Source organism: Manis pentadactyla, chromosome 4, assembly GCF_030020395.1.
Source record: "Manis pentadactyla isolate mManPen7 chromosome 4, mManPen7.hap1, whole genome shotgun sequence".
Classification (NCBI taxonomy): Eukaryota; Metazoa; Chordata; class Mammalia; order Pholidota; family Manidae; genus Manis; species Manis pentadactyla.
The window spans coordinates 111,199,593-111,341,149 of NC_080022.1; the positions used below are offsets into that span (position 1 = coordinate 111,199,593).

Genomic DNA, 141,557 nt, shown 5'->3' on the forward strand with positions numbered 1-141,557 from the left:
CGCCAGCCCCCAGGAGAAGGAACTTGGGGAACCAAGCTGCGGGGCGGCCTCCAGCATTCCGCTTCCCGCCCCCACGAGGCCAGGAGGCCTGACTTGAAGAGACCAGAAAGGGACTAAGCCCCCATGCACACACTAAAACGCCCGTAGAAACTTACACCCTTCGCCATTTTAAGTAGATTTTAATGATTTAAAACTTAAAATTAAATATTCCCCCCTCAACCCTAACCCCAGTTGAGTGTTAATTCATTAACTCTTCCCCACCCACCTACCCGAACCCCCAGAAACCCGATCCTCCGAAGACAGGGCTTGCGGGGAAGGGGAGGGGGCTGAGTCATCTCACCTCCTCCGGGGCTCTGTTCCTTAACTCCAGGTTAATCCTCTTCTTCATCTCCATGTCCTCCTCCTGCTCTTCTACTACTCTCCTCCCTTACCCTTTCCTGCCTTTCCCACTACCAACCCTCCCCCACAAAAATTAAAGATTTGGAAATGAATGAAAACGCAAATATAAACGCCCACCACCACTAGATAGATGGGGTTGGGGGGGAGAGAATAGCAAATGGAGTCCAAGGAGTTGGGACTCTAACTCGGCTGCCCCCACCACTTTGTCCACACACTCGCGCGCGCACTCACGCGCGCGCGCGCGAGTACACACACACACACACACACAGGCGCGCGCGCGCACAGCACACACACACACACACACACAGGCGCGCGCGCGCACAGCACACACACACACACACAGGCGCGCGCGCGCACAGCACACACACACACACACACACTCACTCACTCACTCACTCACTCACTCACTCACTCGCAGTTCCTTCCCCTTCAATGGCCGCTCAGAGACTGAGCCTCCATGACACGACACCGCCAACCCCCTGGCCTACACTCCACCCACCTCCCGAATGTATTGGTTAAATCTTCAGCATTGCTCTAGTCCATTGGACTGCCTAAATGTCTGCCAGTCTTCAGGGCGGACCCGAACCAGAAACGCTGTGTCTATTGGCTGTGATCAAGCGCGCAGTTGACTCCGGTAGGTCCGGGAGGTGTTAGTCCAGGGGAAATGATTTTGAATCCCAATAGCCTCACCTCGCTTTCTTTGTGTGGTTGGCGCGCTTTCCCTAGGCGCTCGGACGGTTTTTAAGCCTGTTGGGTTTCTTTGTTTTTAATACTAAAAGTATGGAGAAAGCATCCTTCCACGTGCCCAAGTTGCGAGACTGGTAATTCAGCACACAGCACCGCTTTTGACCGTTTTTAAAGCACGACTCCTGCTTTACAGCCAAGGTGCACGGCATGGTACACATCACATGAAAAGCATGCCTTCGTGGCACTACGCAGCCGGGCACAGGCTTCTAGTGCAGAACCAGAACCGGAATAAAGATTGTATTTTCACTTACACCATGAAGGACTGGACGGTTTTGAAAGCAGTTTGAGAGAAGTGTGTAAGTTAGCCACCTGTAAATAAAACTGCCTGGAGGACTTCTTACTGAGGTAATTGTTGCTGTAATAAACACTAAGACCTTAGACGAAAACAGTGCTGGCCTAATGAAAATCATACATCAATTTACATAGAAATGGTACTGCAGTGCCTCTCCTTTCTAATTTACCTTTGATTGGTTTCCATGGAAATCTGTAGGTAAAACGTGCTTTTAAAGATCTCTTAGTGTGGGATTTATAGAACAGAAGGATAAGGATGATTTTTTTTTTTTTGTCTTGAGAGTCTAACTTTTTTCTTAATTGCTTTAATTCTGTCCTTCTCTTAGGCCCTTCTCAGGATAAATACCCAACGAAATTAAAGATGACTTGGGGGAAGAAGTGGGTGAAATTGGTCCATTGCCCCTCCAAGCCAATTGTTTGCTTTTTCCCAGTCTCTTAGGTTAGACACCTTTGGTTTAGGAACAGACTCCTCACCACTTCACCCCTCTTCCTCCACCCATACAAATACACACAGCTCCTCAAATAGGCTTACTTTTAAATGTAAATATTTGGTATTTGACATGTTAAATACTCTAAAGGAAAACAAATAGTGATTGTCTTCTCCTTGATAAACGTTTCCGTTAAATTCCTGAAAAGGAAATTTTGTGAAGACGAAAACAGAAGGGAAGAAGGAGAACTTTTAGTATAAAACATCTCTGAAGGGCAGTTTGGAGTTAAATTTGTTTGTTTCCATGCAGGCTAAAGGAGGCCAGGATGATATGAAAATTGAACCAAAGTGGACTGAGGAACAGTTTAAGGAAAAGTTAAAAAGCAAGAGCAGGGGGGGAAAGGGCTAAAAAGAAACCTGAAACCACATTTTAGTATCACCTTGGGGAAAAAGTTCGGTGCTGTTATTCCACCAATCATTGCAGGTCTGGAACTCTGGAAAGGAATCCCAAAGAGAGTTCAAGTGAGGAGATTCAGATTAGGAGTCATCCACATATAAGTGATAGTTGGGAACGCGCAGAAAAAAAAAAGATGTTCACAAAGTGTATATATATGTGTGTGTGTGTGTGTGTGTGTGTGTGTGTGTGTGTGTGTGTGTGTGTGTATGTATATATATATATAATATACACACCCACATCCATCCATATATATCTAATAAGGCTGTCAGGCAAAGGAAAGCAAAACATGGTTGAAGGGAAGATACTCAGCAGTGGAGATGCGTTTAGTTTTTGAACACTAAAAACATGTTGAATTAATATCCTGATGTGTTCTTGCTGGTGGGTTAAAGGAGTGTCATGAACCACCTCTCATTCCACTCCTTTGTCCTTTGCTTTCATCCACCTCCTGATTATTTTTCACTCTTCGTTGTAGCATTTATACCCTGCTTCATTACTTCAGCTTAAAACATGTCCTAGTTCATGAGTTTAGTTTAGTAGACAGAGACAGAGGGACTGTTTACTAAAGTTCTTAAAGAAAATGAGGAACAGGCAGAAAGGGAGGTGAATTCAGATCAAATGTACAGTAGCCAAAGAGTTTCAAGGAATAAATGATTATTGGGGTTAACTTGTAGGGCTTTTGTATCAGAACACATTCAACAGAATGGGAGACGATGTGGGCAATATAGAATGCGAAGAAAGGCCATGAATTCGTTTTACCATTGGATAGTATCTTCAGAGAGAACACCATAGTAGGCATAGACTGGGATCTACCAAAGTGGGCTTTTTCCACTAACCCATCATCCCCACCCTCATATTATCTCTCATCTGCATTACCTCAATACCTTGAAACTTACCTCTTTCCAGTCTTAATCAGGAACCCAGGATAAATAAGATGCTGGGGGAGGAAAGGTTCCCCACAGGGCTGGTGCACAGAAAGAAAGGTGCCTGGGAAGGAGTTGGATAAAACACTACCAGCTAGGAGATGGGTGTACAGAGCTAATGAAGGATGAAAGTATGCAGTACAGTCAGGAGAAGAGCTAAACTCATCTTCCACTGCTGAATATTTTCTGATGTCCCTCCAGATCCATTCTTCACCCTTCTCCATCCTGCTCTGTGACTCAAAACCCACATGGGTTTTGGTCCATGGGAGGAGCACTGACAGGAGATTGGAAGTCTGGAGGAGAATGAAATTGGAGTATTTATTCCCCACCTTCCTCTGTATCAAGTCATTTTAAGAGGGTCAAGTCCTCAGTAGCATCTTACTACACTGATGGACAGTATTGCAACGGGGTTGGGGGAACTTGATAATATGGGTGAATGTTGAAACCACATGTTGCTTGTATAACAATGATACCTTAATTTTAAAAAAATGTTTTTTAAAAAGAGGGCCAGATCTTAAGAGCCACAGATCCTGTCAGGGCTGTGGTGAACACTGATGCATCACCCACATTTTCCTTCAGGAATGGAGATTTATTCCCACTGGTGCCAAGAGTACCTTCAGCTGTCAGCCCTTATAGGGGATTATTTTAGCTGAAGAAAATTGCCTTGCCAAAAGTTATACCTCCCATCAGGGGCAGCCCACATCCAATTAGTGATCAACATTGAAGTATAAAGGCCCAGCCAGCCCTTGTGCCCAGACTTAGACAAACTCTGAAGAGTCATTCATCCGAGCTCCAGGGCGTCACCATGGGTTCAGCTAAGGCCTTTGTTTGGACTGCATTGCCATTCAATTTCTCCCACTGCTTAATCCTGTTTCTGCCTTCTGCCTTCCACAGATAGTGATCCCAATATCTTTCCCCAATAAATGTTCTAAATGCTATTTCCATCTGAGTCTGCTTCCTGGGTGTGGATAAAGTGAAGGTTTCTGTGGCCAGGATTCTCACCTGGCCCTGGTCAACTAGTTCACTACATATGGGCAGGCAATATGTTGCTATTGACTTTATATAAAGAGCTCTGCTCAGTGCTCTGGGCGACATGATGGCATGGCTGCAAGGCTGCAGAAGAGCAGAGACTGGAGTGGACGGAGACTGAGATGGCTGCAGGGGCAGAGGCCCAGAGGCAGAGACCAGCTTGCTGCATACAGACTTGCTCTGAGTTGATGGGGTTCTAGTGACTGACCTGCCATAAAGTTGGGTATAAACCCTTTCACCCAAAGAACATTCCATTGTCATTTTTCAGTCTCATTGAATCCATAGTGAACTTGTCCAGGGCTGAAACCCATTGTCAAGACACTGAACCCAACATGTGATGGTGACCCTATCCAAATATCCTCTGAGGAAGCCAGACTAAACTACAGGAGAAACCACATGGTGAAGAGAGCACACGAACCTACTTGAAGAGAGTGAGACATACTCACCTGTAGAGAAAATGAAAGTTCCTATGGCTAGGATTCTCACCTGACCCTGGTCCACTTGCTCACTGCACACGTGTGGGCAGTATGTCATTACTGACTCTATTTGAAGAGTTACCACCCAGTACTCCGGGCTGCATGGCTGCAGGAAAGCAGAGGCTGGAGTGGTGGCAGCGCCTAGGACACATACTGAGACAGCTGCTGCAGCATAGAGGTCCAGAGGCAGAGGCATGCTTGCTGCATGCAGACTCACTCTGAGGCAGAATGGGGTTCTAGCGCTTGACGTGCCACCGTGGAAATAAAGTTGAGTATAAACCCTTTCACCCCAAGGACGTTCCATTGTCACTATTTGGTCTCCCCAATCAAGAGTGAGCTTGCCTGGGGCTGAAACCCACTGGCAAGACACCACACAGCCCCCAACTTTTCCAGCTCCACCTGTCTGACTGCAACAGCATAAGAAATCCTGAGCCAGAACTACCCAACTGAGTCCTTCCCAAATTCCTGTCTCACAGAAACTGTGAGAGACAATAGAATGATCATTGTTGTTTTAAGTCTCTGTATTTGGAGTTATGCAGCAGCAGTACCTAGAACACATTTTTCTGATCAAGTCTTAGTAGTGCATTTTGCTCTGTGCAGGTGATACTCTGTTCTTTTTCATTTTTCTTATGCTATTCTTCCACCTCCTCTGAATTCTTAGGACTTATTAAATGTTCTACTTATTCAACATTTACCCTATGCTGCCTTGCAAAATCCCATGTATGTTATTTAACTCTAGTTCACCCAACCAGATTGAAATTTCCTACAGAAACCACATCAGTAATTTGGCTTTCTCTGGCATCACTCACAAGACAGCACATTGCTGAGCATACAGTGGTACTCAATACATATTTGGTAACTGATTATTTCTCAAATAACTCTCAGGTAGTACCCCAAATTCATACTTCCATTAGGAAATAGAGTTTGGTTGATGCCTTCATGGGGAACAGGTGATGGAGGAGGAGTGAAGGTTAACTGAAAACTGCACTTCCTCTTGGTGAGTTAATTTGCAGTCTCAAGATAAAACTAAGACAGTGCAACTAATGGCAGTGTCTTTTCTCCAGAATTCAAACTGATTTGGAAAAACCAGAAATCATTTCTACCCATACCTCTGAGATATCCTGTCCCAAGAAACTATCCAGCAGGGTCATTACTGCTCCCTTAGTACAAGGATACATGATCAATACACAAAAACCAACAATTCTACACACCCACTGTGCTCACATCCTGTGGCAAACTTCAAAGTCAATACCCTGCAAGGTGAGTTGTTACAGTTCTACAGGGCCTTAGAGCTAAGGGATATATACTTATATTTATATATGTACTGTATATCTATCAAAAGTAAGTTAATTTTCAATAACCCTTTTAAAAAATGGGCAGAGGACATGAACAGACACTTCTCCAAAGAAGAAATTCAGATGGCCAACAGACACATGAAAAGTGCTCCACATTGCTAATCATCAGAGAAATGCAAATTAAAACCACAATGAGATATCACCTCACACCAGTTAGAATGGCCACCATAGAAAAGACTAGGATCAACAAATGCTGTGAGGATGAGGAGAAAGGGGAATCCTCCTACACTGCTGGTGGGAATGTAAGCTAGTTCAACCATTGTGGAAAGCAATATGGAGGTTCCTCAAAAAACTAAAAATAGAAATACCATTTGAACCGGGAATTCCACTCCTAGGAATTTAGTCAAAGAAAATAACTTCTCAGTCAAAAAGATATATGCACTCCTATGTTTATTGCAATGCTATTTACAATAGCCAAGATATGGAAGCAACCTAAGTGTCCATCAGTAGATGAATGGATAAAGAAGAGGTGGTACATATACACAGTGGAATACTATTCAGCCATAAGAAAGAAACAAATCCTACCATTTGCAGCAACATGGATGGAGCTAGACGGTATTATGCTTAGTGAAATAAGCCAGGTGGAGAAAGATAAGGACCAAACGATTTCACTCATTTGTGGAATATAAGAACAAAACAAAAACTGAAGGAAAAAAACAGCAGCAGAATCACAGAACCCAAGAATGGACTAACAGTTACCAAAGAGAAAAGGACAGGGGAGGATGGGTGGGAAGGGAGGGATAAGGGGAATAAGGGGCATTACAATTAGCACACATAATATGGTGGGGGTGGGGCATGGGGAAGGCCATATAGCACAGAGAAGACAAGTAGTGACTCTATAGCATCTTACTATGCTGATAGACAGTGACAGTAATGGGGTATGTGGTAGGGACTTGATAATAGGGGGAATATAGTAACCACAGTGTTGCTCATGTAATTGTATATTACTGATAACAACAACAAAAATACTGAAGGAACAAAATAGCAGCAGACTCACAAACTCCAAGAAGGGACTAGCAGTTACCAAAAGGGAGGGGTGGTGGAGGGTGGGTGGGAAGGGAGGGAGAAGGGGATTGTGGGGTATCATGACTGGTACACATGGTGTGTGTGGGGTCACAGGGAAGGCAGTGTAGCTCAAAGAAGACAAAAAGGACTCTGTGGCATCTTACTACACTGATGGACAGTGACTGCAATGGGGTATGGGTCAGGACTTAATAAGGGTGAATGTAATAACCACATTGTTTTTCTTGTGCAACCTTCATAAGAGTATATATCAATGATACCTTAATAAAATAAAGTGAGTTACCTTTCCAAAGGAAAAAAACCTGAAATTTACTGAAGGTAAATGGTGGGCTGAATTGTCTCCAAAGATGACCACCAACAATCTCTCTCACCCCTTTGCACACGTGGCATTTCTCCCATCAAGAGATAGAGTCTATTTCCCCTCCTCTTGAATCTGGACTAGCTGTGTGATTTGCTTTCATCAATAAAATGCAGTGGTAATAGCACTCTGCCAGTTCTGGGTCTACCACTTAAGAGACATGGCATTTTCTGTTTTTGCTCTCTTGATAGCCAGTTCTCAAATAACAAAATCCAACTACCCTGCTAGAGTAGAGGCCATGTGGAGGGAGAAGCCCTAGACAATGAGAGACCATGAAAGGTGAGACTTGCCCCAGACATCCCCCACCCGTCCCAGTTACCCTAACGGAGGCCCCATCCACCTTGAATCCTTCAATCCTTGTCAAGCTGCCCCAGCCAACACCATGTGAAGCAGGAATAAGCCACTCTACCATGCTATGCCCCAATTACAGAATCTTGAGCAAATAAAGCATGGTCGTTGTTTTGAACTCCTCAATTTTGAGGTGATTTGTTAGCAATAGATAACTGAACAATTGCAATAGATAATGAAAACAGAGTATACCAAAGGTCCTATGATTAGTAATATGTGAAGATGATTCTCAAACCAAGCTCCTCTAATTGAAGTTCAAATCTTTTTCCAAAGGTGATGATTACTATCCTATTTAATTCATAGACACACAAAATGTTCTGCTCCCTAAAATATCATCCTCACTCCCTATTGATGCCCAAAATACCACAAATAAATGTGATATCATAACTTTTTATAAATTTTTTATTAAGCTATCATTCATATACACTCTTATGAAGGTTTGAGAAGAAAAAAATATGGTTACTACATTTACCCTTATTATTGAGTCACCCCCCCATATCCCATTGGAGTTACTGTCCATCTGTATAGTAAGATGCCACAGAGTCCCTATTTGTCTTCTGTACTATACTGTCTTCCCCATTACCCCACACACACCATGAGCACTAATCATACCCCACAATCCCCTTTTCCCTCCCTCCCCACCCTCCCCATTGGTAACCACTAGTCCCTTCTTGGAGTCTGTGAGTCTGCTGCTATTTTGTTCCTTCAGTTTTGCTTCATGGTTGTATTCCACAAATGAGGGAAATCATTTGGTATTTGTCTTTCTCTGCTTGACTTATTTCACTGAGTATAATACCTTCTAGCTCCATCTATTGTGTTGCAAATGGTAGGATTTGTTTCTTTCTTATGGATGAATACTCCCATTCTTTTTTTTGGATGAATACTACCATTACACCTCTTCTTTATCCATTCATCTACTGATGGACACTTAGGTTGCTTCCATATTTTGGCTATTGTAAATAGTGCTGCAACAAACATAGGGGTGTATATTTTTTTATTAATGTATTATTAATATACACTCTTATGAAGATGTCACATGAAAAAACAATGTGGTTACTATATTTACCCATATTATCATGTCCCCTCCCATACCACATTGCAGTCACTGCCTATCAGAATAGTAAGACGGCACAGAGTCACTATTTGCCTTCTCTGTGCTACACTGTTTTCCCCATAATCCCCCCCACACCATGTATGCCAATCATAATACCCCTGAATCCCCTTCTCCTTCCCTCCCCACCAGCCCTCCCCCACCCCTCCCCTTTGGTAACCGCTAGTCCCTTCTTGGAGTATGTGAGTCTGTTGCTGTTTTGTTCCTTCAGTTTTGCTTCATTGCTATACCCCACAAATGAGGGAAATCATTTGGTATTTGTCTTTCTCCACTTGGCTTATTTCACTGAGCATAATATCCTACAGCTTCATCCATGTTGTTGAAAATGGTAGGATTTGTTTCTTTCTTATGACTGAATAGTATTCCATTGTGTATATGTACCACCTCTTCTTTATCCATTCATCTATTGATGGACACTTAGGTTGCTTCCATATCTTGGCTATTGTAAATAGTGTTGCAATAAACATAGGAGTGCATATGTCTTTTTGAATCTGAGAAGTTGTTTTATTTGGGTAAATTCCTAGGAGTGGAATTCCCGGTTCAAATGGTATTTCTGTTTTTAGTTTTTTGAGGAACCTCTGTATTGCTTTCCACATGGTTGAACTAGTTTACATTTCCACCAGCAGCGTAAGAGGGTTCCCGTTTCTCTGCATCCTCACCAACATTTATTGTTCCTAGTCTTTTCTATGGTGGTCATCCTAACTGGTGTGAGGTGATATCTCATTGTGGTTTTAATTTTCATTTCCCTGATGATTAGTGATGTGGAGCATCTTTTCATGTGCCTGTCAGCCATCTGAATTTCTTCTTTGGAGAAGTGTCTGTTCAGATCCTCTGCCCATTTTTTAATAGGGTTATTTACCTTTTGGGTGTTGAAGTGTGTGAGTACTTTATATATTTTGGATGTTAACCCCTTGTCGGATCTGTCATTTATGAATATATTCTCCCATACTGTAGGATGCCTTTTTGTTCTACTGATGGTGTCCTTTGCTGTACAGAAGCTTTTTAGTTTGATATAGCCCCACTTGTTCATTTTTGCTTTTGTTTCCCTTGCCCATGGTGATATGTTCATGAAGAAGTTGTTCTTCTTTATATTCAAGAGAGTTTTGCCTATATTCTCTTCTAAGAGTTTTATGGTTTCATGACTTACATTCAGATCGTTGATCCATTTTGAGTTTACTTTTGTGTATGGAGTTAGACAGTAATCCAGTTTCATTCTCTTGCATGTAGTTGTCCAGTTTTGCCAACACCAGCTGTTAAAGAGGCTGTCATTTCCCCATTGTATATCCATGGCTCCTTTATTGTATATTAATTGACCATATATGCTTGGGTTTATATCTGGGCTCTCTAGTCTGTTCCATTGGTCTATGGGTCTGTTCTTGTGCCTGTACCAAATTGTCTTTATTACTGTGGCTTTGTAGTAGAGCTTGAAGTCAGGGAGTGTAATACCACCCCCCTGGCTTTATTCTTCCTTCTCAGGATTGCTTTGGCTATTTGGGGTCTTTTGTGGTTCCATATGAATTTTAGAACTATTTGCTCTAGTTCATTGAAGAATGCTATTGGTATTTTGATAGGGATTGCATTGAATCTGTAAATTACTTTAGGCAGGATGGCCATTTTGACAATATTAATTCTTCCTGTCCATGAGCATGGGATGTGTTTCCATTTTTTGGTGTCTTCTTTAATTTCTCTTGAGTGTCTTGTAGTTTTCAGGGTATAGGTCTTTCACTTCCTTGTTTAGGTTTATTCCTAGGTATTTTATTAGTTTTGATACAACTGTGAATGGAATTGTTTTCCTGATTTCTCTTTCTTATGACTCATTTGTATCTTAGTTTTGTTGAGATACAAAATTCCAGGATAACTAGTAAGTAAACTCGATTATCCTATTAAATCTTAGTTGAGGATATTTATCAGATTTTTTTGAGAAAAGTTGATGGCACCATGAGAACTATAAAATGATTGAACTACCCTACATTTTCCAGGTGTTTTTACAATCCATTCTTTCCTTAATTTGGAATGTTTCTCTGTAGGAATTGTTACTAAGTGGTGAAAAGGGAAGCATACATATATTGTTATGGTAAACTTTTGATTTTTACTCTGTGAGTACCAAATTCTGTGGTATATCTGAAAAAAATTTAAATTCTAGGTCAGGAGTTTCCAACTTGAGCCACCTCTTAATATACTAATAGAGTGAAAACTAGTTTTAATATTAGCCAAATTCAAATAAAATTAGAGAGTAAGTCTCCCAGAAACAAATCCAGATTGCAGTATGAAATAGAACTGATTTAAAGATTTTGCACTCTAGGAATTATTGCATCATTGCCTTCCTCCAATAGCACAGATAATAAGTTTCTTAAAAGAAATTTGTTTCCTTGACAACAAGGTTACTTTCAAAAAAAATAATTTGAAACTTCTGGCTAAATGTGGAGAATTTAATATACATACTTCCATTTCCTCCCAAATCTTACTAAAATGGTTTTGAAAAAATAAGACCCAAACCCAAATTTGTAACTGAGTAGTGATGGATATTAACTAGACATATTGTGGTAATCATTTCCCAACATATACAAATGTCAAATCATCATGTTGTATATCTAAAACTAATATCATGTAATATGACAATCTCAATTAAAAAAATGTTTTTAAAGACCTGATTCCAAAGGACAAAGAGACTAAGCAAGAGAGAATAGCTGGTAAGAGAGCTCAACAAAATATTGGAATCTATTAAGCAGATGAACCATGTAGTTCAGATAGCCTTCTTCCTTACTCCTGATTTTTTCCTTCTTGTGAAAAGAATTCAGTTAGCAAAACCAGGCCTCTCTCAGCCCTTTGCTCATCCACCCTAAGTGGAATGTTCTACTCTACACCATTCTCCGTGGTCTTAGAACAGGGAGCCTGTTCATCAGAATGCCCATTGTAATTTGCTCCTCCACTCTGAGGTCTGCCCCAACCCAGGTTGCCTGATTCTGGGGTACAGTTTAGCAGGCCCATTGACTCACACTAAGCTGCATCCTCCAATCTGGCCTCTAGCAGTAGTAACGGTGATACATTTACCTTCAAATTTTTCTTTTGCATTTATTCTCAGCTTGTTCAGACCCTCACATAAAGAAGGAGTTCCACTATTTGGATTCCTTTCAGACATTCCAATAGAGTAGAGATAGTCATCTCACCAGAGATGAAAAAGTAAAGTAGAAACTTCCCTGCCTGCAGGAGACGAAGAACAACTGATTTACATTGTAGAACCCCACAAGGATTCTGAATTGGAAAGCACTAAGAGCACTTGATAATGAGGTGGAGGTAGGGGTAAAACAGAAGAATTGGTTGAAGGTCATATTAAAAGCAGCTAAAACCCTTCCCAACTATGACCCACAGAGGTCAAAATGAAGTATCCTAAACTTGGAGACACCAGGCAGAGCTTTGGCCTGGTTAGATGTAATGAAAACTGGCAGAAAAACTGAAAATTTGTATTCCAGTGACAACTCTCTCCAACAAACCAACCCCTTTTCTCGTCCAAGAAGTTGTAGGTTTCCTTTCTGGAGAAACTGATATGCCTAAGAGACAAGTCTGAAGATACTGACAAAATGATAGAAAATGGCCAGCTACCTACATGTCCCATGCCATCACCATGGAGTCTATTAGTCAACAAGTTTCCATATATAATTACACATATCTTTTAAGTACCTCCCTCTTAAATGTGAATGGATAAGTATAAGAATCACCAAATATTTCAGAAAGGCTTTTCATGTAAAAGAAACTAAAAATAAACAAACTTAAGAAATGAACTCATAGGAAGCAGACACAGAGCAGGAAGCAGAAGAAGACAATTTTTAAAAGAAAGCTTAAGTTGAGGATTAAAGATGGCAGAATAGGAAGGCAAGGAGGAAACCTCCTACCAAAAATACATAAAAGAGGAAAATACAGCAAATGCAATGAGACCTGAAAATGACCTGAAGACTGCAGAACAGACCACCTACACCTGGGGAAGAAGAGAGGGCCACACAGAAAAGGCTGAGGAGGCAAAGCCAAGATGGAGCAGAACCCATGTTCTCCCCCAACCCCAGCCTATAGGCGGAAGAAAGAAGAACAAAGTGTGGAAGGGATATGAGCCCAGGAACTGGACACCTGGCTCTGGAGATCAGCTCCGAGAGCACAAACCAACATTACATTGGGTTCTGGTGATTAGTGGGGCTGGACACCAGGGACAGGCAAAACACTCCAGGAGGATGAAACCCCAGGCAGTGTGAAAAGCAGGAACACTCCTGCAGTCCTGAGACCCAAAGCAGAGGCAACAGTTTGAAAGACTGACCAGCAGTGGGAGGGGTGCCAGAGCGGCAAGCATTGAATGGAACTCTCACCTCAGGAGAAAAGACAGTTGGAGGCCTGCCCAGACCTTCCTTGACCCAACAAATCAGAAACTATTGGAAGCTCGACAAACTCCATCTCCCTTGCTGGCAAGGCAGACCCAAGGCTCCTCCTTGTGTGCACTGCCAGGAGCCAACCCCAAGAGCTCCTTCCACCCTGCAGGTCTCCAAACCTTGTGCTGCAGGTCTAGTCAGAGAAGAGCTCTGTACATCTGTACATTGATCCACCTACCCATTAACCCTGCAGCCCCACCATTGCTACAGGCCACACAGAGGGTGGCCCTGCCCACAGCTAACTCAGCAGAGATTCCTCAGCTGACTGTGAAGGCAGCAGAGGAAGAAAAATGCCCATCCAGACTGAGACCCTACAGAAGACACACAGAAAGGTGCCCCCACCCAATGCATACCAACAGATGGTGCCACTGCAAAGTAGAACCAGGCACTAGAGAGTAAAGAATCTTGAGCTTCTGGGCACTAGAGCACATCTTCCACATAAAGCTATTACTCAATAGGCCAGAAAGCATTGCAGAGACATCTAATACAATGGAAGAAACACAGAAACTCTGACAAAATGGGAAGGCAGAGGAATATGATCCAAATAAAACTACAAGACAGAACCCCAGAAAGAGGGCTAAGTGAAACAGAGATCAACAATTTTCTTAATAAGATTTCAAAACAAAACTCATAAACATGCCAATGGATTTGCAGAAAAGTATTCAAGACCCCAGGGAGGACTTCAACAAAGAGAAAAGAGCCACTCAGAGCTGAAGAATACAGTATCTGAAATGAAACATACAATGGAGGGATTTAAGAGTAGCTTACTGCAGGTAGAGGAGAAAGTTAAGGAAATGGAAATAAGAGAACAGGAACACAATGAAGCTGAGGTACAAAGAGAAAAAAGGATCTTGAGAAAGGAATGAAAGAATGATAAGACATTTACATGACCAATCCAAATGAAACTATTCACATAATAGGGGTGCCAGAAGGAAAAGAGAGAGACAAAGGGATAGAAAGTATCTCCGTAAATAGCTGTTGAAAACTTCCCCAGTCTGGGGAAGGAAATAGGCACTCAGGTCATGGAAGCTTAGAGAGCCCCTAACAAAAGGAACCCCAGGAAGACAATACCAAGACATATAATAATTAAAGTGACAAAGATCAAGGATAAGGAGAGTGTTGAAAGCATCCAGAGAGAGTAAAAGAATTACTTATAAAGGAAATCCCATCAGGCTATCAGAAGACTTCTCAACAGAAACTCTACAGGCCAGAAAGGAATGGCATGATATATTTAATGTACTGAAACAAAAGGGCCTCCAACAAAGAATCCTCTACCCAGCAAGATTACCATTTAAATTTGAAACAGGTATTAAATAATTTCCAGATAAACAAAATTTGAAGAAATTCTCCACCACTAGCCAGTCCTACAGGATATGTTAATGGGATTGCTGTAGATAGAATGACCCTAAGGCTAAATAGCTTTCATCAGTGAATATAAATGGACAATAAAAGGTAGCAGACCAACTAATTACTAAGCAAGTATGAAATTAGAACAAAATAAGAAAAATCACCTATACACAATCAGTCAAAAGATATACAAAAAGTCCAGATTATGACTTCTAATATGAAAAATGTGGAGGAGGAAGAAGGGGAAAAAATACTTTTAGATTGTGTTTGAAATAGAGTAATCAGCAATTTAAGATAGACTGTTATATAGTAAGGAAGGTATCCTTGAACCTTTGGAACCACAAAACTAAAGCCTACAATAAATACACAAAAAATAAGTTAATTAAGTAAAAAAAAAAAGAAATTCCGTACAACACTAAAGAAAACCATCAATAACAAGAGAAGAATATAAGGGAGGAAGAAAGGAACAGAGAAGAGCTATAAAAAATCCAGAAAATAATTAATAAAATGGCAATAAGTACATACCTATCAAAGATTGCCTTAAATGTAAATGGACTGAATGCACCAATTAAAAGACATAGAGAGGCAGAATGGATAAGGAAATAAAACCCATCTATATGCTGCCTACAAGAGACTCATTTCAGACCAAACACATATGCTGCCTAAAAGTTAAGTGATGGAAAAAGATATTCCATGCAAGTAATAGGGAGAAAAAAAAGAAATATTAGCAGTATTTATACAAGACAAAATTGATTTCAAAACAAAGTAACAAGAGACAAAGAAGGGCATTACATAATGATAAAGGGATCAGTCCAACAAGAGGATATAACCATTATAAATATCTATATTGTTCTTTTTCTAGTTTTTTTAGTATCTCTTTAGTTTTTGTATCTCCATAATTTACCCATTATAAATATCTATATTTATATAGATATAAATATTCTATATTTATAATGAATTAAAGGGGAAAATAGACTGCAACATTCATTTTAGGAGATTTTATACACCACTCACATCAATAGACAGATCAACTAGATAGAAAATAAATAAGGAACCAGAGGCACTGATCAATACATTAGATCAAATGGACTTAAGAGATATCTACAGGACACTCCCCCCAAAAGCAACAGGAAGCACATTTTTCTCAAGTGTACATGGCATGTTCTCCAGTATATTAGGCCAAAAGAGTAGCTTCAATAAATTCAAAAAGATCGAAATTGTATCAAGCAGCTTCTCAGACCACAATGGTATGAAACTAGAATTAAATTACACAAAGAAAACAAAAAGACCTACAAATACATGGAGGCTAAACAACATACTTCTAACATAATCAATGGATCAATGAACAAATTAAAACAAATCAAGCACTGGATGGAGACAAATGAAAACAGAAACACAACAGCCCAAAATCTGTAGGAAGTGGAAAAGGTAGTTCTAAGAGGAAAGTACATAGCAATATCAGGCTTACCTCAAGAAACAAGAATAACCCAAAATAAATAGTCTAAAATCACACACACCAAAAAAAACTAGAAAAAAAAGAATAAATGAAGCTCAAAGTTAGTAGAAGTAGGGACATAATAAAGATCACAGAAGAAATAAACAAAATAGAGAAGAATAAAACAATAGAAAAAAATCAATGAAACCAGAAGCTTGTTGAGAAAATTAACAAAAATAGATAAACCCTTAGCCAGACTTATGAAAAAAAAAAAAAGAGAGAACACACACACAAGAATAGAATCAGAATCAGAGAAATAATCACAATAGCTACCACAGAAATACAAAGAATTATTAGATAATACTATGAAAAATTACATGCCAATAAATGGGACAACCTAAAAGAAATGGACAACTCCCTAGAAAAATACAACCTTCCAAGACTGACTCACGAAGAAACAGAAAATCTTAACAGACCAAATTTCAGCAGTGAAATTGAACTCATAATTTAAAAACTCCCCAAAAACAAATTTCCACATCCAGATGGCTTCACAGCCAAATTGTACCAAACATTTAAAGAAAAGTTAATACACATCCTTCTTAAAGTATTCCAAGAAGTAGAAGAGGAGGAAATACTTCCAAACTCATTCTATGAGGCAAGCATCACTCTAATACCAAAACCACAGACACCACAAAAAAAGAAAATTATAGACCAATATCCTTGATGAATATAGATGCAAAAATCCTCAACAAAATATTAGCAAACTGAATCCAAACATAAAACATTTTCCATCATGACCAAGTAAAATTTATTCCAAGAATGCAAGGATGGTACAATATGCAATTCAATAAATCAATCACTATCATACACCACATTAACAAAAAGAAGGATAAAAACCATAATCTAAAAAGATGATGAAAGAGCATTTGACAAAATTCAATATCCACTCATGATAAAAATCCTCAACAAAATGGGAAAGGGGGTACATACCTCAATATAATAAAGGCCATATATGACAAACCCACAGCCAACATCATACTCAATAACAAAAATCTGAAAGCTTTTCCTCTAAGATTGGGAACAAGGCAAGGGTGTCCACTCTCACTTTTTTCAACATAGTACTGAAGGTCCTAGCCATGGCAATAAGACAACACAAAGTAATAAAATGCATCCAAAATGGTAAGGAATAAGTTAAACTGTCGCTATTTGCAGATGACATTATATTGTACATAGAAAACCCAAAGACTCCACTAAAAAATTATTAGTACCAGTAACTGAATTGGGCAAAGTTGAAGGATATAAAATTAATAAACAGAAATCTGTTGCATTCCTATATACTAACAATGAATTAGGAAAAAGAGAAATTGGGAAAACAACTCCACTTACAATTGCATCAAAAAGAATAAAATACCTAGGAATAGACCTAACCAAGGAGGTGAGAGACCTATACCCTGAAAACTACAAGACACTCATGAGAGAAATTAAGGATGACACCAAAAAATGGAAACACATCCTGTGCTCATGGTTAAGAGGCATTAATATTGCCAAAATGGCCGTCTTACCTAAAGTAATTTACAGATTCAATGCAATCCCTATTGAAATACCAACATCATTCTTCAAAAAAATTAGAAAAAAATAGTTCTAAAATACATATGGAACCAAATATGCCCCCATATAGGCAAAGCAATCCTGAGAAAGAAGAACAAAGCTGAGGGGATTATGCTCCCTGACTTCAAGCTCTACTACAAACTCTACTACAAAGCTACAGTAATAAAAACAATTTGCTACTAGCACAAGAACAAACCCATAGATCAATGGAACAAAATAGAGAGCCCAGATATAAATCCTTTTTTATATGGCCAATTCGTATATGAGCCATGAATACACAGTGGGGAAAAGACAGCCTCTTCAACAATTGGTGTTTGCAAAACTGGACAGCTACATGTAAGAGAATGAAACTGGATTATGGTCTAACTCCACACACAAAAGTAAAAAAACTTGAAATGGATCAAAGACCTGAATGTAAGTCATGAAACCATAAAACTCTTAGAAGAAACATAGGCAAATCTCTTTTTTCTTTTTCTTTTTTTTAAGTTACCTTTCCTTTATTGATACAAGAACTGTTTTAGTTGCTTCCTCCTTCCACTTTTCAGGAGCATTTCCTTTTTCCTAAATTACCAAGTCCAGTCACTATATTTTCTTTTCTTTTTTTGTGTGTGATCCTTCCTTCTTTTTTTTTTTATTGAAGAACATTACATTTACTAGGCTCTCCCGTACCCCAAGTCCCCCCACAAACCCTGTTACAGTCACTGTCCATCAGCATAGTAAGATGTTATAGAATCACTACTTGTCTTCTCTGTGTTGCACAGCCCTCCCCACGCACCCCCCACATTATACATGCTAATCATAATACCCCCTTTCTTCTTCCCCACGCTTATCCCTCCATACCCTACCATTCTCCCCAGTCTCTTTCCCTTTGGTAACTGTTAGTCCATTCTTGGGTTCTGTGATTCTGCTGCTGTTTTGTTCCTTCAGTTTTTCCTTTGTTCTTATACTCCACAGATGAGTGAAATCATTTGTTATTTGTCTTTATCCGCCTGGCTTATTTCACTGAGCATAATACCCTCTAGCTCCATCCATGTTGTTGCAAATGGTAGGATTTGTTTTCTTCTTATGGCTGAATAATATTCCATTGTGTATATGTACCACATCTTCTTTATCCATTCATCTACTGATGGACACTTAGGTTGCTTCCATTTCTTGGCTATTGTAAATAGTGCTGCGATAAACATAGGGGTGCATCTGTCTTTTTCAAACTGGACTGCTGCATTCTTAAGGTAAATTCCTAGAAGTGGAATTCCTGGGTCAAATGGTATTTCTAGTTTTAGTTTTTTAAGGAACCTCCATACTGCTTTCCACAATGGTTGAACTAATTTACATTCCCACCAGCAGTGTAGGAGGGTTCCCCTTTCTCTACATCCCCTCCAACATTTGTTGTTGCTTGTCTTTTGGATGTTGGCGATCCTTCCTGGTGTGAGGTGATATCTCATTGTGGTTTTAATTTGCATTTCTCTGATGATTAGCGATGTGGAGCATCTTTTCATGTGCCTGTTGGCCATCTGAATTTCTTCTTTGGAGAAGTGTCTGTTCAGCTCCTCTGCCCATTTTTTTAATTTAATTATTTGCTTTTTGTTTGACGTGCTATATTTTGGATGTCAACCCTTATCGGATATGTCATTTTTGAATATATTCTCCCATACTGTAGGATGTCTTTTTGTTCTACAGATGGTGTCCTTTGCTGTACAGAAGGTTTTCAGCTTGATATAGTCCCACTTGTTCATTTTTTCTTTTGTTTTCCTTGCCCAGGGAGATATGTTCATGAAGAAGTCACTAATGTTTATGTCCAAGAGATTTTTGCCTATGTTTTTTTCTAAGAGATTTATGGTTTCATGACTTAAATTCAGGTCTTAGATCCATTTTGAATTTACTTTTCTGTATGGGGTTAGACAGTGATCCAGTTTCATTCTCTTACATGTAGTTGTCCAGTTTTGCCAGCACCATCTGTTGAAGAGACTGTTATTTCCCCATTGTATGTCCTTGGCTCCTTTATCAAATATTAATTGACCATATATGTTTGGGTTAATGTCTGAAGTTTCTAATCTGTTTCACTGGTCTGTGGCTCTGTTCTTGTGCCAGTACCAAATTGTCTTGATTACTATGGTATTGGGGACGGCCTTTGTCTTCTCACATGTTTGTAGGCAGAATGGGAAAGCACCTTCCCCCATGTCTGAATGCAGCATGGGAAAGCACAAGCTTGAGAACAACCGGTGCAGTCCTTGGAAGTTATTTGCCCACAAAAACATATCTTGTCCTCGAAGATGAGCCAAGGCTCCTCACTCTGAAAATAGGGAGACCTGGAAAATGTGTGAAAACACCACCCCTGCTTACCAGACAGCTTCTAAGAAAATCAACAAGGTGCTCCGGCCTGCCCCCCTGAGATGGGAAAGATGAGTATAGCACTTGGCTGAGGTCTGAGAAAGGCAGTATAAAAATGAAGCGGCTGCTCCACATCGGGGCTGCAGCCATTGTCTGTCTGTGTTGTCTATGTTTTTTGTGCTCTCATTTCACCCAAAGAAGATGAGCGGCACATTACATCTGGCGCCCAACGTGGGGCATCCCCTTAGAGTGAGTTGTACATATATTCAGCTCCACACCTCCCCTTCGGACTGTTCGACTTTGATGGCAGGCACCGTCACTATGGCTTTGTAGTAGAGCTTGAAGTTGGGGAGTGAGATCCCCCCCTACTTTATTTTTCTTTCTCAGGATTGCTTTCGCTATTCGGGGTCTTTGGTGTTTCCATATGAATTTTTGAACTATTTGTTCCAGTTCGTTGAAGAATGTTGTTGGTAATTTGATAGGGATTGCATCAAATCTGTATATTGCTTTGGGCAGGATGGCCATTTTGATGATATTAATTCTTCCTAGCCAAGAGCATGGGATGAGTTTCCATTTGTTAGTGTCCTCTTTAATTTCTCTTAAGAGTGTCTTATAGTTTTCAGGGTATAGGGCTTTCACTTCTTTGGTTAGGTTTATTCCTAGGTATTTCAATCTTTTTGATGCCATTGTGAATGGAGTTGTTTTCCTGATTTCTCTTTCTATTGGTTCATTGTTACTGTATAGGAAAGCCACAGATTTCTGTGTGTTAATTTTGTATCCTGCAACTTTGCTGTATTCCGATATCAGTTCTAGTAGTTTTGGAGTGGAGTCTTTAGGGTTTTTTATGTACAATATCATGTCATCTGCAAATAGTGACAGTTTAACTTCTTCTTTACCAATCTGGATTCCTTGTATTTCTTTGTTTTGTCTAATTGCCGTGGCTAGGACCTCCAGTACTATGTTAAATAACAGTGGGGAGAGTGGGCAACCCTGCTTGTTCCCGATCTCAGAGGAAAAGCTTTCACCTTCTCGCTGTTCAGTATGATGTTGGCTGTGGGTTTATCATATATAGCCTTTATTATGTTGAGGTGCTTGCCCTCTATATCCATTTTGCTGAGAGTTTTTATCATGAATGGATGTTGAATTTTGTCGAATGCTTTTTCAGCATCTATGGAGATGATCATGTGCTTTTTGTCTTTCTGTTTGTTTATGTGGTGGATGATGTTGATGGATTTTCGAATGTTGTACCATCCTTGCATCCCTGGGATGAATCCCACTTGGTCATGGTGTATGATCCTTTTGATATATTTTTGAATTCGGTTTGCTAATATTTTATTGAGTATTTTTGCATCTACATTCATCAGGGATATTGGTCTGTAATTTTCTTTTTTGGTGGGGTCTTTGCCTGGTTTTGGTATTAGAGTGATGTTGGCTTCATAGAATGAGTTCGGGAGTATTCCCTCCTCTTCTATTTTTTGGAAAACTTTAAGGAGAATGGGTATTATATCTTCTCTGTATGTCTGATAAAATTCCGAGGTAAATCCATCTGGCCCGGGTTTTTTAGTCTTGTGTAGTTCTTTTTATTACCACTTCAATTTCTTTGCTGGTAATTGGTTTGCTTAGATTTTGTGTTTCTTCCTTGGTCAGTCTTGGGAGGTTGTATTTTTCTAGGAAGTTGTCCATTTCCTCTAGGTTTTCCAGCTTCTTAGCACATAGGTTTTCATAGTAGTCTCTAATAATTCTTTGTATTTCTGTTGGGTCCTTCGTGATGTTTCCTTTTTCATTTCTGATTCTGTTGATATGAGTTGATTCTCTTTTTCTCTTAATAAGTCTGGCTAGAGGCTTATCTATTTTGTATATTTTCTCAAAGAACCAGCTCTTGGTTTCATTGATTTTTTTCTATTGTTTTATTCTTCTCAATTTTGTTTATTTCTTCTCTGATCTTTATTATGTCCCACCTTCTGCTGACTTTAGGCCTCATTTTTTCTTCTTTTTCCAATTTTGAAAACTGTGACATTAGACTATTCATTTGGGTTTGTTCTTCCTTCTTTAAATATGCCTGGATTGCTATATACTTTCCTCTTAAGAGTGCTTTCGCTGCGTCCCACAGAAGTTGGGGCTTTGTGTTGTTGTTGTCATTTATTTCCATATATTGCTGGATCTCTATTTTAATTTGGTCATTGATTCATTGACTATTTAGAAGTGTGTTGTTAAGCCTCTATGTGTTTGTGTGCCTTTTTGCTTTCTTTGTACAATTTATTTCTAGTTTTATACCTTTGTGGTCTGAGAAGTTGGTTGGTAGAATTTCAATCTTTTTGAATTTACTGAGGCTCTTCTTGTGGCCTAGTATGTGGTCTATTCCGGAGAATGTTCCATGTGCACTTGAGAAGAATGTGTATCCTGTTGCTTTGGGGTGTAGAGTTCTATAGATGTCTATTAGATCCATCTGTTCTAGTGTGTTGTTCAGTGCCTCTGTGTCCTTACTTATTTTCTATCTGGTGGATCTGTCCTTTGGAGTGAATAGTGTGTTGAAGTCTCCTAAAATGAATGCATTACATTCTATTTCCTCCTTTAGTTCTGTTAGTATTTGTTTCACGTATGCTGGTGCTCCTGTGTTGGGTGCATATATATTTATAATGGTTATATCCTGTTGTTGGACTGAGCCCTTTATCATTATCTAATGTCCTTCTTTATCTCTTGTTACTTTCTTTGTTTTGAAGTCTATTTTGTCTGATACTAGTACTGCAACACCTGCTTTTTTCTCCCTATTGTTTGCATGAAATATCTTTTTCCATCCCCTGACTTTTAGTCTGTGCATGTCTTTGGGTTTGAGGTGAGTCTCTTGTAAGCAGCATATAGATGGGTCTTGCTTTTTTATCCATTCAGTGACTCTGTGTCTTTTGATTGGTGCATTCAGTCCATTTACATTTTGGGTGATTATCGATACGTATATACTTATTGCCATTTCAGGCTTTAGATTCATGGTTACCAAAGGTTCCAGGTTACTTTCCTTACTATCTAAGAGTCTAACTTAACTCACTGAGTATGCTGTTACAAACACAATCTAAAGGTTCTTTTCTATTTCTCCTCCTTTTTCTTCCTCCTTCATTCTTTATATATTAGGTATCAGATTATATACTTTTTCTCTATCCCTTGATTGGCTTTGGGGATAGTCAATTTAATTTTGCATTTGCCTCACAATCAGCTGCTCCACCCTCCCTGCCATGGTTTTACTACCTCTGGTGACAGCTATCCAACCCTAGGAACACTTCCATCTATAGCAGTCCCTCCAAAATAGACTGCAGAGAATGTTTGTGGGAGGTAAACTCTCTCAGCTTTTGCTTATCTGGAAATTGTTTAATCCCTCCTTAAATTTAAATGATAATCTTGCCAGATAAAGTAATCTTGGTTCCAGACCCTTCTGCTTCATGGCATTAAATACATCATGTCACTCCCTTCTGGCCTGTAAGGTTTCTGCTGATAAGTCTGATGTTAGCCTGATGGGCTTTCCTTTGTATGTGATCTTATTTCTGCCTCTGGCTGCTTTTAACAGTCTGTCCTTATCCTTGATCTTTCCCAGTTTAATTACTATGTGTCTTGGTGTTGTCTTCCTTTGGTCCCTTGTGTTGGGAGGTCTGTGGAACTCCATGGCCTGAGAGACTATCTCCTTCCCAAGATTGGTGAAGTTTTCAGCAACTACCTCCTCAAAGACACTTTCTATCCCTTTCTCTCTCTCTTCTTCTTCTAGTATCCCTATAATGAGAATATTGTTCCACTTGGATTGGTCACACAGTTCTCTCAATATTCTTTCATTTTTAGAGATCCTTTTTTCTCTCTGTGCCTCAGCTTCTTTGTATTCCTCTTCTCTAGTTCTATTTCATTTATTGTCTCCTCCACCATATCCAACCTGCTTTTAAAACCCTCCATCATGCTCTTCAGTGTTTGGATCTCTGACCTGAATTCATTCTTGAGTTCTTGGATGTCTTTCCGTACCTCCATTAGAATGTTGATGATTTTTATTTTGAACTCCCTTTCAGGAAGAGCCATGAGGTCCATATCATTTAAATCTTTCTCAGGAGTTGTATTAATAATTTTACTCTGGACAAGGTTACTTTGACATTTCATGTTTGTATATGGTGCCCTCTAGTGTCCAGAAGCTCTATTCTGGAGCTGCTCAGCCCCTGAAGCAATGTCGGGGGTCACAGGGAAGCGGTATTGGTGCTGGGGGAAGGAAAGAGCTGTTCCTCGCCTCCCGGCTGCTGTGCCTGTCTCCACTGCCTGAGCCAGTGGGCCCATCACACAGGTATGTTTTTGTCCCAGAGCAGCCAGATATGGATCCCTGCTTTCCACAAGCAGCCAGAATCCCAGTCTCCCCAGGAACTCTGCCTGTATTAACTTTCCAACCCAGTAGTCATGTGAGTCTCATGAAAGCACCATAAAATGTAGGTTTGTGCTCTCAGAACAGATCTTCGGAGCTAGGTATTCAGCAGTCCCAAGCCTTCCACTCCCTCCCTGCTCCGTTTCTCTTCCTCCCGCCAGTGACTGGGGTGGGGGAAGGGCTCAGGTCCCGCGGAGCCACAGCTCTGGTACGTTACCCCGTTCGGTGAGGTCTGCTCTTTTCTCCAGGTGTGTGCAGTCTGAAGCCATCCTCTCTCCTGTTGCTCTCTCAGGATTATTTGCGCCAATTAAATTTTCTAATTGTATCCAGTTTTAGGAGAAAGCCTCTGTCTCTCCTCTCACACCGCCATCTTTAATCCCATCTCAAATCTCTTGAATATAAGCATAAGCAACTTCTTCCTGGACACATCTCCACAGGCAAGGGAAACAAAATAAAAAATGAATAAGTGGGACTACATCAAGCCAAAAAGCTTCTGTACAGCAAAGGACACCATCAGCAGAACAAAAATGCAATCTACCTTATGTGAGAATATGTTCATAAATAACCCATCTCATAAGGGGTTAAATCCAAAATACATAAAGAGCTCATATACCTCAATACCTAAAAAACAAATAACACAATTAAAAAATGGGCAGAGGACCTGAACAGACACTTCTCCAAAGAAGAAATACAAATGCTCAACAAGCTATGAAAAGATGCTCCACATCACTAATCATCAGGGAAATGCAAATTAAAACCACAACTAGATATCACCTCACACCAGTCAGGATGGCCACTAACCAAAAGACAAGAAACAACAAATGCTGGTGAGGATGCAGAAGAATAGGAACCATCCTATGTTGGTGGGACTGCAAACTGGTGCAACCAATGTGGAAAGCAGTATGGAGGTTCCTCAAAAAAGTAAAAATAGAAATCCCATTAGACCCAGGAATCCCAGAACTTGGAATTTACCCAAAGAAAACAAAATCCCTGATTTGTAAAGATAGATGCACCTCTATGTTTATCACCCCATTACTTAATAGCCAAGATATGGAAGCAACCTGAATGTCCACCAACAGAAGAATGGATATGGAAGACGTGGTAACTGTACACAATTGAATATTATCCAGCCATAAAAAGAAAAGAAATCCTGCCATTTGCAACAACACAGATGGATCTAGAGGGCATTATCCTCAGTGGAATTATCCTGGTAGAGAAAGACAGATACCATATGATTTCACACTGAGAAGTGACTAATGGTCAACAAGGGGCAGAGGGAAGGGTGGGAAGGGGGGAGGGGGAGGAATATAAAAGGGCACAATAATTCACAATCACACTATAAGTTGATCACAGAGACTGCTGAACCACTGTGATGTACATTTGAAACCAATCTAAGATTGAATATTAATGATATTTTAAATAAATAAATACATAAGCCTAAGTTAATATAAAATAGTGCTATAAAAAGAACACTCATAGATAAAACAGCTTATGAATATTAAAAATATGAATGTGGAACTTAATAAAAGTTTAACAAAAAGCAAAGAGATGGAAAAATAGGAGAAAATACTTAAGGATATTATAGTTCAGTCTGGAAGACTCAACATACAAGTAACAGGCGTTTCAGAGAAAGAGAATGTATAAAAGAAACGTATCAAAGAAATAATATGGAGGGGCGGAAGATGGCGGCGTGAGTAGAGCAGCGGAAATCTCCTCCCAAAACAACATATATCTATGAAAATATAACAAAGACAACCCTTCCTAGAATAAAGATCAGAGGACACAGGACAATATCCAGACCACATCCACACCTGAGAGAACCCAGCGCCTCGTGAAGGGGGTAAGATACAAGCCCCGGCCCCGCGGGAGCCGAGCGCCCCTCCCCCCAGCTCCCGGCGGAAGAAGAGCAGGCAGAGCGGGAGGGAGACGGAGCCAAGGGCTGCCGAACACCCAGCCCCAGCCATCCGGGCCAGAGTGCAGGGCCCCCGATACTGGGAAAACAGGGCAGCAAGAACAGTGAGCAGGCACTGGAGGCTGGGCGCCAGAGGACATAAGAAAAGCGCGCGACCATTTTTTTTTTTTTTTTTTTGCTTTTTTGCTGCTTTGTTTTGGCGAGCGCTTTTTGGAAGTCTTAAAGGGACAGGGACCCCAATACTAGGGAAACAGGGCAGAAAGACCGGTGAGCAGAGGCCTGAGGCTGGCACCGGAGAATAAAGAAAAACGAAAGACCACCTTTTTTTTTAATTAAAAAAAAATTTTTTTTTTTTTAATTAAAAAAAATTTTTTTTCTTGTTTTTTTTTTTGGTCGTTGTTTTGTTTTGGCGGGTGCTTTTTGGAAGTCTTAAAGGGGCAGGGCGGGTCACTTAATCCAGAGGTAGGGAATCCGGGATATCTGGGCACCCTAACCCCTGGGCTGCAGGGAGCAGGGAGGCCCCTTACAGAGATAAATAGCCTCCCAGCAGCTCCTGCTCCAACGCGACTCCACCATTTTGGAGTAGCTGCCCGAGCCAGGCCACGCCCACAGCAACAGCGGAGATTAACTCCATAGCAGCCGGGCAGGAAGCAGAAACCCTGTCTGTGCGCAGCTGCACAGCACAAGCCACTAGAGGTCGCTGTTCTCCCAGGAGAGGAGGGCCACAAACCAACAAGAAAGGAAGTCCTTCCAGCCGTCACTCTTCCTAGTTCTGCAGACTATTCCTATCACCATGAAAAGGCAAAGCTACAGGCAGACAAAGATCACAGAGACAACACCAGAGAAGGAGACAGACCTAACCAGTCTTCCTGACAAAGAATTCAAAATAAGAATCATAAACATGCTGACAGAGATGCAGAGAAATACGCAAGAGAAATGGGATGAAGTCCGGAAGGAGATCACAGATACCAGAAAGGAGATCGCAGAAATGAAACAAACTCTGGAAGGGTTTATAAGCAGAATGGATAGAATGCAAGAGGCCATTGATGGAATTGAAATCAGAGAACAGGAACGCATAGAAGCTGACATAGAGAGAGACAAAAGGATCTCCAGGAATGAAACAATATTAAGAGAACTGTGTGACCAATCCAAAAGGAACAATATCCGTATTATAGGAGTCCCAGAAGAAGAAGAGAGAGGAAAAGGGATGGAAACTATCTTAGAAGAAATAATTGCTGAAAACTTCCCCACACTGGGGGAGGAAGTAATCGAACAGACCACGGAAATACACAGAACCCCCAACAGAAAGGATCCAAGAAGGGCAACACCAAGACACATAATAATTAAAATGGCAAAGATCAAGGACAAGGAAAGAGTGTTAAAGGCAGCTAGAGAGAAAAAGGTCACCTATAAAGGGAAACCCATCAGGCTAACGTCAGATTTCTCAACAGAAACCCTACAGGCCAGAAGAGAATGGCATGATATATTTCATACAATGAAACAGAAGGGCCTTGAACCAAGGATACTGTATCCAGCACGACTATCATTCAAATATGACGGTGGGATTAAACAATTCCCAGACAAAGAAAAGCTGAGGGAATTTGCTTTCCACAAACCACCTCTACAGAACATCTTACAGGGACTGCTCTAGATGGGAGCACTCCTAGAAAGAGCACAGCACAAAACACCCAACATATGAAGAATCGAGGAGGAGGAACAAGAAGGGAGAGAAGAAAAGAATCTCCAGACAGTGTATATAACAGCTCAATAAGCGAGCTAAGTTAGGCAGTAAGATACTAAAGAGGCTAACCTTGAACCTTTGGTAACCACGAATTTAAAGCCTGCAATGGCAATAAGTACATATCTTTCAATAGTCACCCTAAATGTTAATGGGTTGAATGCACCAATCAAAAGACACAGAGTAACAGAATGGATAAAAAAGCAAGACCCATCTATATGCTGCTTACAAGAAACTCACCTCAAACCCAAAGACATGTACAGACTAAAAGTCAAGGGATGGAAAAACATATTTCAAGCAAACAACAGTGAGAAGAAAGCAGGGGTTGCAGTACTAATATCAGACAAAATAGACTTCAAAACAAAGAAAGTAACAAGAGATAAAGAAGGACACTACATAATGATAAAGGGCTCAGTCAAACAAGAGGATATAACCATTCTAAATATATATGCACCCAACACAGGAGGACCAGCATATGTGAAACAAATACTAACAGAACTAAAGGGGGATATAGACTGCAATGCATTCATTCTAGGAGACTTCAACACACCACTCACCCCAAAGGATAGATCCACCGGGCAGAAAATAAGTAAGGACACGGAAGCACTGAACAACACAGTAGAGCAGATGGACCTAATAGACATCTATAGAACTCTACATCCAAAAGCAGCGGGATATACATTCTTCTCAAGTGCACATGGAACATTCTCCAGAATAGACCACATACTAGGCCACAAAAAGAGCCTCAGAAAATTCCAAAAGATTGAAATCCTACCAACCAACTTTTCAGACCACAAAGGCATAAAACTAGAAATAAACTGTACAAAGAAAGCAAAGAGGCTCACAAACACATGGAGGCTTAACAACACACTCCTAAATAATCAATGGATCAATGACCAAATCAAAATGGAGATCCAGCAATATATGGAAACAAATGACAACAACAACACTAAGCCCCAACTTCTGTGGGACACAGCAAAAGCAGTCTTAAGAGGAAAGTATATAGCAATCCAAGCATATTTAAAAAAGGAAGAGCAATCCCAAATGAATGCTCTAATGTCACAATTATCGAAATTGGAAAAAGAAGAACAGATGAGGCCTAAGGTCAGCAGAAGGAGGGACATAATAAAGATCAGAGAAGAAATAAATAAAATTGAGAAGAATAAAACAATAGCAAAAATCAATGAAACCAAGAGCTGGTTCTTCGAGAAAATAAACAAAATAGATAAGCCTCTAGCCAGACTTATTAAGAAGAAAAGAGAGTCAACACAAATCAACAGTATCAGAAACGAGAAAGGAAAAATCACAACGGACCCCACGGAAATGCAAAGAATTATTGGAGAATACTATGAAAACCTATATGCTAACAAGCTGGGAAACCTAGGAGAAACAGACAACTTCCTAGAAAAATATAACCTTCCAAGATTGACCCAGGAGGAAACAGAAAATCTAAACAGACCAATTACCAGCAACGAAATTGAAGAGGTAATCAAAAAACTACCAAAGAACAAAACCCCTGGGCCAGATGGATTTACCTCGGAATTTTATCAGACATACAGGGAAGACATAATACCCATTCTCCTTAGAGTTTTCCAAAAAATAGAGGAGGAGGGGATACTCCCAAACTCATTCTATGAAGCTAACATCACCCTAATACCAAAACCAGGCAAAGACCCCACCAAAAAAGAAAACTACAGACCAATATCCCTGATGAACATAGATGCAAAAATACTCAACAAAATATTAGCAAACCGAATTCAAAAATACATCAAAAGGATCATACACCATGACCAAGTGGGATTCATTCCAGGGATGCAAGGATGGTACAACATTCGAAAGTCCATCAACATCATCCACCACATCAACAAAAAGAAAGACAAAAACCACATGATCATCTCCATAGATGCTGAAAAAGCATTTGACAAAGTTCAACATCCATTCATGTTAAAAACTCTCAGCAAAATGGGAATAGAGGGCAAGTACCTCAACATAATAAAGGCCATCTATGATAAACCCACAGCCAACATTATATTGAACAGCGAGAAGCTGAAAGCATTTCCTCTGAGATCGGGAACTAGACAGGGATGCCCACTCTCCACTGTTATTTAACATAGTACTGGAGGTCCTAGCTACGGCAATCAGACAAAATAAAGAAATACAAGGAATCCAGATTGGTAAAGAAGAAGTTAAACTGTCACTATTTGCAGATGACATGATACTGTACATAAAAAACCCTAAAGACTCCACCCCAAAACTACTAGAACTGATATCGGAATACAGCAAAGTTGCAGGATACAAAATCAACACACAGAAATCTGTGGCTTTCCTATATACTAACAATGAACCAACAGAAAGAGAAATCAGGAAAACAACTCCATTCACAATTGCATCAAAAAAAATAAAATACCTAGGAAGAAACCTAACCAAAGAAGTGAAAGACTTATACTCTGAAAACTACAAGTCACTCTTAAGAGAAATTAAAGGGGACACTAACAGATGGAAACTCATCCCATGCTCGTGGCTAGGAAGAATTAATATCGTTAAAATGGCCATCCTGCCCAAAGCAATATACAGATTTGATGCAATCCCTATGAAACTACCAGCAACATTCTTCAATGAACTGGAACAAATAATTCAAAAATTCATATGGAAACACCAAAGACCCCGAATAGCCAAAGCAATCCTGAGAAAGAAGAATAAAGTAGGGGGGGATCTCACTCCCCAACTTCAAGCTCTACTATAAAGCCATAGTAATCAAGACAATTTGGTACTGGCACAAGAGCAGAGCCACAGACCAATGGAACAGACTAGAGAATCCAGACATTAACCCAGACATATATGGTCAATTAATATTTGATAAAGGAGCCATGGACATACAATGGCAAAATGACAGTCTCTTCAACAGGTGGTGCTGGCAAAACTGGACAGCTACATGTAGGAGAATGAAACTGGACCATTGTCTAACCCCATATACAAAAGTAAACTCAAAATGGATCAAAGACCTGAATGTAAATTATAAAACCATTAAACTCTTGGAAGAAAACATAGGCACAAACCTCTTAGACATAAACATGAGTGACCTCTTCTTGAACATATCTCCCCGGGCAAGGAAAACAACAGCAAAAATGAGTAAGTGGGACTATATTAAGCTGAAAAGCTTCTGTACAGCAAAAGACACCATCAATAGAACAAGAAGGATCCCTACAGTATGGGAGAATATATTTGAAAATGACACATCCGATAAAGGCTTGACGTCCAGAATATATAAGGAGCTCTCACGCCTCAACAAACAGAAAACAAATAACCCAATTAAAAAATGGGCAGAGGAACTGAACAGACAGTTATCCAAAAAAGAAATACAGATGGCCAACAGACACATGAAAAGATGCTCCACATCGCTAATTATCAGAGAAATGCAAATTAAAACTACAATGAGGTATCACCTCACACCAGTAAGGATGGCTGCCATCCAAAAGACAAACAACAACAAATGTTGGCGAGGCTGTGGAGAAAGGGGAACCCTCCTACACTGCTGGTGGGAATGTAAGTTAGTTCAACCATTGTGGAAAGCAGTATGGAGGTACATCAAAATGCTCAAAACAGACTTACCATTTGACCCAGGAATTCCACTCCTAGGAATTTACCCTAAGAACGCAGCAATCAAGTTTGAGAAAGACAGATGCACCCCTATGTTTATTGCAGCTCTATTTACAATAGCCAAGAATTGGAAGCAACCTAAATGTCCATCAATAGATGAATGGATAAAGAAGATGTGGTACATATACACAATGGAATACTACTCAGCCATAAGAAAAGGGCAAATCCAATCATTTGCAGCAACATGGATGGAGCTGGAGGGTATTATGCTCAGTGAAACAAGCCAAGCGGAGAAAGAGAAATACCAAATGATTTCACTTATCTGTGGAATATAAGAACAAAGGAAAAACTGAAGGAACAAAACAGCAGCAGAATCACAGAACTCAAGAATGGACTAACAGGTACCAAAGGGAAAGGGACTGGGGAGGATGGGTGGGTAGGGAGGGATAAGGGGGGGAGAAGCAGGGGGGTATTAAGATTAACATGCATGGGGGAGTAGGAGAAAAGGGAGGGCTATACAACACAGAGAAGGCAAGTAGTGATTCTACAACATTTTGCTATGCTGATGGACAGTGACTGTAAAGGGGTTTATAGGGGAGAGCCTAGTAAACATAATATTCGTCATGTAAGTGTAGATTAGTGATAGAAAAAAAAAAAGGGCAGTTCCTGTGTGGTAACCTCCAACGAGTTCTACACAAGGGTATAAAGGGCATATAAAAGTGTAGGCAAAGGGTCTGTTTGTGTTTATACAGAGGATCAAAGCCTAATTGGGCTACCCCGAAAATGAACTAAGATACGATATGAAAGAGAACTTCCAACATCAGCACTCTCTGGAAGACTCATGCCAGAAGATGATCATCAAAAAACCGCAACAAAGATCCACGCACTGCTACAGCTGTAGATGCACTCATCCCACCAGTTCCTGGACTTGCCATGGGAATGAAGAAGGAGATATCTAAGCTGGCCTGTGCATACAGTAAAACAACAAAATTTGACTGGATCTATACTGTTGGAACTCAACCAAGAATTTGGAGAAGTGCAAATTGTAGCACTCCAAAGTCTTACAACTACAAACTATTTACTGTTAAAAGAACATATGGCATGTGAACAGTCCCCAGGAATGGGTTGTTTTAATTTGTCTGATTTCTCTCAGACTGTTCAAGTTCAGTTGGACAATATCCACCATATCATAGATAAGTTTTCACAAATGCCTAAGGTGCCTAACTGGTTTTCTTGGTTTCACTGCAGACGGCTGGTAATTACAGATATGCTTTGGTTATGTAACTATACTCCTATTATGTTAATGTGTGTGTGCAATTTAAGTAGTAGCTTAAAACCTGTACATGCTGAAGTTACTCTACAAGAAGATATATCAAAGAAATAATCAATCTTCCCATGTTTTCTTCCGCCTGCTACTTCTATAGCTTTTCTTCTTCCTTCCTAATTACAACCCTTAAATAGAATTCGTGCCTCATATCAAATTTACCGAGTATCATAATTCTTCCAAGTGGTAAAGATACCTCAAGACAAATGCTGGGCATAGAAGCCACAGGGCATAAATATGCAAAGAAGTAAAAAGCTAACTTTTTCAAACAATAAGGCTTCTCTCTCACTTACCAACTTCACATTTCCCTGTATGGCCCCAGAAGATGACTGGTTAGCCAGAGACGGGTAAGATTCCTCAAGGGAGGAACAACCTAAGACAGGCACAGTCGCAGGGGGGCCATCAGGTGAGAAATTGGGGATCAACAGAGGTGAGGCTTAGAACCTCACCCCCCCGTTCTGAGAGAAATCTTCTGCATACGTGGATGTTTTATTGCCCTGGTCTAGCTTGGATTAACACATAGTCTACAGGCACACACCTGATCATCTACATTTGCTCTCTTACAACACTAAACTATGTTTTCTACCTTTATCTTGTATCTACCTACCACTTCAGCATTTTATTAAAAATAATAATAATAAAGAGAGAAATGTGGTATCCACATATAAATCAAGTATAAAAACCAAATGAGTATTCATATTTGAACTGACTGTTTAGAGTTCATAATGCATGAGCAAAACCGAAAGTTTCTGTGATGACTGCCCTTGTACTGTTCACTATGTAACTTATTCATTATGTAAGAATTTGTTCTACATGTAAAAACTTGTTTGTTATGCCTCAGAAGATTGGAGACAGACAAAAATTAGGCTTGGGGTGGATTAATGATTGTGCATTGAGCATTGACTCCCCTATACAGAATTTTATTGTCATTACCAACCATTTGATCAATAAATATGAGAGATGCCCTCACAAAAAAAAAAAAAAAAAAAAAGGACAGACTTCCAATGGTAAAATAAATTAGTAACCGGGATGTAATGTATAGCATAAGGAATATAGTCAAGATATTGTAACAGCCTGGTAGGGTGATAGCTGGAACCTAGAATTATGTATATAAATGTTCTACCACTGTGTTGTACACTTGAAACTCATGTAATGTAATACTGTGTGTCAACTACCCTTCAATAAAAAATAATTATTTAAGAAGAAAAAAAAAAAAAAAAAAAAAAGAAATAATATGGAAAAATGTACCAGAACTGAAGGACATTAGCTTTTAGATAAATGAGCCCACTGAATGCTCTTCCAAGAAATAGAAAAGACCTACACCAAGGCACCTTATCATGAAATTATAGAACATGTAGGATAAAGGAAAGATAATAAAATACCCAGATAGAAGAGAAGCCAACCTAACTTAGAAGTGGAAGATGGAGGTCTCCAACAGGATATTCCTTTAAAATTGCTGTGACAGATTACCTGATACATTTTAACATAATGAGGGAGGAGTTACATTTCAACAATGAGTTTAGAGATTAATAAGCAACTAGAAAACTAAAGCAAAATGGAAAAAAAGCCATTATTAGTTCAAGAGAAATTTGTAAAAGAACGGAAATAGTATAATACACTCCTTGGCTCAGCTGTGAATAAATATCAATGATAATATAAATCTCGAAGGCTGACTTAACTAAAATTGTGGCATAATAACCATATTGGGAGGATAGGGTAGAAATATGTGTTGGGAAAGGAGTGTTCTGTAAAAGGGGTAAATTCTCATCTTTCATATCTGAAAGTTAATATATAATAATATCTAAAACTGAAAAATCAAGAAATACCACTGTAAAGATGTTTTTGGAAACTCGGAGTACACTAGCAGAGACAGTTAAAAAGTTGTAGAGAATCTCAGTGAAATAAGTCAGGCAGAGAAAGACAAATACCAAATGATTTCCCTAATTTGTGGAGTGTAACAACAAAGCAAAACTTAAGGAACAAAAGAGCACCAGACTCGCAGACTCCAAGAAGGGACTAGTGGTTACCAAAGGGGAGGGGTGGGGCAGGGTGGGGAGGGAGGGAGGAAGGGAGAAGGGGATTATAGGGTATCATGACTGGTGCACATGATGTGTGTGGGGTCACAGGGAAGACAGTGTAGCTCAGAAAAGACAAATAGGGACTCTGTGGCATCTTACTACAGTGATGGACAGTGAGAGCAATGGGGCATGGGGGGGGCTCGATAATAAGGGTGAATGTAATAACCATGTTGTTTTTCTTGTGAAACCTTCATAAGAGTGTATATCAATGTTACCTTAATTTTTTAAAAAAGACAAAAAATTTGCAGAGAAGTAAGGACTGGATGTGGGGAGAAGAGAGTGTTTCATTATGACTTGTATTATCTATTTGACTTTATGTATGTGTACTACTTTGATAAAAATTTAAATTGAGTTTAAAATAATATGAGATATATTCTCAAACTATTCAAATTCAGTTAGACAATATCCATCATATCATTGATAAGTTTTCACAAATGCCTAGGGTACCTAACTGGTTTTCTTGGTTTCACTGGATATGGCTGGTAATTGTAGGTCTGCTTTTGTTATGTAGCTGTATTCCTATTATGTTAATGTGTGTACGCAATTTAATTAGTAGTTTGTTAAAACCTATACATGCTTATGTTACTCTACAAGAAGATATGTCAAAGAAATAATCTTCCCATGTTTTCTTCCGTCTGCTACTTCTATAGCTTTTCTTCTTCCTTCCTAATTACAGCCCTTTAGTAGAATTCGTGCCTCATATAGAAAATTACCAAGTATCATAATTCTTCCAAGTGGTAAAGATACCTCAAGACAAATGCTGGGCATAGAAGCCACAGGGCATAAATCTGCAAAGTAAAAAGCTAACCTTTTCAAAGAATATTGCTTCTCTCTCAGTTACCAACTTTACATTTCCCTGTATGGCCCCGGAAGACGGCTGGTTAGCCAGAGATGGGTAAGATTCCTCAAAGGAGGAACAACCTAAGACAGGCACAGTCGCAGGGGGCCATTAGGTGAGAAATTGGGGATCAACAGAGGTGAGGCTTATAACCTCACCCCCACTGTTTTGAAAGAAATCTTCTGCATCTGTGGATGTTTCGTTGCCCATGTCTAGCTTGGATTAATACTTAGTCTATAGGCACAGACCTGATCATCTACATTTGCCCTCTTACAGCACTAAATTATGTTTTCTACCTTTATCTTGCATCTACCTACCACTTCAGCATTTTAGTAAAAAAAAAAACAAATAAGGGAGAAATGTGGAATTCACATATAAATCAAGTATAAAAATCAAATGAATAATCATATCTGACTTGATTGTTTATAGTTCATGATGCGTGATCAAAACCGAAAGTTTCTGTGATATGACTGCCCTTGCACTGTTCACCATGTAAGAACTTATTCACTATGTAAGAACTTGTTCACTATGTAAGAACTTGTTCACCATGTAAGAACTTGTTCATTATGCTTCAGAAGATTGGAGACTGTTGAGAATTAGGCTTGGGGTTAATTAATGATTGTGCATTGAGTCCCCTATACAGAATTTTATTGTTTTTAACAACCATTTGATCAATAAATATGAGAGATGCCCTCTCAAAAAAAAAAATGAGATAGCTAACAATTGACTTGTGGATCTTCTACAAACACAAGAAAACATATTGAGCATATCAGCTGTCTTTAAACCAATGTTTGCTTTTCTAATTCTGTGGTAAAAGATAAGAAAATACTTATATCTTCTCATATAGAAGTTTTTCATGCCAAATCCAAACTTACACAGTTACAAGATAGAGAACTTATTCAAAGCACAATGCCTGTTGACAAGAATTTGGTATGTTCTTCTGCCATATGTTTCAATAAGTCTGCTCCCCTGTTTGTTCTGTTTTTTGTTTTGTTTTTTTGCCAAGGCTATCTTTGTGTTTCTGTTTAACTTCAGCTCAATCAGATCAATGGCTTCCACGAAATACCAAAAGCAGTCTTAGTAATCAAAGAGTTGAATGCAAGCCTACTGAAATATATGAAATTGGATCAAAGCTGGGTGGCTGGTACATTGTTGTCCATTTAATTAAGGTTTTCTCCAGCTTGGTCATTTGAGCTGTTTTGACAAGCAGTATTTTGCATTAGCATAAATTATTTTAGTATTATGGTCTCTTATAGAATAATGGGCTTACTTTCAATACATGTCCTTAAATAGCTTGCTATGCTCACTAATGTAGACTTTACTCATCTTTGAGCCAAAATTTCCTCCAAATGAATATATCTCTCACTTTATACTGAAAACTCATAAGAAGATGGGATTTGTTATACAGAAATATAACCATGGTACAGGTGAATTTTAATTCTGTGTGATAGCTAAAAGTCCACAGGGGGTAAAAATATTGAATTTTTGCTTAGTCATGGAACACCAATTGCAGGGGGCTTTGTTTATCTCTCAAAAAAAATGACAACTTGTGTTTGAACAGTGTGTATATACCATTGGAGGAACATAACCTTTATGGAAGGCAATATGGCATAAATATAGCAAAAATCCTAGAAAAGTGCACATCCCAAATTAAAACCAAAAAAATATTACACACCTGTTAGAAAGAAAGGAAAAAGTAGTCACTCTAACTGCCAATATCAAGTGCTGGGACAAATGGAGCTTTCATACATTGCTGGTAGGAATGATAAACAGTACAGCTACTACAACAAATGGTTGGCAGTTTCTTATGAAGTTAAACACATACTTATTAACTTATAACCCAGCAATAGGTATTTACTTTTGTCTTGCCAACAGGTTTCAGCCTTGGACAAGTTCACTATGGATTCAATGAGACTGAAGAATGACAGTGGAATGTTCTTGGGGTGAAAGGATTTATTACCCAGCTTGTTCTCCCAGCGACAGGTTGAGCACTAGAATTACATCTGCATCCAACAGTCTGCAGGTCCGTAATCCTCCTTCATCTCTGCCTCTGCCCAGAGCACTAGGCAGAGCTCTTTATATAGTGACTCAGTTAATAATAGCTTATTGCCTACAGGTGTGGAAACAGTAGCCCAGCAGCAGGTCAGTAACATCATCAAGTAGTTTAGGTTCAGGTGAGGATCCTGGCCATAGGAACCTTCACTTTATCCACAGATGGGCAAGGGTGTGATGAACTGTTCCATATCTTGATTATCATGATGGCTACATGACTTCATTGTGTGTCTTTGTCATAGAACTGTACACTAAAAAGGGTAAGTTACTCTATGTAAGTTATACTTCAACAAACCTGACTTTTAAAAAAGGAATGAATTTGAAGTTTTCCATAACAGAAAAAAAATTTTAATTATATACCCTCTTGCAATTCTACTTCTAGGAAACAATTACACAGTATATAAATATATATTAACAGGACTATTCTAACTGAAGTATTGTTTGTGCCTTGCCAATGGGTTTTGGCCCCGAGCAAGTTCAGTACGGATTCAGTGAGACCAAAGAATGAAAGAGTTATAACCAACTTTATTACCACAGTCGCAGGTCAGTCACTAGAATTCCATCAACTCAGATCGATTCTGAATGCAGCAAGCCAGTCTCTGCCTCTAGGGCCGATCTACCCCTGCAGCCATCTCAGTCTCTGTCCTCAGTGCTGCCGCCACTCTAGTCTCTGCTCTGCCCTCCTGTAGCCTTGCAGCCATGCCATGTTGCCCAGAGCACTGGGCAGAGCTCTTTATATGGAGTCAATAACAACATATTGCCCACATGTGTGTAGTGAGCTAGCCAACCAGGGCCACGTGAGAATCCTGGCCACAGGAACCTTCACTCTATCCACACTCCACCCCTCCAGGATTCTTGCCTCTTAATCTATGTGCCCTCAATCCTCTACAATGGTCCCTGTGCAAGGAAGCTGGAATATTGTAAAAGAACCATGCATGGGCCTTACAATACCCACCTTCTCCAGCCTCTCCAGCAGAAAGTGTTGCAAACACACAGGCCGATCTTTCTGCTTTATCTCTGCCTTCTGCTTTGTTCTCAGTGGCTGGAACCACTGCTCTGGTCTCAGTTGTAGCCACAGCTCCAGTCATCCGATTTATTTCTGTTTGCTCCTGCTTTTCACATCAGCCCATATCTGGGTCCTCATGACCTTCATGGGGCTCTAAAAGTTCTTCCTTCAGGAAGCAGACTGTATTTCCTTTTGTGCTTGAGCCTGAGGATAGAAGCAGAGCATGGAGTGCTCAGTGACGTGAGGAGGGGGCTGCACCTCTCCTGGAAGAACCTGAGGTTGCTGAGTCCTTTGGGCTTTCCATCAGCTTTCCACCAGGTGGGGTTTCAACCAAGGAGGAGAGACTGATGCCTCTGCCACCAGCAAGGCCTCCACCCCCACCTGTTTGTCAAACCTCCACTCCTCCATTTCTGGGGCTGACAGCTCCACTACATCCTTCAACTTCCCCACAGCACCTGGCAGCCTGCACTCTCGTGTTGCTGCTTCTCATGCCTCTGCTCCATCTCGTGCTGCTACCTCTCTAGGTACAATGAAATCCTTTACCATTTCCACAGCACTTCATAGTGATGCCATTTCAGTCAATAACAAATTTTCTTTCTCTTGGGGTGGACCCCAGTCCTACATCCCTTCTCAGTACATGTCCACTGGGGCACACTTGAATGTCTCCCCATTCATAGGTGCAGCCCGCTGAGACACTCCTCCCATGAAGGCAGCCTGTTCTTTTCCATGGTCAACAATGAATCCTGCTGACTATTGCCAGTTGTCTTGCCACTGGGTTTCAGCCCTGGACAAGTTCACTATGGATTCAATAAGACCAAAAATATGAGAGTGGAATGTTCTTGGAGTTAAAGGGTTATACCCAACTTTATTACTACAGTGGCATGTTAGTCACTAGTATCCTGTCCACTCTGAGTGAGTCTGCATGCAGCAAGCCAATATCTGCCTCTGGGCATCTTTACCCCTGCAGCTGTCTCATCTCTGTCCTTGGCACTGCCACCACTCCAGTATCATCTCTCCTCTCCTGCAGCCTTGCAGCCATACCACCTTGTCGCCCAGAGTACTGGGTGGAGCTCTTTATATGGAGTCAATAACAATTTATTGCCCTCACGTGTGTAGTGAGCTAGCCAACTAGAGCCATGTGAGAATCCTGGCCACAGGAACCTTCACTTTATCCACAATTGCCCATCCCCACTGGTTCCCACTTTGCTCTACCACTATTTAGAGTCTCTCACCATTGTATTCTAGTAATTGGGTAAGTGTGGGGAAAATAGAAGTTCCTATGTCCAGGATCCTCACCTGAACCTAAACTGCTTGATGATGTAATTGGCCTGCTGCTAGGCTACTCCTTCCACACCGGTAGGCAATAAGCTATTATTGACTGAGTCACTACATAAGGAGCTCTTCCCAGTGCTCTAGGCGGAGGCAGAGATGAAGGAGGATTACGGACCTGCAGACTGCTGGATGCAGATATGATTCTAGTGCTCAACCTACCGCTGGGAGAACAAAGCCAGGTATAAACCCTATTACCCCAAGAATGTTCCATTGTCATTTCTCAGTCTCACTGAATCCATAGTGAACTTGCCTGGGGCTGAAGCCCTCAGGCAGGACAGTGAGGTATCTGTGTCCCCTGAGAGGTTGTGAGGTTCTTGAGAGCAGGAATTAGGTCTTAATAGTTTTTTTATTTCTAGGGCCAGGCATGGTGTCTGGAACCTAGAAGTACTCAGTATATATTTGTAACCTAGTGAAGGTACTGCTGCTAACCTCTATAAAGGTGACTGCAAAGAACAATTCTAGATGGCTGGAATTCCTACAAAGAATAACAAACTCCTTACTACTCCTGCTGCTCCAGTTGGCGTAGGGCACTATTCTCAAGTATGGCATTAATTCCTTCAGCACAATAGTGTCAGCATCACCTGGAGACTTGGTAGAAATGCAAATATCTGGACATACCCCAGACTTACAGAATCAGAAACTGCCGGTGGGGGTGGAGGTGTGCAGGGCAGAAATCTGTATTTTAACAAGCTTTCCAGGTGATCCTGATGCACACATGTTGGAGAATCAATGGTGTTAGGAGAAAGTTCAATGGTGTGGCATCCTTGCTTTGATTTAGCTTAGCAGCTATATAACTAACCATGGAGAGTCTTGAAATCCCTCAAAACTCAGTCTTCACATTAAGAGAGTTGGAATGATGCCTGAGGACCCTTCTGGACTAAAATTTGGTGAGATACCTAAGACATAAAGTAAAGAAATGTTCCAGAGCCCAGAAACATTCAATCAGCAAATATTTGTGTACCAGGCAGTGTTCTGGGCATGAAATCAATGCATGACACAAAATGACTTCTTTTCAATTAAAATTGCCACATTTCAGACCACAGGCTTTTACCTATCCCCTGTCTACAAGGTTCTCAGACTGCATCTGTCCCACAATGTGAACTGGAAAACTGAGAAAGTGATCCAATATTTTGACCATCCCATTCCCCAGATTACTTTGACTTTAATTCTTTATATCTTTTGTGTTAGCTTAATGGGCTTCAATACCAATGTGTTAAAAGACAAGCATGTAATAATGAGTGTGATTATCTATCAAAATAGAATATCTCTGGGTCTACATTACTTCATGGCAAATGCTTGCTGTCTTATAAAATTGATTCCATTCAATTCTTTCTTCTCACTGATTCTCCCTTCTTAGCAATTAGTTACTACCTGTACTACTTGAATAAGTTCCTGTATTTACCATTCTCTCCTTTTGATCAGTCTTCTTCCCTCACTGAACTCTCTCACATACCCTACCACACAAATTCAGAACATTTAGTGGCTTCCTGTAAGGTGTTTTAGACTATTTCGAATATTTTTTTGTATCATTAATATATACTTACAAGAGCAACACTGTGATTACTAGATTCCCCCATTATCAAGTCCCCACCACATTCCCCAACACTGTCCATCAATGTAGTAAGATGCTATAGAATCACTACTAGTCTTCTCTGTGCTATACTGCCTTCCCCATACCCCAACCCCCCTATGTTATACATGCTAATCGTAATGCCCCTTATTCCCCTTATTCCTCCCTTCCCACCCATCCTCCCCAGTCCCTTTCCCTTTGGTAACTGTTAGTACACTCTTGGGTTCTGAGAGTCTGCTGCTGTTTTGTTCCTTCAGTTTTTGATTCGATCTTATACTAAGATGAGTGAAATCATTTGGTACTTGTCTTTCTCTGCCTGGCTTATTTCACTGAACATAATACCCTCTAGTTCCATCCATGTTGTTGCAAATGGTAGGACTTGTTTTCTTCTTATGGCTGTAAGGTGTTCTGTAATAATATTCCATTGTGTATATGTACCACATCTTCTTTATCCATTCATCTACTGATGGACACTTAGGTTGCTTCCATTTCTTGGCTATTGCAAATACTGCTGTGATAAAAAGAGGGGTGCATATGTCTTTTTTAAACTGGGCTGCTGCATTCTTAGGGTAAATTCCTAGGAGTGGAATTCCGGGTCAACTGGTATTTCTATTTTTAGTTTTTTGAGGAACCTCCGTATTGCTTTCCACAATGATTGAACTAATTTACATTCTCACCAGCAGTGTAGGAGGGTTCCCCTTTCTCCACAACCTCACCAACATTTGTTGTTGTTTGTCTTTTGGATGTTGGCCATTCTAACTGGTGTGAGGTGATATCTCATTGTGGTTTTAATTTGCATTTCTCTGATGATTAGCGATGTGGAGCATCTTTTCATGTGCTCATCTGAATTTCTTCTTTGGAGAAGGGTCTGTTCAGATCCTCTGCCCATTTTTTAATTGGATTATTTGCTTTTTGTTTGTTGAGGTGAGTGAGCTCTTTGTATATTTTGGATGTCAACCCCTTATCGGATATGTCATTTATGACTATATTCTCCCATACTGTAGGATGCCTTTTTGTTCTACTGATGGTGTCCTTTGCTCTACAGAAGCTTTTTAGTTTGATATAGTCCCACTTGTTCATTTTTGCTTTTGTTTCCCTTGCCCATGGAGAAATGTTCATGAAGAAGTTGTTCATGTTTATATTCAAGAGATTTTTGCCTATGTTTTCTTCTAAGTGTTTTATGGTTTCATGACTTACATTCAGGTCTTTGATCCATTTGAGTTTACTTTTGTGTGTGGACTTACACAGCAACCCAGTTTCATTCTCTTACATGTAGCTGTCCAGTTTTGCCAACACCAGCTGTTGAAGAGGCTGTCATTTCCCCACTGTTATATCCATGACTCCTTTATCGTATATTAATTGACCATATATGCTTGGGTTAATATCTGGACTCTCTATTCTGTTCCACTGGTCTATGGGTCTGTTCTTGTGCCAGTACCAAATTGTCTTGATTACTGTGGCTTTGTAGTAGAGCTTGAAGTTGGGGAGCGTAATCCCCCCAGCCTTATTCTTCCTTCTCAGGATTGCTTTGGCTATTCAGGGTCTTTTGTGGTTCCCCTTAATATGAATTTAAGAACTATTTGTTCCAGTTCGTTGAAGAATGTTGTCGGTATTTTGATAGAGATTATCTATTTAGGATATTTAGTAAGTTTAAACATCCTTTTTAAACAAGACCTTTTAAGAAAAATCAAACCCAGAAGTCACATTTGGACACTTCTGATTCTGACTGTTCATATTTCACTGCATTTGGAATGACAGGAGATGGCGCCAGAAGACCTTTATTTTACTAAGCCTTTTGCCAACCCTGGGGTGAGGAATGGGTGGGAGAGGGAAAAGTAGAAAAAGGTGCCAGGGTTTGAGTAACAACTAAAGTGAAGGGAGTATATATGTGTGTGGTGGGAGGTGGGGGGGGGCGCTGATGTTTGTTTTTTTCACATATAGAAGTCCTCTTGACACTTACTGCAAATCATTCCAGTTACCACAGAAATACCCACAGTATACAGCCAAAGATCTAAATAAAGTCAGGTTCCTGGAGGATGTCGCTTGCCTCCTTTCTGCCTCTCTCATAGAAGCCAGGGCCTTTGTCTATTTGGGACGCACCTGGGCCTGGAGAGCCTGCTTACTTAGAAGAAGGAAGGTGCTGATCTGGGGTTAAGACGTCTCTGTGAAACAATGTTCAATTGTGTAGGCAAAATCCCAAAGCCCATCAGTAATGAAACACTTCCCAAAAGGAATCACACACTAAACATTTTAAATTAAATTTTTTTAATTAAAAAATTCATGGATAACCAGAGGTGGCACTTGGCAAGACACACTACCTGCCCTTGAAGGCTGAATCACAGCCCAGATGCTCTCCAGGACCTGCATCCTGGCAGAGGTCATTCTGTCCAGGCCTCTTGTTTCCTACCAGGTGGAAGATTTGTCTTTGTTTTTTTCTTTTCCTCTGTGTTAATTATCCTGATGCCAGGAAGTCTTTACACTTTAAGCCACTTATTCTTAGATGGAATGGGTGGTGCTTTGAGGGAACCCTAAAACATACAACTTTTCTGTATGGGAAAAATAATTTAGAGGGTGATGAGAGAATTAAAAAGGAAATGACATCTTCAAAATGGCTTTGCCTTGCAGATCAATAACAGGGTACAGAAAAGCATGTCCTGCCTGTGCAGGAGCAGATCATCCAGCACACGCATTATTCTGTTCATTTGGCTTTTATCCTGCTTCCTTATTTGGCTTCTGCTCCCTTTGTTTAGGCTATTTATTGCTATTTGGCAGGAGCAAGGAGGGCAGAGGGAGCTCAAAGGGTGCATCCTCCTGGCTGGTAATTCTGGTGAAGGGTATGAAGGAAAAAGAGGTCTCAGTGTCTGGCTTGAAATTATCTGTGGGTTTCACATTCTCTAATGAAGGACTTAGGATGTACATTCCAATCAGGATTTCCAGTCCCATGGGGGAATAAGCACCAGCCCACATTCCTGAGACATGGCAGCCTCTGGCTCTACTTGCCCAGCTCCCTGGTGGCAGGTTTCACTCAGTCCCACACATGTTACTTCAACCATTTGTTGGGCAAGAAGGAAGACCCTGGGCCCCTCTTCCAACTGGATCATGTAGTTCTCTGCCCCTCCCTTCTCTTTCTCTGGAGTCCACCTCTTTTTGATGTTGATAGTGATTGTTTCTAAGGTCTCCCCATCTCTCCTCCTGCCCTGGCCTCCCTACGGGGGTCAGTGTCCTCTTCAGGGACAAAAGCTGCCCTAGATCTGGGCTCCCTGGGGTGGGAGGTGGCTGGGTCTGGCAGTGGGAGCTGCTGCCTCTCCACGGTGCTGCTGCAGCCCCTCCCCCACTGAGCACACAAATGGGCTTTATACAGCAAACAAAACCACCACCCCGCCACCCAGGCCACGCAGGCACGTGGACCCAGGCCCCGCTGCGGGAGGGGTTGGCAACAGGCAGAGGAGACAAAGATTGCTCTAAACAACTTCTCTTCGCCTCACTCCTCTTCATGTTCCTCAGTCCAGGTTTCAGTCCTTGACTGCCTACCCTCCATCTGCACTGAGTCTCCCGACTCCTTCTTGTTAGCTGTCTCCTAATTTTGGATTCTTCTTATTCCAGGGCAGCTCAGATTCTGCAGGGGATTGGGAACGGATCCTCTCACCAGTTGACCCATACCACCCAGGGAGTTGCTCCTCAAGAAGCCAGATGGGGAATGAACATCCAGTGTCCCCCTGAGGAGACCCCAAATTCCTCCTTCCCTGCCCCTGCCTGCTCCAAGGGACCGCCGCCTGAACAGTGCCTGTGTGAATTACAGAGGAAGGAAGAGCTCACCCCAGCTGGGATCCTGAATCACGGCCAGAGCTCCTGTGAAACCTGCTGCTCTGGGCTCTAAGCTTGGCCGTCCCGCATGCCTAATCGGCTATTTAAGGAGCACTTCACCAGCAACCGAGGAGCCCCCCTTCCTCACATACACCCATCCAGAGCCACCTTAAAAGCAGGAGGCAATTGTGAAGTCACTGGCTAGCAAGTGGAGTGAAGACCAAACAGGGAGATTAAATAAGAGAGGGCTGAGACACAGTGAGAAATTTGTCCTGGGGACCCAGTAACCCACTGTACCCTACTGAAAACCAAATCCCCTGGAAGGCCACAGAGACACAGAGACAGTGAGAGAAGATAAATATACTCCAGGAAACTCCTGTCCTTCCTTTCCTCCCTCCCTCTCCCTGCCTGTCCTAGTCCTCTAGCCTCCAAACTCCCAGTACCTTGTGCTCCTTCAGGGGGGCACCATGTTGCTCTTCACTCTCCTGCTAGAGGTGATCTGGATCCTGGCTGCAGACGGGGGTAGGTACATCTGGATGTCTGTGTCTCTGTCTGTGCTAATGCCCACATGTCACCATGCATGCTTAATGGGGTGAGGGGAAATATAAAAGGATGCATGGTTTGGGGGGAGGGTAGAATAATAGGCTCAGGGATGGTGGGTAAAGGGAGGACTGAGGAGGAAACCATCTTTTATCCTTGCCTTACCAGCCTTGCTGCTAGGGGGGGGCAGGATATGTACACACACTGTGGGAATCTCTTTGCAGGCTCTGAATTCTCTCTGGAGCTCTTTCCCCCACTGCCCTAGTCCCAGGCAGCGCTCCTGGCCTTCTTTATTTACCAGCTCCTCCAACTAGGGAGACAAAGAGGCCTGGAGTGAAAGGATAGAGGACCGATGTGGGGTGGGAGGGACATACCCATACACCACCTGCCTAAGTCAGACCCTGTTCCCTAACTATGAACCTCATGGCCAAGGCCCCTTTGTGATTTTATGGGACAACTAATTTTCCAGATTTTCCCCAAAGCCCTATATTAATAGTCAACATTTTGGAGCCCTTTATAGTTTACAAAAGACTTCCAGGAGCTTCCAGATGAGGAGGGTCTCTTAGGAGAATAGGCTGAGGTGCTCCAAGGACCCCTACCCCTCATTTTTGTGTTTCCTGTGCCTAGTGCAGTATCTAGCACATAGTAGGTGTGAAATTAAGATATTTTGAAAGAACATGGTGAGAGGGTGTCTAGAAAGCAGAAAAGGGAATGCAGAGAGGATGATGAGGGGTTACAAATGGAGAGCTACAAATTGTATCTGAGGGAAAAGAAAAAAATAGGGAAAGAGGAGGAAGAGATATAGAATTCTTGTGTTGAGGATATGGCGGGAGGGCAAGGGCAGGGCCATTAGCCTGCACAGAACCAAGGAATTCAAGTTGTTGGACTGTCCCACAGAGTTAGTGAGAGGTTGCCTCAAGCTTCTGGGGCTGCTTTCAGAGTTGTTTGAACCAATGGATGAGCCAGGAGAAGAGCCCAAGGATGGGATCAAGGATATCTTGTAAGTTTGAGGAATTTAAGGAAATAAAAGAGAGAAGCAAAGAATTTAGGATTTTTCTCCAAAGTTTCTAACAATTCAAATGCCAAGAAAACCTACAAGAAGGCTTCCCTTTCCCCTTAAGCAGTTTGGCCCAGGCTGAGGGCTGGACCAGCAGACCCCCAGCCTTTCAGCCCAAGACTGGACGGCACAAGAGCCTGGCATGTGACCCAGCTGGCAGTGCTCTTTTCCACATACAATGCTTCACTTTCATCCTGTCCCCTGCCAGCCTGGCCACCTGTGCCCACCCACCACCCTCAGCGTAGAGTGGACCCTGCCGGACTCCCGCCTTCCCTAGCCATGTGGGGATCCAGGGAGCCGAGGCTCCTGGTGATGGGGACAGCTTCCTTTAGTTACTGGGACCAAAAGGAGTAACATAAACGTTATTTTACAGCTCCAGCCTTGATTCGTGCAGTGCTTCGAAGCAGAGAGTAACTGCCCTTCTCCGCCAGTGGCCCCCTCCACCCCACCCCCACCCTTGCAGCACCACCACCCAGCTCTGAACTTCTTGCCCCTCCCCTTGTTCCAGTTATCTTCCTCCAACCCTCTGCCCACACCCTCACCTCACCCCCATCTTCTAAGTGTTAGATTGGCTTGGCACAGGCCAGAGGAAAGTGAGGGCTGGGCAGACTGCAAATTTGGATCCAGGTTAATTTTAGTCTCTAGGCTCTATCTCTTTGCATTTCTACTCCCCTTTTACTCAGCAAGCCCTAGCACAGCCCTGGCTGGAGAGCTTAAATAGGCCTCCCCCCCACCCCCCACCTTTCCACCACGGTGTCCAGTTTCAGGGCTCCCTTTGGGAAGTGCTGGAGCAGAGGAAGAGAAAGAGCAGAAAGGGGGATGGAGCAGCCCCACATGCCTGAAGGAGGGCCAGCGGAGGGGGGCCTGTCCCAGGCTGCACTGGCTGTAATTCAAACTACTCTGCCTTGCAGGTCAGCACTGGACTTACGAGGGTGAGAGCAGAACCCAAGACCTACCTACACCCCTTTCACACGGGGCCTCTTCACCTGGCAGCAAGACTTGCGTCCTGTGGGTGGGGAATTTCCTTTAGCTCCTCCCTTGTCCATCTCCTGTGCCCTAGGCTTGTGTAGATATGACTCCTAGACCCCGTTCTAACCCTGAAATCTCACACCTCCTGATTCAGCAGAAAAGCCAGTTTTATCCTCAGGCAGTTTGTGGGGGAGTGAGGGAGTTGGAGGGGGAAGGGAACCAGAGTTTAGCTGCCCATTGGTCTACTGGCTCTCTTTCTATCCCAATTGATCCTGCCCCCTCAACCTGCACGTGAAATTGGGATGGAGCTTGAAGTCAAGGGGGAGGAAGAGGCTAGCAGGATGATTTATGACCCTGGCTGAGGTGGAACCCAATTCCTTTGAACTTCTGATTAATAACTGAATTCTAGAGTCAATGCAAGGTCCAGGGTGAGAGCATGAAGTCAGTAATGGGAAGTTAGAGCTGAATCTGAACCAAACCACTTAATAGGGGCCCCAAAGAAACTCGACTCTCAGGACCATTTTATTTCCTCAGTGTTCCAGCTTCTAGTCTAATGCCACCTCTGGGTATGCAGGCTTTCTACCCACCCCCTCTTCCTCTCATTCAACTTTATTGTCCTCAAACTACAGGTAAGTAAAAGCCACTACTCCCCATTTATCAGGAGAGCTGGAGAATCAGCACTGCCTCTGGGCAAGTGAAGAGAACTGCAGCAGGTCCATCAGGGACTCCGACCTCACCCTGCCAGGCAAACTGGGGTCCTCACCTGGGGTGGAGGGATGCACATTTCCACCCACATACAGACGGATAGGTTGGTGGGGCTGCTGAAGGGCTGGCTGGGGCTAGAGAACAGAACAAATTTCTGTAACCCCCACTAGGTCCACATGGTCCAGATCACTGGCCAGACTCTTACCCTGAGTGTGGAAGTAATGCCCAGTCTCCCATCAACATCCAGACACAGAGTGTGACTTTTGACCCTGAGTTGCCTGCTCTGCAGCCCCACGGATATGACCAACCTGGCACCAAGCCTTTGGAACTGCACAATAATGGCCACACAGGTAAAAAGCCCAGACTCCAAGGAGGTGTAAACTCCAGTTCCAATCTTAGGAGTCAGGGCAAAGAAGCATTCTCCTAACTTCTAAATTCTCAGGAGGCTCTATCTATACATTTGGAGATGTGAGAATGGGGATGAGGCTCCAGTACCCACAAGTGGGAGCTGAATGTTTGTGATTAAGCTCTATGGGTGGATTAGTGTCATAGCATCTACTTGATCTTCACTGAGAAAGGGGAGGGTGTGCAAAAGAAGCAATGGCCTATGGGAGAACTGGGTGCTATTTGGGAGAGACAGGAAAGGCTGGCCAAGTCTCCCAAGTGGTAGCAACCCAAGGTCCAGAATGTGTCCACATCCCTCCACCAGCCCTACCTTGCTTCTTTCCTCTCCGCACAGTGCAGCTCTCTCTGCCCCCCACCCTGCATCTAGAGGGATTTTCCGGAAAATATGTAGCTGTTCAACTCCACCTGCACTGGGGTCAGAAGGGCTCCCCAGGGGGGTCAGAGCACCAGATCAACAGTGAAGCCACAGCTGCAGAGGTACCAGGGAGCAAAGCTTGGACTAGTGCACAGGGACAGGCATAGTCGGTGCCAGGGAAAGGAAGGATTTGGAAACTGGGAAGTCATACGTGGGGGAAAACACCAACCTTTGTGGGACAGACTTAGGGCATGCTGGAGATGGTGGTGGTGGTGGTCAAAGCCTCTGGGAGGGGATGGTGGAAAAACACTGATTCCATTCCCTCTCCCCTCCCTCAGCTCCACATCGTACACTATGATTCTGATTCCTATGAGAGCTTGAGTGAGGCTGCTCAGAGGCCTCAGGGCCTGGCTGTCTTGGGCATCCTCATTGAGGTCAGTGGCCCCCCGATCCTGCCCAGGTCTGTCCCCACCCCTCAGTCTTATTCTGTCTAGGTCTGCTACTGATCTCCTTCCCAAGGCAAGTCAGTTACCCACTCTGACCATTTATTCTATACATGAATGTCTTACTGCATATATGGACTCATTCCAAACTCTCTCCCTTTCCTCCCCTTCTTCCAGGTAGGTGAGACTAAGAATCCAGCTTATGAACACATTCTGAGTCGCCTGCATGAAATCAGGCATAAAGGTGAGCCTTAAAAGTCTCTATCTTAGGACTTCAGGGAAACTTCCCCCAAAAGGTTTAAGAAGCCTGGGATGAGGCAGTTAAGTTAGGGGCCAGGCAGTTTCACTTCTGGGAGCCCTGTCTACGTAAGCAGTGAGGGGAGGATGAGTCCTAGGCTTTCTCCCGCAGATCAGAAGACCTCAGTGCCACCCTTCAATGTGACAGAGCTGCTCCCCCCACGGCTGGAGCAGTACTTCCGTTACAATGGCTCGCTTACCACACCTCCCTGCTACCAGAGTGTGCTCTGGACAGTCTTCAATCAAAGGGCCCAGATTTCAATAGGACAGGTGCGTGGGGGAGAGGTGAGGCAGCAGAAACATAGCTGCAACCTCAAATCCCTTCCGACTCCCCAGAGCGAGTGACACGTCCCTGCTAATCCCACTCTTCTACTCCTCAGCTGGAAAAGCTTCGTGAGACACTGTTCTCCACACAAGAGGAACCCCTTACACTCCTGGTACAGAACCACCGAGTCCCCCAGCCCCTCAATCAGCGCATTGTCTTGGCTTCTTTCATCCAAGGTAATTGTTGGGCTTGGAAAAGGAGAAGGGAAACTGGGGGGTTTGAGGCCAAGAAATAGGGAGCCCCAGGAACAGAAAAGAAGGCCAAGAGGGGACGGGGTTTCTAGGATTTTCTTGGACTAGGAACCACCCCCTAGCACCCAGCTGACTTCCCCAGGGGGAAGGGGATAGAAGCACAGTGTGTTCCCTCCAGCCAGGATGGGGACCTGAAGTCCCACTGACCCAAGTCCCCTTCCGTTACAGTGAGATCCTTGTATACCACAGGTAAGGCAGCCTTACCCAGGCACAGGGCGGGGAGGCCCTCTCAGCAACTGGGGAAAAGGCTCCCTGTCTGTTAGTCTCCGGCTGGCCCTCTCCATCTTTCTGTCTCCCAGGCAAAATGCTGAGTCTAGGTGTGGGGATTCTGTTTGGCTGTCTCTGCCTTCTGCTGGCTGTTTATTTCATCGCTAGAAAGATTCGGTGAGGTCCTACTTTCCATTCCTCCAGTCCTTTCTTTTCTGATGAAAAGCATTCTCCTATTCCCCCCCTAATCTGTTTCACCTAAGACACTAGCCATTTCCATAAACCATTCCCTCTTCCAGGAAGAAGAGGCTGGGTAACCAGAAAAGTGTGGTCTTCACCTCAGCACAAGCCACTGAGGCATAGACTCCTTCTGGACATCATGGATGCCACCCCACATGCCTATCAGGGTGCTTCTAAAACAGGGTGCAGGGACTGGCCAGACAATACTGTAGGAATAGTAGGCAGACACACCTCCTTCCTTCAGACAACCCCTACGGAGAATAATGAACAGGCTCTTGCTTGAGGAAGAACAGCAGAGCCTTCAGCCTCTCAAAACATATAGGAGCTCAGAAGATCCTTATGTCAACAATGCAGAGGGCAAACTGTGTTTAGTTGCAGGGGAAGTTGGGGGTATGCCCCATTCCCTCACTTTTATGTTCCTTTCCCTAGATAAGGCAGGATCTCCTCTTAGGAAAAAAGGTTGCTCTTGTTGGGGTTATGGGTTTTTTTGCTCAACATACTTGGAAATTAAAGTTACTGACCCTATCTCTGGCCTTACCTTTGAGACTCTTGAGAGTGAGAGAGTTCCTTAATTCCTCAGGTGGCAGAGGTGGGCAAAGGATAGGGAAAAAGAAGCATGGGTAAATAACTAACTCCTTTTACCCCAATCCTGAAAGGGAGACTGACTTCTGGAAAATGCTTAACCCCCAGTTTCTGAAATGTTAGACCACGAGCCCAGGTTTCTGCCCTTGCACCAAAGCTATGCTTGAAGAGGATCAAAGGTTGCCAGGTTAGGAAGGAGGATGAGCACAAGACATGAGAGGGCAAAAATCCCAATTAACGTGTTATCCCCTCCCTTAAGAGCCAAGTTCCCCCACAATTATAAAGTCTTTTTTATTATTCAAAATCACAATCACCTTGATTAAAAGGATGGGACACGCCACCCTCAGCAGAAAATGATACAGTTTATAGAAAAAAATTCCCCACCCACCATGCCCCCAGTTAAAAATTAGAAAAAATATGCCCTCCTTCCCTGCGATGTCATGGTAGTCTGACTTCTCCAGTGGCACTGCAGCTCTGGAGTGGGCCAGCTCACCGCAGCACCCTCCACTTCACCTTGGGGAGAGGAGGGATGCTGGTGGTCAAGGAGGTTAAACCATTAGTTCCAGTAATACCAGTTCCCAAACATGCACGTTATTCCTTTCCCCACAGGGCCTGGGACCAAGGGGAAAGGTGGATAGATATGAGCCCAGCCATAGGAGCAATTTTGAGGAGGGAAAATAATAGTCCAAGGAGGATAGGAGAAGAATTGCAACATACCTCCTACCTCCCCCAACTCAAAATAAAAAGGCAGTTTTGGGTCTTTATCACACCAAAAATGGCTCCTCTCAGACCTGAGAAAAAGACCAAGATGTCCAGTCTGGAGAGGGAGTACTGGGAAACTCAGAGCTCATCTGCCCTTGAGCCTCCACTGATTTCATCTCCATGGCAATGGCTAAGCTAGGTCCCTTTTCTTGGCAACCTGCACTGTCCAGAACTAGAGATGGAGAAATACAGGGCAAGGAGATCAGGAGGGCACCCCAGGCTCAGGGGTTCCCCCCAGGTTCCCTCAGTCCTCGGGTGGGATGCGCAGGGCAGAATACACCATCACCCGACTGTCCTCCTGCCGTCGGCCTGCAGAGGGGAAGGGGGGTGAGTCTTGGGCAGGGTGAGAGTAGAGCACTGACACATGGGGAGTCGGACAACAAGGGAGTCCCCAAATGGTGGGGATAAGTGCAGATTCAAACCCACCAGTCATTGACTGACTGAACCCAGGCTGCTGCTAGTAAAACTTACAGAGTAAAGGTCACAAGTGGACAAAGCAAAACCCTGAAGGTGGTGGGACAGACGGACGAGACAGAATGGTGGGCCATGGACCTGGGCTAGGGCTGGGCTCAGTCATGGGCAGTGGGCAGGCAGGTGGGATCTGTCAGGCGATCTGTCCAGGTAGTCATTCCTTACACAAGAGACTGCGCTGGATACTTTGGAGGGACCCTCCAGCTGTGATGAAGGCCCAGAGCCCCATGGAAACAGTGACTGCATAGATGGGCAGCAGGCTGGCCTCATACCAGGGGTTCAGGAATGTCTGAGGATGGGAATGAGTAAAAAAGAGGTCAGATTCTCCCTCTGCCTAATGCCCATATTCTCTTTGTGCCTTTGACCCAAACTTCCCCCAAATATCTCACTCAAATCCCCAAGACTTTCCCTTCATAGCACCAATATTGTGGTTGAGAGGACTTCTGATTTTCCGCTCCCCTCGAGGTTTCTGCCACTCGTGCTCACCTCAAGCCATCTGTATTACAGTTGATTAACCCATTCAAACTCCTCCCAGAGCATCCCCAGAGCAGGTCACACACCTGATGGTGAGGTGAGAGACCTCTAAAGACTCACCTTTCTGCCTCCTCCCAAGAGAAATTTTTAAAGGTTAACAAGTGATATAATTCCCCTTCATCCCACTCACCATTAAATTCTTTTCTCTCGAACTCAGGCCTCTGTCCCCAACTCACCAGTCCTGATGTCAGTAGGTGACTCCCAACAACCAGGCCCAAAGCCCAGTACCGTCTCCTCTCACAGGCATCAAAGAACACAACTCCCCAAAAGGTATGGAGCAGGATAATGGCTGCTGTCAGGAAGGCTGCAGAGAGGGAGATGGGGATGAGAGACATCCCTCATCTTCTCCCAGCCTCCTGAGATGTTGAGCCAAAATAGTCTCCCAAGGAGAGCAAATGCAATAAATCAGATGAAGAGCAGGGATGAGTAGTACATGAAGGCAAGATGAAAAGTGGATCTTACCTGATGTCAGGAAGTAATAGGGTGAGTCTCCATGGATCCCAACCACACCAGGCCCAAGTGCATCAGCCAAAATATTGATAACAGAGAAGACACCACTGATGATACCGAAGGAAAGACCAGAAACTGGGGGAGGGAGGGTCTCATCAATGTCAGAGATCACTACAGCCTGATTACTAGTAATCCACCCCCATTCCCGGTCACAGTTTCCCCACACCTACTCTCCCTCCAGACCACCTCTCCTTTGAAGTCATGTATGAAGGAAAAGAAGCCAAAGGAATGTTTAGAGACCTCCCTGGGAGAGGGGGTTGTCCAACTCCCTCCTCCAGTCCCTCTCCCTTGGCTCACCATAGGCCATCTGGCGGATGGAGATGGGTGATCTTCCGTCCTCACTCAGCGATGCTAACCCCTCATCTGCCTTCCTGGGATGGGGTGGGGTGGAGAGGGGGAAACATGAGGGAGGGCAGGATGCTCCTTTCCCTCTAATGTCCTCCCTTAGTGCCTCCTCTTCCAAACCACCACCCAGGGGCTTCCCCACTTCTCCTAGTACAATCCTCTACCCTTCTCCCCTCCAGACCATCCCATCTTCTTACTTAAGCAGCTTGTAGTAGGCAAAACGGAACACCTCCTGTAGAAGAACGGAGACCGCAGCACCAAAAATCAGGAGGCCATACTGGAGGCGGGCATCTGACGGGTCAGTCACATGGACTAAGATGAACCAGACCACAGAAGCCAAGAGCAGGGAGACCAGCCAGAAAAATGCCCTGAGGAAAGACAAGGGCAATCAGACAAGCAAGGACAGGGGCAGCCAGAGGAATCAAGGAGGTGAACCAACCAAGGCTGCAGCATGAAAAGTGGAAGTTAGACTCCGGGATGGCCAGGGAAACAGGGAGGAGAGTCTGTAGGGATCTGGACGCAGGGGAAGTAATAGAAATCTGATTAAAGAGTCTTCTGAGCGATGGGAGCCAGAGTGTACGAGCACAGGAGGGCAAAGGATCCGTTCCTGGATCCTCCCTTAGGGCCGGCGGAGGTCAGCACAGCCCCCTCACCAGTCCTGGCCCTGGGTCTCCTCTGGCGTCGTCGGGAGGAGCACAGGGGGAATCAGTACGATTCCTGGAAGGCGGAAACCAACTGCGGGAACAGACAAAACACCCAGACCCCAGATTCAACCCTTTCCAATCTTCACCTTCGACTTGTCTCCCCCAACTCTTGCTCCTAGGCTCACCCCAGTTCCTCCAGCCTCTTCCGGAATCGCTCTCTCCGACACCCTCTCGCGTCTCCCCGACCCCCTACTCACCCCGCGACCAGGATGATGACGCGAAGCGGGTCTCCAGCCACAGTGATCAAGAAAAGCGCAAAGGCCGGGCCAAAAGCAACGAAAGTGCATCCGAAAAACACTGCGGCCCCCATGGCTGGGCAGCTGGGGGCGGGGTGGAGGCCTGGCCAAGAGTGACGAATGGGAGTCCGTGCTAACGGCCAGCTAGGGAGTCCGTGGGGCGGTGGCGCGACCCCGTGAGGGGCGCGGTGCAATGTCACCCCCGGACCCCAGAAAGGGGGTTGGGCGGGGCCGGGGGAATCACCGAAACCCCAGATACAGGTCCGCGCGACTTCCTCTACGGAAGCCGAGGAGGGGACAACCCGGCCGCAGTCCCATGGCCGTCTCCCGTCTAATCCCCACCCCCAGCAGGCCAATGGAGAATCGGCGGGGCAGGGCTGCACGACCTGCTGGGAGTTGTAGTCCTCTTGTCCTGAGCCCTCGACCCTCGGTCCTACGAGTGGCTAGAGCCGGTTGAAGGGAGTGGGCCAGGACTGGGCCGGGGCGGAGTACGGGCTCCTGGGTTCGGGGGGCTGGCTGTGGTTTTCTCTCGTTCTGTTGTGGGGAAGAGTGATGGCGATCCTACCTTGTCTTGAAGAGCTGCAAACAGGGGAAGATCCTGTTGGAACCTCAGGGACAAATACAAAGAGCGCAGGATAGGAGGTGCTGGGAGATAGGGACGGGTATTGTTCTTACTTGAATGAGAGGAAATGGGCTAGAGCTACTGCCTAAGAGTTGACAGTTAAGCTTAAAAGTAGTTCTTTGAACAGGCTATTATAGGAAGCATGCAGTATAGTAACTATCGCTAATGAAGGCTACATCTACAATGACAAGAGAGTAAGAGAGAAGTAAGGGGATAATGTTAGGAGGGAGGTTGGAAGGGATTGAGTTAAAATTGTAAAAAGCAATTAGAGCTATGAAGTTGAAGGAAAACGACCCCCTCCCCAAGTCACTCAGTTCCTTTTATGACATACTTCCTATATTTATTTTCTGGAAATGAACCACAGTAGTGTCTTTTCCTCAGGGGTTGGGGGGAAGGGGTAGGAACTGCATATTAGAATGAAAGAAAGTTAAAGTGGGGAAGGAGAGTATTGCAACCTCATTTGGATGCTGGTTAGTCTTTAGGGAGAATGTTTAGGCAAAAGAGTACCAAGACAGGGAAATGAGGGCATATGGAATATTGTTTTTGAGAGAGTAATCGAAGAACCAAAAAACTATAGAAATTGTTCAGAGAGAACCAGAATTCCTTTCCTAACTGGAAGTGATGTATGACTTAATGTGTATGTGTACATCTACATAAGTGTTTTACATTTTTTTCCAGGAAAGGAGCTGAAGGAGTAGATTGTATAGATTTACAGAGTCACCAACCAAATCCTCCCCCAATATGGTTGAGATGTTGGGAGCATCCCAGGCAGTGCTCAAGACTCCAGTGGGCCTTGCTTCTGAGCCTAGCAGGCCAAGTCAGTGGAACGATGGGGTAGGGAAACTTTTCATTTCTCCTTTGGGCTGTTACCATAGCATCTTTAGACTGATGAGGTCAGGCACCAAACCTATCTTGTTCATGGGTGGTTCCACAGAGACTTTCATAGTACCTGGCTTATAGAAGATGTTGGATAGATATTTGTTAACTCCCTTAAAAAAAAACTGTATTCTTTTCTTATTCCCTTGCCTGTGAACCTTGAATGGCCTATCAGACTAAGCCTAGCACATATTACTAAATGTTTCTGAACTGAATTGAACAAAATGGGAAACAGAAAAGCAGAGAGAAAGGTGAGATGAACTCTATTTCTGTAAGCTGGAATGAAGGGAACACCAAGTAGCTGGAATGGCAGAAGGGGCATGGCATCTATGGGAAAGAGACTGCTTCCTCCCTTCTTCCATCCTGTATCCAGAAAGTTGAGAAGGAGGTGGAGTAAGGTGAGGTCAGTACTTAACAGAGAGGAAATAATTGGACATGGCTAAGAGATTTTTATCAGAAGCAATACAGCAGGTGCTTCAAGAGCCAGACAATGGTGTTTCTATTGCTTCCATACTTCATAATCCAAGACAAGCAGAGAAGAGGGACTTTTCCAGTCTAGAAAATGTTCATCCTTCCTCAGAACATTTCAACTGTGAAGAAAGAGATTGTGATTAAGCCTCAGAGAGATGGTGATGGTAAATCAGGAACAGTGAGAGGGAGGGTGAGCTTTTTGTGAGGGTTAGGAAAGTAGGGGAAAGGGGAAGCTTCTTGTTAGAGGGAGGTGTTGCTGTTTTGTTTGTTTCTGTTTTGTTTTGGCAGGTGTGATGGAGTCCTGAACGGGTCTAATCTAGGGCTGGAGTTGCTCAGCGAACATTTTCACATCAAAACCCACTTTGCCTCTCTTAATCTGGGCAGCTCTGGCTGAGGACCAGACCGGTAGTAACTGATGATTCAGTCAGTCAGCAAGTGGGCGGGGGAAAATCTATCCCCTGGGAGAAGAGTTGCTGCAGCTCCCTCCCTGCTTTGGAGGAGGGCAGGAGGCGGAGTAAGTTTGGTGAGAAACACTGTAATTTCCTTTTTTACTTTCACAGCAATAGTGCGGTATCCAGAATGGATGTCCTCTTTGTAGCCATTCTTGCTGTGCCACTTATCCTGGGTAAGTTCACTTCTCTTCCTGAGCTTTTGGGCCAGGTCTTCTACCATAAATGGGGTGGGAGAAAAGCAGATGCAATTCAGTGCAATGGGGAGTGATAACACACCTTCATCTGTGCTAGAGTCCAGAGTAGGGAGTGGAGGGTGGTCTTGAAAGTTGAGCCAGGAAAAGGGGATGAAAGCAGAGCTCAGAGACAGCTGATGGGAATGGAGCCCCAGACGTGAGGTCACAATAAGAGTGACCTCAGCTCCCCATTACCACAGAGTTGAGCGAGATGCGAGGGACTAAAGTGAGCATGAAGGAGAGAGGGGGCCTCTTTGAAGGTGAGGGAGGCTCGGCTATCTTCTTTCCCAGAGGGTTGGAGAAAAACCCTTGAATTAGTGAAGACATAGAAGTGGGGGTGGCCTTTAGGGTAGTGGAGAACTGGCTGCCCTTAGTTCCCCTGGGACTGGAGAACAGGGCCCCCAAAGGAGCTTGGCTCCTTCCCTCCTTTGTTCCTGGTCAGCCAGGTGCTCACATTGTTTCCTTTTCCTCCAGTTGCCTGTGTCGTTGCTTGGGGTTAAGGGAGAACTTTCAAGGAGCTTAGGGAAGTGTTTAGCAGGAGGCCTAGTTCTTGATCCAATCATGTCAAAGCCACATATTTTTAGTCCTGGGAAGGAAGAAAAACTAATGCATATGGTTTATGTAGTCCAGCTGACTCATCTGAAGAAAACGGATGTTAACTGGCCTGTTCAAGGCTTTTCCCACTAGTTAGCAGTGAATCTGGAACTAAAACTCAAGTGCAAAAGCCTACATGTGTATTCTTTGTGAGAGACACTGATAAGAAAGGATCTCTCACACATACAGTGCAGTCTGGAGCATACTGAAGAGTAAAGCTGGAGTTCTTAGTCTCTGATCTCTCTCAGCTTCCTACCCTTTTTAAGTTTATTTCTCATTTGGAGTTTACAGTTAGTGACGAGATCTGTTTTCTGTTCTGAGAGTTGCTGGGTTGAAAGGGCCCAGAGTAACAGGCCTCATCACAGATACAGGAGCCAGAAGACTGAGAAGGGTTTAGAAGTGCACAGGCAGAGAGATAGTAGGACCCTTGGAGGGGAGGCAGAGAGAAAAAAACTGATAGAGCCAAGAGCAACTTCAGTTGTCTTTCTGCTGTTAAGGAGTTCCAGATGCCCCTTGACCTCTAGCCCTTGTCCCCATAGGACAAGAATATGAGGATGAAGAAGGACTGGAAGAGGATGATTACTATCAGGTGGTCTATTATTACACAGTAACCCCCAATTATGGTGAGTATGTACAAGGTTCTGACCATCATCAGGATGGAGAGAGGTTTGGGGGATACTTAGTTCTGAGACTTTGCTTTTCCCTTTGCAAATGGAGTGACTGGACCAGAGAGAAATTTGACTCTGACTAAAGACTATCAAAACTTATGATGTTATCTCCTCAAGCTAGCAATTTCCAATTCTTTGGAAACTGGTTGGAACAATTTGAAATTTTTCAAATTTGTAAATTGTTAGATATCAGATTGAAAATATAAATGCAGATACATTCACAAACATTGCTAACATTAAAGTTCATTAGAATTAGATTACACCAGTAAATTTTATAACTTGAGCAAGTTGAAGTGTTCTGAGCAGTTTCTACTTCTCATTTCTAGATCTAGTGCTTTCTCCTTTGTTACTACTAATTTTTTCTCCTCTCCAGATGACTTTGGTGCGAATTTCACTGTTGATTACTCCATGTTTGAATCAGAGGACAGACTGGTGAGCGACCTCTACATCTAAGAGGGTCAGGATAGGTAACAGTTAAAAAGAAACCGGGCAATGTAGAAATACAAATGATTAGCGGAAATAAAAATGAGTTAAGGGAAAGGAAACTAGGTAGTGGTCCCCATACAGATTATAACCACAGCTGGGGAGGAAAATAAAGCCACAACCCAGTGTTTCCTAAAACACTCAGAGGGAGGGACAGTCCTGAGTAAGGGAACTGGTGAATGGGATGGGCACATAATCCATGCAAATGTAAAGTAGGGAGGATCCCAGAGTTTAAGTCTTGGTGTGGGATGGTGGTGAAGGACAGGAGGACTTCTAAATAGGAATTAAAACACTCTGAAATAGGAATTGCTAATAAGGAATCTATGAGGGTGTTGGGTGGTGGCACTGATAACTCTGTCTTTCTCAATCCTACTGAGGGCAGAACAGGTTGGATAAGGAGGTAACGGAAGCACTAGAGACTACCATTAGTCGTGAAACAGAACGTGCAGACTATCAGAAGCCTGTAACAGTGAGACCAGTGACAATGGAACCAGTGAGTGGACTGGGAATAAGCAGGGGAGGGACAAGGACAAGACATCCCTTACCCTGGATAGATCCCAGCTGGTGACATGGAGCAGAGGGAGGACTGGAATAGCAGGCTTCAATGCATGGGGAACCAAATAACTAATACTCCAATGCTGGTGTTCATCTCAGCCTGGCCATCATATCTATCACTGTGATTGAGTACTAACCCTGTATACAGAATACTAGGAAGATTTAGTGCAGTTAAATTTCAGATCAATGGTACTTGATGTGTATGTGACCTATGCCTCAAGCTGCTAAGGATGCTGGTGCTCATCAAAAAGAAATCTGTGATGATGTTAGTACCCTCTGTAAAACTTAAGTTACACTTAAGGTTTATAATAGTGTTGAAGTACATAAAAATTTGAGAGCATATAACATAGTGCTTTAGGCAGTGGAAGGAGAGAGATCAATATAGGCTGGAGTTGTCTGGAAGACTTAGTTGGTGATTGTGCTTGAGATATACTTTGAAGAATAGGTGAGCTTTTGACTGGCACTAAGTTGTGAAAATATGAAAGCAATTAGAAGAATAGTTATTCCAAGAGTGAAACAGCTGCATAGGTGAGGAGGCTAGAATAAACATGGTCAGTGAATAGCATATGGTTGAAGGAGAGGGTATGTAGAAAGGAATAGTGGAAAATTAAGAAAGAAATAAAATTTACAAGGCTTCTAATATGTGCTTAGTAGTTTCACATATGGCAAGATAGGGTCAAATTACAGAGAGTCTGAAGTGTTAGGCTAAAGGGAGCCTAGTAAGTTCTTCAGTGGAGTAAAGACAAAATGGAAGTGATATTTTAGAAAAACTTTAGTTGTATGGGGGATGCAATGGAATAGAGAGGGACTCCTGATATTTGCATCATTCCAAAAACAATCCATTAAAGGCTTGGGCTAGGGAAGTTGCATGTTGAATGGTGAGGGAAAAAAATAATTTGAAGATGTCTTGCTTCAGTGATAATTTCATATGAGAAATAATTGAGGAGAGAGTTAAATATGACTTAAGTTCTAAACATGTATGTCTGGAGAAATCGTTGACAAAATGGGAACTGTTGGAGGTCAGAGTGGTTTAAGAGTAAGGGTATAAATTTGGTATTGGCCAAGTAGATTTATAGTAACAGCCCTGTGAGGGTGTCCTAAAGATAGCTGAACTAGCTGCCAAGGAGCCAAAAGAAAAGGAGGTTATAGGCAACCTCAAAGAAAGCAGTTTTAATTGAATGGTTGTAGCAAAAGCCAGATTTCTGTGGAGTTAGAGAGGGAGTACATTGTGAAGAAGTGGAGCAAGAGTATAGACCAATCATTTGAGAAATGCCGTAGTGAAGAAAGAGAAGTAACTGCTAGAAAGAGACACAGGATCAAAGTGCAACCTGAATATGGTTGAACACAGATGGGAGGAGTCAGGAGGAACAGGAAACTAATGATTGATGACTAAGACAGATAAGTATTTTAAGGTATATAGTAGGCTCCCGTTAGATCCTAAACTTCTTGAGGCCAAGAGCCATGTCTTCATCATATTTAAGCCCCCCTGTAGTACCTAACACAGTGGCTAGCATAATGTCATACGTATAACAGATAAAAAGTACATGTTGAATTGGGTTGAGCCTCCCTGGTATGGTCAGGTATGGCTCAGAGGCACAGAGGAAAGGATTCCTTATAGTGATGATGAGAGGGCTGGATCCTTTTCTAAGCTGAGAGGAAAGGAACACAGAGAGGTTGGTGTAAGGAGATGACTAGCCCTCCTGGGGTGGGGTGGGGAGTGGTGGGTGGTAGGAAGCATGACACTGGCCTACTGTGAGGGGATGTCTGTATTTTAGCAGAGTCCAGATCTGAATGATGCTGTATCCAGTCTGCAGACTCCTGTTCCCATCCTCCTGTCCTGGGCCTTCATTCAGGGTGGGATGTATTTCATGTAGAAGGTGAGAGTGCAGCCACTGGCCTTGGGGTAGTCTGTGAAGCAACTTTCTTTTAAATTTTTTATTAAGGTATTATTGATATACACTCTTATGAAGGTTTCACATGAAAAAACAATGTGGTTACTACATTTACCCATATTATCAAATCCCCACCCATACCCCAATGCAGTCACTGTCCATCAGTGTAGTAAGATGCCACAGATTCACTATTTGCCTGTGAAGCAATTTTTATCAGTGTCTCTGGCTAGTGTTGCCAGCCTCATCAATTCTGAGCTGCATAAAGGAAGAGGAATCACATTTAGAAAAAAATCTCACTATCTAACTTAAAGAGGCTTAGGAGATGTTGAGGCAAAGACTTTTGTAATAAGAGTCATTACTTTTCTGAACCGGGAGGACTCCAGGACCTCCCAAAGTGGAAGCAGGTGGAATAGAGAAGAAACCTCTCCAGGTTTCCAGTCTGCCTTGAGGAATCAAAGCTGGTTCCAGCTTGGCTGTGGTTTAAGGCATGGCAGGTGCCAGAAGGCAAAAAGGGAAGGGCCCTGAAACCCAGCAGAGCCAAGAGACAAAGTTCAGAGGCAGAAGGGGTGGTGGTTCTCTGTGGTAGAAGGTACGAGATGGTGAAGGAAAGGAAGAGGGAACAGAAACCTGTATTACATGGAAGGAATTTAAGTTAGGACTCTAACTATGGGGCATGGAGAAATTTAGAAGGAAGGAAGGAGTGAAGAGGGGAAAGAGTATATCTTCCAAGAAGTGTCATGGGGAAATCTAGGTCAATATGAAGTCTGGGGAGTTTTCATAGAGGTGGGGGGTAGAGAGAGGCTAGCTTAGTCTCCTAACCCTGTTTTATTTTGCTTTTTCCTTTCCTTGCTTTTGTAGGAGAGAGAAGGCTGCTACAACTCTGTAGATGGGGATTTGGGAAGAGGAAATTGGAAGATAAAATAAATAAGTGAAATAATCTGGCCACTCTCTACTACTGCATGAGGGTCTGTTCTAAAGTCAAAACACTAAGGAGAGCACCAGAATATGCCTGTGGGAAGAGTAGATTACAAAAGGAGTTAGGTGACTATAGAATTTGGGGGAGTTATTAGGACTGTGAATAAACCTTAAGTTTGGAAGATGGAAAAGAGCACCCACAGACAGCAGATTTGTTCAGTCCATAATCCCCTCTAATTCTATTGTTTTGTTTTATTATATATGGTGTTGAGACTGGAGGGAAATGGAGTTGAGGTTTATGTATAATTTTTAATTTTTATAAAATAAGCACATTGTTAAACATATGTAAAATGTTAAGAACTACTTAAAATAGATTTTTAGAATCACACCCTCCTCCACTTACCCTCCCCTCCCCCACCAACAACGTGCCTCTTCCAGTTAGTAATTAGGACAGGCAGGGACAAACCTACAAAAATTTTTTTCTCTATGCTAGAGATCCTAATCAGAACTGGGCTGCCCCCTTGCGGTCTCTTCGAGGTCAGCTTCCATCAGCCCACATCCCCTACCCCCTTGTCTCCGGCGTACTCTCACAATACATTAAGGGGCAGAGAATAGTAAATTCTGTACGCTGTAAACTCCGGACTTGCCCCCCTCCCTCCTTCAAAGCCTTTCGAGTCTTCTCCAGGGGACAGTGAAGCTGGACAAAAGCATCAGACACCTACCCTCACTCCGTTCCCTGCGCTAGGAATCACAGAATTCAGAGCTCAGGGTCCGGGAAGCCCGGATAGAAAAGTCAAGAACAACCGAGTTCGGTTTTGACCTCTGAAGTCGTGGAGGGCTGGCAGCTGAGCTGGTAACGTGCTTGGTGGGTTATGTAAGGAAAGGGCTGGAGGAGCCGCCCCAGCGGGAGCCCGAGAGAGGACGTAGTGTTCTTGGTGGCAGCCTCCACCCTCCTCACCCAGCAGGGTAGGAGGCACCCACCCAACTTGGAGAAGGAGGAAAGGAAGGTGAAGCCGAAACCGGAAAGCCACAATGGCTGCGCTGCCGAAACAGGCAGAGGGTACACAGAGGCACACATTCATTCTCTCACACACGTTGCAGACCCAAGTAGCTGATGCCTTCCACGTGCTGCACTCGTGAGCAGAGCAGCTCAAAGTGGGTAGAGGAATCGGCTCTCTAGGAGCAGCCGAAAGTCCCGCATCCCGAGAGACGCGCCTCAGGTCACGCAACCAGTCTGTACACTCCAGCCTCGTGTCCCCGGCGCCCACCATCCTATTTAAGGCCACGGGCTCCGACCTTTTCAACCCTCCCTATTTTTCCACTTTCGATCCGCCTCCTTTTCTCCTCACCGGGTCCTCCAAGCTAGACGCATGTAGGGGCGGAGCACGAAATACTTCCTTCCAGCCAATTGTCACCCGACTGCCTTTCTATTGGCCTAGCCCCTGTGAGCTTCTGTAACAAGAGTCACGTGCCGCCGGCTAGGAAACCAATGAGGGTGCGGGGTCTGTGTACGCAGGGGGAGGCACGTGCCGAGCTGCACGTGTCTGGGAGGGGGTTAGGGGCGGAACCCAGTGGGAAAGAAGCGGAGGTGGGTAGTCGAGACCTGAGGAGTCGGAGGAGCTGGAGGAAACCTGGGACGATTCGAGTGACACAGGTGAGGAGACTCGGAGGACAGAGAGCGATCCGCGAGGTAAATCAGACCAAGGAGGGTTTAGAGACCTAACGCAGATCTTGGTATGGGAGGGATCACGTCACGTGACTTGCGCGCCGGGAGCGAGTCTGGCGCGGAAAACCTGACAATGATTGGGAAGAGGCGGGAGGTCTCTGTGGGAGACGCTTCCTGCAGGGTTACTAGGTGGGTTCCGGTTTCCGGACGTGATCTCAGGTGGAGAGGTTCGCTGTGTGGTCTGTCTGGGAACAGACCACGTGAAGGACGGGCCGGGGGAAGGTGTAAAGTCAGGTAATTTACTCTGAACTGAGGGGAGAAAAAACTTAACAACTGATCCTTGGAGGCCAGCAAGGCAGTACAGGTCCTTAATGGGGGGTTGGGGGGGATAACTTTTTTCTTTTGTCTTCTGAGACAGGTAATATTGGGGACGGAGGGAGGGAAGAGAGATTATTATCCGTGCAGTATACCCCAGTCTTCCAGTATATTTCTAATCCTCAGATTCTGGTTATAGACTTACTTGCTTTGCTCTCCAGTTGCAGGTTTCGATCTCTGGGTGCCCCGGGAGCTGCTTTCCAGCCCCTGCTTCTGAACCTATGGATTCTCCGTCTAGCGTTTCTTCCTATTCTTCCTACTCTCTCTTTTCCTCTTTGTCCACCTCCCCAGTGAACAATGACTTTGGCTTCCCCTCCGATAGTGAGGAGGAAGACAAGAGGGCCCACGGCCCCAGGTCAGACACTATTGGGCAGAGGGGAGGTTCCCGGCCCCGTCCCGGTCCTATCCGCTGCAGGCAACGACCCAAGCTTTCCAGGAACCAGCATACAGCATCTCACTCGGGCCAACGGAACTTGGCTTCTCCCATGGCTGGATCCGGGGTCAAAAGATCAAGAGATGGTGAATTGGAGACCATTCTAAACATCCAGGGTTGTACCACAGAAGGAGACATGCTTTTTGCTCAGAAGGTAAGAGAAAGCTGAGGAAAGGACACATGCTACTGAAGTGGCTTAGCACCCAGCCATTGCTAAGGTCCTTATAAGGATAGTACTGGCTCCCAGATTTGGAAGTGGAAGAAGTATCAGTACTGGTATGCGCAATTCTTAGTCGTTTTATAGCGTTTGTTCTGGCTTCCTACAGTGTAAAGAGCTCCAAGGATTCATACGCCCTCTCACAGAGCTACTGAATGGGCTGAAGATGGGTCGCTTTGAGAGAGGTAATTATCTGGTCAGTTGTATTCTTGTGGGCTCGGTTCATCTCTCTCTCAATCTCTCGCTCTCTCTGTTTTAATTGTGTAGTTCTCTTAAGTCTTTGGGTCCTGGGTTATTCCTTTTTTGCTTCTGTATATAATTTCTTAAAGTGAATCAATTTTAACACTCTTGTATCCTTCCTTTACCTGACTAATTCTTGACTCTTAATCCTTGGTCTCTTTCCTTCTCCCTGACTCTAGGATTGAGCAGTTTCCAACAGAGCGTGGCAATGGACAGGATCCAGCGTATTGTAGGTGTTTTGCAAAAGCCACAGATGGGGTAAAGTCTCCCTGGTTCTTTCCTCAGTACTTCATAAAAAAGGGAGATATCTCTAATCCTGTCTTGTTGGGGTTTTTTCCACACTTAATGGCTTTTTTAAAAAATGTCTTTTTCACAGGGAACGTTATCTAGGAACACTACTACAGGTAGAAGGGATGTTGAAGACTTGGTTTCCTCATATAGTTGCTCAGAAGTCATCATTGAGCAGTAGTAACAGGCACCAGCTGACCAAGGTAAGAACTTATAAACCTGAGGAAGAGGTCAGAAAATAAAGAAATGAAGTGTACGTGCAGAAATGGGCTCCCTGTTCCATTTTTTTATGAATCTTTTCCTCTTTTCAACAAGTTTCTTTTCAAGGATGGGAATGCCTAACCTTCCTTCATTTTTTTGATTCCTAGATATTTTTTGTGTTATTTTGTTCAGACCACTGGGAAGAAGTACATGAAGTTTAATTCTATCCCTCATGCTGCAGCTTATGTGCTTTCTGCATAGATACAGAAGGCTTTATACCTGAGCATATGAGTCATGCAGGGAGATTCCTCAGCTTCTTTCTGGAAATCTTTGTTCCTCTCCTGCCCCTAAAATCCTCTCTTCTCTTTATTTACTCCTGCCCAAATATCCTTGTACTAAACCCTTTGAAACCATGGGTTTCAAGGATGGGTCATAAGAGGGGGGGAGGGTACCTGTAGGGCACTCAGAGTGCGAGTATTAGACAGTTCCTTAGGCCTAATGTGGAAGTGAACTATTTTCTGTGCCTTTAGGTTAAGAGTACTTAGGGGCATTCAAATGATGGGGAGGGGAAAGTCTTGTAGATAATGGACAGTCCTTGTTTTCAATCAACCACAGTTACTGCTGTGGGAATAATTGATTTAAAAATAAGCCAGAGGGTAGGGACTTTAAAGGGGGGAATCTAGTAACCACAATGTTGCTCATGTGATTGTATATCAGTGATATCTTAATAAAAAAATAATAAGCCAGAGGATCCACCTGCATATTAATTTACATTTCATAAGGAACTCGACAAAGGAAATTAGAATGTAAAATACATAAATTAGGAAATTATTCCAGTTAAAAATAGGCTTTTAAAAAATAAGTTTTAAAATGAATTTTTTTATAAATAGTGAGAACCTAAGGGACTGTTTTATTTTGTATATGCCCGGATATCCAGGGCCTGATACAGTTTGTGGTCCAAAGTGTGCCCTCGAGTATTTGTTAAATAAATGAAAGTACAGTTTGGTTATTAAAACTTTTACTTAATTTCTTGTCAGACCATAGTTATCTGTTGCATATAAAACAAGGTATATTTGCATTGTAGAGTTCCCAAGAAAAACAAAGGTTTAAGCAACCAGGTGTAGTTTAACCTGAAAGCCTTCTTACATCATTTTTTCTCTTTTTGCCCCATTCCTAGCATTTTCCAAGCCGCCACAGTTATCTAGCTGCTTCATCTCCTGAATTTCCCATAAACAAGATGGACCAGACACAGCTAGGACATCTAGTATTGAGACAAAAGCAGCCTTGGCACCTCACTGAGTGGCCAACTTTGAACCTCACTTGGATCCACACGACTCCAATTTGCAACCCTCCTCTCAGTTCCCCAGCCACCGTCTCCTTTAGCCACAGTCCCATAGGCATTAGCACTAGCATTGGTGTCATCGTTTTCATCCAGCATGGAGTGCGGCCTTTTACCCACTGTGCCCCAACTGCTCCAGTTCCCTGTACTGCGGCATCTCCTATCATCTCTGGTGATCCTAAGAAACTCTCTGGAGAGGAGCCTCATTGCCACAATTTGCCAGGAACTCTGCCGTCTGACTGGAGCTGTACCTTATCCCCTCCTGGTAGACCCAGCATGGCCAGAGAGATGACCACCAGCCACCTAGAGCAGATAAGCCATCTGCCAGTTGCTCCTGATGTCCATCCTCTCAACCCTTAATCCAGGACTTTAGATTGTGGTTTCTAATTTGCATAAATACATAGATAACTTTTTTTTTTACTTTTAATGTGTGCATTTATGTTGAGAGGAGAGAAATCCTTTCTGATTAAAGAAATTTTATACTTAAACAGTTTGCTGATTGGAGGAAATTGAACCCTGCTTCACATACCACTGTTTATCCTCTAGCTGCATAGAAGAAAAGGGATGGGAACATGAGCTCTGCAAGTTGGAAATCTGGATGGGACAATATAAGGGCTGTGGGAGAGGAAAAGGGGCAAACACCCTTGTGACAGTTGTAAAGTTCAGAGTTGGGTTTGTGTTTTCCTTCAGGCTCAAAAACTAGTACCTTTCCCTTTCTGTCTCTCACTCTTGTAATCTTGCAGGTGGCCCAGAGTAGTAGGTCCTGCTCTAAGATAAATTTGCTTTGATGGGAGTTGTTGGTGCTTAAGAATAAAGGTATATGTAATCTACTGCTGTCAGAGGAGGGACACAAGAACTGGAATAATTTCTGTGGTTGCCAGTTTTCAAGAGGAAGGAATGCCCTAGAACTATCTGAATGGGGAGTGTCCCACCAGACACTGGGCCTCATCCTGACTCAAAAAGCTATAGCTGCCAAATGTATGCCAGACTAAGGAAGGCCTACCTAAGAAGGCAAAAATGAAGTCTGTGTATTTACCTAAATCTACCCTTCATCTATTTCTCTTTATGATTTGTCCCAGTTTCCACCACAACCATGTCCTCTCCCATCCTAAGCCTTAGTAGTGTATCAGACTACTCAGTCTTTTTAGTTTTTGCTTCTTGGCTACTTAGCACATAACTAGTTTCTCAGAGCTAGTTATACATACTCCTCCTATTAAGTACTCTGTTCTCAGTGCAGACTTGTCTCCTTTTATTTCAGAGACAAGACTTCCTTTCTAAGGCAAATCTCTCCATTTTTACCTTTGATTACTCCATCATTTATCTTCTTTATATCTTGTAACTTCAATTTGCTATTGGATTGTTTATTCTTTCTTTCTCCTACAAGAGTGATCCTGAGCCTGGCCGTCCTCTTTCTCATTTTTCTCAATAATTCTTGACAAAATAGTCATATGCTCTTTCTGACAACTTTCTACTGCTCAATCCTTAACCTTTTGCAGTCAAGCTTCCATTGCTATCTGCTGCACCTTCCAAAGTCACTAATGATGTCACAGAATCAGAATATTAAAATACAGCTTCTACCCAATTAAGAGCTAGAACAAAGGGTCTTTACAAAAGCAATGTACTTATGCTGTTTTCATCATTTGACACTTGATGCTGTCTACCAAAACTACTCCCTTGGCTCCCATTCGAGCACACTATCGTAACTAATAAAAGGAGACAATTGTGCACTGAGAACAGAGGACTTGAGAAATAGGGGGAAGATGTATAACTAGCTCTGAGAAAGTAGTTATGTGCTAAGTATAGCAACTTCTGTACCTCTTAATGGCCCCACTTCTGCCTACTCCAGAGTTTGGGGGGGTCCCCTAGGCTCAGTCTTTGACCCCTTTCTCTGACTTCATTCTTTCACCCAAAGGTTTTATCTTTCATGGTTTAATTATTGCCTCAACTTACTGCTAAAGCGTCATCTCCAGTCACATGCAATGTTTCCCCTGAGATGACATAAGGAATATTTAAATTTCTGCTGGACACTTCTATTTATATATTACCAACACTTAAAGCTTTTATTTCAGCATTTTAGAACCAACAGATACCATCTGTTTCTAATTCAGTTTTGTAGACTCGGAAAGTTAGCTTGTGCAAGATAACACAACATGTAGTACAGAACTCTTGATTTCTAGTCAGGCATTCTAGTGCTCACCAATCAAAATACTATCTTTCCTCTAAAGATGTCCTGTTGTGCCTTTTTGCAGTCTCTTTTTCTTCTATTAGTGCTATCTATGGTACCATCATTTTTCTAGATAACAGGGTTTAAAACTGGGCACCATTCTGTCACCACATCCTTTTTATTCTGTATTTGGGATGTCTCTTAAAATCCATTTCTTCCTATCCATTCCATTGCCACCTCTCTAGTCTAAGCTTTGACTATAGCAATCACCTCTCTAATTTTCCTAAAACAGTGCTTTTGCATGTCATTCCCTATTCAAATCCTTCAGTGGTTCTCCAATGCTTTGAAAAGAAAGTGCAAAACCTTTAGTGAAGGTCTCCATTTCTCCCTCTGCTTCCCTGCATGATCCCTCTGTTCAGTTTTATTTGCCCCTGAACACTGTAAGCCTTTTTGTCTCTAAAGTCTTGTTCATACTGTTCACCTTGCCCAACCTTTTTTCCTGCTTTGGTTAACTGAAAGTTACCCTTCTTTCAATGACTAACTCAAGTCCTTCTCTCAATTGTTCTACAGGCTCAGTCTTTGGCACTTTACTCCACCAAATGAGATCATGTGTATAAAATGCCTAGTATAAGGTTTGGTATATAGTAGGCTTGCAAAAATGTTTCTTTCCCCCTTTCTTTCAAAGTATTTTTCTATTGTGTCCTATTTGATTCCCATGACAGTTTGTGTGACTGAGGGAAGATATGCAGATTTTACAGTTCCATTTTACAAATGAGAAAATAGACTAAAAGTTTAAATCAGGGGTCAGAAAGAGCCAGATAGTAAGTATTTTAGAGTCTGTGGGACATATACCAACTACCCAACTCTGCTGTTGTAGCCATTCTTAATATGTAAACAAATGAGCATGGCTATATTCCAGTAAAGTTTTATATATAAAAACAGGTGGAGCTGGATTTGACCTGTAGACACTAGTTTGCAGAACCACTGCTTTAAATGACTTATTCAAGGTCATATGCCTGATAAGTATCAGAATTTGGATAGAATCCAGATCTCAACTTCTGATCAAGGCTTTTCCACCATACTATACTTTTGTCTATGTTTTGCATTTGTCATATGCTAACTTGTTTTACTATTTTTCTTTTATGTCTACCTACTGTCTTCTGGTGGTCCAAGAGGCACTGAAATGTATAAACAGGACTTAACACAGAGTATGCACTCAATAAAAGTTTACAGATAAGCATAATGTCCCAGTTTTGGTAATTTGAACCTAGAGTACTCTGAAACCAGCTGTAGTTTATTTAGCCATTAGCATAACTGATGAGGATGTCTGTGTGTGTGTCTGTGTGAGCATGTGCACCTGTGTGTTTTAGTGGAGGTATCAAAGAAACTCATTACATGAGTACCTGTTTGGGACCCATTTTCTTCTTTTGAGACTTTTTCTACCGTTATCCAGTAGCCACCAGATCTGAACTGTGAATAACCATAAGTGTATATGTATAAGTAACATACAAATAAAATAAAGGAAAGCTATTTTCACAGTTAGGAAGAAATTAAAAAGGTGATTTTTCTACTAGGTCTCACTAAGAGGCAAAAAAGGGATAGAAGCAGACATAAAACAGTCTTCGATTCTAAATCTTGCAGATGTTTCCCAATTCTTTATTTAGTGATTTCACTTTATTTAGTGAAATGGCTGGCCAAGATGATGTTATAGGAAACTTATGGTATGGTAATTTTAAGCAGATGAAGGGTGTGACGCTGTTTTTCATCCGGAGAGCAGATTGTAAAGAATCTGTGTCCTTTGCGAAGAAAAAAAACAGGAAGCATGTTCAGGAAGCTTCACCTATTTCTCTTATTTTCCTTCCAGAAAAAGAAATGGCTTAAATATATATTACAAACTTAAATAGGACTAAGGGGTACAGAATAGGCCTAACTTCAGGGGCCGAAGGCTGACGACTCCATGAGAAGGCGAGGAAATTTGGGGTAACAAGGCAAACGAGCATTTTGCTTTGTCAGGTGTAGTGTCCAAGCCCGGGGACGGAGTGGGGGCAGGTAGGTATGGAGAGGCTGTCAGCCCGGGCCAGAAAGAATGTTGCCATGGTTTCCACGCGGTTTTTTTTTTTTTTTTTCTTCCCTGTTCAGGTCGGTTTTCTAAGCACCGCCCGGCAGATTACGTATTTCCGTTTCCGGTCGCTAGCTGCATTCCTGTCGGCTGGGTTTTGAGGGCTCGGGGTAAGGGGTTCGTGCTGGGCATGAGGAAAGGGAGGTCGGTGGCGCGGGAGGCAAAGATTGCGCTTCGTTGCCCCCTTTCCTGAAGACCGAGGAAGGCCGTGTTTCCAACTCTCAACCCAAACCTTCCTCGGGCCGTGAGCGGTAATTGCATCGGGCTCCTGCCGCACGTCCCGGCTCTCCATTGCCCGACCACGTAAATCTCCGTGGCGATGTCCTGCTACCATTTATTTCTTTTCTTCCCTTTGGTAAGGTTTGTATTGGCACAGAGAACGGGGAAGGCTTGACAGCGTTTCGCATGTACTTTTAGGATATGAGGACTGCCACGTGCCCGTCTAGCAAGTTCCTGAGTACGTTTTATTAACAGACCCTGAATAAGCCATGCCATAGAGTGTATATTCTGTTGTGTTTCTCTTATCTGGTCTCTATACTTTTCCTCCTCCTTTCTCTATAGTGCAGAGTGAAGACTTAAGTCCAAGGTCATGGCAAAACATCTGAAGTTCATTGCCAGGACTGTGATGCTACAGGACGGGAACGTGGAAGGTGCATACAGGACCCTAAACAGGTAATTTAGTGGACCAAAATCATATCTATCTCTTGGGAAGTGTGGTAGTTATTCTCTCTTTTTCCCTGTCATAGAGTGTTCGCAAAGCTAGCCCAGGTGTTCATAATTGATTGAAACTTCTCAGCCACAGTTTTTTATCTTAATAATGAGGTTCTTAAATCTAACTGTATGAAGCTTATTCATCAGCCATAATTACTTTGATGCCTGAATTCTGTCCAAGACTTTAAAAAGAGCCCAAAGGGAAAATCAAGATACAAAGTTACTAGGAAGCAGGGACATAGTACATGATAAACAAAGCAGAGGGTGGGATTGGTGTGGGACAAGACTAATGAAAAATGGTGAATTCAGATTTGGGATCTTGGAGAAGCAAACAAGAGATGTAAAACGTTAACAGTTTTAGAGGAAGGTTATAACCCAAATAAGAAAATAAAGATGGGAATGAACTGGCTTTAATAGAGGAGCTGTACTGGAAGTTTGAATGCTAGGCTAAGAGATTTAGAATGGCTTTAATAAGAATGCCACAGCACAATACTTTCTCAAGCAAATAGTTCCTTGGGCTTCCCTTATCACCGGTTGTAAAGATTTTCATATTCTGGCATGCTTCAGTCATCATTTTCTTTCCCCAGTGTGAAGCAGAGTTTGGAGAAACAAGTGCTTGTTGAGTTGAAGTAACAATCAGTCATCATCTTCTTTCCCCAGTGTGAAGCAGAGTTTGGAGAAACAAGTGCTTGTTGAGTTGAAATAACAAAGAATTGTATGAAAGAGATCTTAAGAGATTATATGAGCCAACCCTCTGCTTAGAGGACAGTAAAGTGATAGCTTTATTTCACAAGTAAGGGCAGCCTAGGAAGATTAAATTGTATTTCTTGTGTTGCACAATTACTGAACGGTGGAGAGGAGCATAAAAAACACAGCTTTCTAGTGCAGTGTTCTTTGCTGTATGTTACTAGGTTATTTGCTAGTTTCTCTGGAAATGGAGAGATCTGTGGCACTCATTTCATAGTTACGAATCCTCACTTGATTGGGTTTAAATATTGGTGTGGTTCTTGTGGACTGAGCGGGTAAACCTGAAAGAACTGAGTTCTCAGCAGAGTTCTAGGTGTGAAGGGCTAAACGGAAGACCATACTAAATGAGGACAAAGGTGCTTTCAGAAACTGTGTATTGGAGAAGCAGTTGCAGGCTCAGGATGGTCTGTATATCTCTTTTTTTATTATTATTAAGGTATTATTAATATACAATCTTTTGGTTTTGTTTTGTTTATTAAGGTATCATTGATATACACTCTTATGAAGGTTTCACATGAAAAACAATGTGGTTACTACATTTACCCATATTATCGAGTCCCCCACCCCACTGCAGTCACTGTCCATCAGTGTAGTACAATGCTACAGAGTCACTACTTGTCTTCTCTGTGCTACACTGTCTTCCCCATGATCCCCCCCACACCATATGTGCCAATCATAATACCACTAAATCCCTTTCTCCCTCCCCACCCACCGTCCCCCACCCCTTCTTTTTTGGTAACCACTAGTCCCTTCTTGGAGTCTGTGAGTCTGCTGCTGTTTTGTTCCTTCAGTTTTGCCTTGTTTTTATACTCCACAAATGAGGGAATCGTTTCGTACTTGTCTTTCTTCACCTGGCTTATTTCACTGAGCACAATATCTTCCAGCTCCATCCATGCTGTTGGGAATTGCAGAATTTGTTTCTTTCTTATGGTTGAGTTGTATTCCATTGTGTGTATGTACCACATCTTTATCCATTCATCTATTGATGGACACTTAGGTTGCTTCCATATCTTGACTGTTGTAAATAATGCTGCAGTAAACATGGGGGTGCATATGTCTTTTTGAATCTGAGAACTTGTATTATTTGGGTAAATTCCAAAGAGTGGGATTCCCAGGACAAATGGTATTTAGATTTTTAGTTTTTTGAGGAACCTCCATATTTCTTTCCACAATGGTTGAATTAGCTAACATTCCCACCAGCAGTGTAGGAGAGTTCCCCTCTCTCCACATCCTCACCAGCATTTGTTCTTAGTCTTTTCAATACTGGCCATCCTAACTGGTGTGAGGTGATATCTCATTGTGGTTTTTATTTGTATTTCCCTGGTAATTAGTGATGTGGAGTATCTTTTCAATGTGCCTGTTGGCCATCTGAATTTCTTCTTTGGAGAATTGTTCAGATACTCTGCCCATTATTTAACTGGGTTATTTGGTTTTTGGGTGTTGAGGTGTTTGAGTTCTTTATATATTTTGGATGTTAACCCCTTGTCAGATATGTCATTTACAAATATATTCTCCCATACTGTAGGATGCCTTTTTGTTCTACTGATGGTGTCCTTTGCTGTACAGAAGCTTTTTAGCTTGATGTAGTCCCGTTTGTTCAGTTTTCCTTTTGTTTCCCTTGCCCGAGGAGCTGTGTTCAGGAAAAAGTTGCTCATGTTTATATTCAAGAGATTTTTGCCGATGTTTTCTTCTAAGAGTTTTATGGTTTCATGATTTACATTCAGGTCTTTGATCCATTTCGAGTTTACTTTTGTGTATAGGGTTAGATAATAATGCAGTTTTATTCTCTTGCATGTAGCTGTCCAGTTTTGCCAACACCAGTTGTTGGAAGAGGCTGTCATTGCCCATTGTATATCCATGGCTCCTTCATCATATATTAATTGACAATATATGCTTGCATTTTTATCTGGGCTCTCTAGTCTGTTCCATTGGTCTGTGAGTCTGTTCTTGTGCCAGTACCAAATTGTCTTGATTACTGTGGCTTTGTAGTAGAGCTTGAAGTCAGCAAGTGTAATCCCCCCAGCTTTATTCTTCCTTCTCAGGATTGCTTTGGCTATTCAGGATCTTCTGTGTTTCCATATGAAATTTAGAACTATTTGCTCTAGTTCATTGAAGAATGCTGTTGGTATTTTGATAAGGACTGCATTGAATCTGTAGATTGCTTTAGGCAGGATGGCTATTTTGACAATATTAATTCTTCCTATCAATGAGCATGGGATGTGTTTCCATTTATTGGTATCTTCTTTAATTTCTCAGGGTATAGGTCTTTCACTTACTTTGTTAGGTTTATTCCTAGATATTTTATTCTTTTTGATGCAATTGTGAATGCAGTTCTCCTGATTTCTCTTTCTGCTAGTTCATCGTTAGTGTATAGGAATGCAACAGATTTCTGTGTATTAATTTTGTATCCTTGCAGCTTTGCTGAATTCAGATATTAGATCTAGTAGTTACAGAGTGGATTCTTTAGGGTTTTGTATGTACAAAATCATGTCATCTGCAAACAGTGACAGTTTAACTTCTTCCTTGCCAATCTGGATGCCTTTAATTTCTTTGTGTTCTCTGATTGCCATGGCTAGGACCTCCAGAACTATGTTGAATAGAAGTGGGGAAAGTGGGCATCCTTGTCTTGTTCCCTATCTTGAAGGAAAAGCTTTCAGCTTCTCGCTGTTAAGTATAATGTTGGCTGTGGGTTTGTCATACATGGCCTTTATTATGTTGAGGTACTTGCTCTCTGTACCCTTTTTGTTAAGAGTTTTTATCATGAGTGGATTATGAATTTTGTCGAATGCTTTTTCAGCATCTATGGAGATGGTCATGTGGTTTTTGTCCTTCCTTTTGTTGATGTGTATGATGTTGATGGATTTTCGAATATTGTACCATACTTGCATCCCTGGAATAAATCCTACTTGATCATGATGGATGATCTTTTTGATGTATTTTTGAATTCGGTTTGCCAATATTTTGTTGAGTATTTTTACATCTCTGTTCATCAAAGATTTTGATTTGTAATTTTCTTTTTTTGTGGTGTCTTTGCCTGGTTTTGGTATTAGAGTGATGCTGGCCTCGTAGAATGAGTTTGGAAATATTCCCTTCTCTTCTACTTTTTGGAAAACTTTAAGGAGAATGGGTATTAGTTCTTCACTAAATGTTTGATAAAATTCAGCAGTGAAGCCATCTGGTCCAGGAATTTTGTTCCTAGGTAGTTTTTTGATTACCAGTTCAATTTCATTGCTGGTAATTGGTCTGTTCAGATTTCTGTTTCTTCCTGGGTCAGCCTTGGAAGGTTGTATTTTTCTAGAAAGTTGTCCATTTCTTCTAGGTTATGCAGTTTGTTAGCATATAATTTTTCATAGCATTCTCTAATAATTCTATGTATTTCTGTGGTGTGTGTAGTGATTTTTCCTTTTTCATTTCTGATTCTGTTTATGTACGTAGACTCTTTTTTCTTGGTAAGTCTGGCTTGGAGTTTATCTATTTTGTTTATTTTCTCAAAGAACCAGCTCCTGCTTTTATTGATTCTATTGTTTTATTCTTCTCAATTTTATTTCTGCTCTAATCTTTATTCTGTTCCTCCTTCTACTGACTTTGGATCCCATTTGTTCTTTTTCTAGTTTTGTTTATTGTGAGTTTTGATTGTTCATATGGGATTATTATTCTTTCCAGAGGTAGGTTTGTATTGCAGTATACTTTCCTCTTAGCATGGATTTCGCTGCATCCAACAGTGGTCTGTATATCTGTTAAAAGGATCTGGCCTTGGGGTGGCCTAATTCCATGATTCTTTGTCTGTGCATGCCAGTCATATCCTTAGGCAGAAGCTTTCCCTCTGCATTGTCGCTCATATTGAAAGTAAAGATAATTGGTTAGGTACTGAGTGGTAAAATACTCTATTTCTTTCTTTTTTTTTTTTTTTTTTTGTACTATTACTGCTCATTCCCAACTTTCTTCTATTTCAGGCTTTCTAGTGGCATGTCTGTGAGATGTTTGGGATGTCTAATGACCTTTCTCTTCCCCTATGTTGGAAGCACAAACTGAATGTCTTTACAGACTCTGTAGTGAATTAGCTAATGAGATGAAATGCTGAATTTGGAAAAAGGAAGTCTTGGAGATTACTTCGTCCTTTTTCTGACCTTTCTGTTTTATTCTTTTACAGTGTGATTAATTTTGGTGGATTTAAATGGGTCTTATAGCCAGGATGATTGAGATGCTTGTATTGAGGGATGTCAAAGGGCAGGTGTTAATTGATGGTAAAACAAATTTTTAAAGGCTTGCCTTTGATCCCCTCACCTGCCCTATTCCTAAATTGCAAGTAACACAAAAGCACAAATTTTGTCTTTAGGAAATTAGCTACTTTGACCAAGATCAAAGCAACAGTTTGTGGTGGAACATTATTCACTGAACCATTTCTTATAATAGTATCAAAAATGTAGCTACAACTTTAATACTTTTGACCAAAGCGGTGGCCTGAAAATCGTTTTCTCACCTAAATGGGGCAGCATAACTTCATGGTTAACAGCACAGACTCTGTAAGTAGACTACCTGGCTCAGATCCTAGCTTTGCCACTTATGATCTGTTGCAAGCTACTTAATGTTTCTCTGCCTCAGTTTCTTCATCTGTAAAATGGAACTAATAATAGTACCCATCTCATAGGGTTGATGTGAGAATTAAGTTAGTTAATACAATTAAATTGCTTAGAACAGTTCTTGGCACATAATAGGCATGAAGAGTTAGCTGTTATCATAATTTGAGTCATTTGTAAACAAGTTTTTACCTTTTTGGTTTTGCTTTGTGGGTGATTGGTTTATTTATTTATTTATTTATTTTGAGAGATTGAGAGTTTGCTTTAGCTTTTTCTTTTCCTATCTTCCTTGATTATCAGGTTATGCTTAAGGTGTCCTGGGGGTGAAAAAATGAGAAAATAATTAAGCTTTATTTTGTCATGAGGATCCAGTTTGCTACTGATACTGGAAAGACTTTCTTACAGGGATACTTCCCAACCAAGGCTCCTTCTGTTTAGCCAATTGCCAATGTCATTCTGAAATAACATTTATTCTCTCTGCGTGCAGTGCTCCCTCATCCCCCATTTCCATTTAAAAAAAGATTTTAAACCTGGAAAACAAAATATTTCTAATTTCTTGCCTGAAGGAGTTGAACAGTCTCCATTGATGCCAGGTCTGCAGAGAGCATAAGGCCAGTTCCAGCTCCTTAGAGAAAACTTCCTATTTCCTTGTCTGGGATTGTTCTAATTAACCTAGAACCAAACCTCTATAATCTGCCTGTTCCAAAGCCTTATTTAACCAATACCATTTTTTATTTAATCAACATTAGAGTTTCTCTTTTCCTGTTTTTTTCTTTTTTTGTTTTAAATCTGAAAATCCTTCCTGATCCCTGGTGTAAGTGGATGGTAGGTGAGGGAAGAATAAAGAAATGGCAGAAGGTGAGGTATATTTGGATGCCTCCTGTCTGTCATCTGGCCTGTCTTGGTACTATCTCAGACCTTCTTGTTCTTAGGAATCTCTTTTAAAAAATCTAAATTTCTTTCTCTCCTTTCTATTTGTTAAACAGCCCCAAACTTCAAGATTGTGTTTTTATAGGTAAATAGCAGTTTATACGTAATTTTTTCCTGGGTAGAAGTGCTAATTTTAGGCAGAAACAGGAGACTGGTCTGTGTCGTCATGTGGTTTTCAGCCCTGACTGCCAGTGAGGACCACCTGGGGAACTTTAAAAAAAAAAACAAAACTGTTGATGCCAGGACCCAACCTGAGACAATATCATAGTCTGGGTGGTGGCATCTGACCAGCAACATTAAAAAATGTCTCATGAGATTTTCATATTCAGCCAGGTTTGTAATAGGCTTCGTAAGGGTTTTTATATCTGGGCTCTCTAGTCTGTTCCATTGGTCTTAGGCTTTTTTATTTGTATATCCCTTGCATTTACCAAAGTGTCTAGCACATAGAAAGCTCTCAATATATGTCTATTTAATGAATATCATGTTCCTTATCTTCTGCCAATCCCTTAGTTTAGTGTTTGTTTAAACTTTGCACTGAAATATTCTTTTTATTATTGTTTATTTTATTTTGGTATCATTAATCTACAATTACATGAGGAACATTATGTTTACTAGACTCCCCCCTTCACCAAGTCCCCCCCACATACCCCATTAGTCACTGTCCATCAGCGTAGTGAGATGCTGTAAAATCACTACTTGTCTTCTCTGTGTTGCACAGCCCTCCCTGTGCCCCCCCACACACACATTATACATGCTAATCGTAAGGCCCCCTTTCTTCTTCCTCCCCCCCTTCTCCCTTCCTTCCCACCCATCTTCCTCAGTCCCTTTCCCTTTGGTAACTGTCAGTCCATTCTTGGGTTCTGTGAGTATGCTGCTGTTTTGTTCCTTCAGTTTTTCCTTTGTTTTTATACTCCACAGATGAGTGAAATCATTTGGTACTTGTCTTTCTTCACCTGGTTTATTTCAGAGCATAATACTCTCTAGCTCCAACCATGTTGTTGCAAATGGTAGGATTTGTTTTCTTCTTATGTCTGAATAATATTCCATTGTGTCTATGTACCACATCTTCTTTATCCATTCATCTACTGATGGACACTTAGGTTGTTTCCATTTCTTGGCTATTGTAAATAGTGCTACGATAAACATAGGGGTGCATCTGTCTTTTTCAAATTGGGCTGCTGCATTCTTAGGGTAAATTCCTAGAAGTGGGATTCCTGGGTCAAATGGTATGTCTATTTTGAGCTTTTTGAGGAACCTCCATACTGCTTTCCACAATGGTTGAACTAATTTACATTCCCACCAGCAGTGTAGGAGGGTTCCCCTTTCTCCACAACCTCACCAACATTTGTTGTTGTTTGTCTTTTGGATGGCGGCGAACCTTACTGGTGTGAGGTGATATCTCATTGTGGTTTTAATTTGCATTTCTCTGATGACTAGCGATGTGGAGCATCTTTTCATGTGTCTGTTGGCCAGCACTGAAATGTTCTTACTACCATAAGAAAGTGAAGGATCTAGAGGGGTCCTGCCACTGTAAACAAATGAATTTCTTTGAAGTCTCTCTTTTTTAAAATTAAAATTATAGGTGATATTTTTTTTCTTAATTTGTTGCCATTATATCTGTTTTGGGGCTAGCAACACTGTCTCCTGCCATCACCAAGTTAAAATTGTTGCCCCAGGCAGATGCATCAAATTTATCCAGAGACTTTGTCTATGGATAGCACCTTTGGCACTCTGTCAAGTATCCTAATTAAGAAACGTGGCATTTTTTTTCTTCATTTCAAAGATTAAAACATCAATGTAGAACTACGTTTTGGGGAAAAACAATTACGTTGCTTAAGAAGAAAATAATATAATCAGAAAGTAGAATGATTAGACCAAAAAATAAAGAGATTCAGGTCCCAGAGACTGAGGGCCTGAGGTGTGATAATCTCTTCTAGGCTTTCTTATGAATTTGGAAGATTTCAACTTTGTGGCTGGGATTATCCAGAAAAGCAGTGCAAGAATATTATGGCTGTGGCTCTTATAATCTTTGGGGATGATACTTATGTCAGTTTAATTCACTCTTTAGAAAGCTACATTTCTATTCCTTTTATCTTGGAGTGTTAGATAGATATCCCACATATATTTCCTCAGGGAAAAAGAGGTGAACAAATATTTTGCTCGTAGAATAATTTTCTAAGCAAGGACTGGTAAGCATGACAGTATGAGCAGGCTTGTTCTGGAGTTTCCCAGTCTTGTCTGTCAAACACAGTGTTTTCTGATAACACTTTTCTTCTTTTTCTCTGCTTTTCCAATATTCTCTCTCTGGCCACTTTTTCGGTATCTCTCTCTTACATCCCAAGCTTCTCTTTATCTCTCTCAGCTTTCTGATATTGGTAGTTTAAAAATATGTTCTGTGTTCTAATTGCAGCAGTAGGTAGAAGAGTGGATGAGAGGAAAGGAAGGTTAAAGCTTTATTTAGCATGTTTGGAGCACAGAAATAGTCTTACATAGGAAATAGCCTATGTGTCTGCCCAGTGAGACCACCACAAAATGCTGCTTATATAACCAAGGGCTCTCATTGGTATCCTGGAATAGGAGTGGGGATTGCTAGGAGGCCCTGCATGATTGGGTGGCCCCCAAGCAAGTAAAGGCAAGAACACTGGAGGCATGTGTGGCTGACCCCTTGTATTCTGGCAACGAAGTTTCTAGGCTCATTGAGTCCTTGTACATTAGTCCTGACGTAGGCTGGTTACACCAACGTGAGAGTCTGTCATCCCCAACCTTCTGCAGGCAAGACAGCTTTACTCCTTTTACATAATCTGTTGAATTTCACTAAAACTGGCAGCTGATTTCTTCTTCAACAATAGGTTGCCAGGCACCTGACCTCCAGGCTGATCTGTTTCCTCTAAAGCTCTTGGCCTGCTAGTCCTTGAATTATCCTTGAAATTGTATGGAAATTCCATCCTCAGTAACACCCTCTACTTCATGATTTCTACAAAGCTTTTCCTGCATCCTTTTTATTTGTTCTACAAAGCTTTTCCTGCATCCTTTTTATTAGAAATGCATTGAGTAGATGCCTCTACTTGTAGGGACTCTCAAGCATTTGAACATAGTTTGTCCTTTTTTAGGATAACTAGAAAGTGCAGAGTAAGGGAGGGAATCCTTACATGGTATCTTGGAATTTATCTGGTCTGTGTTTTGGTAGTTAGAACCATCCAGGGAAGATCATTCAGCATTTACCATCTTTATGTTGGGGGACACCAATCTTTTCAGTCTTTCCCCTCCTCCACTCTTACATTCTTTTGTCGCTTTTTTCTTGTTTTGCTTTTTTGCCTGACCACACAGGCATTTAGTTGGTAAGACTATCACTTCTGTTTCAGAATCTTTTTGAAACTCCAATAAGATGTCTGAGTACGTGTCTAAACTCTCTTCTCCTTTTGCCTTGTTCTTTCACCCTACTTTTAAACTGTCTTTGTCATTCTAATAGATAATCTTCCTAGTTAAAGTTATATCCAGGGTCTCTGTTTTTTTGTAGTATCTTCTCAAATCCAGTCTCCTCCTTTTTATATTATATATTTAATCTTATTCTTTCAGTGATTTTTTTTGTTTTTTTCTCTAATATAAACTAGTCTCTAATGGACTAGTCTCTAGTTCAAAAAGTGAGCTGCTTAAATGGCAGTAAACAAGCTTCCATCTTGGCTTCCATCTGTTTATTGTTATTGAGGAGCTCGGCCAAGCCCTATTCCTCAGTATCTCCTTTGTCCATGGGCACTGCAATAATTTGTCTTCGAACCTTGGGTGGCTTTTGTTTGAGAAGCAGAATACTATTATGGAGCACTGCACTGAAGACCTGAATTCTACTTCTAGCTCCATTTTGTGATCTTGGGTGGGACAGTCTGATTATTTCATAATCTGTTAAAAAATGACATTACTTGCTTAAACAGTTTCATAGGATTGTCATTAGGATCATGGGTGTGAAAATGCTATCTAAATTCTAATGTGCCATCTTAGTAAAGGTAATATTCTTGAGGCTTCTGAGCTAATATTCCCAAGAACTATGTCAGTCATGAAGTCTGTTAATTCCTTGAGCTATGGACATTTGTAGGTCACCTAGAAGACTCATTTTTGTTACACATTTACTGATGATATGCGTTTTACCAAGCTTTTCATTAAATGCAAAAACAAAGACCTCATCTCTAACTTAGTACACAATCCAGTAAGGGAGAGTAAAAGAAAAAAACAAAACATTAAATATAATACTGTCTGAATAACATTTTAAAAGAGACATTAACATGGTGCTATGGTGCTGGTTCTCCTGGACTTGCAGTGGTGACATTGCCTGGGAGCTTGTTAAAAAATGCAGTCTTGGGTCCCCACTACACCTGTAGAATCAGAATCTGGAGGTGGCACAGCAGTTGTATATAACAAGTGTTCTAGGCCAGTGCTGCATGCTACAGTTTGAGAACCACTGTGTTTTAGGAACAGGGAAGGAGTGAATTTTACCTGGACTGGTTTACAGATGTGGTAACCATTGATTTGGGCTTTTGAAGAATAAATAGGATTTCATAAATCATAAAGAAGAAAAGAATGATTTTCCAAGTAAAGAGAAAATCATGAGCAAAGGTAGAAAAAATAGATATGTAGTATGTTTGGAGAACTACATCTAGTTCAGTGTGACTAGGGCATAGGCTTTATAGGGGAAGTTATTAAAGCTAGAGAGAGAGGGCGAAGTTCAATTGTTTAGGGCTTTGAGCTTAGACTAGTGGTTCCCAAATTTATATGCACATTGGAATCACCTGGAGAACTTAAAAATCCCTGCCCATGGCCCTCCCTTCTGGTGACTTAATTGGTCTGGAGTACGGCCTAGGGTTTGGAATTTTTTAATTCACAGGTAATTCCAATGTGCAGAAAAGTCTGGGAACCACTAGCTTTCTGTATATTGGAAAGATTTTTTAGACTATTCTGTATATTGGAAAGATTTTTTAGCATCAGAGTTACATGATCCTATTTATGTCTTAGGACAATAATTAGTGTAGGGAGGAAGAATAGAAATAGGGCAGTCTATTTAACCTTCCCAGTTCAAATAAGTTGTCCTTTAGGAAGCCTTTATAACTACCTTTTCATCCTCAAGTCCAGATTAAATGTCTTTCCTTTGTGCTTCTATGACACTGTTTCCCTAATCTTTGCACCTATCACTGTATTGTATTTTTGTATAATTATCTTCTTTACTCAACTGCAAACATAGGGAACCATGTCTAAGTTTGTTTTTAATCCTCACCACTTAACACAGTGTCTGGTACAGAGTTGGGAGTCCACAAATACTTATTTGAGTAAATGACCAATTGGAAGATTATTTCAGTAGTCCAGGTACAAGTTGTTAATGACCTTTATTAGAGCTGTGGCCATAGGAAAGAAAAGATCTAAGAACTTTTTCATATAGGATATGGTAACTGTGGATCTAGGAAGTAAATGAGAAGGCCTGAAGCCAGAGTGTGCTGAGATTTTTAGCTTGAGTAACTAGTGCTGCCATTAACAGAATATAGCGGAGGAAGAACAGATTTTAGGAGGCAATAAATTTGTTTTTTATAGGTTTTGAGGCAATTGGAAATAACAGTTTGGTTCAAAGACTGGGGCTAGAAATAAAGATTTAGGAGTCAACAGTGTCTGGGTCAGTTCTCAATTTTGACTCTACGTTAGAATTATCTTGGAGTCTTTTAAAACATTTCCAATGCATAGCCCCACTCTACCAATTAAATCAGAATCTCTTAGGAATAGGGCCTAGGCATGAGTACCTTTTAAAAACCCTTTAAGAGAGAATTCTGTTGTGTATCAGAGTTGATGCTCACTGGTAAGGGTTAGGGAAATCCTAATAGAACCAGAAAGAAGGTTTACATTCAGAATCTAGAGGGATACCAACATTTAAAGGTAGATTGAGTAAGAAAGTCAACAAGTAAGACCCTTTGTGGGCCAGGATACTGAGTCTTTTGGTCTTTGGTGCCCTGTTTCTCTACTGTAAGACTCTAGTTTTGGATCCACATGACTTCTGGGCATGCCTATATTTCCAACAGAAACTGAATTATCTGCTTCTCCCGCTTCTGGGAGTTTGCAGCAGTTCCCTTACTTCCCATCATCCCAGACAAATTGATCTGTACAAATATGATTCTCTACTAGCCTACAAATCATTCTTGAATTAAATAGCAGAAGCCTGAGAGAGGATCCCATAGGATAAATGTTCCCATGTCTATTCACATTTGTAATTTACACAAAGCTCAAATCTTCTTAAGTTCATGTCCAATCTATTGCTGTTATCTTGGGCTTTGTGGTATAACATAAAAGTAATAACTAGGGTTTCCCACTGGGCTAGAGTAGCTGGTAGTTTCTCTTATTGTTTCCTTTTTCTTCTGTCCCCTTTCTTCCAGTTATAGTAGCCATGTCTCAACTTCCTTATCTCCAGTTGTGTTTGTGACTTACTTTTTACATGTAATAAAAGGACAGGGTAAGCAGGAATGGGGCCATGTAAACAGTGCCAGGAATGGAGGGCAGCAGCAGGTGCCTCTAGATCTTCTCAGAATCAACTGATGATGGTTGAGCGAGAGAGACAAATCACAGGTTGGAGCCTAAGGATTAGTTATAAGTAAGCTCCAGTGTCTTCTTGGTTCAGTGAGACCAAAGAAGGGAGTTTGAGGTAGGTGTATTATAAATCCAACAAGATAAGCTGCATTGCAAGGAATTGGATGGACAGGAAAAAGATAGATTGAGCCCATTTTTATGGACACTTAAAGATTAATAAACATGGTTTCTGCTTCAGGAATTTTCAGTCTAATGAGGGAGATGTTTGTATAAATAACTAACAGAATGACAGAATGAAATAATTGCTGAATAGGATGTACAATGTAAATGATTTTCTCTTAGAAGATGAGAAAATTTTGAGGAGAGGTAGCATCTGGATTTGGCATCGAAAAGGGGAAAATTTGTCAGAAAGTTGGCAACTGGAATTTGAGGGTAGCATTCTACGCTGAGGAAGCAGCATGAGTTAAGACTTGGTATTAGAATGTGTTCAGAGAGTAGTCAGCAAAGTAATGTAGTTGGAGCATGTAGTACATGGAAAAACAATGGGTGAGGCTGTTGTTTTAATGTTCCTATTTGTATTACTGGTGTGATTAGGGTCTCTTCTTTGCCTGTATGAATTAGGCCCAGAGATTTCTCAGACTTGTAAGCTTCAGCTGTGTCAGTTTTTAAAACAAGGGGTGGAACTACATTTCGCAGTAAGTACTGAGTAGGAATCACTCCTGGTGATTTTTTTTCCCTATTACAAATGACTCACCCCACTGGTAGGTTCTGAAATGCACTGAGAATCACTACCACAGAGAGAAGCTGTTCTTGTGTGATTGTGTCATAAGACCCTCAGTGTGCTGTGGGAGAAACAGAGGCTGAGAACATGATCTGACTATAAACTCCCCAAGGGCAAGGATTATGTAATTAATTGCTTATTTTATTCCTCACATACTCCTATTTGGAGCCTCTATAAATAGGCAGTTCATGTATATTGCCACCATTTTACATCATAATTTTTATAGACACCAGTTTGGTCATTTGACTTCTGGCCTTCTCTGATACTGGAGAAGACTTCTAATGACCCAAACTTCTAACTTCATTGCCTGTCTTTGCCTTTATACAGAATCCTCACCATGGATGGGCTCATTGAGGACATTAAGCGACGGCGGTACTACGAGAAGCCTTGTCGCCGGCGACAAAGGGAAAGCTATGAAATCTGTCAGCGAATCTACAGTATGGAAATGGCTCGCAAGATCAACTTCTTGATGCGAAAGAATCGTGCAGATCCATGGCAGGGCTGCTGAGGCCTGTGGATAATAGGCCCAGTATGAAACCTATCTAGTTGTTGTGTGTATACTTCTTTTCTTTCCCCAACCCCATTTTCTCTTCCCTATCTTACAATAAGCTCAATCATGTATATGCAAAAAGACCAGCAAATATAGAAATAATCCCACTAGTCAGCAATGGACCCTCTCTTTTATTAAGTGAAAGAAAAGGTGAGTTAGAAAGTAGTCTAGGAGTAAAATGTTGGTTGCAAGGTTTGGTTGGGAGGGAGGCATAGGGAATTATTGTTTAGTAGACAAAGATTACAGTTTGGCAAGATGAAAAAGCTCTGGAGATGGATGGTGGTGTTGGTTGCACAACAATGTGAATGTACTTAATGCTGCTGAACTATACACTTAAATGGTTAAAATGGTAAATTTTATGTTACATATATTTTACTATAATAAACTTTTAAAAAAGTCTAGGAGAGGTGAGAAAATTTTCTGAAATGAAGTGGAATGTATTCACCATATCCTACACAATTTTTATGAAATTCAAAGCAATATCTTATTATGGGATAAGCACCTGTTATTCTCTTTTTTTAAATTAAGGTATCATTTATATACACTCTTGTGAAGATTTCACGTGAAAAACATTGTGGTTACTACATTCACGCATATTATCAAGTCCCCCTCCCGACCCCACCGCTGTCACTGTCCATCAGCGTAGTAAGATGCCACAGAGTCACTACTTGTCTTTTCTGTGCTCTAAGCACCTGTTAACTCTTTACTGAACTATCCCTGCTCCCCCAGCTGTTAAGTAAAAGAAGGAGAGGAAGCATGTAATGTATGTGAAATTCTGCTTCTGAAACACCCATTAACCAAAGTAGAGTGCTGGAATCCTTGCCAAAAGGAATCTTTAAGACAAATCTAACATCCTTTAGTTTTCCTTAAAAGATGCTGATGAAGGGATGGAGAAGAAAAGAAGTAAAGCAGTAGATGGGTGGTAGAAAAGAGGGAATGGAGAAGAGCTGAGAGAGAAAGGCACAGAGCCAGAAACCCCCACAGAGACAGGCTGTTCACAGTAAGATGCCACAGAGTCACTACTTGAAGGTGTGGTCTTCAAATCAGCATCAACCTCACCTGAGAAACTGTTCGAAATGTAAATTCTGGGACCATACTTTAGGCCATCTTAATTGGCAGTTGGGGTTGGAACCCAGTAATCTACTTTAACAAGCCCTGCGGGTGATTGTTTTGTGTGGTAGTTTGAGAAACACTGCCCTATAGTACTTGAGAGATTCCAGGTGGAGGTCTCCACTACCACCCTACCTCTTCTCAACAGGCACTCCTGGGAATGACTCGACATCTGGGGGCGTCTGACCACTTCAGGAAGATCAGCTGCTGTACTTCCTTTCCTGCTATTTCCTCTGACCCTGGTCCCCTGACAGCCAAGCTACTAGTACAAAGAGAGTAGGTGCCAATCCCTGAAGGAGAACACAGGGTAGGCAGAAGCTGTTAGCTGCCTCTTCTCACCCAGGCTGCAACCCTCAGCATGGTATTCAAAAAGAAAGTAAAAAGCCAACTCCTAAGCCCCCTACCTCGTCAGATAGCTAGTGTTCAAATTTGTCACCCTGTGGTAGAGTAGCATGGCTTCAGATTTCTTCTACCATTGATGTCTTTTCAGTATCTTTTCTCCCTTTCACAATGACCATGCTTAACGAGTAAGCAGGTCTGCAAGAATATGTGCTGGAACCACTGTTCCTTGCCTAACAGGGCTTGATTAATAAGGCCCATGGTGAACACAGCATATTATAGGGTACTGCAAAGAAATAGCTTAGAAGTAAAAGATCTGGTCCTTGTCCTCTGGAAACTTAAATAATAGTTGGAGAAATTTTATGTATATACTGTTCAATTTTGTTACTTTGCACAACATTTTAACAGGTTAACAGGTTAGACATTGATACTTCTATCCCCTTTTAATCTCTGAATTTGGTTTTTAATGTGTCACATAAATCATTTTGAGCCATGGCATGGTGTCATCTCTTGACAATTGCTGTTGCTAAAGAATGAAGGCCTTTGCCAAAATGGCAGGGGTATGTTTGTGATAGCAGAACCAGGGCTGTTACTTGGCAGTATTCCTCTGAGTCTAAATTGTTTTAAACTGCTTCTGAGCATCCTCCAAAATACTGAGGGTGGCTGAGATCTGGAATTTACTTAATCTCTGAGATTATCCCCCGCTATCCTAGTCTCGAGTCCTGACCATTGTCCATGTCCCCCACAGCAGTGAACAATGATAGGATTTAGCAGATAGCCAGTTGAGAGGGCTCATGTAAAAGAAGTAACTGGCTGGTTACCTGAAGTTCCAATCAGCTTGTGCTGTCATGGCAGAGACCTATTCCCTGCTCTGGGAAGCTAGAAGATAACCTCATGGTTGTACAATGAGTAGGGACTGCCGTAATCCTTGTATCCTGGGGTTCAGGAGAGGGATGGTTTGGTATTTACCCAGTTACAGGGAGATAGATGCAATGCCTCCTACCCTGATCTCAGGCACCTGTGACATCTTTCAGCCATCCACTGGATTGCCGCTGGCAGGGCCTGTTCAGATTGTAATTTAAGAATCTTACGATGTTCAGTGGTCTGGAAACAGGTACCCCTTTAAAATTGGGACTCTGTTTTTGATATTGTACTTTAAAGTTTTCAGAAGTGACTAAATGTAAACAAAATGAAAGTAATTTCAAATGTAAGTACAAAATGAAAACTTGTATGGTAGGTGAAAAAACTAAGGAATAATAAGTCACTCTGTACTGACAAGGTGAAGTAATGGAGTGATGTATTAAACATAGGCAATTGAAGGGAAAGGAAATCGGCACTTCCGTTATGTGCCTGCTACCTTACACACAGTTTTTTACTTAGTCAAACAGATCTGGATTCAATCATGATTTTCACGTTATTTAACAAACTCTAGTCTTCCCTGTAAAATGAGGATAATTGTATCTGCAGATTTGTGGTAAGGATTAGATGAGATAATGCATGTCAAGTACTTAGCATAGTGTCTGGCACATAGAATTTAAATGTTAACAATAATAATTTCCCAGTTTTGCCAGTCAGAAACCTGATCATTCCTCTTCCTCACTAACCCATCGCCTGCATCCATGCCACAACTCTAGTCCCAGCTACCATCATAACTCTGGGATTATTACAACAGCCATTTAACTATCTCCTTGTGTCAGTTGTTGCCCAGCCTGCAGTCCCTTCACACTTTGGCCAGAACAATTGTCCTCAATTGCAACCTTGATCCTTTCACTTTACTTCTTACACTGATAATTGGTTTTCATCGCTTTCAAGATAAAAGTTCAAACTACTTAGGGCATTCAAGGCCTTTTGTGATTGAATCCTACTTCTCTAGCCATCTGTCTCCTCAGATGCACTTCTGGATGACACAACATGATGTGTTCCCTTCCCCTTGCCTGTATTCCAACTCTTAGGATATTCTCTGAAATGCTTTCCCTTATTCCTTGGCCAGTTTCCCTTTTATTCTCCTTTCTTGTGTCTTGAGTTTACCTTTATAAGTTTATTTTTATAATATGTTGTGATTTATTATTTATTTGTCGTTCTTCCTCCGTTAGATTTTCAGTTACTTCGAGGTTGGGTCTTTGTCTTTATACCAGTGTAGTCCCAATGCCTTGAACAATGCCCAGCATTTAAATGCTCAATGACTATTTCTTGAAGAAATACATGACAATAGCGATATATGACATAGATTTACAATGTGCCAGGCACTGTATTAAATTTTTTTTTAAGGCTCAGCCCAGGAGAACATGAGGTCACCACATCAACTGGGAACTAAACTTTTTTGTGTGTGATAAAATAACACATAACAAAGCTTACCATTTTAATCATTTTTAAGTGTATAATTCAGTGGCATTAAGTACATACACAATGTTGTGTGACTATCACAACCATTCATTCCTAAAACTTTTTCATCACCTGAAGCTAACTATAATCATTAAACATTAATTCCCTACCCCTCCTCTCTGCAGCCCCTGGTAGCTTCTGTTCTACTTTCTATCTCTCTGTATTCTGGATACCTCATCTATGTGGAGTAATATAATAACTGCCCTTTTGTGTTTGGCTTATTTCATTTAGCCTATTTTTGAGGTCTGTCCATGTTGTAGCATTGTTACATGTGTCAGAAATTCATTCCTTTAGATGAATGCGGTAATACATGTATATACCACATTTTGTTTATACATTTATCTACCAGTGGACATATTGCTTCTACCTTTTAGCCATTGTAAATAATGCTGCTATGAAAATGGATGTACAAATATCTCTTTGAGACCCTAATTTCAATTCATTTACGTATGGTCCCAGAGAAGAATTGCTGGATCATATGGTATTCCTTTTTTTAATTTTTTGAGAAACCACCCTACTGTTTTCCATAGCAGCTGCACCATTGTACTAACAGTGCACAGGATTCCAGTTTCTCCACATCCTCACCAACATTTGCTATTTTCTGGGGTTTTGTGATGGTAGCCATCCTAATGCGTGTGAGGTTGTATCTCCTTGTGGTTTTGATTCGCATTTTGCCTGATGACTGATGATGTTGAACATCTTTTCATGTATTTATTGGCCACTTGTATATCTTCTTTGGAGAAATGTGTATTCAAGTCCTTTGCACATTTTTGAGTTGATTTTTTTTGTTGTTGAGTTATAGAAGTCCTTTATATATTCTGGGTATTAATCCCTTATCAGACATATGACTTACAAGTATTTTTTCCCATTTCTCCCATTCTGTGGATTGTTTTTTCACTCTTGCTAGTGTCCTTAGATGCACAAAAGTTTTTAATTTTGATGAAGTCCAGTTTATCTATTTTTTTCTTTTGTTGCTTGTGTTTCTGGTGTCATGTCCAATAAATCAGTGGCAAATTCAATGTCATGAAGATTTTCCCCTGTGTTTTCTTCTAAGAACTTTTTAGTTTTTGTTCTAAAGAAGGTCTTTAGGTCTTTGATCCATTTGGCATCAATTTTTATATGTGATATGAAGGAATGCAACCTCATTCTTTTGCATGTGGATATCCAATTTTCCTTGCACCATTTGTTGAAGAGATTGTCCTTTCCTCATTGAATGGTCTTGGTACCCTTGTCAAAAATCAACTGACTATATACATGTAGTTTATTTGTGGGCTCTGTTTTATGCTGTTGGTCCATATCTGTCTATGCCAGTACCACAGTCAATGTGTTTTATATATTACATTTAATCCTCACAATACTCTTTTGAAGTAGAGATTCTTATCCTCATTTTATAGTTGGGGAAATGATCTCAGAAAAATTAATTACCTGAAGGAATCACAGCTGGTAACTAGGAGGCTAAGGATTTAAACCTATCTGGTCCCAAGTTTTGGAAATAAAATCATTTCCTAGAAAACATTTCCCTCTGGGAAATTGAGCCCGATGGTTAAAAGCACTGAAAATAAACCTTTAGCTCTGCAGAGTTGGAACATATTTTTTTTTTTAAATAATTATTTTTTATTAAAGGGTAGTTGACACACAGTATTACATTACATTAGTTTCAAGTGTACAACACAGTGGTAGAACATTTATATACATAATTCTAGGTTCCAGCTATCACCCTACCAGGCTGTTACAATATCTTGACTATATTCCTTATGCTATACATTACATCCCGGTTACTTATTTATTTTACCATTGGAAGTCTGTCTTTTTTTTTTTTTTTTGTGAGGGCATCTCTCATATTTATTGATCAAATGGTTGTTAACGACAATAAAATTCTGTATAGGGGAGTCAATGCTCAGTGCACAATCATTAATCCACCCCAAGCCTAATTTTCGTCAGTCTCCAATCTTCTGAGGCATAACAAACAAGTTCTTACATGTAGAACAAATTCTTACATAATGAATAAGTTACATAGTGAACAGTACAAGGGCAGTCATCACAGAAACTTTCGGTTTTGCTCATGCATTATGAACTCTAAACAGTTCAAATATGAATACTCATTTGGTTTTTATACTTGATTTATATGTGGATACCACATTTCTCTCTTTATTATTATTATTTTTAATAAAATGCTGAAGTGGTAGGTAGATACAAGATAAAGGTAGAAAACATAGTTTAGTGTTGTAAGAGAGCAAATGTAGATGATCAGGTGTGTGCCTGTAGACTATGTGTTAATCCAAGCTAGACCAGGGCAATAAAACATCCACGTATGCAGAAGATTTCTCTCAGAACGGGGGGGTGAGGTTCTAAGCCTCACCTCTGTTGATCCCCAATTTCTCACCTGATGGCCCCCCCTGCGACTGTGCCTGTCTTAGGTTGTTCCTCCCTTGAGGAATCTTACCCGTCTCTGGCTAACCAGTCATCTTCCGGGGCCATACAGGGAAATGTGAAGTTGGTAAGTGAGAGGGAAGCCTTATTGTTTGAAAAGGTTAGCTTTTTACTTCTTTGCATATTTATGCCCTGTGGCTTCTATGCCCAGCATTTGTCTTGAGGTATCTTTACCACTTGGAAGAACTATGATACTCGGTAAATTTGATATGAGGCACGAATTCTATTTAAGGGTTGTAATTAGGAAGGAAGAAGAAAAGCTATAGAAGTAGCAGGCGGAAGAAAACATGGGAAGATTGATTATTTCTTTGACATATCTTCTTGTAGAGTAACTTCAGCATGTATAGGTTTTAAGCTACTACTTAAATTGTGCACACACATTAACATAATAGGAGTATAGTTACATAACCAAAGCATACCTGTAATTACCAGCCATCTCCAGTGAAACCAAGAAAACCAGTTAGGCACCTTAGGCATTTGTGAAAACTTATCTATGATATGGTGGATATTGTCCAACTAAACTTGAACAGTCTGAGAGAAATCAGACAAATTAAAACAACCCATTCCTGGGGAATGTTCACATCCCTTATGTTCTTTTAACAGTAAATAGTCTGTAGTTGTAAGACTTTGGAGCGCTACAATTTGCACTTCTCCAAATTCTTGGTTGAGTTCCAACAGTATAGATCCAGTCAAATTTGTTGTTTTACTGTATGCACAGGACAGCTTAGATATCTCTTTCCTCATTCCCATGGCAAGTCCAGGAACTGGTGGGATGAGTGCATCTACAGCTGTAGCAGTGCGTGGATCTTTGTTGGGGTTTTTTGATGATCATCTTCTGGCATGAGTCTTCCCGAGAGTGCTGATGTTGGAAGTTCTTTTTCATATCGTATCTTAGTTCATTTTCGGGGTAGCCCAATTAGGCTTTGATCCTCTGTATAAACACAAACAGACCCTTTGCCTACACTTTTATATGCCCTTTATACCCTTGTGTAGAACTCGTTGGAGGTTACCACACAGGAACTGCCCTTTTTTTTTTTTTTTTGCTTTGTTTTTGGTATCACTAATCTACACTTACATGACGAATATTATGTTTACTAGGCTCTCCCCTATACCAGGTCTCCCCTATAAACCCCTTTACAGTCACTGTCCATCAGCATAGCAAAATGTTGTAGAATCACTACTTGCCTTCTCTGTGTTGTACAGCCCTCCCTTTTCTCCTACCCCCCCATGCATGTTAATCTTAATACCCCCCTTTGTCTCCCCCCCCTTATCCCTCCCTACCCACCCATCCTCCCCAGTCCCGTTCCCTTTGGTACCTGTTAGTCCATTCTTGAGTTCTGTGATTCTGCTGCTGTTTTGTTCCTTCAGTTTTTCCTTTGTTCTTATATTCCACAGATAAGTGAAATCATTTGGTATTTCTCTTTCTCCGCTTGGCTTGTTTCACTGAGCATAATACCCTCCAGCTCCATCCATGTTGCTGCAAATGATTGGATTTGCCCTTTTCTTATGGCTGAGTAGTATTCCATTGTGTATATGTACCACATCTTCTTTATCCATTCATCTATTGATGGACATTTAGGTTGCTTCCAATTCTTGGCTATTGTAAATAGTGCTGCAATAAACATAGGGGTGCATCTGTCTTTCTCAAACTTGATTGCTGCGTTCTTAGGGTAAATTCCTAGGAGTGCAATTCCTGGGTCAAATGGTAAGTCTGTTTTGAGCATTTTGATGTACCTCCATACTGCTTTCCACAATGGTTGAACTAACTTACATTCCCACCAGCAGTGTAGGAGGGTTCCCCTTTCTCCACAGCCTCGCCAACATTTGTTGTTGTTTGTCTTTTGGATGGCAGCCATCCTTACTGGTGTGAGGTGATACCTCATTGTAGTTTTAATTTGCATTTCTCTGATAATTAGCGATGTGGAGCATCTTTTCATGTGTCTGTTGGCCATCTGTATTTCTTTTTTGGAGAACTGTCTGTTCAGTTCCTCTGCCCATTTTTTAATTGGGTTATTTGTTTTTTGTTTGTTGAGGCGTGTGAGCTCCTTATATATTCTGGACGTCAAGCCTTTATCGGATGTGTCATTTTCAAATATATTCTCCCATACTGTAGGGATCCTTCTTGTTCTATTGATGGTGTCTTTTGCTGTACAGAAGCTTTTCAGCTTAATATAGTCCCACTTACTCATTTTTGCTGTTGTTTTCCTTGCCCGGGGAGATATGTTCAAGAAGAGGTCACTCATGTTTATGTCTAAGAGGTTCTTGCCTATGTTTTCTTCCAAGAGTTTAATGGTTTCATGACTTACATTCAGGTCTTTGATCCATTTTGAGTTTACTTTTGTATATGGGGTTAGACAATGGTCCAGTTTCATTCTCCTACATGTAGCTGTCCAGTTTTGCCAGCACCACCTGTTGAAGAGACTGTCATTTCGCCATTGTATGTCCATGGCTCCTTTATCAAATATTAATTGACCATATATGTCTGGGTTAATGTCTGGATTCTCTAGTCTGTTCCATTGGTCTGTGGCTCTGCTCTTGTGCCAGTACCAAATTGTCTTGATTACTATGGCTTTATAGTAGAGCTTGAAGTTGGGGAGTGAGATTCCCCCTACTTTATTCTTCTTTCTCAGGATTGCTTTGGCTATTCGGGGTCTTTGGTGTTTCCATATGAATTTTTGAATTATTTGTTCCAGTTCATTGAAGAATGTTGCTGGTAGTTTCATAGGGATTGCATCAAATCTGTATATTGCTTTGGGCAGGATGGCCATTTTGACGATATTAATTCTTCCTAGCCATGAGCATGGGATGAGTTTCCATCTGTTAGTGTCCCCTTTAATTTCTCTTAAGAGTGACTTGTAGTTTTCAGAGTATAAGTCTTTCACTTCTTTGGTTAGGTTTCTTCCTAGGTATTTTATTTTTTTTGATGCAATTGTGAATGGAGTTGTTTTCCTGATTTCTCTTTCTGTTGGTTCATTGTTACTGTATAGGAAAGCCACAGATTTCTGTGTGTTGATTTTGTATCCTGCAACTTTGCTGTATTCCGATATCAGTTCTAGTAGTTTTGGGGTGGAGTCTTTAGGGTTTTTTATGTACAGTATCATGTCATCTGCAAATAGTGACAGTTTAACTTCTTCTTTACCAATCTGGATTCCTTGTATTTCTTTATTTTGTCTGATTGCCGTGGCTAGGACCTCCAGTACTATGTTAAATAACAGTGGAGAGTGGGCATCCCTGTCTAGTTCCCGATCTCAGAGGAAATGCTTTCAGCTTCTCGCTGTTCAATATAATGTTGGCTGTGGGTTTATCATAGATGGCCTTTATTATGTTGAGGTACTTTCCCTCTATTCCCATTTTGCTGAGAGTTTTTAACATGAATGGATGTTGAACTTTGTCAAATGCTTTTTCAGCATCTATGGAGATGATCATGTGGTTTTTGTCTTTCTTTTTGTTGATGTGGTGGATGATGTTGATGGACTTTCCAATGTTGTACCATCCTTGCATCCCTGGGATGAATCCCACTTGGTCATGGTGTATGATCCTTTTGATGTACTTTTGAATTCGGTTTGCTAATATTTTGTTGAGTATTTTTGCATCTACGTTCATCAGGGATATTGGTCTGTAGTTTTCTTTTTTGGTGGGGTCTTTGCCTGGTTTTGGTATTAGGGTGATGTTAGCTTCATAGAATGAGTTTGGGAGTATCCTCTCCTCCTCTATTTTTTAGAAAACTTTAAGGAGAATGGGTATTATGTCTTCCCTGTATGTCTGATAAAATTCCGAGGTAAATCCATCTGGCCCAGGGGTTTTGTTCTTTGGTAGTTTTTTGATTACCACTTCAATTTCATTGCTGGTAATTGGTCTGTTTAGATTTTCTGTTTCTTCCTGGGTCAATCTTGGAAGGTTATGTTTTTCTAGGAAGTTGTCCATTTCTCCTAGGTTTCCCAGCTTGTTAGCATATAGGTTTTCATAGTATTCTCCAATAATTCTTTGCATTTCTGTGGGGTCCGTCGTGATTTTTCCTTTCTCGTTTCTGATACTGTTGATTTGTGTTGACTCTCTTTTCTTCTTAATAAGTCTGGCTAGAGGCTTATCTATTTTGTTTATTTTCTCGAAGAACCAGCTCTTGGTTTCATTGATTTTTGCTATTGTTTTATTCTTCTCAATTTTATTTATTTCTTCTCTGATCTTTAGTATGTCCCTCCTTCTGCTGACCTTAGGCCTCATCTGTTCTTCTTTTTCCAATTTCGATAATTGTGACATTAGACCATTCATTTGGGATTGCTCTTCCTTTTTTAAATATGCTTGGATTGCTATATACTTTCCTCTTAAGACTGCTTTTGCTGTGTCCCACAGAAGTTGGGGCTTAGTGTTGTTGTTGTCATTTGTTTCCATATATTGCTGGATCTCCATTTTGATTTGGTCATTGATCCATTGATTATTTAGGAGCGTGTTGTTAAGCCTCCATGTGTTTGTGAGCCTCTTTGCTTTCTTTGTACAGTTTATTTCTAGTTTTATGCCTTTGTGGTCTGAAAAGTTGGTTGGTAGGATTTCAGTCTTTTGGAATTTTCTGAGGCTCTTTTTGTGTCCTAGTATGTGGTCTATTCTGGAGAATGTTCCATGTGCACTTGAGAAGAATGTATATCCCGCTGCTTTTGGATGTAGAGTTCTATAGATGTCTATTAGGTCCATCTGCTCTACTGTGTTGTTCAGTGCTTCCGTGTCCTTACTTATTTTCTGCCCGGTGGATCTATCCTTTGGGGTGAGTGGTGTGTTGAAGTCTCCTAGAATGAATGCATTGCAGTCTATATCCCCCTTTAGTTCTGTTAGTATTTGTTTCACATATGCTGGTGCTCCTGTGTTGGGTGCATATATATTTAGAATGGTTATATCCTCTTGTTTGACTGAGCCCTTTATCATTATGTAGTGTCCTTCTTTATCTCTTGTTACTTTCTTTGTTTTGAAGTCTATTTTGTCTGATATTAGTACTGCAACCCCTGCTTTCTTCTCACTGTTGTTTGCTTGAAATATGTTTTTCCATCCCTTGACTTTTAGTCTGTACATGTCTTTGGGTTTGAGGTGAGTTTCTTGTAAGCAGCATATAGATGGGTCTTGCTTTTTTATCCATTCTGTTACTCTGTGTCTTTTGATTGGTGCATTCAACCCATTAACATTTAGGGTGACTATTGAAAGATATGTACTTATTGCCATTGCAGGCTTTAAATTCGTGGTTACCAAAGGTTCAAGGTTAGCCTCTTTAGTATCTTACTGCCTAACTTAGCTCGCTTATTGAGCTGTTATATACACTGTCTGGAGATTCTTTTCTTCTCTCCCTTCTTGTTCCTCCTCCTCGATTCTTCATATGTTGGGTGTTTTGTGCTGTGCTCTTTCTAGGAGTGCTCCCATCTAGAGCAGTCCCTGTAAGATGTTCTGTAGAGGTGGTTTGTGGAAAGCAAATTCCCTCAGCTTTTCTTTGTCTGGGAATTGTTTAATCCCACCGTCATATTTGAATGATAGTCGTGCTGGATACAGTATCCTTGGTTCAAGGCCCTTCTGTTTCATTGTATGAAATATATCATGCCATTCTCTTCTGGCCTGTAGGGTTTCTGTTGAGAAATCTGACGTTAGCCTGATGGGTTTCCCTTTATAGGTGACCTTTTTCTCTCTAGCTGCCTTTAACACTCTTTCCTTGTCCTTGATCTTTGCCATTTTAATTATTATGTGTCTTGGTGTTGCCCTTCTTGGATCCTTTCTGTTGGGGGTTCTGTGTATTTCCGTGGTCTGTTCGATTACTTCCTCCCCCAGTGTGGGGAAGTTTTCAGCAATTATTTCTTCTAAGATAGTTTCCATCCCTTTTCCTCTCTCTTCTTCTTCTGGGACTCCTATAATACGGATATTGTTCCTTTTGGATTGGTCACACAGTTCTCTTAATATTGTTTCATTCCTGGAGATCCTTTTGTCTCTCTCTATGTCAGCTTCTATGCGTTCCTGTTCTCTGATTTCAATTCCATCAATGGCCTCTTGCATTCTATCCATTCTGCTTATAAACCCTTCCAGAGTTTGTTTCATTTCTGCGATCTCCTTTCTGGTATCTGTGATCTCCTTCCGGACTTCATCCCATTTCTCTTGCGTATTTCTCTGCATCTCTGTCAGCATGTTTATGATTCTTATTTTGAATTCTTTGTCAGGAAGACTGGTTAGGTCTGTCTCCTTCTCTGGTGTTGTCTCTGTGATCTTTGTCGGCCTGTAGCTTTGCCTTTTCATGGTGATAGGAATAGTCTGCAGAACTAGGAAGAGTGACGGCTGGAAGGACTTCCTTTCTTGTTGGTTTGTGGCCCTCCTCTCCTGGGAGAACAGCGACCTCTAGTGGCTTGTGCTGTGCAGCTGCGCACAGACAGGGTTTCTGCTTCCTGCCCGGCTGCTATGGAGTTAATCTCCGCTGTTGCTGTGGGCGTGGCCTGGCTCGGGCAGCTACTCCAAAATGGTGGAGTCGCGTTGGAGCAGGAGCGGCTGGGAGGCTATTTATCTCTGTAAGGGGCCTCCCTGCTCCCTGCAGCCCAGGGGTTAGGGTGCCCAGAGATCCCGGATTCCCTACCTCTGGATTAAGTGACCCGCCCTGCCCCTTTAAGACTTCCAAAAAGCACCCGCCAAAACAAAACAACGCCCACCAAAAAAGAAAAAAGAAAAAAAAAATTTTTAATTTAAAAAAAAAAAAAAGTTTTTAATTAAAAAAAAAAAAAAAGGTCGTCGTTCGTTTTTCTTTATTCTCCGGTGCCAGCCTCAGGTCTCTGCTCACCGGTCTTTCTGCCCTGTTTCCCTAGTATTGGGGTCCCTATCCCTTTAAGACTTCCAAAAAGCGCTCGCCAAAACAAAACAGTAAAAAAGCTAAAAAAAAAATGGTCGCGCGCTTTTCTTATGTCCTCTGGCGCCCAGCCTCCAGTGCCTGCTCACTGTTCTTGCTGCCCTGTTTTCCCAGTATCGAGCGCCCTGCACTCTGGCCCGGATGGCGGGGGCTGGGTGTTCGGCAGTCCTGGGCTCCGTCTCCCTCCCGCTCTGCCTGCTCTTCTCCCGCCGGGAGCTGGGGGGAGGGGCGCTCGGCTCCCGCGGGGCCGGGGCTTGTATCTTACCCCCTTCGCGAGGCGCTGGGTTCTCTCAGGTGCGGATGTGGTCTGGATATTGTCCTGTGTCCTCTGGTCTTTATTCTAGGAAGGGTTGTCTTTGTTATATTTTCATAGATATATGTTGTTTTGGGAGGAGATTTCCGCTGCTCTACTCACGCCGCCATCTTCCGCCGAGTTGGAACTTATTAACCCATTCAACAGACTTTTTTGAGTGACTTATGTGAAACATTGGTGTTAGGTGCTATAGATACAATGAGGAATCTGAGGCATGTGTAACTTGAACATGTTCAAGCTCCCTCAGTTTGTTACCCAAAGCCAGGCCTTATTCCATTATGTCATGCTGCACCATCAGGAAAGGGGAGTTTTGGCTCATTTTTCTCAAACTTCTTAAAAACTAGCTATTAGATACAGAAATCTTGTGTTCCCTGGGAAATTCTAATAACCTCCCTTGACAACATATGCATTTTCTAGTAAGTCTACCGTTTAAAATCTTAGAATTTTGGTTTCTATACTTTGTAATCTGATATAATAGAATCTTTTTCATTTCCCATATATATTAAATCATGTCTTAATGTTGGACATGCTTTTTCCAAACTATACTTTGCAGAATCACTGGTCTAAAGGGTCAGTAAGGTTTAGAGCCTCATTTTGAATACAGGGAAAAATACAGGATTGTTGATAGAATGAGGAAAACAGTATTGGCAGTTCTTACTTGTTTACCATTTAATGAGCCCTTACTGTGTCTGCCACTATCCTAGTCCTAGAGATAAAAAGACAATATGGCACAATTCCTACCTTAAGGAATTAATAGTCTTTAGGGGAAAAAACAGACTTCAGCAGGTTCTGAGGCCTGCAAGACCCACTTTTAGAAAAGATAAATTATTTAATTCAACAAATATTTAATTAATTTGCCAGATGTTATGGTAGGCATTTAATGTATATTGATGATTCCTGCCTTTGAAGAATTTACATTCTAGCAGAGAGAGAGATGATAAACAATAAACATAATAATACATAAGTTATCTAGTACTAGTATCGTAGGTGGTGATAAGTACTATGGGAAAAAAAACATTGAGGAAATCAAGAGTGCCAAATAGGCCTCAAATTAAATAAGATGGTTAAATAAGTGGGAAAGGCTTCCCTGAGGTTACATTTGAATAAAAATCAAGGAGATGAGGGAAGAGACCATGGAGATACCTAGGTGAAGAACCATGCAGGCAGAGAGCAACAAGTGCAGAGGCCTTGAGGTGACATTATGCTTGGCATGTTCAAGGACCAAGAGGTCAGGATTCTGGAACTGAACGAGTTAAGAAAAGAGTGTGAGATCCCTGCAGGTAAAAGAGTAGGGCAGGTCATGCCGGGCATTTTACTCTGATAGGGAAAGCAGGAAATGGTTTTGAGCAGGGAAGTCTACGACCTTTCTGATGTGTTAACATAACTACTGTAGCGCCTACCATACTAGTATTGTTAGGCAGGAATACAGATATGAGTGGGGTGGAAAGAGAGAAAGGCCAGTAAGCCCACTAGAAGGGACTTAAAGAGCTAGCCAGTTAAAACTAGAAAGCTCAGAAGGCCAGAAGCCACTTGGCCTAGAAGTTTGAATACTCCTCAGATGAAGAAAAGTATCTCATCATAGCCTGTTTTCACTGTGTCAGTTAGAACATACCATTGTAAGATTTACTTTAGCACCTGCTAAAAGGCCCAGCTTATTCAGGAAGAATTCTATCTTAAAGCTGAGACTGCATTTTAATCAAATGGACGGTGGCTCAGCTCACCTTGAAGGCAGGGCAGTCAGTCTTGATTGATATGCTTCCAGACAGAAGCTGATATCCTGGAAAGGAATCAAAGCAGTACATTTCTTGTGTTAAGTTAAAAAGAAAAGGGGGAACTTAATGTCTTAACAAAGATGAACATTCTGAGACCATTTGGCAGGTCCACACCTGGCCCTTTGTTGCTTTCCTGAAAATCCTCAACCGCCTATAAAACCCCAGACCCTAAAACCTTAGGTGCGCTCCTCTCCCTGAGGTTGCCTGCACTTTCTAAGTGCGTAGCCTTAAAACTTTATCTCAACCTTTCAGTGCGGTCTCCCTTAACTTTCGGGCTCCTTCTCAGGGGCTGAAGTTTGTAAGGTGAGTGGTGGCCCCGGGCTCCAATAGGGTATCCTCTGGTACCTCTTCTGTGAGGTAGCTCACATTCTCCTTTCTCCAAGTGTGCACTTGCTCTCTTTAAATAAAGCTTAAACCTTTCAGGGCGCCTCTCCTCCCTGAGGTCGTCTGCACTTTTTCTCTCTTTAAGTAACTTTAAATAAAACTTTTGCTCTGCTTCACTACCGTGTCTCTGCCCTTCAATTCTTTGTTGCGGTGGGACAATAATCAAGGAAAATACAATGCTCCCCCTAACAGTACTAGATATTTCTAGTGTTTATGTGATGAGACCAAAAGAGGACAAAGTGGAAGCAAGAATTAGGAGACTACTAAAATAATCCAAGCATAAAGGTGACAGTAATGGAGATTGTGAGAATCAGATGGGTTCTGTATGTATTTTGAAAGTAGGGCAATGGAACCAGAGGAGTCCAGGATGACCAAGATTATTGACCTGCCTATTGGCCTATAAGAATAGAGTTGTTAGTAACTGATATGAGGAAGACTGAGAGGACCTGGGTTAGGGGAAGGGGGCGAGAGAGGTTTGGGATAGGGAAGATTTGGGGGCGTTAGAATCAGGAGCTTAGTTTTCATCATGTAAATATGAGGTGTCCATTATCCATTTACATAGGCAATGAGATACATATCACGTAATTTTATTGAACTCGGTAAGAAAAACTTTTAAGTGCATTGTCTTCAGTCACTGTTGTGGTCTTCACAGCAGTCCTGAGGTGGATTTTTCCACAGGCGAGGAAAAAGGCGAGGTGGATTTTCTTACACGCGACTGGCCTAATGTCACAGCTTATGAGTGGGAGAATTGGAATACAAATCTAGGCAGTCTGGCTTTAAAGCTCATGCTTTTATTTAATTATTAGGCAGTATTAATTTTCAGAGGATACCTGGCACATGGTGGTAGGCAGTAAGCTGTCAATAAAAGGCACAAAGGGGGGCTGCTATCTTCAGAGTCCTATATTCGTTTTTTTTCTGGTGGGGGGTGTCTCTGGCACCACTGTTACGTAAGGGAGAATGGTTCAGGAGTGGTGGTCACTACTCCCGGGTGGTTTACTTTCTACCAGAAAGGTTCCGTTTATCCCTCATGCAGAAACGCCGCTTTTAGTTCTGGCCGTACTCTAGCTAACAAGTTTAGCTGAGGAAAACGAAGGAGGCGAGAACACGCACGGAGAAACGTTTAAGCTTCCCAACGCAGGCGCTCCGCTGCCGGGAAAGTGGCTACTACGGCTGCGCGAATCGGCGCCCGGCCTTTCCCAGTCACATGTTAGGGGACCGCGGCGTGGAGGCGGCCGTGGAAGTAGCGACGGCAGGCCGTAGGGCGGTCGGAGGGTTTCCGGTTCCGGTGTAACGTTCGGGCTCCGTCTCAGGGGCTGAAGTTTGGAAGGTGAGTAGTGGCCCCGGGCCCGGATAGGGTATCCTCCGGTAAGAACGGCTAGGTCCCGACCTTAATGCTAGGGGAGGACCAAACCGGGAAGGCTCAGCGGGAAGCAAGCTAAGAGAAGTACAATATTCTGTGGGAGAACGGGTTGGAATGAGATTTTTGAGAGGAAAAGGGCGGGGGCGGGAAGGGGACGAGGTGGGGAGAGTAGCTCGGAGAAGAGGAGTTTGGGTAAAACAAGGTCGGGTAGGGGGCTGTCCGTAGAGAAGGAAAGAGCAAAAAAAGGGATTTCAGGGGGGAAACTCAGGCTGTAACAACGAAGAGCCCAGAACAAGGAAATCCTTCAAAAGATTGGATTCTCTACTTGCTCATTCAAATATCACTCTGCCTTCGTTCCTTCACACCATGACCACTACGCCCTGCCCCGCTCCAGGCAGTTACTGTTGAATATTTGATCAGTGACAAAGCCAGTTACTGTTTGAAACTTTTTATTTTTGCCCCCTAGCAGTTTATATTTAGGCTACATACACTGTTACGGAGGATTGGGTTGAAATTGTGTACATTTATTAATATAGTGCTGGGGCACACATTTCATCTGATAGAGTGGTACTTCATTTATTGCTTTGGATTTTCGAATTGCTTACACTTTCTAGCCTGTGGGTCAATTCTAGTGGAATATAAGCCCCATTAAGGCGAGGATTCTTTGTTTTGTGTAGCCTCATCACCCAGTACACTGCTTGACACTTAGTAGTTATGCAATAAGTATTTATTGAATGAAATAAGTACGGTATAGGTATGGCGGTTGTACTCATTTTGTAAGGTGGGTACACAGACTCAGATTTACTTGTCTAAAGGCTACTAATTGGTAGAGCTCAGTGCTCCAGCTATTCAGTGTGAGCTCGTTTTCAGTTTGTGTGGTGTCTGAATATGCTTCTTTTGAACAATGCTCATCTAATATGTAGAAATTGATAGGCTGACCTGCTATCTCATGATAGGTTAATAGAGCCACCATAGAATCATTCATATGATTCGTCAGTGAAGCAGTCTTTCACTCCTAGTTTCATGACTTTACTAGTTTCGTATGGTTATACAAAAATTAAATACACAGTTTAACCACAGATCTTATAGAGGATAAATCTGCAAAGAATGTAGAAGTTAATCAGACTGTATCTTTTAGGAGAAAAGGTGTCTTAAAACATCTCTTGAAAGGTTGACTCCCAGATCAGACTGGGAGAAGGTTAGCTTGGAAGTTGAGGCTAGTGCAATTTTATTGACTTTTAGGCACTGTGGAAAAAATCAGGCAAATAAAATTTTCTGTACGCTCGTGAAGATTTTTGGAATTTAGGTAGGAGATGAGATTTGAAAACATGAAAAATGTTTAAGAATTGTAATAACTTGAATTAAATAACAAAGATTTGTTGTACAGAGTCCTTAATGAAAGTGACTTCTCTACTAAGCTAAAAAGTATAAGAGTAAAGGTGAGGAGGGGGAGAGAGAGTACATCCAAAATGAGAGTATTATTTTCTGAGCTGAGGGATTATTCTTATCAAGTCAGCAGACAAGGACCCTGTAGAATGAGAGGAAATTATCTGGGTACGGAATTCCCACTGGGATGATTATTATGACTACAGAGAAATGTGACAGAACATTTCTAAGGATTATTAGCTTTAATATATAGGATGACTGACCTGGATAAACCCTCCCTTATTTGCTTCCTTAAAAGAAGAGAAACCTATAGGTCAGGACTGGGTTACGGAGTACCTGCTTGGAAGTAGAATGGATAGAAAAGCGGACCTGAGTGGGCCTTTTCAGTCTTGTTTTTATGTTATAGTTTGTCAGCCCTTGTTGATACGACAGAATCAAAAAGTTAGACCTCATTTCTCAGACAAAGTTATTCCCAGGGTTGGTTGGTTGCTTCTGCAGATTTCATTGATCCCCCTGTTACTGAGTTAGGGTTAAAAATCAAACAGAAAGTAGCTCTTCCTGCTTTGAAGTATGGGTTTTAGGGACAGTACTTGGTTTGAAATGAAGTAGAGGAACTTGCCTAAGGATTGAGAATAGGGGTGGGGAATACATTTCTGATGTATTGACTATTACGTGGAATCACTTTAGTCTTTTCTTATCCTCTAATTTAACTCTTCCTTGGTTTCTTTAGGTGCTGTCATATTGAATCCCATTTAAGCTATCCTCTTTTTCCCAAAGAATGGCACTGTCTAAGAGGGAGCTAGATGAGCTGAAACCATGGATAGAGAAGACAGTAAAGAGGGTGCTGGGTTTTTCAGAACCCACAGTGGTCACCGCAGCACTAAACTGTGTGGGGAAGGGCATGGACAAGAAGAAGGCAGCTGGTAGGTACCTTTCTGAATCTTTTGACTTAACATGTAAGGTGACCTCAAACACTGCTTGAACTTCCCCAAAATTCTGTTTGTTGGGATAATTTTGTCTAAAAATGGTCAGGTCACATTTTATTTTTATCTTGCATTATAGTGGAAATAGGCTAAATAACTAATTTTGCCTTTTAGTTTTTGTTTTTTATACTATTTTGAATGTCAGACTGACTTCCTTTGACCACTGTATTGAGTTATCTAAGGTATATTTACTTAGGAAATATGCTAAAGTCAGATGGATATATTCAGATTCAGTCTGACATCTAAACATACAGATGTCTTTATAAAATACATGAAAAAAAGTTGAGGGAGGTAAATTTTGTTAATGGTAGTCCTCTACAGCTTGCTCTCTGGGAAGAGTTAGGGTGATTATTCATCCTAAACTTTCATACTCAACCTAAACAGGTTGCTCCTAATGTGGTACTGCCTACTCCAAAAAAATTTTATCTGTATTTTTACATTATAGGGCAAGGTCATTCATTGTAAGGGTGTTTATAGGAATCCTACAAAGAACTTAAGAAAACATTTCTCTCCTTCCTGGAGATAAAATTCCTGTGTTGATGTCTGTTATATGCCTTGTATGGTACTAACTACTATAAGTACTCTTACCTGTTCAACCCTACCACCTTTTTTTTTCCTGTCAGACCATCTGAAACCTTTTCTTGATGATTCTACTCTCCGATTTGTGGACAAACTGTTTGAGGCTGTGGAGGAAGGCCGAAGCTCTAGGCATTCCAAATCTAGCAGTGACAGGAGCAGAAAACGGGAGCTAAAGGTAGGTTACAGTTAACTATCTGATGAGCTTGGGAGTGTTTTAAATGGTAGCAAAGTTACTGAGCTTACCTGGCTGACACTTGGATATCCACTATTAGAATACCAAATATTCAAGAGCAACTTAGACATTGAAGTAGAGGGAGTGAACTTGTATTATCACCATCTTTAGGTGAGGAACTACCTATATTCCTGGGTTGAAATATTCTAAGGCAACAATTGGTAACTTTATTCTTTTTCTTACACAGGAGTTTTGGTTCTCAGTTTCCCTGTCTCTTTTTTTCCCTACTACTACCTATAAATTGGTTGCTCTAAGATTTTATGTTTTAATTTACCTGATGCCTAATAGGTTGCTTCAGAATGTGACTCCACTGCTACCTGAGCTATAGACCTCATTGTTGCTCCTTTATGGAGGTTTCTCTGCCATGGACTTACAGATGGGATACCTTACAATTATTATTTACTGTACATCTTGAAAGCCTAATCCTTGCTATATAGTATACTGAGGGTCGTCTGGCCCCATGAGTTGGGTATTTAAAGGAATTGGCATTACTGCCTTCCCTACTTTTCATTCTGTGGTTGCTGAGGTCATGGCTTCTTTCAATATTAGCAGTGTCAAGTACCTGATCTCTTTCTCTTTCTCTCTCTTTAAAAAAATTATTTTCTGTGACTCCCACCAAGCCTTCTAATAGGCTTTTGATACCTTGGCTTTCCTATGCTTTTCCTGAGGCAGAGAGAGTAAATAAGCAATGTCTGCTTGGTTCCTGGCCAGGCTGTGGAACCAAGAGAAATAGAGATTCATGTGCCCTTTGTGATTAAAACATTCTAGGATGATGAAGGAATGAGAGAGAGTCCTTGCCTTAAAGGAATTTGCAATTTAACGGTTGGGGGGTGGGAAGCACAGCAAAATACAGTCACAAATTACAAAATCTAAGTAGCAACTTCATGTAAATCTTAGGGTTGATTGCAGAATTTGACTTAGATTGAATTGTGTTTATGTGGGAATGCTTGAGCCACAGTATCCACAGACTTGTAGAATGAGGATTTTATTATGATAGGGCATGCTACATTATTAAGTGTTTGAGGGCATGTTGTGAATGAAGTGACTACATTGGGTGGGAGTAATAAAAATGGTTTCTTGAAGGAGGTATCTAGATAGCATTGGAATATGGGTCCCATTTTGGTCCATTCAAATCCCCACCCCACACAATATATTATGGGAGAGTCCTTTTTCTTGAACTGTAGGAGTTCCAGGAAGCGCTCGCCCCTGGCTGAGGATATGTCCTTGCAAAACACGAGCCCTCCTAGTGAAGAGGGGATGTCACCCAAAGCCTACCACCGGTGTGTACATTTGCTTTTTCCCATTGTCCCTTCCAGTTGGCCACTCTTGGTCCTGTTAAATTCACCTTGCAAATTAGTCAACATTTGAGTTCCCATTGTTTGATGAAGACAAAGTGTTATTGGGGAATACTGAAGAAGAGAAAGCCCCTATCCTGGAAGAACTTAGACTGTAGTTTGGGAGAAAGTACTAACATTGAAAAAGACTTAATACTTGGCAAGCAGAATATCAGCAATGTAATTTTACCTAGTGTGAACCAAGCTCTTAAGTGCTAGAGGATGTGAAACAACAATTTGATCAGAGTGGGGTAAATTATTAATGAGAAAAACTTCCTGGAGGAGGTGAGTTTTAGGCAGGATTTGGAGCAGGGGTTGTGGAAAAGTTGGGAAAATTTACAAATACAGGCAATAGCATTTGCAAAGACCTTGAGATGGGAACATTTATAAGACCATGATGATAATTTGCTTGACTGGAGTAGGAGAATGATGTTGAGTGAGATAGTTCATATGGTGGAGGGTCTAGAAGACTCTGGGAAAAGCCACAAAATGCTGATGGGGACTAGGATGATTTTTCCCTTCTCTCATGGGTGGGGACACAACTCTTTTTTCATCTTGGGTTCCTTTAGGAAGTGTTTGGTGATGACTCTGAGATCTCCAAGGAATCATCAGGAGTAAAGAAGCGACGGATACCCCGTTTTGAGGAGGTGGAAGAGGAGCCAGAAGTGATCCCTGGGCCTCCCTCAGAGAGTCCTGGCATGCTGACTAAGCTCCAGGTTAGTAATTAGGAACTAGAAGCAGTGATGTTTGTGAGTTGAAGAAACGAAAGATGCATGGATCCAGATTTATTGTAACCTTGATTTGAACTGGTGTTTAGCATTGGGAAACTCTTGCTTTATGTTTCATCATTTCTTGGTTTAACCAGGAGTATTCCAGTTGAAGTCTATTGAAATAGCATTTTTTGAGCATCTATTATGTGGTAAGCAAGGTGTGTTATCATCATTTGGCCATATATACCTCACTGGGTCATTTAGAGTATTGTTGATAGCAAGAGAATTTCCAAATATAATGCAGAGAAGATACAATCCACTTAAGTAATTTCAAGTTGACTTTGTATTTTTTAATAGGAATTTTCTGTTTTAAAATTAAAATGATCACTGTTAAACAATTTTGATAACATATAAGCAGTAAATATTTCTTGTATCATTTAAAATTTCTTGGAGTGGAAATAGAATATACACATAAATATGTGAGATGGGTGGGTGGATTTGGTTATATTTATATACAATATTGCTGAAAGAAAGGATTCTGATAATATTTTTTATAGAGAATGGGAAGTAAAAGAATTCACAGTATACCCTTTTGTACTTTTTTGCATTTTGAACTGTAAATATATCACTTTCTCAAAAAAAATGTTAATAAATTTGAAAAAATATCTTTAAGTACCTTGATAATAGGTCTCTTGGAAAATTTAAGAAGAGTTATTTGATCAAATTCTCAAAGCTTATCATTCTGAACTTAAGGACAGAAGAAAGGGTTTACAGAAACTAGGAACCAGGTCTTTGCATTGTTGCCTCTGATCACCCAAACTAGGAATTCATGGAATAACAGCATGATTTTAAGAAAAAATAGCTTAATAATTTGTGTGGATTCTGTTAAAAGAGTTTTTCATGCATTATTTAAATGTTTACAATAGCTGTGTAAGGTAGGTACTATTTTTACCCCTTTATGTAGGTCCAAGCCCATGACCATGTCCAGGATCACACAGGCATTAATTGGCAGAATTAAGATTCAGACTCAGGTGTCTCTGATTCCTCAGTCTTAATCATCAGGCTATGTTACTACCTAACATGTCAATTCTGCCTTAGGAAAATGGGTTGAAAAATTCCAGTGTTCAGCTGTGTAGGCTTATCTTTACTAAATTTTCTAGCCTATGGTACAGCCAGAATATGATGAGATCATTCAAAAAATTTTAGTACTATAGACCTGAAAGCCCTTTGTTTAGGAAACTGTATGGGAGAAATAAAGAGACATTAACAGTTTTTCAACTTTTTCCCCCTACCGAGAGCAGATCAAACAGATGATGGAGGCAGCAACACGGCAAATCGAGGAGAGGAAAAAACAACTGAGCTTCATTAGCCCCCCTACACCTCAGGTATTGTGCCCAGACTACTCTGAAAAGAAGAATCTTAATCACAATTTCTTACCATCTACTCAAATGAGAATCTGGAAGATGACTGCATGTTCCATGCCACATCTACTACTCTGTGTGTGTGTCCTGTCTGCCCATCTAATCCTTCAGATTTTGATTTCTTTTTTTCCTGTCTCATAGCCAAAGACTCCTTCCTCCTCCCAACCAGAGCGACTTCCAATTGGCAACACTATTCAGCCATCACAGGCTGCCACTTTCATGAATGATGCCATTGAGAAGGCCAGGAAAGCAGCTGAACTACAGGCCCGCATCCAAGCCCAGCTGGCACTGAAGCCAGGCCTCATTGGCAATGCCAACATGGTGGGCTTGGCCAATCTCCATGCCATGGGTATTGCTCCCCCGTGAGTATCTATTTCATGGAACTCTGTGTTGTTCCTGAAGCTTGAGAAGCAATCAGTAGTCTTCAATGTTATTGATACTCTTCTTCCTAAAGGAAACTAAATCATATCTTACACAGTTCCATATATCTTACCTGTGCTCAATACATACCAGTTGAATTCATTCTTGTGGCTTCCTTGTTGAGAGTTTATCATCTTCTTTTTACAGTTGGTAGAACTGAGGGTAAGATTATTTGTCTGATACTGGAACTGGGAATAGAACCAGGCCTCTTGGTTCCTGACTCAGGGCTATATCCATTAAACCACACAGAGACCAGATCTGAGAGTTCTCTACAACTGGGTAGAGATGATAGACTATTTTTAGCACCTATAATTGGTTAGGCATCACATGTTTGAGTCAAGAATTCAGGAGTAAAGTTGGTATTGCAAATTCTTACCAGTGTAATTTATAAATTCATTTAATCTGATTGTACTCTATTCAAATACCCAGTTTGATGTTTACAATCAAGATGGGTTTTTCCCTAGAATTATGTAACCTAGTCGTTCTTGTTGAGTTTTGATTTATTTTGTTTGTTTTTGTTTGCCTTATTTATTATTCTGTATGGGGTTTCTTTCTTTCTGGGCTATTTTTCAGGAAAGTGGAGTTAAAAGATCAAACTAAACCTACACCACTGATTTTGGATGAGCAAGGTCGCACTGTAGATGCAACAGGCAAGGAGATTGAGCTGACGCACCGCATGCCTACTCTGAAGGCCAATATTCGTGCTGTGAAGAGAGAACAATTCAAGCAACAGCTGAAAGAAAAGCCATCAGAAGACATGGAGTCTAATACCTTTTTTGACCCCCGAGTCTCAATTGCCCCTTCACAGCGCCAGAGACGCACTTTTAAGTTCCATGACAAGGGCAAATTTGAGAAGATTGCCCAACGATTACGGACAAAGGTATCAAGCTTAGAATATAACCTGGAGCTTTGAAGAAATTAGGAAGGTGACAAATGAAATGGAATACAGTCCTAAAATACTCTCAACATAAACAAATAATGAAGGAATGAATAATTTTTAAAATGCTATGTTTATTCCTGGAATACTTGATTTTTAGTTGATTTGTCTTAATTACATTCTACTTATGTGGAAATAAAATTCAGTTTGAAAATTATCCATATATAACTCAGAGAGGAGAAAAACACTTCTGAGGAAAGCTAGCCAGTGTTAAAATTTACTGCAGACAATCTACACACCTGAAGAGTTGAATTGACTATGTATTCGATATCTTTTGCCTTCTCGGTTTCATCCTCTCAAAATGAGGTTTTCATAAAATTCCATTCCTCCCTTTTTACAGCAGGCACACACTGGGGTGAAGAGGTGGTGATGAGTCTAATATATTCAAATCAACTAAGTAAAGGATAAAATAAAACAGCATGGCTCTTTTTTCTAAGCTTTCAACGATCATGAATTTGTTGCATTAGGTATAAAAAGTTCAAGAAGGAAGTGTTTTCAAATGTGAGATTCTACCACTTCTCTGTTTTCTATGACTAGTTTATCTGCCTGTCTTGGTTGCTCCTGTCTTTAGGCTCAACTGGAGAAGCTGCAGGCAGAGATCTCACAGGCAGCTCGAAAAACTGGCATCCATACTTCAACTAGGCTCGCCCTCATTGCTCCTAAGAAGGAGTTAAAGGAAGGAGATATTCCTGAAATTGAGTGGTGGGACTCTTATATCATCCCCAATGGCTTTGACCTGTGAGTTTGTTAGTTAATACCTTTTTATAAGACTAGAGTTTTAATGGGAGAGTTGGTACTCATGCATTAAGTAAAACTTTTAAATCCAAGGGAAATAAGGTAACCATACACAAGCTTACATATTTGCAAAGAATATGCTGTATGGGTTACTTTTAGTTTTTTGGGTTAACCTGAGAGGCATAGGCACAAATAATCTAAAAGCGCAAATCTATAAATTATTTTTTTGTTGTGCATTATTATTTCTTTTAGGATATTTGTTTTCTTAATTATATTATTTTACTACTTACAGTACGTGTTTACATTTCTTAAAGATGAAGTTCTAGAATAGAGAAAGGATTCTTAGTTGTGGGGGGAGAGACTGGTAAATAAAGCATATAAGAAACATTTGGAGAACTTTAATTTAATTATCTTGCTCCACCTTTCTGATACATGGCTTTAGGATACTGTGTCTCAGCCTTTCATTACTCTTCCTTTGTCAACCACTGTCCCAAGGAGGAGTTGTTACTAATGAAAGAAGGTGGTATTCATCAGGGGTGTTAGGATAGGAAAAAAGGTTGAGAAAGACTGGTGTGAACGATGCCTCCAACCTTAGTCGACCCAATTTTCTCATCTTGAAAATTATATGTAATTACATATTCTAGATCCACATATACTGAAAAGTGCTAGAATGTGTTACAGAGAGTATATTTTTTCGTTGTTTCCGAAACTCCCTCTCTTGGGGTCATCTCTACTCACATATCCTGTTTTCTCTTTTTCCTCCAATTTTAGTACAGAGGAAAATCCCAAGAGAGAAGATTATTTTGGAATCACAAATCTTGTTGAACATCCGGCCCAGCTGAACCCTCCAGGTAATGTAGGATTTCTCAATAAGGCTCTGGAAAAATATCATCCAATAGAACATTAGGTAACAATGGACATGTTCACTATCTGTACTGTCCATACAGTAACCACTATACACAAGTTTAACGATTGAGCACTTGAAGACTGAGTCACACTGATATAACTGAGGGACTGAATTTTTTATTTTACTCAAGTTTAATTAAGTTTAAACAGTACATGTAACTAGTGACAGTGCAGCTCTCGGGCATTGAGGCCTAATCTAGAGATGGCCTCACTGATGTATATCACAAGTTGGGTTTTTGCTGTGGTTGGGCTTTTGACTCCAAACTCCAGTCTTGTACACCACCATACTGCCTTTCTTCAGTCATCTTTGTTTTCTGCCTTTCTCTCTATTAGTTTTGTAGCAAAAGTCTATTGGCTCAATCAAAAAGATATCTTTTAGTTGTGGCTGTGTTATTAACTAACTTCATCCCTTGGGTAAATCACTTAGAACACAGAATTTTCTCATGTAGAGAATATTAATTGATATGCTTTCTTCAAGAGTTATGTAGAACATAAAAGATTTTAATGCTTTCATCAGATTTGGGATGAACAGAGTAGGTAATACCTTAATTAGTAAATTTGCTTGACAGTATCTCCAGTAAGTTCAGAAAAATAGACTGAGACTTTAAGATAATACAAGGTATGATAATCATTGAACTTAATCAGTCTACATAGCTGTCATCAGTGTGAATCATTAGAAGAATGTGTGGGATTTTGTTTAAACTTGGTTTGAGAATCCAGAGGATTTTTTTCTCAATTCTGTAACTCTAAAATTATAAATTTCCTCATCTTGGCCAATGGTTTTCAAATTGTGTTCATTGGAACATGGAGGGACAGGAGGTGGGATCCAAATGGAATTCTAGGAATCCCTTACCTATCCCAAATCCTCACACAGAGCAACTAGAGCAGCCTGATTTTATTTTCTGTATTTGCCACATTTCAGTTGATTAAATGGTTCAGCAGCTTGAAGAAAAACAAGTTAGAACATTACTTCTGAAAGATAAGAATGCTTTTTAAAAATATGACCATACTACCACTATCACAAACTAAAAATAACAGCACTTAAGCTAAAGGTCCTTTTAATGTGATTGACATCCAGCTATATCCCTCTATTATGCTTACTGCCTTGGTACATTATTTTCTCTGCCTGACAGTTGACAATGACACACCTGTTACTCTGGGGGTGTATCTTACCAAGAAGGAACAGAAGAAACTTCGAAGGCAAACAAGGAGGGAAGCACAGAAGGAACTACAAGAAAAAGTCAGGCTGGGTCTGATGCCTCCTCCAGAACCCAAAGGTACGTATATTAGAGACAGGAAAGAAAGGGTGGCAAGTTTATCTCTAATTTAGAGGAACTTTAGTGTCTCTCTATATTCAGGTGCTTTCTGCTTCTCAGCAATGTTCATTGGTCCTTTTCTTCCTTTCATAAATGTGTTACCAGCTTAAAAAGATCAACATATTCATTAGTGAGGTCATTTAAGGCTTATTTTTAAGTATTGATCATATAACACTGATCTTACTGGAAAAATAATGGTCTTGAAATTCATTAAGATAGTAGTTGTAGTATTTGCATAGAGTTGTTATGGACGTAATTCTTAATATTTGACAGGTGCAAATATAGTTTTAAAAACCTTACTCCTATAGCTTCCATTATCATTCAGTAATATTTTGGTCACTAAATACTGTGATCGAATGAAAAATAATAAGGAAATTTAGTTCCTAATCTTTCATAAACTTTCAAACAATGTGAATAATTGCATACCAACTATTTAGATTAATTGGGTGATCTTACACAAATGCTGTGTTAATTGGATGGGCTTTTCAAGATAGGAGTTTTTAGAGAAGTGAATTTTGAGTGGAGATTTGAAATAGGTGAACTATATGAATTGGTAGACAAGAGATGAAAGGTTATCTCAGCTGGAGAAGTAACTTTGGATATTGATTTCTGTCCTCTCTCCACTGCAGTGAGAATTTCAAATTTGATGCGAGTATTAGGAACAGAAGCTGTTCAAGACCCCACGAAGGTAGAAGCCCATGTCAGAGCTCAGATGGCAAAAAGACAGAAGTAAGTGCCATGGGATTGGGTGGAAACCCAGGGCAAGTACCTTTCCCAAACTCTTGTGGGGGTTCCATATTTGGAGGGAGGGGAGAGTTCTCTGTTGCTCTCTCTTTCCCTCAGCCCTGCCTCTGATCTTCAATGCCTTTCTCACTTGTGGATGTCCTTCCTGTCACGACAGAGCACATGAAGAGGCCAACGCTGCCCGAAAACTTACAGCAGAACAGAGAAAGGTCAAGAAAATTAAAAAGCTTAAAGAAGACATTTCACAGGGGGTACACATATCTGTATATAGGTAGGTGTCCAAACTGGGCCAGCCTTTCCCTTAGAAATACCAAAACATTTCCAAGCCTAAAATATCCTATTTCTCCAGGAAGCATTAAGGTTCTTACCTCCAGTAATTATATCCTTATCCTGATGTATTGCAGTAATCCTTTTATTCCCACTCCAAAATGCACTTTATACATTGTATATATTTCTACTTTTATGTTGATTTAATGTTTTTATTTTATGTTCAGTACAGTGTATAATCTGTTTTTTAAATATGCTCTTGTTTAGTAACTAGTAAAGTGGTCATTATAAATAACGAATTCTTATTAAGGTAAAAAATTCTAACAATACAAAGGCACTTGCTGAAAAAGTCCCCTTCTTTTTTCTGTTCCCTCAGGACCACTCACTATAGGTAATTGCTGCTAATGGTTTTTCATGTATCCTTCTAGAAATTTCTCATGTGTAGCTTTATGACTGCTTTGCAGCATCTAGAGGGCAAATAATTTGTTGATTTTTACACTGTCAAGAACAAGTAGCTTATATATATTTTTGGATGATGGTGAATACCTCTTCCATTCTTTTGATTACCTGTACAGTGCTAGACTTTGAATTATAGACAGTGGAAATACTTCTAGACTCATCAGTTCTACCTTACAAGCATTAGTGTATTTGCTTACTTCAGATGCCTTTGTTTTTAGAGAGAAAACAATTTTGGATTCATGTGTTTATTTGCCATTCCATTCAGGCAGATACTGATGCTAAACTAAAAGCCATAACTAAACTTTCCCCTCTCCAGAGTTCGAAATTTGAGCAACCCAGCCAAGAAGTTCAAGATTGAGGCCAATGCTGGGCAACTGTACCTGACAGGGGTGGTGGTACTGCACAAGGATGTCAACGTGGTAGTAGTGGAAGGGGGTGAGTCTGAAAAAATTGAGGGAGACTGTCCCCAGGCAACCCTAGGGTTTGAACCGATTAGCATGGTGGGGAGAAAGGAGAGAAAAAGTATTTTAGAGCCATACCTGGGTATAATATCTTGGGCCTCTGTTTCTCTGTTTATTGGAATAGAAGGACCTAAGCTATGATTCCTGGGATTGTTTCAACTTCCACATTAGTTTCTGAGCATTGAATAAGCTCAAAGATTCTTTCTACCCATCATCCTCCACAACTCTGGCAAAATTCTCCTTCTCTGTTTCCAGGCCCCAAGGCCCAGAAGAAATTTAAGCGTCTTATGCTGCATCGAATAAAGTGGGATGAACAGACATCTAACACAAAGGGAGATGGTGAATGGGGGGTTAGATGGGATTAAGAGGGAGGTGGGATGGTACTCTGTCCGTTCATCTGTTCCCTCCCTCTGGGACTTTTGCTAACACCAGATGATGTTTCACAAACTTTAGAAAGACCCATTTGGACTATGAGCATGCTAGATATTCATACAGTATTTATTACATGATCATATTCATGAGTGTTAGTTATCCTTCTGCCTGTCCTTTAAGGCCTTTCTACCAGCTGATTTCCCAATCTGCCAGGATCTAGATACTAGTTATATGACTGTATAGTTTATGGAAATTCAGCAAGCTGCACATTTTATGTGCATTGTCTGTATTGTATTATACTTTGATAAAGTGTTTTAAAAGGTTGAAGGTGAAAAAACATTTTCAGGTCATAAAAATATATCTGCTTTGTTCTAGAAAATATACTTTTCATTCTTTTGCCCAACTTTATCTAATCTTAAATATCTGACATCTTGGCCAACATTCTTCCATCAGTATTCATTTCTTCCCTTTTTTGAAGACCTAGTTAACATTTAACATGTACAAAGAGCCTTACTTTTCTTCGTTTTGCTTAATTTGGCCCTCTTTTTGTTTGTTTGAAGTACATTTTTTACTATAATTGACCTATATTTTATTTTGTTTTGCAAGTGTTCCTAAGATGTTTTCCTTTGGTATTATCTGCCCTCTTCGTTAGACTACAAGCTCCTTGAGAATAGACTTTGTCATGTTGGTATCTGAAGCCTAGTTCTCACAGTACTTAGGACAACTTTTTATTGTTGATTGCTTATCTTCTGTTTATTTCCTTATTCCCAATACCTGGCATAGCTCTTGACACATAGTAGGTACTAAATGTTTGTTGTACTAGTGCCCCTACTTACGTGGAGTTCCCAGTCTAAAATGGGGGAAATAAAGAGTAACAGAAGGTATTTGATCCTAATACATGGGAAAGGGTGACAGTAGTTCAAAGAATTTGGGTAGACCTGAACATGGTCTGCTTAGAATCTAAATCTTGGTCTCTGGTCTGTTTAGAGCAAGATTTAGCTTTATTGTCTTTTCCAGATGATGAGGAATCTGATGAGGAAGCTGTGAAGAAAACCAACAAATGTGTTCTAGTCTGGGAGGTAGGTGATCCTTTGTTAAACACTGAAGCAGAATTTGAGCTAATCCCTTAAGTAATTTGTTTCTTCTTAGAATTAATTGTTAAATGTTTGGCAGCAAATTGTTCCTGATTATATTTTAGTTAAATTGGTAAGTATATAGGATATGCCATCTGGGGAAGAGTATGGAAAATTGGTGGCAAAAATACAAATTCTCAACTGAGTTTATTTCAGTCATGGATAGGAGACTTGGAAAGAGGGAAATGGATTGTGGGATTTTTCCTTCAGATACAGTGAAAGAAGTACTAGACTTAAGAATATAAAGTTGGGAGTTTGGGTAGTAACCCTTACTAGCTGTGCAACTGGGTGACTCAATACCAAATCTATTGTTTTGTCTATAAAATATGGATATTTCCCTCACTATAGTCTTTTTTTTTTGAGAACCTAGTAAGATTACTGTGTAATAGTGCTTTTTAAAATGTGACTAAATCATTCCTCAAATGGAGCTTTTTTTAAGGTTATACAACTCCTTCATCTCTGAAATCTTTCTTGTGAACTATTACTAGTTCTGAAGAATGAATGTTTGTTAAGCCAAGATGTGAAGTAACGATCGTTCATCCTTTGTGAAATGTAGAATATCCTATTTCTCCAGGAAGCATTACACGTTTCTTTCCTCAGTAACTGTGTTTTATCTTGATGTATTACATTAGTCCTTTTATTCCCATTCCAAAATACATTTTATGCACTGTAAATATTTTCTACCTTTGTGTTTATTTAATGTGTTCATTTTATTCTTTCATGTTGATACATTTTTTTAAAGTGCTCATGTTTAGTAACTAGTTATTATAAAAGTAGCACATTATTACAAAAATAGTAAATGCTTATTAAAGTAAATTCTAACAACACAGAAAAGCACTTAGTTAAATAGTACCCTTCCAATTCCCTGATTGTTTAAGACACTCTTTATAGGTAATTGCTAATGTTTTTCATGTATCTTTCTGTCCTATCCCAAACTCCTCCAATTCATGCATACAATTAGGTCATCATAACCATAATACCTGTTTCTCTGTCTTATAAGTCCCCACCTGCATATTTAACATCCTGGCCCCTTCATCTCTTCCAAATTCTCTTCCACTTATCTCTGAGAGCCCTCAGGAATTGTATCTCAGATTCAGAAAGCCAGGATCTATCACAGCTTCTTACTGGCATCTGACCCTGAAAGCCTCTTGAGGTAGAACTTGGCGACTGCCTTGCTGCTGGTGTCTTTGGTGAGAATGTACTGTACCACCCAGTACTGTATCTTCTTCTGTTCTCTTTCAATAGCCACTTGTCTCTTGCTCCCATTCCCTTTGCCCCTGTATTGTTCCTTATCAGTGGCCCCAAAGCCTCCTGCGTGTATACAGGATCTCACAAAATCTTATGGAAAGACTCCTTGAGGCCTGTAGTTCTCTGTTTTCTCCCTGAAGGCCCAAATCTAGTTCTTGAGGCCTAGTGAGCAACAAGTTCATCCTATCTCACCTTCTGTAGTCCTTCCTGACCTGCTCTTCCACCCAGGCACCAGAGCACAGAACTCCTCTCATTCTCCATTCAGCCAAAAAAACTGAAACCCTTAATGTATATAAATTGATGAAAACTCATTCAGTTATCCAAGGAGGTGGAGATTAGAATTCCTTTTACCATACAATCACATTCACCTAGGCACACTGTTCTCCAAATGTTACTAAATTTTTTAAAAGAATAACGTGTGATTTAAATTAGAAGTTGCAGTGCTTTTATTATAAATTTTGTCTGTCCCAGGGTACGGCCAAAGACCGGAGCTTTGGGGAGATGAAGTTCAAACAGTGCCCTACAGAGAACATGGCTCGAGAGCACTTCAAAAAGCATTGCGCTGAACACTATTGGGACCTTGCGCTGAGTGAATCTGTGTTGGAGTCTACCGACTAATACTACTCCAAACCCTTGCCCCTCCCCTCTTGCCTTTGTCTCTTAAGTCCTTGCCCTTATTCTACTTCCCAACCCAGCCCCATGTGTGTGTGTGTGATCTCAGAACTGTACCAAGCCAATACGGGGGACAAAGGGAGAACACCTGGCTCCCTTCCCCAGTTGGCCTGGAGCTGCCCTTTATTCACCTATGTGCATATGATTAAAGAGTTATTTTTAAAGTTGGTATGATATTTTTCACACAGTCATACATATTGGAATTTGGGTCATCAGGCCATTTCTCCAGACTTCCAGCAATTGCTGTGAAAAAAAAAAGTGTCACTAGTATTTATGTATCTATAAATGGATGGAAGGATGAATGGGTATATATTTTTGAGGTCTAAAGGAAATTTCTGACCTCATCTTGGAGCCAGATAGATAAATACTGTTTTTCTGGAGCAGACTGAAGCAGTAAGAGGTGTTAAGTACATAAAGGAGGGGGTCAATAAAAGAGTGTCCATCTCTTAACCTTCAGTGGATGGGAGTCACGGCGTAGACAGAATACCTGTGGTCTAAGTAGTCTGTCTTGCCAATGGGTTTCACGTCCAGGCAAGTTCACAGTGGATTCAGTGGGACTGGGGAATGACAATAGAATGCTCGGGGTGAAAGGGTTTATTATCCAGCTAGTTCTCCCAGCGATAGGTTGAGCACTAGAGTACGTCTGGAGGTCTACTATTCTCCTTTGTCTCTGCCTCCACGCAGAGCACTGGGCAGAGCTCTTCACATAGACTGAGTCAATAATAGCTTATTGCCTACAGTTGTGGAAGCAGTAGCCCAGCAGCAGGCCAGTTACATCAACAAGTAGTTTAGGTTCAGGTGAGGATCCTGGCCATAGGAACCTTCACTTAATCCACACTCCAACCCTCCAGGATTCTTGTTACATGGTCTACATGCTCAATCTTCCGCAGTGGTCTCTGTGCAAGAAAGCTGGAGCACTGTAACTGGATTCCACAACAGCAACAGGATGACAACATAGAGATAACAAAAACTAAGATACAACAAAAACTTTGATACAGGTAACAAAAGATAATCCTCAAGCCTGAGGAGGTTATTTCAGCTATATTCAAAATCAGTTCTACTCAGATGAGTGTGACTCACACTTGGTACAGATAGGGAGCTCCATTCACCCCAGCGAGTAACAGATTTTTTGCAGGGTGTGTGCCCAATCCACAAAGACATTAAGGGTGATAAGACAGTTTTAATGACACCAAAATAGGCAAATCTTATCCACCAGGTAGGATGCCTTCAAGAGAGTGGTCCTCTGACAGGATTGTGGCAGGAAGGGGGTCCCATCCAGGTCTAGTATACCATAGCTTTAACCCTCTCCCCATGGGGGTTACTGAGGGGTCTATATATAGTGCTACTGGAGGTGCATGCACTGGCCATAATGATAAAACTCCCCAGTAAGATGCTCCTACCTTCTGGTCATTCAGGATATACTACTGTGATCTTTGGGGGCCACTCTGCTGTGACTTCAGGACTACACAGGAAGCCAGCTTTCAGGCCTTGTCCCCAAGGTGCCAGGAGGGTCAGCCATCATTTGTGCATGTGTTAAAATATCCAAGGCCACTTCCACTCAATGGAGTCTCCAAGGTTTAGTGCAGTTGGTACTGGCTGCAAGATATTCTGGGGGCCAAACCACAGCATCAACGATTTTTCTTTGGTTTGTATTTGCAGTTGTATAGGGGAGACAGCCATATGCATTATCATGTCTACAGGGCTCAGGGCTCCCTTTAGGGGTTTCTCATTCAAATGCCATAGCACTATCCATAAGCAGACTGACCATCCCTGCAGACAACTGGTGTCTGACTTCAGTCGTTTGTACCTCTCTATCGTGCCTGCCGCGATAGGACTTTATGGCACATGAAACATCCATTTGATTCCCAACTGTTGCACCCATTCTTGTAGTGCATGTCCAGTAAAGTGGGTACCCTGATCACTCTCAATTACCTGTGGTTGGTCATAGGCAGCAAAGAGAAGCTCCAGGCCTCTTTTGGTTATCTGTTGGTCTGCACCATGTGTAGGAAAAGCAATCAGAAATCTAGCAGTTGTGTTCACACAAGTCATGGCATATCAGTACCCTCTGACATGGGCAGAGGCCCAATATAGTCTATCTTCCCCCTGACGAGGGGTATTGGCCCCTTAGCTATTGTCCCATGTTGCTGTGGAACTTGATCTAAGTCCCTTTTAGAGCATACAATGCACTCCTGCAGGGCTCTGCTGACTTCTTCAAAGGTCAAAGGTAAGTCCCACTGACAGGCTACAACCCACTTTGTCTTTTGCCTTGCATGCAGCAAATGCTGATGTAACCATTGGCCTACATCAGAGGCAGGCTTTCCTTCTAGCCAGTGCACCTGGGCCAATTCATCTGCTTCATCATTTCCTGGGGATGTCAAAGGCAAATGAGCTGTCACGTGATATACTGTAACTGTTTTAGTCTGACCACAGGCCCATAAGTTTTGCCATAATTCTTGCTCTCAAAGGGGTCAGTGACCAACCAACCAGTTGGCATGGTACCGTGTCGGTAACCAACAGGGTCAAGCCCCGATAGACGGCCCAGCTGTCAGTGCAGACAACTATTGGGGAGAGCTCCTGGGTGATCACGAGCCATACTGCCCACAACTCTGCCCATTGACTGTTCTTCCCCTCATCATCTTCCATTCATATTGTCTCAGTCTTAGGATGGAAAGCTACGGCCCTCCATTTTGGGGACTGCCAATGGCTGGAGCTGTCTGTGTACCATTCATCTTCAGGTACAGGGGCTCTTCCCTTCTAATAAGGACTCTCTGCTACTAATGGTTCTAATGGTTCTAAAGGAAATTTTTCCTGCTTTTCGCTAGCATATGTCACTGGCCCCAATAGGTGTTGGAGTTCTTCACTCAAGGGGTTACTAGAAGGGGCACTACGCTGCTGTAGGTACACACTCCACTTGGCTAGTGTGGGTGTTTGTGCCACAGCACTCCTTGGCTTTAGGGTCCAGTCTCGTACTCACCCCATTATGGGATAGGTGGTTGTTGCCTTTATCAGGGCCATTCCAGTGATTGGTTCTGTAGCCAGCAATACACAGCATCGAATTGTTTTTCTATCAAAGTCTATCATACCTCTGCTCCTTTCCAGAGTTGCGACCAGAATCCAATAGGTTGGCGAGTTCGTTCAAGCCACTGCCAGAGACCCCAGCCATAACCATCTTCAGTCACATGAACATGTGGGACCTTGATGGATCTATCACACTCAAGGCCTGCGAGGCCTTGACTGCCCATTTTATTATAGTTAGTAAAGGCAAATGCACATGTCTCATCCCAGTCCCAACAACTGGTAAGAGGGCTTCAGAATTTGTGCCAAGTGCAGGATAAACACCCTCCAGTAGCCTTAAATTCTTCCTCTGAGTAGCAGACCATATTTCTTCCCATGCTTTCATTGCTTTACCCTCTCCTAAGTCTGCTACTGTATGGGTAACCTCACTTATGGGCTGCCCTAAGTGAGGGGCAATAATGGCCACTAGAGGCTCAAAGAGGGATGTGGGAGCCATTTGAAGCACATTTCAAATGAAGAAAACATTTCTCATCCCTTCAGTAAAAGGCTCCTCATCTGGGCCATAATTCTCTGGACTATACATCTATTTCTTATGCCTAGCTCCCATAATACCTATTGGGAGCTCAGCATATGTCTGCCATCTAGCAGGGGAGGATGGTAAATCACCCTGATTGGCCCACACAGGACGAAGTGCATCCATAAGCCAATCAAGGAGGGAGTGATTTCCTGGGGTCTGTGCATTTTGTAATTGCTACCTCAAGACAGAATGAACTCTTAGGGAAGCCAGCTTTCCCATCTCTGATCCCGACAGAACAATTGCATCCCTCCTAAATCCCACAGACGCAGGTACCAAGTTGATATTGACTCTGAGGACTTCTGCCTAAACCGGGAGCCCAAATCTACCAGCTCAGCCTGAGTATAGGGGCGGACCATAGAGTGCTCCACGACCTGGGAAGGAGGCTTCTCCTCTCCTGAAGGAAACCTCGTTTGCTGTGTCTTTATTTTCTTTCAACCACTGGGCATGCTTTTCATAGAGGAAGGGTTGGTGCCTCTAGCACCACCCCTCATCCTTCCCAGTTCCTTCATTTCTGGGATGGATGACACCTTTCTCTCACTCCCCTGAGTGCCTCCTCTGCTACATCCTTTACCTTTTCTACAGTACCTTGATGCAATGCTAGCTCAGTCTTCAACAGCTCTCTTACCTTCACCTCAATACCCTGCAGCTGGCATTTTCATGCCACCTCTTCCTGTGCTTCTCGCAGGAGTATGTCCTTCTCCTCCATGGCCTTTGCCTCCTTCAGAGCACCTGGCAGCATGCTGTCTCATTCTGTAAGGAATCTTTTTCCTGATCCACTGGACCTCACAGCTCATGTTCTTGCACTGCCTCTTCTTATGCTTTTTGCAAGTCTGTTCTTTTCTTCATGGCCTTTACTTCTTCCACAGTACCTCATAGTGATGCCATTTCAGTCACCAAAAAAATTTTTACCTCCCCAATGGCACCTCGCAGCCGGCGTTCTAGTGCTGCATCCCCTCGTATCAATGCAATTTCATTCTTTAGTGGATCCACAGCAGTTTAGTTCGCAGCTTGCGTTCTCGTGCTGCCATTTCTTGTCTCTTTCAGGAGCATGTTCTTGTTATCTGAAGACTTTTTTAATAGTATGAGAAGCAGCCAACCTACAGTTCCCGCTGCCTCACAAGCACTCTCTTTTTCAAAGGACCTACTTACTATACCAAGGGACACCCCTACTGCCTCGGTGTCACCTCCACCTGCCTCCAGTCCTGGGATGGGGTCCAGCCCTCTAGGATGGAAGCCATCTGTCTGGCCAATGGGTTTCTGCCCCAGGCAAGTTCACTATGGATTCAATGTGACCAAAGAAGTGACGGTAGAACATTCTTGGGGTGAAAGGGTTATACCCAACTTTATTCCCATGGTGACAGGTCAATCAATAGAATCCCATCCACTCAGAGCAAGTCTGCATGCAGCAAGCCGGTCTCTGCCTCTGGGCCTCTGTACCCTCGCAGCTGTCTCAATTTCTGTCCTCAGCACTGCCACCACTCCAGCCTCTGCTCTGCTCTCCTGTAGCCTTGCAGCCATGCCACCATGTCGCCCAGACCACTGGGCAGGGTTCTTTATATAGAATCAATAATGATGTACTGCCCACACGTGTGTAGTGAGCGAGCCAACCAGGACCAGGTGAGAATACTGGCCACAGGAACCTTCACTTTATCTACACAACCTCAGACCATATACCCACTGGGGGATGGTTGACTGTCTCCCCATTCACAGGGGCAACTCACTGGAGCACCCCTCCCATAAGGGCAGCCTGTTCTTTTCCTTGGTCAACAATGAATCCTGCTGAAGTTGCCAATTGTCTTGTCAACAGGTTTCAGCCCTGGGCAAATTCACTGGGGATTCAATGAGACTGAGGAATGACAATGGAACTTTCTTGGGGTGAAAGGGTTTATTACCCAGCTTGTTCTCCCAGCAACAGGTCGAGCACTAGAATTACATCTGCATCCAACCGTCTGAGGGTCTGTAATTCTCCTTCATCTCTGCCTCCACACAGAGCACTGTGCAGAGCTCTTTATATAGTGACTCAGTTGATAATAGCTTATTGCCTAGGGTGTGGAAGCAGTAGCCTAGCAACAGGCCAGTTATATTATCAAGTAGTTTAGGTTCAAGTGAGGATCCTGGCCATAGGAACCTTCACTTTATCCACATAGTCTTAACGGGAAATCAGTTCTTCAAACAGGTGCATATATGGGAATGCGTGTTGCGGTGAAGTGGACACAGAGTTCTAGGAGGATGTTATGGGTCAGTTTGTAAAGCAGAATAGGATTCATGAATTTAGCCTATTTCCTCTTATTACTAATTTAAGAAAAAAAATTCTAAAGGACAGTGCATAGTTTCTTTTTTTCCTGAATATCTGATTGGATGTGGTTCTTTCTAAGCATTTAATGTTTCTAGTTTGACTTCAGGAGTACTCGGGTCAGAACAACTATCCATTTGTGGGGAAGTTGGGGTTCCTATGGCCAGGATCCTCACTGAACTTAAATCACCTGATGATGTAACTGGCTTGTTGCTAGGCTACCGCTTCCACACCTTTAGGCAATAATCTATTATTGCGCTATATAGAGAGCTGGCCCAGTGCCCTGGGCAGAGGCAGACACGCTAGTGCTCAACCTGCCTCAGGGAGAACAAGCTGGGTAATAAATCCTTTCATCCCAAGAATGTTTTGCTGTCAATTTCTTTGGTCACACTGAACCCATAGTGAACTTGCATGGGGCTGAAACCCATTGGCAAGACAATTGGCAAAAGTCAGCAGGGTTCACTGTTGACCAAGGAAAAAGACAGGCTGCCCTTATGGGAGGGGTGCTTCAGCGGGCTGCCCCTGTGAATGTGGAGACAGTGGATTGTCCCCCAGTCAGTATGTGGTCTGAGGTGGCTTGCCTCCTAGAGGACTGGGCCCCACCCTAGGACTGGAGGGAAGTGGAGGTGACACCTGAGGCTGTAGGGGTGGCCTTGGTATAGTAAGCAGATCCTTTGAGAAGCAGAGTGCCCGTGAGGCAGCGGGGACTGTGGGCTGGCTGCTTCTCACAGTCTTAAAAAGGTCTACAGAGGAGACCCAAGAAATGGCGGCATGAGAATGCAAGCTTCAAACCTCTGTGGATTCCCTGAGGAAGGAGATGGCCTTGATGTGGGAGGAGGCAGCACAAGACCACTGGCAGCAAGGTGACATTGGAGACGAAACTGCAGCGCTGCCAGGGGTTCTGAAGGAGGAAGAGGCCATCAAGGAAAAGGACGAACTCCTGAGGGATGCCCAGGCAGAGGTGGCACGAGAATGTCAGCTGCGAAACATTGAGGTGAAGATAGGAGAGCTGCTGAAGATTGAGCTGGCATTGCTGCGAGGGACGGTAGAAAAGGTGAAGGTTGTAGCAGAGGAGGCACTCAGCAGAGGGGAGAGAAAGGTGCCATCAGCCCCAGAAATGGAGGAGCTGGGGAAGGATGAAGGGGTGGTGCCGGAGGCACTGGCCCCTCCTGTATTGAAAGCATGCCCAGTGGTTGTAAAGAAAATAAAGACCCAGCAGCTGAAAGTTCCCCAAGGAGAGGAGGAGCCCCGTCCCCAGGTCGTGGAGCACTCTATGGTCCACCCCTATACTCAGGCTGAGCTGGTGGATTTGGGCTCCCAGTTTAGGCAGAAGCCCTCGGAGTCAATATCAGCTTGGCTCCTGTGTCTGTGAGACTTAGGGGTGGATGGAACCGTTCTGTCGGGATCAGAGATGGGAAAGCTGTCTTCCCTGACAGTGCAGCCTGCCTTGAGGCAGCGATTACAAAATGCACATCAGACCCCAGGGAGTCACTCCCTCCTCGATTGGCTTATGGCTGCACTTTTGAGCTGTGTGGCCCAATCTGGGTGATCTACCACCCTGTCCTGTTAGATGGCCGATGTATGCTGAGCTCCAACAGGTGTTATGAGAGCTAGGCAGAAGAAATGCCATCTATAGTCCAGAGAATTATGGCCCAGATGAAGAGATTTTCACTACTGGGATGACAAATATTGTACTTCAAATGGCTCCTACATCCCTCTTTGGGTCTCTAGTGGCCATTCTTTCCCCTCACTTAGGGCATCCCATAAGCGAGGTGACACATACAGTAGCAGACTTGGAGAGGCTGAAGCAATGAGAATCCAGAAAGAATTAAGACCTGTTACTCACAAGAAGAATTTACAGGGTCCCAAGAAGGTTATGAGGACACAGATGTGGGTTGATTTAATATGGGCAGGTGCAGATGGAAGGAATTTAGATGGGAAGTCAAATAGGATCTTACTAGAGCTATGGCAACAGCTGAAACCAGAGCAGCAGTTCCAGCTATTAAGGCCAAAGAGGCAGAGGTCAGAGACAGAGCCACGAGTCCGGCCTGTGTGTCTGCAAGACTTCCTGCTGGAGAGCGAGCCAACCTCACTTGAGGCCACACAGGAAGGTGATTGGGGAATATGGTTTGACTGAGGGAAAGGTCAAGGTATCTGCCCTGAGGGACTGGTGGGGGCAGGGGGACCGGAGGCCACATGCTAAAATAACTATCCATTGGTCCCCAGTGAACATACAATGTGTCCTGGCTCTGGTGGACACTGGGGCTGAATGTTCACTGATTCATGGTAACCCTGAGCAGTTCCCCAGGACGCCCACTATCATAGATGGATATGGGGGAAAGGCTATCAGAGTGAAAAAAGCCCAAATCCCTTTGGGATTAGGTTGTCTACTGCCAAAGGAATAAACTCTGTATATATCTCCTATCCCTGAGTATATTTGGGGGATTGATATCCTGCAGGGTCTATGGTTGCAGACCACTGCAGGTGAGTTTATACTGAGAGTACATGTGATAAAGGCAGTTCTGATGGGACATGCTAGGCACCCGCCCATAGCTTTGCCTGTACCTCGGCGGGTGACTAATACCAAACTGTACAAACTACCTGGAGGACATAAAGAGATTAGAGAAACTCTCCAGGAGCTGGAAAAGGTGGGTATTATAAAGCCCACCCATAGTCATTTCAATTCCCCAGTGTGGCCAGTAAAAAAGCCAGATGGCTCCTGGCAGATGACTGTGAATTATGGAGAACTGAATAAGGTCATACCCCTATGCATGCTGCTGTCCCCTCTATTGCAGGCTTGATGGATACCCTCAGCCATGAACTAGGAACATACCATTATGTGGTAGATATTGCCAATGCCTTTTTTTCCATTGACATTGAGCAGGAAAGTCAGGAACAGTTTGCCTTCATGTGGGAAGGACAGCAATGGACTTTCACCATCCTTCCACAGGGATACCTCCACAGCCCCACCATCTGTAATGGACTTGTAGCCCAGGACTTGGCCACATGGGAGAAACTGCCAATGGTGTGGCTGTACCATTATACTGATGATGTCATGCTCACGTCCGATTCTCTTTCAGATCTAGAAGGTGCAACACCTAGACTGCTGCAACATTTACAGGAGGAAGGATAGGTTGTGAACAGCACCAAGGTTCAGGGACCTGGTTTGTCTGTCACATTCTTGGGGGTTGTCTGATCGGGTAAGACCAAAGTTATACTAGAATCAGTTATAGACAAAGTGCAGGCCTTTCCTACCCCCACAACAGTGGCATTGCTACAGGACTTTCTGGGTCTTCTAGGCTACTGGAGAGTGTTTATCCCGCACTTGGCACAAATTCTGAAGCCCTTATGCCGATTGGCATGAAAGGGTGTCAGGTGGGACTGGGATGAGACATGTGCATTTGCCTTCTCTACAGCAAAATGGGCAGTCAAGGCCGTGCAGGTATTGAGTGTGACAGACCCATCAAGGCCCTGTGAGCTGGACATTCATGTCACTGAAGACGGTTATGGCTGGGGTCTCTGGCAGTGGCTTGAGAGAACTCACCAACCCATTGTATTCTGGTCACAACTCTGGAAAGGGGCAGAGGTACGATACACTTTGAGAGAAAAACAATTGGCTGCCATGTATCATGCCTTGCTGGCTACAGAACCCATTACTGGAATGGCCCCCGTAAAGGTAATAAGTACTGATCCCATCTTGGGAGTGGGTACAAGACTGGACCCAAAAGCCAAGGAGTGGTGTGGCACAAATACCCACACTAGCCAATTGGGGTGCTTACCTACAGAAGTGTAGTGCCCTCTCTAGTAGTCCCTTGAGTGAAGAACTCCAACGCTTGTTGGAGCCAGTGACATATCCTAGTGAAAAGCAGGAAGAACTTGCTTTTGAACCATTAGTAGCAGAGAGTCCCTATCAGGAGGGAAGAGCCCCTATACCTGAAGATGCATGGTATACAGATGGCTCCAGCTGTGGGCAGCCCCCAAAATGGAGACAATATGGATGGAAGATGGTGAGGGGAAGAACAGCCAATGGGCAGAGTTGTGGGCTGTGTGGCTTGTGATCAGCCAGGAGCTCTCCCCTATTGTTGTCTCCACTGACAGCTGGGCTGTCTATCAGGGCTTGACCCTGTGGTTACCAACCTGGTACCATGCCAACTGGCTGGTTGGTCACCAACCCCTTTGGGGTCAAGAATTGTGGCAATACTTAAGGGACTGTGGTCAGACCATATGACAGGTCATTTGCCACTGGCATCCCCAGGAAATGATGAAGCAGATAAATTGGCCCAGATATGTTGGTTAGAAGGAAAGCCTGCCTCTGATGTAGCCCAATGCCTACATCAGCGTTTGTTGCATGCAGGGCAAAGGGATTGTGGGCTGTAGTCTGTCAGTGGAGCTTGCCTTTGAGCTTTGAAGAAGTTAGTAGAGTCTGGCAGGAGTGTGTCATGTGCTCCAAAAGGGACTTACACTGAGTTTCACAGCAACATGGGACAATAGCTAAGGGCCTATACCCCTTGTCAGGTGGCAGATAGACTCTATTGTGCCTCTACCTGTGCCAGATGGATATCGGTATGCGATGACTTGTGTGGACACAGCTACTGGACTTCTGGTTGCTTTTCCTACCCTTTGTGCCGACCAGCAGATGACCAAAAGAGGCCTGGAGCATCTCTTTGCTGCCTATGGCCGACCACAGGTAATTGAGAGTGATCAGGGCACCCAATTTACTGGACATACACTGCAAGAATAGGTGCAACAGCTGGGAATCAAATCGAAGTTTCATGTGCCATATAATCCTACCACAGCAGGCATGATAGAGAGGCACAATGGCTTGTTAAAATCCAGACTAAAGTCAGATACCAATAGTCTGCGGGCATGGTCAGTCTGCTCATGGACCGTGCTACAGCATTTGAATGACAGACCCGGAAAGGGAGCCCTGAGCCCCGTAGACATGTTAATACATATGGCTGCCTCCCCTATACAACTACAAGTACAAACCAAGGAAGAATCACTAAAGCTAAGGTTCAGCCACCAGAATAATGTCTTGCTGCCAGCACCAACTTCACTGAATCCCGGAGGCTCCATTGAGTGGATGTGGCCTTGGACCTTTCGACACATGGACCAATGATGGCCTGCTCTCCTGGCACCTTGGGGACAAGGCCTGGAAGCTGTCCTCCTGTGTATTCCTGGAATAACAGCAGAGTGGCTGCCAAAGGTCACAGTAGTATATCCTGAATGGCCAGAAGGTAGGAGCATCTTACCAGGGAGTTTTGTTTTATCATTATGGCCAGTGCATGCACCTCCAGTAGCACTATATATAGACCCTTCAGGAACCCCCACAGGAAAGTATGGTATACTAGACCTGGAAGGGACCCGCCTTCCTGCTACAGTCCTATCAGAGGACCACTCTCTTGCATGCATCCTACCTGATGGACAAGATTTGCCTATGTTGGTAGCATTAAAACATGTGTCTTATCACCCCTAAAGTCTTTGTGGATTGAGAACTTCCTCTGGTTTGAGAATTATTATAATTTTTGTTATTAGGAACCTCCTCTGGCTTGAGGATTATTAATTTTTGTTAGCTGTATCAAAATCTTGCTGTATCTTAATTTTTATTATCGCTAAGTTGTTATCATCTGTTACTATTGTGGAATCTGGTTACAGTGCTCCAGATTTCTCACACAGGGACCATTGTGGAAGATTGAAAGCATATAGATTGTAAGGCAAGAATCCTGGAGGGTTGGAGTGTTGGGAAGCTGGGGTTCCTATGGACAGGATCCTCACTGAACTTAAACCACCTCATGATGTAACTGCCCTGTTGCTAGGCTACCGCTTCCACACCTTTAGGCAATAAGCTATTATTGTGCATTATATAGAGAGCTCGGCCCAGTATTCTGGGCAGAGGCAGAGAGGTTAGTGCTTGACATACCGCCGGGAGAACAAGCCAGGTAATAAACACTTTCACCCCAAAGAACGTTTTGCTGTCAATTTCTTTGGTCACACTGAATCCATAGCGAACTTGCCCGGGGCTGAAACCCATTGGCAAGACACCATTGAAGTCCAGAATTCTTAAACCACATGTATTCTTCCATTTCATATTAGCTGTTGAGGATATACTGGAAAGGGATGCTACACAGGAAACATTAGAGGTCACATAACTTCTGGATCATCAGAGCTTACTAGGAGGAAGTGTTGGAGAATAGATACTTGACCAGAAGTCAAAGCATTCTGTTAAAGAATTAACCTTTTTTTATAAATTATGTCTTAAGTCATAGCTAGAGATCCCAGTTTTAAGGCAGTATTGGGTAGCAATAGAATAAAAGAGATGGAAAGAAACAAGGGACTGATAAAGGCCTTAAGAAAAAACTAGTACAACCTGTCTTCTTTTTTTTTTATTTTTTTTATTGAAGGGTAGTTGACACACAGTATTACATTACATTAGTTTCAGGTGTACAACACAGTGATTCAACATTTATATACATGATAATTCTAGGTACCAGCTATCACCATACCAAGCTGTTACAATATTTTGACTATATTCCTTATGTTATACATTACATCCCGGTTACTTATTTATTTTACAATTGGAAGTGTGTACTTTTTTTGTGTGTGTGTGAGGGCATCTCTCATATTTATTGATCAAATGGTTGTTAACAACAATAAAATTCTGTATAGGGGAGTCAATGCTCAATGCACAATCATTACTCCACCCCAAGTCTAATTTTCGTCAGTCTCCAATCTTCTGAAGCATAACAAACAAGTTCTTACATGGAGAACAAATTCTTACATAGTGAATAAGTTACATGGTGAACAGTACAAGGGCAGTCATCACAGAAACTTTCGGCTTTGCGCATGCATTATGAACTATAAACAGTCAGTTCAAATATGAATACTCATTTGATTTTTATACTTGATTTATATGTGGATACCACATTTCTCCCTTTATTATTATTTTTTTAATAAAATGCTGAAGTTGTAGGTAGACACAAGATAAAGGTAGAAAACATAGTTTAGTGTTGTAAGAGAGCAAATGTAGATGATCAGGTGTGTGCCTGTAGACTATGTGTTAATCCAAGCTAGACAAGGGCAATAAAACATCCACGTATGCAGAAGATTTCTCTCAGAACAGGGGGAGTGAGGTTCTAAGCCTCACCTCTGTTGATCCCCAATTTCTCACCTGATGACCCCACTGCGACTGTGCCTGTTTTAGGTTGTTCTTCCCTTGAGGAATCTTACCCGTCTCTGGCTAACCAGTCATCTTCCGGGGCCATACAGGGAGATGTAAAGTTGGTAAGTGAGAGAGAAGCCTTATTGTTTGAAATGGTTAGCTTTTTTACTTCTTTGCATATTTATGCCCTGTAGCTTCTATGCCCAGCATTTGTCTCGAAGTATCTTTACCACTTGGAAGAATTATGATACTTGGTAAATTTGATATGAGGCACGAATTCTATTTAAGGGTTGTAATTAGGAAGGAAGAAGAAAAGCGATAGAAGTAGCAGGCGGAAGAAAACATGGGGAGATTAATTATTTCTTTGACATATCTTCTTGTAGAGTAACTTCAGCATGTATAGGTTTTAAACTACTACTTAAATTGCGCACACACATTAACATAATAGGAGTATAGTTACATAACCAAAGCATACCTGTAATTACCAGCCATCTCCAGTGAAACCAAGAAAACCAGTTAGGCACTTTAGGCATTTGTGAAAACTTATCTATGATATGGTGGATATTGTCCAACTGAACTTGAACAGTCTGAGAGAAATCAGACAAATTAAAACAACCCATTCCTGGGGAATGTTCACATCCCTTATGTTCTTTTAACAGTAAATAGTCTGTAGTTGTAAGACTTTGGAGCGCTACAATTTGCACTTCTCCAAATTCTTGGTTGAGTTCCAACAGTATAGATCCAGTCAAATTTGTTGTTTTACTGTATGCACAGGACAGCTTAGATATCTCCTTCCTCATTCCCATGGCAAGTCCAGGAACTGGTGGGATGAGTGGATCTACAGCTGTAGCAGTGCGTGGATCTTTGTTGGGGTTTTTTGATGATCATCTTCTGGCATGAGTCTTCCAGAGAGTATTGATGTTGGAAGTTCTTTTTCATATTGTATCTTAGTTCATTTTCGGGGTAGCCCAATTAGGCTTTGATCCTCTGTATAAACACAAATAGACCCTTTGCCTACACTTTTATATGCCCTTTATACCCTTGTGTAGAACTCATTGGAGGTTACCACACACGAACTGCCCTTTTTTCTTCTTTTTTTTTGGTATCACTAATCTACACTTACATGACGAATATTATGTTTACTAGGCTCTCCCCTATACCAGGTCCCCCCTATCAACCCCTTTACAGTCACTGTACATCAGCATAGCAAAATGTTGTAGAATCACTACTTACCTTCTCTGTGTTGTACAGCCCTCCCCTTTCTCCCACCCCCTCATGCATGCTAATCTTAATACACCCCTACTTCTCCCCCCCCTTATCCCTCCCTACCCATCCATCCTTCCCAGTCCCTTTCCCTTTGGTACCTGTTAGTCCATTCTTGAGTTCTGTGATTCTGCTGCTGTTTTGTTCCTTCAGTTTTTCCTTTGTTCTTATACTCCACAGATGAGTGAAATCATTTGGTATTTGTCTTTCTCCCACTTGGCTTATTTCCCTGAGCATAATACCCTCTAGCTCAATCCATGTTGTGGCAAATGGTAGGATTTGTTTTCTTCTTATGGCTGAATAATATTCGATTGTGTATATGTACCACATCTTCTTTACCATTCATCTACTGATGGACACTTAGGTTGCTTCCATTTCTTGGCTATTGTAAATAGTGCTGCGATAAACATAGGGGTGCATCTGTCTTTTTCAAACTGGAGTGCTGCACTCTTAGGGTAAATTCCTAGGAGTGGAATTCCTGGGTCAAATGGTAAGTCTATTTTGAGCATTTTGAGGAACCTCCATACTGCTTTCCACAATGGTTGAACTAATTTACATTCCCACCAGCAGTGTCGGAGGGTTCCCCTTTCTCCACAACCTCACGAACATTTGTTGTTGTTTGTCTTTTGGATGGTAGCCATCCTTACTGGTGTGAGATGATATCTCATTGTGGTTTTAATTTGCATTTCTCTGATAACTAGCAATGTGGAGCATCTTTTCATGTGTCTGTTGGCCATCTGAATTTCTTTTTTGGAGAACTGTCTGTTCAGTTCCTCTGCCCATTTTTTAATTGGATTATTTGTTTTTTGTTTGTTGAGGTGGGTGAGCTCTTTATATATTTTGGATGTCAAGCCTTTATCGGATCTGTCATTTACAAATATATTCTCCCATACTGTAGGGTACCTTTTTGTTCTATTGGTGGTGTATTTTGCTGTACAGAAGCTTTTCAGCTTAATATAGTCCCACTTGTCATTTTTGCTTTTGTTTTCCTTGCTTGGGGAGATATGTTCAAGAAGAGGTCACTCGTGTTTATGTCTAAGAGATTTTTGCCAATGTTTTTTTCTAAGAGTTTTATGGTTTCATGACTTACATTCAGGTCTTTGATCCATTTTGAATTTACTTTTGTGTATGGGGTTAGAAAATGTCCAGTTTCATTCTCTCAGATGTAGCTGTGAAGTTTGCCAGCACCATGTGTTGAAGAGACTGTCATTTCCCCATTGTATGTCCATGGTTCCTTTATCAAATATTAATTGACTATATATGTTTGGGTTAATGTCTGGAGTCTCTAACCTATTCCACTGGTCTGTAACTCTGTTCTTGTGCCAGTTCCAAATTGTCTTGATTACTATGACTTTGTAGTAGAGCTTGAAGTTGGGAAGTGAGATCCCCCCCACTTTATTCTTCTTTCTCAGGATTGCTTTGGCTATTCGGGGTCTTTGGTGTTTCCATATGAATTTTTGAACTGTTTGTTCCAGTTCGTTGAAGAATGTTGTTTGTAATTTGATAGGGATTGCATCAAATCTGTATATTGCTTTGGGCAGGATGGCCATTTTGACAACATTAATTCTTCCTAGCCAGGAGCATGGGATGAGTTTCCATTTGTTAGTGTCCCCTTTAATTTCTCTTAAGAGTGTCTTGTAGTTCTCAGGGTAAAGATCTTTCACTGCTTTGGTTAGGTTTATTCCTAGGTATTTTACTCTTTTTGATGCAATTGTGAATGGAGTTGTTTTCCTGATTTCTCTGTTGGTTCATTGTTAGTGTATAGGAAAGCCACAGATTTCTGTGTGTTAATTTTGTATCCTGCAACTTTGCTGTATTCAGATATCAGTTCTAGTAGTTTTGGAGTGGAGTCTTTGGTGTTTTTTATGTACAATATCATGTCATCTGCAAATAATGACAGTTTAACTTCTTCTTTACCAATATGGATTCCTTGTATTTCTTTGTTTTGTCTAATTGCCGTGGCTAGGACCTCCAGTACTATGTTAAATAACAGTGGGGAGAGTGGGCATCCCTGTCTTGTTCCCGATCTCAGAGGAAAAGCTTTCAGCTTCTCGCTGTTCAGTATGATGTTGGCTGTGGGTTTATCATATATGGCCTTTATTATGTTGAAGTGCTTGCCCTGTATACCCATTTTGCTGAGAGTTTTTATCATGAATGGATGTTGAATTTTGTCAAATGCTTTTTCAGCATCTATGGAGATGATCATGTGGTTTTTGTCCTTCTTTTTGTTGATGTGGTGGATGACGTTGATGGATTTTCGAATGTTGTACCATCCTTGCATCCCTGGAATGAATCCCACTTGGTCATGGTGTATGATCCTTTTGATTTATTTTTGAATTCAGTTTGCTAATATTTTATTGAGTATTTTTTGCATCTACATTCATCAGGGATATTGGTCTGTAATTTTCTTTTTTGGTGGGTTCTTTGCCTGGTTTTGGTATTAGGGTGATGTCGGCTTCATAGAATGAGTTTGGGAGTATTCCCTCCTCTTCTATTTTTTGGAAAACTTTGAGGAGAATGGGTATTATCTCTTCTCTGTATGTCTGATAAACTTCTGAGGTAGATCCGTCTGGCCCGGGGGTTTTGTTCTTGGGTAGTTTTTTTATTACCATTTCAATTTCTTTGCTCGTAATTGGTTTGTTTAACTTCTGTGTTTCTTCCTTGGTCAGTCTTGAAAGGTTGTATTTTTCTAGGAAGTTTTCCATTTCTTCTAGGTTTTCCAGCTTGTTAGCATATAGGTTTTCATAGTAGTCTTTAATAATTTTTGTATTTCTGTGGAGTCTGTCATGATTTTTCCATTCTCGTTTCTGATTCTGTTGATATGTGTTGATTCTCTTTTTCTCTTAATAAGTTTTGCTAGAGGCTTATCTATTTTGTTTATTTTATCAAAGAACCAGCTCTTGTTTTCATTGATTTTTTCCATTGTTTTATTCTTCTCAATTTTATTTGTTTCTTCTCTTATGTTTATTATGTCCCTCCATCTGCTGACCTTAGGCCTCATTTGTTCTTTTTTTTCCAATTTCGATAATTGTGACATTAGACTACTCATTTGGGATTGTTCTTCCTTCTTTAAATATACCTGGATTGCTATATACTTTCCTCTTAAGACTGCTTTTGCTGTGTCCCACAGAAGTTGGGGCTTTGTGTTGTTGTTGTCATTTGTTTCCATATATTTCTTGATCTCTATTTTAATTTGTTCATTGATCCATTGATTATTTAGGAGCATGTTGTTAAGCCTCCATGTGTTTGTGAGCCTTTCTGTTTTCTTTGTACAATTTATTTCTAGTTTTATACCTTTGTGGTCTGAAATGTTGGTTGGTAGGATTTCAATCTTTTGGAATTTACTGAGGCTCTTTTTGTGACCTAGTATGTGGTCTGTTCTCGAGCATGTTCCATGTGCACTTGAGAGGAATGTATATCCTGTTGCTTTTGGATGTAGAGTTCTATAGATGTCTATTAGTTCTGTCTGTTCTAGTGTGTTGTTCAGTGCCTCTGTGTCCTTACTTATTTTCTGTCCAGTGGATCTATCCTTTAGGGTGAGTGGCATGTTGAAGTCTCCTAAAATGAATCATTTCATTCTAATTCCCCCTTTAGTTCTGTTAGTATTTGTTTCACATATGCTGGTGCTCCTGTGTTGGGTGTATATATATTTAGAATGGTTGTATCCTCTTGTTGGACTGAGCCCTTTATCATTATATAATGTCCTTCTTTATCTCTTTTTACTTTTTTGTTTTGAAGTCTATTTTGTCTGATACTAGTACTGCAACCCCTGATTTCTTCTCTCTGTTGTTTGCCTGAAGTATGTTTTTCCATCCCTTGACTTTTAATCTGTGCATGTATTTGGGTTTGAGGTGAGTTTCTTGTAAGCACCATACAGATGGGTCTTGTTTTTTTATACATTCTATTACTCTGTGTCTTTTGATTGGTGCATTCAGTCCATTTACATTTAGGGTGACTATTGAAAGATATGTACTTATTGCCATTGCAGGCTTTAGATTCGTGGTTACCAAAGGTTCAAGGTTAGCTTCTTTAGTATCTTACTGCCTAAGTTAGCTCGCTTATTAAGCTGTTATATACACTGTCTGGAGATTCTTTTCTTCTCTCCCTTCTTATTCCTCCTCCTCCATTCTTTATATGTTTGTTGTTTTATTCTGTGCTCTTTCGTGTTTCCTTTAACTACTTTTAGTGGGTAGTTGATTTTATTTTTTGCCTTTAGTTAGTATTTGGTTGGTCTGCTTTCTTTGCTGTGATTTTATTTTCTCTGTTGACATCTGTTTAGTCTTAGGAGTGATCCCATCTAGAACAGTCCCTCTAGAAGTGGTTTGTGGGATGGAAATTCCCTCAACTTTTGCTTGTCTGGAAATTGTTTAATCCCTCCTTCATATTTAAATGATAATCGTGCTGGATATAGTATCCTTGGTTCAAGGCCCTTCTGTTTCATTGCATTAAATATATCATGCCATTCTCTTCTGGCCTGTAATGTTTCTGTTGAGAAGTCTGATAGCCTGATGGGTTTTCCTTTATAGGTGATCTTTTTCTTTCTAGCTGCCTTTAAAACTCTGTCCTTGTCCTTGATCTTTACCATTTTATTTATTATGTGTCTTGGTGTTGTCCTCCTTGGGTCCTTTCTGTTGGGAGCGCTGTGTATTTCCATGGTCTGTTCGATTATTTCCTCCCCCAGTTTGGGGAAGTTTTCTGCAATTATTTCTTCAAATACACTTTCTATCCCTTTTTCTCTCTCTTCTTCTTCTGGTACCCCTATAATGCAGATATTGTTCCTTTTGAATTGGTCACACAGTTCTCTTAATATTGTTTCATTCCTGGAGATCCTTTTTTCTCTCTCTCTGTGTCAGCTTCTATGCGTTCCTTTTCTCTGGTTTCTATTCCATCAATGGCCTCTTGCATCTTATCCCTTCTGCTTATAAATCCTTCCAGAGTTTGTTTCACTTCTGTAATCTCCTTCCGGATGTGTGTAATCTCCCTGTGGACTTCATCCCTTAGCCCTTGTATATTTCTCTGTATCTCCGTCAGCATGTTTATGATTTTTATTTAGAATTATTTTTCAGGAAGAATGGTTAGGTCTGTCTCCTTCTCAGGTGTTGTCTCTGTAATCTTTGTCTGACTCAAATTTTGCCTTTTCATGGCGTTAGAGATAGTTTGCAGAGCTAGCATGAGTGACGGCTGGAATAACTTCCCTTCTTGTTGGTTTGTGGCCTTCCTCTCCCCCTTCACGAGGCACTGGGTTCTCACAGGTGTGGATGTGGTCTGGATGTTGTCCTGTGTCTTCTGGTCTCTCTTTTAGGAAGAGTTGTCTTTGTTGTATTTTCAAAAATATATGTGGTTTTGGTAGGAGATTTGTGCTGCTTTACTCACACCGCCATCTTGGTTTCCCCCATCCAACCTGTCTTCTTAGAGAGAGGCAAACTATGACCTAGACAGGTGAAGATACTAACTCCTGGACCAGGATGAAATCTGAAAAAAGCCTTGGTTACCACGACCCATCAATGGCAATTTGGGGTGCTTGCTAGTAATCATCTCTGTGAGAACTGGGAGCTATTGAACAACTTGTTTTTGATACTTGGTTTAAGCAAATCCAGGGGAAAATTTCCTTGTCATAGAAATAAGTGTTTTTGCTTTTGTGGGGAAGTTGGGGTTCCTATGGCCAGGATCCTTACTGAACTTAAACCACCTGATGATGTAACTGGCCTGTTGCTAGGCTACCATGTCCATACCTTTTCTTGAGGCAATAAGCTATTATTGTGTTATATAGAGAGCTCCACCGAGAGCTGGGCGGAGGCAGAGATACTAGTGCTCAACGTCCTGCCAGGAGAACAAGCCGGGTAATAAACCCTTTCACCCAAAGAACGTTTACTGTCATTTTCTTTGGTCAGATTGAATCCACAGCGAACTTGCCCGGGGATAAAACCCATTGGCAAGACAGCTTTTATTAAAGGATTTATCACAAACAACATGTAAGTTTTTGATATACAATTTCAAAAATGTATTGATTGCATAAAACCTAAAAGTATACTGTAACATTCGTTTATGAAAAGTACCCATAGTGGGAATCCTTGTCTTTAGCAAATCTTTCATCTCCCTGTGCCTTGGTGTTCTTGTTGTTTTTTATTTCTTGACCTCATACTGTATGAGCATTGTGCTCATTAATCATAGCCTCCTTTATCAGAACAACCTTACGAGAAAAGATTTTAGAGATGAAGAATCTAGGCTTAGAATAAGTTGCCCCAAGGTTGTGTCTAGTAAGAGGCAGAGCTTAATTTGAACTCAGCTTTTGTTTTACTAGAGCCCAAACTCTTAGCCCCTATATAAAGCTGCTTCATTTGTGAAATAATGATAGGGACAGATGTATATTTTAAAGTGAATGTTATTCTCAGAATAGTTCCTATCTTGGGGTGCTGTTATCACTTAAAATACTTTGAACTTTAGTAATTTCTTTCATAATGTTTCAAATTATGTACATCTTTAGTTAATGGCAGTCATTTATCCTCATAAAGAATTTTAAAAGTCATTTGGAATTTACAATGGAGAATAAAGTGAGATGATCAATAGGTTTCTTTGTTTAAGAATGTGAATATAAAATAATTGGACTGATTTTTTTCCTCCATGTATGTGACTTATTGTCTTGCCAATGGGTTTTAGCCCCAGGAAAGTTCACTATGGATTCAATGTGACCAAAGAAATG

General features: G+C 41.6%; 7 protein-coding genes across 32 annotated transcripts in view; 5 read left to right on the forward strand and 2 right to left on the reverse strand.

Moving 5' to 3' along the window:
* The window catches only part of ANP32E (acidic nuclear phosphoprotein 32 family member E), a 13,935-nt gene extending 13,169 nt beyond the window's left edge, over positions 1-766 (reverse strand). The window contains exon 1 of one of the 5 annotated variants that reach the window (XM_036905325.2): positions 341-740. In XM_036905325.2, the coding sequence (XP_036761220.1) occupies positions 341-394 (54 nt within the window). In that variant the 5' untranslated portion in view covers positions 395-740. Of the gene's footprint in view, positions 131-340 lie in introns of those variants that run through there. The other 4 variants (XM_057500672.1, XM_036905323.2, XM_036905326.2 and 1 more) reach the window with 4 other exon arrangements.
* A 44,512-nt stretch (positions 767-45,278) lies between these two features.
* On the forward strand, positions 45,279-52,045 carry CA14 (carbonic anhydrase 14). Of its 10 annotated transcripts, XM_036905302.2 has the most exons (13): positions 45,279-45,405; positions 45,500-46,222; positions 48,209-48,229; positions 48,928-49,011; positions 49,142-49,321; positions 49,711-49,853; positions 50,070-50,165; positions 50,352-50,418; positions 50,584-50,741; positions 50,852-50,972; positions 51,216-51,236; positions 51,347-51,431; positions 51,554-51,767. In XM_036905302.2, exons 2-13 carry the CDS (start codon positions 46,168-46,170, stop codon positions 51,615-51,617), a joined length of 1,095 nt encoding a protein of 364 aa, XP_036761197.2. In that variant the 5' UTR covers positions 45,279-45,405; positions 45,500-46,167; the 3' UTR covers positions 51,618-51,767. The 10 variants fall into 10 exon arrangements, with proteins under 10 accessions (XP_036761197.2, XP_057356659.1, XP_036761205.2 ...); XM_057500676.1 differs by lacking the exon at positions 48,928-49,011 and having other exon boundaries at positions 48,209-48,895; XM_036905310.2 differs by lacking the exon at positions 48,928-49,011.
* A 303-nt stretch (positions 52,046-52,348) lies between these two features.
* On the reverse strand, positions 52,349-56,271 carry APH1A (aph-1 homolog A, gamma-secretase subunit). Of its 2 annotated transcripts, none has more exons than XM_036905315.2 (7): positions 55,600-56,271; positions 54,896-55,066; positions 54,651-54,724; positions 54,306-54,428; positions 54,020-54,147; positions 53,475-53,598; positions 52,349-52,589 (listed from the first exon to the last, which is right to left on the reverse strand). In XM_036905315.2, the coding sequence occupies exons 1-7, from the start codon at positions 55,710-55,712 to the stop codon at positions 52,483-52,485; spliced, it is 840 nt and encodes a 279-aa protein (XP_036761210.1). In that variant the 5' UTR covers positions 55,713-56,271; the 3' UTR covers positions 52,349-52,482. The 2 variants fall into 2 exon arrangements, with proteins under 2 accessions (XP_036761210.1, XP_036761211.1); XM_036905316.2 differs by having other exon boundaries at positions 52,349-53,147; positions 55,600-56,253.
* A 1,300-nt stretch (positions 56,272-57,571) lies between these two features.
* On the forward strand, positions 57,572-63,427 carry C4H1orf54 (chromosome 4 C1orf54 homolog). 2 transcript variants are annotated; one of them, XM_036905322.2, is made up of 7 exons: positions 57,572-58,012; positions 58,168-58,232; positions 59,426-59,509; positions 59,928-59,986; positions 60,420-60,530; positions 62,368-62,469; positions 63,343-63,427. In XM_036905322.2, exons 2-6 carry the CDS (start codon positions 58,187-58,189, stop codon positions 62,464-62,466), a joined length of 399 nt encoding a protein of 132 aa, XP_036761217.2. In that variant the 5' UTR covers positions 57,572-58,012; positions 58,168-58,186; the 3' UTR covers positions 62,467-62,469; positions 63,343-63,427. The 2 variants fall into 2 exon arrangements, with proteins under 2 accessions (XP_036761217.2, XP_057356664.1); XM_057500681.1 differs by lacking the exon at positions 57,572-58,012 and having other exon boundaries at positions 62,371-62,469.
* A 146-nt stretch (positions 63,428-63,573) lies between these two features.
* On the forward strand, positions 63,574-68,646 carry CIART (circadian associated repressor of transcription). Of its 5 annotated transcripts, none has more exons than XM_036905293.2 (6): positions 63,574-65,053; positions 65,602-66,027; positions 66,200-66,275; positions 66,510-66,588; positions 66,707-66,821; positions 67,997-68,646. In XM_036905293.2, the coding sequence occupies exons 1-6, from the start codon at positions 64,889-64,891 to the stop codon at positions 68,516-68,518; spliced, it is 1,383 nt and encodes a 460-aa protein (XP_036761188.2). In that variant the 5' UTR covers positions 63,574-64,888; the 3' UTR covers positions 68,519-68,646. The 5 variants fall into 5 exon arrangements, with proteins under 5 accessions (XP_036761188.2, XP_036761190.2, XP_036761187.2 ...); XM_036905295.2 differs by having other exon boundaries at positions 64,960-65,053; positions 65,732-66,027; XM_036905292.2 differs by having other exon boundaries at positions 64,994-65,089.
* A 3,846-nt stretch (positions 68,647-72,492) lies between these two features.
* On the forward strand, positions 72,493-92,144 carry MRPS21 (mitochondrial ribosomal protein S21). Of its 6 annotated transcripts, XM_036905286.2 has the most exons (4): positions 72,555-72,692; positions 72,802-72,898; positions 73,003-73,113; positions 87,067-92,144. In XM_036905286.2, the coding sequence occupies exons 3-4, from the start codon at positions 73,031-73,033 to the stop codon at positions 87,245-87,247; spliced, it is 264 nt and encodes an 87-aa protein (XP_036761181.1). In that variant the 5' UTR covers positions 72,555-72,692; positions 72,802-72,898; positions 73,003-73,030; the 3' UTR covers positions 87,248-92,144. The 6 variants fall into 6 exon arrangements, with proteins under 6 accessions (XP_036761178.1, XP_057356665.1, XP_036761185.1 ...); XM_036905283.2 differs by lacking the exon at positions 72,802-72,898 and having other exon boundaries at positions 72,493-72,558; XM_057500682.1 differs by lacking the exons at positions 72,555-72,692; positions 72,802-72,898 and adding an exon at positions 72,522-72,551.
* An 11,948-nt stretch (positions 92,145-104,092) lies between these two features.
* Positions 104,093-120,719, forward strand: PRPF3 (pre-mRNA processing factor 3). Of its 2 annotated transcripts, XM_036905280.2 has the most exons (16): positions 104,093-104,202; positions 106,352-106,544; positions 107,228-107,358; positions 109,319-109,465; positions 110,761-110,844; positions 111,022-111,242; positions 111,874-112,180; positions 112,809-112,975; positions 113,744-113,823; positions 115,012-115,155; positions 115,824-115,923; positions 116,096-116,209; positions 116,981-117,099; positions 117,381-117,464; positions 118,515-118,576; positions 120,350-120,719. In XM_036905280.2, the coding sequence occupies exons 2-16, from the start codon at positions 106,400-106,402 to the stop codon at positions 120,494-120,496; spliced, it is 2,052 nt and encodes a 683-aa protein (XP_036761175.1). In that variant the 5' UTR covers positions 104,093-104,202; positions 106,352-106,399; the 3' UTR covers positions 120,497-120,719. The 2 variants fall into 2 exon arrangements, with proteins under 2 accessions (XP_036761175.1, XP_036761177.1); XM_036905282.2 differs by lacking the exons at positions 104,093-104,202; positions 106,352-106,544 and adding an exon at positions 108,600-108,695.
* The last annotated feature ends 20,838 nt before the right edge of the window (positions 120,720-141,557 follow it).

Bases quoted from the DNA above. Each gene is read 5' to 3' on its own strand.
- APH1A (XM_036905315.2), bottom strand. From the start codon at position 55,712: ATGGGGGCCGCAGTGTTTTTCGGATGCACTTTCGTTGCTTTTGGCCCG. The intron at 54,725-54,895 runs GTAAGAAGATGG...ACCCCATCCCAG, and splicing joins GCCTACTACAAGCTGCTTAA to GAAGGCAGATGAGGGGTTAG. The intron at 52,590-53,474 runs GTAAGGAATGAC...CCTCTCCCCAAG, and splicing joins TATCCAGCGCAGTCTCTTGT to GTGAAGTGGAGGGTGCTGCG.
- MRPS21 (XM_036905283.2), top strand. From the start codon at position 73,031: ATGGCAAAACATCTGAAGTTCATTGCCAGGACTGTGATGCTACAGGAC. The intron at 73,114-87,066 runs GTAATTTAGTGG...GCCTTTATACAG, and splicing joins GCATACAGGACCCTAAACAG to AATCCTCACCATGGATGGGC.
- CA14 (XM_036905302.2), top strand. From the start codon at position 46,168: ATGTTGCTCTTCACTCTCCTGCTAGAGGTGATCTGGATCCTGGCTGCA. The intron at 49,322-49,710 runs GTAAAAAGCCCA...CTCTCCGCACAG, and splicing joins GCACAATAATGGCCACACAG to TGCAGCTCTCTCTGCCCCCC. The intron at 51,237-51,346 runs GTAAGGCAGCCT...TCTGTCTCCCAG, and splicing joins GAGATCCTTGTATACCACAG to GCAAAATGCTGAGTCTAGGT.
- CIART (XM_036905293.2), top strand. From the start codon at position 64,889: ATGAGGGTGCGGGGTCTGTGTACGCAGGGGGAGGCACGTGCCGAGCTG. The intron at 66,028-66,199 runs GTAAGAGAAAGC...GGCTTCCTACAG, and splicing joins ACATGCTTTTTGCTCAGAAG to TGTAAAGAGCTCCAAGGATT. The intron at 66,822-67,996 runs GTAAGAACTTAT...CCCCATTCCTAG, and splicing joins ACAGGCACCAGCTGACCAAG to CATTTTCCAAGCCGCCACAG.
- PRPF3 (XM_036905280.2), top strand. From the start codon at position 106,400: ATGGCACTGTCTAAGAGGGAGCTAGATGAGCTGAAACCATGGATAGAG. The intron at 111,243-111,873 runs GTGAGTATCTAT...GCTATTTTTCAG, and splicing joins GCCATGGGTATTGCTCCCCC to GAAAGTGGAGTTAAAAGATC. The intron at 113,824-115,011 runs GTAATGTAGGAT...TCTGCCTGACAG, and splicing joins GGCCCAGCTGAACCCTCCAG to TTGACAATGACACACCTGTT.
- C4H1orf54 (XM_036905322.2), top strand. From the start codon at position 58,187: ATGGATGTCCTCTTTGTAGCCATTCTTGCTGTGCCACTTATCCTGG. The intron at 58,233-59,425 runs GTAAGTTCACTT...TTGTCCCCATAG, and splicing joins TGCTGTGCCACTTATCCTGG to GACAAGAATATGAGGATGAA. The intron at 59,987-60,419 runs GTGAGCGACCTC...TACTGAGGGCAG, and splicing joins TTGAATCAGAGGACAGACTG to AACAGGTTGGATAAGGAGGT.